The sequence below is a fragment of the Centroberyx gerrardi genome, chromosome 14 (assembly GCF_048128805.1).
Source record: "Centroberyx gerrardi isolate f3 chromosome 14, fCenGer3.hap1.cur.20231027, whole genome shotgun sequence".
NCBI lineage: Eukaryota > Metazoa > Chordata > Actinopteri > Beryciformes > Berycidae > Centroberyx > Centroberyx gerrardi.
The window spans coordinates 8,353,335-8,495,418 of NC_136010.1; the positions used below are offsets into that span (position 1 = coordinate 8,353,335).

The 142,084-nt window shown below is 42.1% G+C and overlaps 10 protein-coding genes across 14 annotated transcripts in view; 5 read left to right on the top strand and 5 right to left on the bottom strand.

Annotated features, from left to right (window-relative positions):
• The first annotated feature begins 1,168 nt into the window (after positions 1-1,168).
• rimkla (ribosomal modification protein rimK-like family member A) lies at positions 1,169-15,204 on the top strand. The gene is made up of 5 exons (XM_071910187.2): positions 1,169-1,331; positions 9,642-9,872; positions 11,699-11,785; positions 13,375-13,578; positions 14,666-15,204. Exons 1-5 carry the CDS (start codon positions 1,169-1,171, stop codon positions 15,202-15,204), a joined length of 1,224 nt encoding a protein of 407 aa, XP_071766288.1.
• A 4,732-nt stretch (positions 15,205-19,936) lies between these two features.
• zmynd12 (zinc finger, MYND-type containing 12) lies at positions 19,937-28,033 on the bottom strand. The gene is made up of 8 exons (XM_071910165.2): positions 27,894-28,033; positions 25,936-26,077; positions 24,766-24,937; positions 24,486-24,655; positions 23,999-24,121; positions 23,802-23,895; positions 21,894-22,039; positions 19,937-20,185 (listed from the first exon to the last, which is right to left on the bottom strand). Exons 1-8 carry the CDS (start codon positions 28,031-28,033, stop codon positions 20,057-20,059), a joined length of 1,116 nt encoding a protein of 371 aa, XP_071766266.2. The 3' UTR covers positions 19,937-20,056.
• Positions 28,034-28,508: 475 nt separating this feature from the next.
• LOC139920224 (epithelial membrane protein 3) lies at positions 28,509-32,130 on the bottom strand. Its single transcript, XM_071910181.2, has 5 exons — positions 31,942-32,130; positions 30,728-30,815; positions 30,510-30,612; positions 29,574-29,714; positions 28,509-29,176 (listed from the first exon to the last, which is right to left on the bottom strand). Exons 2-5 carry the CDS (start codon positions 30,803-30,805, stop codon positions 29,001-29,003), a joined length of 498 nt encoding a protein of 165 aa, XP_071766282.1. The 5' UTR covers positions 30,806-30,815; positions 31,942-32,130; the 3' UTR covers positions 28,509-29,000.
• Positions 32,131-34,364: 2,234 nt separating this feature from the next.
• Positions 34,365-49,615, top strand: ccdc30 (coiled-coil domain containing 30). The gene is made up of 26 exons (XM_071910164.2): positions 34,365-34,379; positions 35,571-35,753; positions 36,183-36,303; positions 36,780-36,970; positions 37,375-37,464; positions 38,236-38,392; positions 39,015-39,086; positions 39,408-39,523; positions 39,658-39,788; positions 39,924-40,116; positions 40,441-40,539; positions 41,038-41,163; positions 41,576-41,713; positions 42,471-42,649; positions 43,006-43,273; positions 43,552-43,674; positions 43,814-43,984; positions 44,412-44,621; positions 45,824-45,981; positions 46,423-46,588; positions 47,503-47,624; positions 47,822-47,963; positions 48,335-48,471; positions 48,703-48,820; positions 49,063-49,127; positions 49,405-49,615. The coding sequence occupies exons 1-26, from the start codon at positions 34,365-34,367 to the stop codon at positions 49,613-49,615; spliced, it is 3,702 nt and encodes a 1,233-aa protein (XP_071766265.2).
• Positions 49,616-51,345: 1,730 nt separating this feature from the next.
• On the bottom strand, positions 51,346-63,195 carry znf362b (zinc finger protein 362b). 3 transcript variants are annotated; one of them, XM_078288535.1, is made up of 9 exons: positions 63,107-63,195; positions 61,086-61,149; positions 60,515-60,749; positions 59,599-59,703; positions 57,089-57,407; positions 56,151-56,375; positions 55,480-55,558; positions 55,145-55,303; positions 51,346-53,620 (listed from the first exon to the last, which is right to left on the bottom strand). In XM_078288535.1, the coding sequence occupies exons 2-9, from the start codon at positions 61,146-61,148 to the stop codon at positions 53,504-53,506; spliced, it is 1,302 nt and encodes a 433-aa protein (XP_078144661.1). In that variant the 5' UTR covers position 61,149; positions 63,107-63,195; the 3' UTR covers positions 51,346-53,503. The 3 variants fall into 3 exon arrangements, with proteins under 3 accessions (XP_078144661.1, XP_071766275.2, XP_071766274.2); XM_071910174.2 differs by having other exon boundaries at positions 59,632-59,703; positions 60,515-60,776; XM_071910173.2 differs by having other exon boundaries at positions 60,515-60,776.
• A 918-nt stretch (positions 63,196-64,113) lies between these two features.
• Positions 64,114-73,403, top strand: LOC139920212 (tumor necrosis factor receptor superfamily member 25). The gene is made up of 10 exons (XM_078288080.1): positions 64,114-64,522; positions 65,328-65,427; positions 65,593-65,736; positions 66,797-66,916; positions 67,444-67,474; positions 68,086-68,261; positions 68,516-68,683; positions 69,181-69,218; positions 69,466-69,574; positions 72,533-73,403. The coding sequence occupies exons 1-10, from the start codon at positions 64,508-64,510 to the stop codon at positions 72,940-72,942; spliced, it is 1,311 nt and encodes a 436-aa protein (XP_078144206.1). The 5' UTR covers positions 64,114-64,507; the 3' UTR covers positions 72,943-73,403.
• A 10,973-nt stretch (positions 73,404-84,376) lies between these two features.
• On the bottom strand, positions 84,377-92,967 carry alas2 (aminolevulinate, delta-, synthase 2). Its single transcript, XM_071910168.2, has 10 exons — positions 92,851-92,967; positions 90,571-90,934; positions 89,861-89,956; positions 89,505-89,727; positions 88,968-89,152; positions 88,635-88,814; positions 87,387-87,551; positions 86,224-86,492; positions 85,505-85,667; positions 84,377-85,111 (listed from the first exon to the last, which is right to left on the bottom strand). The coding sequence occupies exons 2-10, from the start codon at positions 90,911-90,913 to the stop codon at positions 84,948-84,950; spliced, it is 1,788 nt and encodes a 595-aa protein (XP_071766269.2). The 5' UTR covers positions 90,914-90,934; positions 92,851-92,967; the 3' UTR covers positions 84,377-84,947.
• A 1,207-nt stretch (positions 92,968-94,174) lies between these two features.
• Positions 94,175-114,490, top strand: LOC139920226 (N-terminal EF-hand calcium-binding protein 1-like). Its single transcript, XM_071910182.2, has 12 exons — positions 94,175-94,297; positions 98,036-98,060; positions 104,482-104,590; positions 105,677-105,702; positions 106,060-106,157; positions 110,362-110,620; positions 110,842-110,921; positions 112,669-112,722; positions 113,050-113,162; positions 113,309-113,386; positions 113,551-113,642; positions 114,227-114,490. Exons 1-12 carry the CDS (start codon positions 94,175-94,177, stop codon positions 114,253-114,255), a joined length of 1,086 nt encoding a protein of 361 aa, XP_071766283.1. The 3' UTR covers positions 114,256-114,490.
• A 10,406-nt stretch (positions 114,491-124,896) lies between these two features.
• Positions 124,897-134,773, top strand: LOC139920228 (large neutral amino acids transporter small subunit 1-like). Of its 2 annotated transcripts, none has more exons than XM_071910184.2 (11): positions 124,897-125,296; positions 126,278-126,829; positions 127,140-127,265; positions 128,905-129,010; positions 129,186-129,230; positions 129,629-129,752; positions 129,902-130,005; positions 130,751-130,847; positions 131,451-131,600; positions 132,935-133,109; positions 133,395-134,773. In XM_071910184.2, the coding sequence occupies exons 1-11, from the start codon at positions 125,221-125,223 to the stop codon at positions 133,469-133,471; spliced, it is 1,632 nt and encodes a 543-aa protein (XP_071766285.1). In that variant the 5' UTR covers positions 124,897-125,220; the 3' UTR covers positions 133,472-134,773. The 2 variants fall into 2 exon arrangements, with proteins under 2 accessions (XP_071766285.1, XP_071766287.1); XM_071910186.2 differs by having other exon boundaries at positions 126,281-126,829.
• A 3,535-nt stretch (positions 134,774-138,308) lies between these two features.
• The window catches only part of LOC139918121 (TOX high mobility group box family member 2-like), a 73,618-nt gene continuing 69,842 nt past the window's right edge, over positions 138,309-142,084 (bottom strand). For both annotated transcript variants that reach the window (XM_071907401.2, XM_071907400.2), the window contains 3 exons: positions 142,077-142,084; positions 141,010-141,149; positions 138,309-140,020 (listed from right to left, as the gene is read on the bottom strand). The exon at positions 142,077-142,084 is cut by the window's right edge and continues 397 nt beyond it. In XM_071907401.2, coding sequence (XP_071763502.1) covers positions 139,978-140,020; positions 141,010-141,149; positions 142,077-142,084 — 191 coding nt within the window. In that variant the 3' untranslated portion in view covers positions 138,309-139,977. The remainder of the gene's footprint in view (positions 140,021-141,009; positions 141,150-142,076) is intronic.

Here is a 142,084-nt window from a genome sequence, read left to right on the forward strand (position 1 = left end):
GTAATGCAAATTAGGCGACTACAGATAAAATTTCAACTTAGACGTAGAGTGTGAAAAGAAAAGAAAAGAGGAAAAGAAAAGGCAAGTAAAGGAAAACGGACAGACTGGTTGTGGTGACCTTGTTCTATTTCCTGCCACTTCGGCATGGAAACAGCGCTGTTGGTATTCGCCAAACCTCCTTGTAGTGCCCGGTCTGAACCGGTTCGGAAAATGCGCGGACTCGTGTGCAGACACCTCGCGTCGCGTGCAGCATCTTTTTACTTCGTGCACTGATTCCCTGCCTCTGCGCGCCCTCGCTAGGCTCGGTCCCCACTTCCTCATTGGCTGGCCTGGAAACCGGCCGCCCACACCTCCAGCTCTCTGTGCGGACAGTGGACAGTGAGGATGGTGCATGCATGTGTTGGTCGCTGTACATGATGCGATTGGTCGATGTCACTGTAAATCCACTGTTATTATTGGAAGGCCTGTTGACTGTACGGGAACGCGGAGAAGTGGAGTTGTAAACGAGGCGCGTGCGGGAGGGCTAAAAAACAGCGTGCACTTTTCAGCACCGATAACTCGTGGACAGCAGCCAAACGAGGCAGAGGGGGTAGTCGTGGGGTAGTTTATTTGTGATAAACCTACCTCTGTTTTGTGGTTTACAACGCCAGCCGACCGCTGCGTTCACTGGAAAACTTTATTGGTAGTTTCGAGACGACAAGAGGAGGATATAACGCGGCACCGCGTGAGCTTTGTTTGCCCTGGCGGGCAGATAGTGCCAAGAGCTGCATCTCAGCTGTAAGACAAGTTTGTGCGGGTAAAATACCGTTAGGGTCGCTATTACTGAAAGAACACGGTTCGCCATAATCTGGGTTTACTGAGACCTGCGTGGGATCTTGGACTAAACGCCTGCAAATGAAGGGAAGCAAAGGTGGTAACGAAACTTGATTATTGTAGCCGGCCCGATCCGAACAGCGGTTGATTCGTGGTTTTGCTTCAGCCACATTACAGCCTGTTGTAACCGCTAGCTGCGCTCCATTGTGTGTGAGCATCTCTGCTGTTCCATTGCTGCCCGACCCCCGGAGCCCGCGCTGCCACCATACACCTGCCGCCCCCTCAGCTACAGCTCTGTGTTTTCACCCAGATATAGATTTTTTTTTCACTCAACCCAACACACTTCGCATCCAAAATGTGTTCTCGGGTTTGGTTCATCACCGACCGGCGTATCAGCCAGGAGTATCCCCAAGTCCAGATCCTCCGGGCACTGAAACAGCGCTGCGCCGAGGAGGATGTTGAATTCCGCTCTCTTCTCATGGACCAAATCGTGCTTACCATCAGCGAGGGACAATTAGGCAAGTATCACTCGATTAATCTTACCCAACCGTTATCTGGTTGCAAACGGTGTACTGCTGTGGTGTAACTCAGACTGTTCGAGCGTTAGTAATGGTAGTCTACACGTTGTACAATGTGCCATAGCTACAGCTAACAGCTAACGGGTATTGTTTGGGGCACACTGTGTTGTAAACGAGGAGTGGGCTAGCCCGGTCAGCCTGCTAGCAAGGAAGCGTGTAGCCACGGCTGTGACCGCCTAACCCACTTTCCAGCTAGACTGCCTCCAGTCAGACTGAGACGAGCGATACCAGATGAAATACCAATGAATGCGCTGCAATCCCAGGGAAACGTGTATGATATGATTTATATCTGCACCAAACCACTTGCAAATAATGTATTTTTACTTTAAGACTGGTAACGACGAGGACACAGGCACCTATTACTAGCCCTACCAAATTATGCTGACGTAATTTTACTGCACAGAGCATCTCTCTCAGACTGAAGTTGTAGGTTTTATGATATTGTTTCACACTTAACAGGTTAAGGTGGTCTTCATAACCACACACAGGCCTCATGAAAGTTGCCAAGGGAAGACATGTGACTGCATGGAACCATGTTTCACATACTGGACAGATAACATGTCTGTGTTTCTGTGTGTGTTACCTTGTCCAGTATTAATACTGTTTTGTTTTTTGTTTTTAACTGTGATTGTAAGGGTAATGGTGTTACTCATGTTGGCACAGAAGTCGGCTTCAGTCTTTCATTTTAATTTTCTGGTACTGCTTTATACAGAGCTCTTTGTTTAAGTTTAGGTTATGAAAGAGCAATATTTCATGGTCTTAGTTAGGAAGCCTTGATAGGTTGATGGGAACACTAGGGACTCTCGACAAGCAGACACACATGGAATTTGTCAGGGAGGTGAGAAGTGGGGCCATGTCACCAGATGAGAGGTGTGTAAGTCTCAATTAACACATAGTGTAGACTGCCGTTGGCAGAGGGTGAAGAGTTGGGCGGAATGGGAGTGAGATTGGGCAGAACTTCCGAAATAAAACTGTGTCACATTTGTCGCTCACAGGCCACGTGTCAGAACTACAGCCTAGTGGCAACACTTTACAGTCTCAGCATAGAGTTTCAAAAGCCAACAACAGAGTAGTAAAGGGGAAGGCCTTGCAATAATGCCATAGGACAGCCCTAGTACTATTTGTGAACATAAACAAGTCTCAAAGCTGGCTTTTTGTGGCATTTCCCTTGAAGACAGACCACCTCCCTCATAAAAACCTATGGCCTCATAAACAAAACCAGCTAAATCTATTGAGGCGTTGGCTAACAGGGCTTAGACAATCCATCCTAAGGAACCAACTAATATGTAAGTCGTGTACAATGCTAAATTAATCTAGGAGAAGCCAGGAAGAGGAGAGGACACTGGCCTACATAGCTAGGTAGGTAGACAGCTGTCTAGACCTGTAGGTTAGTAAGAGACACAACTGGAGCAGGGCAGTTAGCTTGACCTCTAATCCGTGCTGGCCCCGAATCTACATATATGGCGCCACTTCCTAGGCTTGACATCACAGATTAACGGCCAGTGGACAGTGTGACCATGCTGGAGGCTTACCACACAGGAGCTGACAGGAGCAGACTGCATATTCTGTGGTTGGGGTCCTGAGATTTAACAGTGAGATGCATATTGGCCCCTTTTACACCTTGCATTAACATGTGCCTGGTATCCAGATGTGAATTATCCACATTTAATTTACAACTGGCATTAAAACTATATCTCAACTACAGAGCTGGAATGCTCTTTTCCATGCATGCAAAATCCAAACAGACCTTTGCAGCCTGACAATATTGTCTTGATCCAGGCTAAATGTAAAATGATTAGGCCTAATCTCATGTAATAAGCATCATCATCACAGGCTCTAGGAATGTTTTAATTCTGCATGCACTTTATTTTTACTTCAAATTCACATTCAATGTGTCTTCGCCAATTAGCATCGGCCTACCGGAGGCAATAAATTGTCCTCCATATTTTAATGCTGTTCAGGAAATTGAACAAACATGCAGCAACGGAAACTACTTCAGTGAGTGTTTATTTCTTCTTTGTGAATTGGAAACACTATTACATTTTCACCTTTTTATCAGTGTGGCCAAATATGCCCTTATGTGTCTCTGAGTCTGACCGCCTTGTTAAGTGGTTAGGGTAATTGGATCACTGTCTATCTTCACTGCGTCTTGAGTGCATTTATGTCTGAACATTAACGTGGTCAAGCTGTTTCTGGAAAGTATCCAAATTCCCAAGACACATATTCTAACAAGATGAATGCTGGCATTAACATAGAACACATCACTTGAATATTAATTAAGCAATAAGCTATCTTCATACCTAATATTTAAGAGGATGTAGCCTAATTATCTATGCATCTATGCAGTAAATAGCAGGAAACGGTTTTGCTCCAAAATGGATAGATGGCAATTCGGATTGAAATTCATATTAATGCTATGTGTAAATAGAGTGCTCTAATACATGTGCTAGTTTAAGTTAAGCTTTCCACTAATAGTGAATGGCTGCTAAGAAGCAAAACCAAAAAAGGTCATGCACATACAGTATATAATTGTTTTAGGGTAAGTTAGAATACAGTCATAATTCCAAAATTGATATCAGTTTTACACCTCACTATGTCAACACTTTCTCATTCTCTGGTGTCATGTGTGTGCTCAAGTCAGGTTGAGGTCCACATTCTACATCGAAGTTAACGGGTTCACCATGTCCCCAGGAGAAGGCGTGAATACACACACACACACACACACACACACACACACACACACACTATTGTGTTTGGATTACCAAAGATGGTCCCTCACATAAGAAAGGGCCAAACCCAGCACTCAGCTGGCAAAGGCATTTCACATCCCATGATGTGTGCTGAGAGACAGTCAAGCAGAAGACCGGATATGAATTGATGTCACATTCCTCTGTGTTTCTTGTGCATGTCGGTGGGCACGCTTTTAAGCCAAAGATGATAAATGCAACACCTCCATGTCATTGAACAGAACGCAGGAACATTAAGGCATGCCTCACTACCTTAATTTACCACCGGCCATGTGAGCGTGTCATTGTATTAGCAACGAGAGACATGGGGTGGAGTTAGCTAGCTTCCTTTAATCCTAATCTTAGCATCTGGTTATTTACTAAGGAACAACCCCATTTGATGTGCCATGAGACTATGTGATCAGCAAACTGATATCTTTCTGCAGAGGTGTAAAACTTTTCTTCCATCAAGTTGATGTATGATGTCTTGGAGATAGTAAAAAGCAAAGTTGGACTGCTTTTTATTTAGGCTGTAAGTGAATTTCAAAAGAAAGAGTCCCTTGTCTGTTTTTATTGACTTAGGTCTCCAGTCAGCAGCACTGGCACATGTTCTATGTAGTCCACTGTATTCCCATTAAAAAACGTAGAAGACAAAGTACACAGAACAGGCAATGTAAAGAAAATATTTTAAATGGGCCATTTTAAAAATACATACATTTATTATTGCAGAGTACAGTATTTTGCTCTGATGATAGCCTAAGGCCGAAAGCTCAGCAATAAAGTGCTTTGTATTGCAAGGCAGTGTGCATGGAGTCTCTCCTTCCTAATTATTGCAGGGTATCCAAATCAATTTATGGTGAACACGGCCACCCAGGGAGATTTGATCAGTCCTGATTATTATAGCAACTTAGGTTCATCCCACTGTTGCACTCACTGTAAGTTGTTCTGGGTCAGAACACCAGCTAAATGCCATAAATGCTAAGAAAAATATAATATAAATGTAAATATAATATAAAAAGGGTGTTTTTTTGGGACTGTGACTTGATAGAGCATGTCAGTAGTTTCATAACAGCCTGTTCCTCTGTTAACATGCAGTATCTCATTTGTCTGCTCTCAGGTGATGGAACAGGTGCATTTGCATTTTATGGGGTTTGGCTAAAGCAGCTTACAGTACATAACCCTGGATATGAAAAAAAGCCTGCACAAAAAACATGTAGCCTATTACTACATGGTAATAACATTGACACATCCCATTATATTCTGTACCACACAGAAGAGGATATACATATGTCACACAAGGAAACACACCTCAGTGTGCAACACTGAGGTGTAAGTATTAAATTGTGACTGGTTGTGTCAACAGGGCAGAAAACTAATATTTTTGTCTGCCAGCCACAGTGGCCGGCACATCCCCAAAATTAATTTTATACCTTCACTCTTGTACCCGCAAACACGATTCTAAGAATAGATGAAATGGTGGGAACTATAGTGGGAACTATAAGTTCATCAATACTGGTTTTGCATTCCGTTCATGTACAAGCACGAACTCCTTCATTACAAGGTTTATTAAAGCCTGAGGGTCTGACACATCTTTCCATATCAAACCTGACTGTGTCTGTTGTCAGTAATGCTCAACATTTCTTTTTACATATCCTCATTTGGTTAATTAAATGGCTCAAGTGACAAAACAGACTGCTTTGTATGTGTTGCACATAAGTTACTTTGTAACTTTCATAGTTGCATTATCCAAAGACTACAGTGTCTGCTGTATGATTACTGGATTCTAAGCCCTCTTTCAAGATTCATATTTGCTGATGCTGAACGCTGTTGCACCGACTGTGGCAGAAGGAGACTGCAAGCAACCACAAATCCATTACTGTGGAAAGAAACTTTGTTGTTTTTTTCCTGTCTAATTCTCCTGTCGTGCCACATAAATGGCCCATCCCACAAGATTATGTGACACTTTATCAGGGTAGAAAGTGGCCACCAGCCAAACGCTTGTTAGTTTGCCTATCATCATTTGGAGATCTCTTGCTATATTATAACAATAAAAATAAGCACTGGGTAAGGCTTGGCGGGAGAGAGAGTACAGAATCACTCTGCCCAACTAGTTACTCCACTCCCAATGCATAACTTAAAAGTCTTAATACTCATTTAAACAAATAAGTGAAACATTATTTATGTATACCATTTATTACTATGTAAAATCTAGACTGGATTCGAAATTACCATGTTCCCACAGTAAAGTGATGGCATTTTGAGTTACTACTACATCATCAATCAGATAAAACCCTATCAGATTACATTCAAAATCCCAGTTATTGTGGTATGAGTGTGTCCTATTTGTCTGAGGATTCCTCAATGGCAGTTGTATGTGTGTGGCGAACAGTGTTCATATCTCTTTGGTAATGGAAATCTATACTAATTTTGTCGTGGTATGTTTCGTCTGTCTGAGCCAGTGCTTGTAAATGCCAAGACGGAAAGCAGGCAGGGTGGGAAATGAACACCAGCCAACAGCCAAATGTTGGTAGATATTGGTTGTAGCTGGTAAATCTGTATTCTATACCTAAGGCAACTACCCGGCATTTCATGTGATTGTCTGTTCTAAAAATCTAGTTGGCAGGTAAAATAGTGAAAGTGGCGGGTCATTTTTGTGTATCAGCCGCTGCACCCAGTGAACAACAGTCTGTTTCCTGGCCTGACAGTAGGCCTACAGTATGTGTTTTTGTCCCATGCGTGTCACTGATGACAGACATGCAAAGAGACCATTGATGGCATTGTTAGCCCAACCCAGCCCAGAGGAAATAGGGGGTAACCTGCTGCTCTGCCAGGCTAGCCAAGACCAAAGCTGAGATTGCATCCAGGGCTGGCATGACCCGCCAACCGAGCGTTGGCACAGCATGTGTCGGCATCGCCCGCTTTGTGACGTTGCAGCGGTATGCGCAGAATGCTGAAGAGGAACAGGAGTCCCCTCTACTCAGCAGTTATGGAGCTTGTTAGCTCTGTCAGGCGGAATGAAAATAACACACACACACACACACACACACACAGGCACACACCCAGTCCATTGAACCATGACAACGTAAGGCCTTTGGTGTAGAAATAAGAAAAAACCCCACTAGGAGTAACCATAAACAGGCCTACACATACGCTAAATCTAGACATTGCCACACGAAAGCCTATGTTGCCTTTGTTCTCCGCAGATTGAAACGGTCACATGACGGACAGTACAGTGCAAACGAACACCTGCACAAATGAATGGGACTAATTCATCCGGCTGCTTCATTGGTCTCTGTTTGGTTCCCTTGGAGACGGAGACAAGCACTGTGAACAGTGAATAATGTCTGTCAAAAACCATGAGACCACATCCCCCGACACTTCCCACTGTAACACCACTCACAGTGCACTCAATGGCTGCACAATCAGAGCAGTGTGTGTAAGTGTTGAATGGGGCTGCGGAGACAGTGAATCCTCCTGATTCTATACTGAGATTGAGAGAAGGAAAAGGGAGGGTGGCAGGCAGGGCCGTCTCTTCATGCCTTCACACACACTCCTGTTTTCATGCTCCCCCTCCCCTACCTCACTTCCCCTGCACTAAGGCTACAAGACATCCCTGACCTTTTCTGTCTTCTGCCCTTCTGTCTTTCCCGCTTCTACATGTACGCGCAACAGCCGAGCCTAAAAGCAAGCTGTGTCCACCCGCAGTCATAGTGTGCGTCGGCCTGCACATCGGCAGCTGCTTGCCCATCTATCTCTTCTTATTACGTATGCACCGAACATCGAGCTTCCCGTGACCTCTGCTGATCTCCGCCATTGGTACTGTCGCTTTTGTGAACCGGGAGATCGTAAGATGGCTGAAAATCAGGTCACAGTAGAAGTGAAGTGCTGTGTCAGTGACAACCGTGTCTCCTCCCCTCCTTCCCTCCTTCCCCTACGCACCCCCCTCCCTTCTCTTCTCCTTAGATTCCATCATCACCCAATCTGTCTCTCCTGATGAGCTGTTGGGCCGCAGCTCCTGCTCTGAAATCTCACTGTCCATTTCTCCCTCTAATCGTCTCTCTGTCTCTGTTTCCTATTCTCATCCAGTGTGAGAAATTAACACCAGCCACCAGCCACATTCTGGCACATCTGTGGCTGGTAATCTTGCCATCTCTACCAGCTGCTTTTGGCATATAAATATCTTTGGGAAGTCTTATTCTATTGTGCAAATCTAGTTAGCTGGTAAAAGAGGATGGAAGTGGCTAATCACTTTTGGGATTTAACAGACCCTGTGGCCTGTAGAACAAAAAGTTACTTTCTACTGTGTCATGCCTGCCTCATTCCTTCACCGCATGCTACATGATTCTCTTTTCCAAGTCTCTCCTGTTTGCCATTATTTGGCTGACACATGCTGTGCTTGGAGCCTTGGTGTCTCCTGAATTAAAATGGGTGATCAATGACCTATTCAGATGTATTCAGTTAGCCTATTGTATTTAGTTAGCCCACATTTGCACAATAAATGTTGAAAGGGTGAGAGGCTGAGGCATGGAAGACACCATTCATTTCAGCCAACAGTCGCTAGACTAACATGATTTAGCATTTTCCACAACAAAAATGTAACAAGATCAAAATTTATGACCAAGCAAATGGGCACTCAATGTAAGGAAGTGTGGACTGAATTGGAGATAACACAAAGTAGGCTGGAGTAGACTTAAACTAAACTAAACTTTTGTAACATATATGGTCAGTTATTAGTGACACTTTTCTCCCTGTTGTGTGTCCATGTTTGATTAAAACCAAGTCATGCTCCCTGGGGTGTCAGACATCTCCCTACCCCACTGCCCTACATTTAGACAAAGTACTGTTTGGTGTGCTGTAAGTACATTAGCGGGGATATCTCTTTCTCAGTCAGAGGCAGCCAGTGTTGGCGCAGCGACCAGAGGAGCTGGCGGCGCCACAGGGGAGTATATGGATACGGGCAGCGTGTAAATGAGCATAGCAGCAGGCAGGGCTGGTTCCAAATTCAGGGCTTTACACCACCAGTGCTGCCTAGGCTCGGAGCTGGCTGGAGCGAGGCCTCTGCCTGGCACGGTAACCCGGCCAACTCCCAGTCAAGAGCTGCTTGGTGACGACTGCAGCAGTGTACACAAACACCGTATCCACAAGCAGCAAACTTTTCCACCAGCTACAGCACTTGATAGATTCCAAAATTCACCAGGCACTTTTTTTTTTTAGGACCTGGAAACAATTGCTAGTCGCTAATAGGGAAAGCAAGCCAGCATTTGGCTGATGGCTAGGCTCCTATGAGTGCCAGAAACGGATTGGACGAGTAAGTCGTCTGTCTAATGGCTCAGAATAGGATTGAGTGCTCTGGTGAACTCTTGCTTTTGGGGGTCCAAACAAGTTAATTCTTCATAATTTATAGAAATACAGGCCTAACACCCACAATTAAAGGATTTTAGTCTAATGATAATCTGTTCTTTCCCTCCTTTTGTTCTCCAATCATCCACCCATCCATCCATCCATCCCTACTCCCACCCCTCAGGTCTGCGGGTAGAGCAGGAAGTGGTGACATCTTACCCGCAGGTGGCGGTGGTGCGGGTGCCCACGCCCTGGGTACAGTCGGACAGTGACATCACCGTGCTGCGCCACCTGGAGAAGATGGGCTGTCGGCTAATCAACCGGCCCCAGGCCATCCTCAACTGCGTCAACAAGTTCTGGACCTTTCAGGAGCTGGCCGGCCACGGGGTGCCTCTCCCCGACACCTTCTCCTACGGTAAATCAATATATCACTTTTACCTTTTTTTCCCCAGACAGAGGTACATGAAACAGTGCTGGTCAGGAGCCACTTTTATATTACAGTTATAATCAGTTTTATCAGCAGTCCCACAGACCCTCTCAGCCTCAAAGTGGAAAATCATTCTAATATCAATAACCTGGTGGATTGTTTCCATCATGCTTAATGCTTACTCAAAATGGTGAGCCGTGAGACACAATGAACGTTTTAACCCACTTTAAATTTGTCATAGTTGCTGTTTTAAATCGATGATGTCATTTTACAAAATGAAAGTGAAAGCTGAGCAGTCATAAGCTGTCAGAATGAAAACAACTCTTGACAAGAGCCTAACTACTTTATTCTGTAGATTGTGGGATAAAACATTATTTTACACAAAATATATATATGCCCTATATAAATAAGTATGTATAAATAATAATGTAATGGAATATAAATCAGTTTTTGTGCACTGTGTATTGGTGCACCGTCTACGAACAAGTTATTGTCTCAACCTTGACATACACACCACCAGTGCTGTGTCACAGATGTTGTATTTATTTATTTATTTATTTTTTTCAATCACATCAGTTACGTCACAGCAGCTAGCCCACATGTGGCTCTGTAACACAGATTAATAAGCCAGCAGTCAAATAATCACTTATCCACTGCAGTTACTCAAAACACAGAGAGGGCAAATCCCATTTCATCCCCATTCAAAGCCTCGCAGATGTCCGCCAGAACACCAATCTGTATCATTTGTACAACATATTCTCTAAAACCGCAGGTTTCAGCCTACTGTTGATAAAGACAGGATGTGTGAGCCTTCAAACCCAAACCACACATTGCTTTTTTTTCACCAAAAATTCACCAACAACGGCAGACAATCAACACCACATATTTTTTGTTTTCCAAAAATCCAGCGCCGTGGTGTTTGTGAGAGCAGAAAGAGAAGGATACAGACAGAGAGAAAGAGAGAGAGGAGGGGGGGATTTGCCCTAAATTCCGTTCGTCTCTCTGCACAGTAGGCCAGGCGGTGCATGCAGAGCGGCTGGAGCGCTTATGTAACAGGCCCCTCCCCCTCCCCCTCCCCCTCCCCCTCGCCCCCTCATGATTTTGAGAATAAAAGATGCCCTTGCCTCCCTCTCTCCCTCAGCAGCTCGTGACGTGGTTGGGCGCAGTCTAACATGTAGTGTACGCTCTCTCTCCTTTCCCTCTCGCACCGAAAGCACATGTGGATCGGTGTGGATGTGTGCTTTTGGGAAAAGCCATGTGATAGGGCGGCTCACATCTAGTCTCCTGACTGAACGCCAGATAAGACCAGACAGGCACACAAAGAGAGAGAGAGAGACACAGACAGAAACAGAGAGACAGAGGGAGCAAGTTGTTAACCCCACCCCTCCATTTTTCAGTATGTTTGCTCACTTCTCTCAGGCCAAAACAGAGAAAGCAGATCTGTTGTTATAATCTGCTGTTATGAATTGATGCCATTTATGGTCATCCGGTTCAAATGAATGTGTCCGTCATTGACTGCTCCCTTCCAAACACATGAATCAAGCAGGAAAATAAGTATAAGCACAGGATATCACTCCCACAGCCTTGCTGTTTTGAGTTACTACCGTTTCCATAGCAACAAACTACACTCCCCCTCCCCCACCGGCCACCCGCCACCCCCCACCCTGCTCAGTCATCTGCAATGTGTGAACCGTGGTAATAAAATTAGGACAATTTTCAGTATATCTTACACCTCTGTGTGGGTGCGTGTTTGTGCGTGTTGTTGTCTGTGTGCGTGTCTGTTTGTGTGTTTGTGTGTGCGGGTATTTTCCCAGGGGGGCATGACAACTTCCGTAAGATGATTGATGAGGCGGAGCCGCTGGGCTACCCGGTGGTGGTGAAGAATGCACGTGGTCACAGAGGTAAGACAGTGAATCTGTCTCCTTGATTCAGCCACTCTATTCACTACACCACACCTAAAAGAAATATCTCAATGCTCCACTACCGATCTGCACACTGCACGTCCCTAACGACAGCCCAGTCCACCCTTATAAGAAATTCATCGACGGAGTGTTAAATGATTAGGACTGCGGTGTTGCAACAAGCAAACACAGAACATCAGCATGGTAATAATCGTAATTGCTGTATAGTCTTTTCCTTGAGTTATGGCTGCTAGGTTAATCATAGTGGTTCCCAGTTTACTAATTGACCTAGTTTTCTCATTTTGCCTGAATCCGCACAGGGGTTTGCCTGGGAAGTTTGAGCCTTGCCATTAATGTCATGTTTCCTTGAGATGGACTGGGGTCTGCTGACCCATTAGCCCTTTCCTATTCACAGTTATCGACACTTGACTGGCTCTGCCATTGTGTAAAGGAATTACAAAGGACTTTGGTAGCCCAGCCCGCCATCACAAGGCTTTGTTAAGGAAAGCAGCCGTTGGTCAAACATAACTTGACCCCTTTTTATGGAGATCAGCATCAGGGGTTGTTTTCGTCTCCTCTGTGGCTGACCATTGACACTGGCTTAAGTCCAGCTAGTCTTCATTCTGTTGAACAAATATAAAGGTCTCTTCAGAGTCAGTGGTCTTAATAGGTCTACACTAGATCTTGAATTTAATTTTCATGTTATTTTAATGGCCAATTGTTGGCAGGTGAAGCTCTTTGGGATCCCCTACTTCAGTGGACAGCTGTCTCGGGCCATTTTTAAATTCTTAACAGTATTAGTACCATCAGAGCATACATTTTTAGCATGGGTGGCCCCAGTGGGACCAACCCCCCAAACCCCCAACCCTGACAGTATTAGTGCCACGCTCAACTCAATGAGCCGCAGGAACATGACTTGTTGCTTGTCTTGTTTTTGAGTCGTGAGGTGTTGCGTCATGCCTGCCACTGTCCATCTTCACATCTTCATGATGTGACCAATTGGGATAGCCTTGTCATCTCATTGTTTGGACAGTCATTCACTCGTGTACACAAAGACATGCACGCACGCGCACACACACACACACACACACACACAGCACTCACATGTTTTCCTTCGTGCTGGAACAAGGGTCAGAGGGCGCGACAACCAGCAGACAGAGCCAAACAGTGCTAATTAAAACAGGCATCTTCTAGCCTCTGTGAGAGGCAATTCTGTGCCGCCCCAGAGAAGTGTCCCAGCCATTACGTGAGGGACGGGAACTGATGTGAATTAAGGTGGTTGTCTTGGAGAGAGACTTGGTCAGCAGAAGCAGCTAGGTGTCAGCTAAACTATGAAGAAGTTATCTAACCTCAGTTAAGGTTACGCAAATGTCAGACCCAGCGTGGGGCTTGTTTTTATATGGAATCTGTAAAACGTTTAAGACGACGGGCTACAATTATAGGATATAAAGGTATTATAACTTATTGTCAATGGACTGGCAGATGTGAAGTGCAAAATTTTGTCTTTTTTATCTCATGTCAATTCAGGAAACTTTATGATCATGACGCCTGAACAAATAATTCTCACACGCTCCCTCCCTCTATTCCAGGTAAAGCCGTGTTCCTGGCCAGGGACAAGCACCACCTGTCAGACCTGTGCCACCTGATCCGCCATGACGCCCCCTACCTGTTCCAGGAGTACGTCAAGGAGTCGCACGGCCGTGACGTGCGGGTGGTCCTGGTGGGCGGCCGCGTCATTGGCTCCATGCTACGCTGCTCCACTGATGGACGCATGCAGAGCAACTGCTCCCTGGGTAGGTAGACGCCAGAGAGTCGAAGAAGCCGCGCACTAGGCTGCCTCGGTGAATTGATTCTTCACTCAAGTTGGTCCTATTCTTTTCAGCCTAGTTATGATTGATAAACTGGACTACCGCACTACTGAACACTCCCTTCCTCCCTCACTACCAACTATGCCAGCACTGCTACTGTACATAGGAACAGTTCTTTGGTTTTGAATGTCTTGTTTGCACCATATGAAAGGTCACATTGCATTTTGCCCTGGATTGCATTGTCTTGTGTTGTGTTGTAATATTTTATTACCAATCATCTGATCAAATTGCTTGTGCCCCCGTTGTTATTGGTGAATAAAAGCGGTTAGGATTTGGAGGCGAGGCAGTGATCAGGGACAAAACCATCACACTCCCTTCACAATTTTGTAGATCTAAAAGAAATGGTGTATGTAATGAAAAGATCATTAGGAAAGTCAATGTTGCATTTTGATTAGTTACTGCTTAAGTGTCCAGACAGAAGGAGTTATTTGGCTTATCAGTCACTTATCACTTATCACTACATCTTTGCCATGAAACAGTATTTGGAAACAATGCCAAAAAATACCTAGACAGTGTTGCAAAAAAAAACGGGCTTGTCCTGAATCTACCCAGAGACATTACATGACACAGCATTCCAGCTGATGACAAACCGATTTAACATTGTCAGGGTGTGTGCAGTTGTGGCCTAGTCTAGGCTATAATGCGCTGTGGCGTATTTGGGACATCAGTCATCAGCTTACTCTGCATTTATGTAACAGATGTCACATGTTGTTGACACTTGCACTGTTTCTACGTGGATCTGACAAGGTGATGGTTGTTGATTGTTGTTGATTCTGTGACATGAAATATTGCTGAAAATAGCATCATTCCCTTGAGTCATGGACATTTATAATTACTTTTATACTATACAATTGCTCGTGGTTCCTAACAAATTTAAATATTGTTGGATCTGGACGAAAATTAACTCTTTATTATATTCTGTAACCTCAGATAATGTGGACATTGAATGAACCACAGATTGCGGTGAGTATTACCTGGCCTGATGTCTCTTCCTGTCCCCTTGGTTTGCTAGGTGGTGTAGGTATGATGTGCCCACTGAGCGAGCAGGGCAAGCAGCTGGCCACAGAGGTCTCCAACATCCTTGGCATGGATGTGTGCGGCATTGACCTGCTGCAGCTCAACGACGGCTCGTTTGTGGTATGCGAGGCCAACGCCAACGTGGGCTTCATCGCCTTCGACCAGGCCTGCGGGATGGACGTGGCGGGCATCGTGGCCGACTACGCCCTGTCGCTACTGCCCAGCCGCCTCACCCGCAAGATGTCCCTTCTGTCCGTCGTGTCCAGCACCAGCGAGACCAGCAGCGAGCCCGAGGTGTGCCCTGTGCCCACCGGCGGCGGCTCGCTGCCGGAGGCCGTCTGCAACATGAGCGTGGGCTCCACCTCCAGCGAGAGCGACCCGGAGCTGGCCGAGCCATCGCAGTCCTCCCCCCGCCAGGCCTCGGCCCCCGCCTTGCCCGATCTCTCCGGGCTCCCGGGCCTCCCCGACCTCCCCGACCCCGCCTACAACTTCAACACCCTCCTCGCCAACGAGATCAAGTTATTGACTGAGTGAGCTGGAAGCAGCTTCATGCACACACAAACACTATAGATGCATATCAAAACACACACACACACACACACGCACACATACACGCACCTGTACGCATGGCAACAGACATTCCTTTCACAAACACTCATCAACCCAAAAACACACAAAAAAGGCAGGATGTTAAATGCAAAACAAGAGCTGAACAAACAGAAGACACACACAACGATATCACAACCACAGAGAACTGACGTACAGACACGTGAGCCTTCTCATACTAACTCCCTCCATAAATACAAAGATCTGAGGCTGCTCCCCTGACTCTCCTCTGTTTCCACCTCTACTCCTAAAATGCAAACCAACCCCACCATCCAACCTTAGCTTACACTGCAGCGTGGTGGCAAGAGTGGGATATAGAACACGAGCTACTTGCCAAATCGGCCGATCCTAGTTTTCGTTTTTGAAAAACAGTGAGGGTGAGTTGAACAAGGTTTTTTTTGGGGTGGGTGTGGGACTCCCATAAAAGCATACACCAGCCAGGTTTTCATGCTCAATATACTATAATGTTGAATGAAGGAGAATGTATGTTGTCGTTAAAAAGGGTTTCCTACTGAGACTGTAGCCAGGTTTGGTGGATTGGAGACGAAGTGAAGTGTTTTTTCAAGTGGTTAGCTCCATGGGAGAGTGATACAAACCCAGAGCTAGGAACAGTGTACTGTCAGTTCCAATGTAGCAAAGTAGTCCTCCTTTCAAGGATATAGTACAGGATGGGGGCCATCCTGTGGTAATTCTAGACACAATATGGAAGAATACGATGTCAAATTCACTGTTATTCATAATTCATGAATTGAAATTGGAGTGTAATTTACTCCTCACTATAGAACGTCCCCTAACGATGGTTTAACGTACACTATGTGATCTGTTGTTAATCCAGCCTAAAACAGAATGTATGCACAACATATCTTATTCCTTGGACAGTTTAACATGAACAGCTCTCTCCCATAGTTTCTAATCGGTGATATAATTAAGAGACCCTTTCTGGAGCTGCTACATTAACAGTGAATTAGAGTATTTGAGTTTACATTCCTAAATAACAATATTTTCAACCCAGATAATATACCCAGAGCAGCAGAAAATCTGCCTGAGCAGAATTCTCCTGTTCACTGTCAATGGAGCAGCTCCAAAACAGTGTTGCTGGATTACATCACAGGTTAGAGACTTGGTTCTCTTGCTTTCAGCTTTGGGATGGACTTTTTCATGCACACAAAACTAGACTAAATTGTCCAATATAATGGGAATAACAAATAGCAGTTCTGTTTTATGGTGGATTTTCTCTCAAAGCATAGATTCGGAGCTTCTAGAAATGTCACACCCTGGGAGATAAAAAATGAATTGAGCACCACTGCTTGATTTTTAATTTCATGTTTTTATATAGCTTTGGTTAGCTTCACCGGCTTGTTTTTTTTATAAGAACAGCACTTCAACAGCAGCTCAGTTGGTCTGCTGCTTTTTTAAAAATTCATTTAATATATAGCACTTTATGACGAACAGATGCTTTTTTTTTCGCTCAGACGGCATCTTGGGGAAACGTGAGATAGAGTGTGAAAGCTGCGTCTACACCTGCAAGCATAATATACCTCAAAACAGATGACTTCTCACTGCCATAGGATGAAGTAGACATTCAAACATACATATCAGCCAGGATCCTTGTGGTTTTAAAATGGCCCCTGATATACCAGGCTTTCCCTCCCTTTATATCTACAGTAGGAGCTAGATAGTTGTGTATTTTTTTTATTTTATTTTTTTTTGTAAATATTAAAGTAGTGGGCTAGCTTAAACGCTTACTAGTCTCCAGCTGATGAAACTGGAAGGGCTGAAATAACTGCCAACGTTAACATTTTGATAAGCTACTGTGTACAAATTGGTTTGTACAGAACTGCAATGTTGAAAATAAAAAGGTTTCAACTGAAATTTGGTGCTAACGCTTCTGGATTTGGTTAGATGTGATTTCTCAGTCATACTATTTGCAGATGGCAATTTTACTATTCTTTTTTTGTTGTTTCTTTTTTCACCGAAAATGAAGTAACCCACAAACTGTTGGCATGATGTACAAAATAAAAAAAATGGAAAAGAATATATTTTTGCAGTCTGTTTGAATAGAATGTTACTTTTTCTTTCCTTAATAGGAAAAAAAAACTTCCAGGGATTTCTGTAGCCAAGAGCTTATTTTCTTGAGCTTTTGGTTTCTCTTAATTCACCTCCTGCACGCCTTCTGAAATACCTATCAACATATAGGTGCAAACTCTGGGGTAACTGCCATTCACCAAAAATCATTTACAGCTCTGATCAAAAGCACAAACGTAAACCCTAAGTTGTGCCACTTAGCATAGATGACGTCCGTGTTTTTAGGCTTGTAACCCATTCTGTCGACGATAAAATCTTTGTTGAAGAGTCGACTTGAACACAACTCAGGGAAGCAGCCTGGATCTCACCCCCCACCCCCAAAGGCATGACATATCCATCCGAGCTAGAGATCTGTCGAAAACATGACACGTACCAACAGACAGACAACAGACACACAAACAACAATGAAAAAAAGGTTGTAAACTATAAAAAGATGCGGTGTATACCATGAAGGTTAACATGCACTTTTTTTCCTTGCTTGTTTTATATTGTTCCTTGTTTTCCTCCTAATTTATGGTATTTTTTAAAGGAAAAAAGTGGTTTGTGTGCACTAATCTCGTCTCAATAAAGTGAGACCGCTGTGAAGCTTGATTTTTTTTTCCTTTTTTGTGGGGCGATTTTACTAACCGTCTGGAATCTAACATGGGCCTGCTTGAGGGCAGTAATCTCGAGGGTGCCAAATCTAAACACGCCAGACAACAGGAAAGCAGACTTTTTTTCTGAAAAGTCTGCTGTCAAGTAATCGCAGTGGCTCTGACTGAGAGATTAACACCATTTACAGTACTGTGATGTTGTCCAATATATATAACGAAAATATCTCTGACAAACAAACTGTGAAATCCCCCCCAATTTCTGACTTGACATGCTAGGGCTGAGGGGATGATTATCAAAGAGTCAAACCCCAATATTAAGAGACCCATCTCCATTTGTTGTCCCTTTTTTTCCAAGTCTTGTCATGTCATTCCCAAGTCTTGTCACGTCATTCCACATTCATTGTTTTGTACATAAATGTAAATCAAAGATCACATATCCTCTCTAGACCTTGAAAAGCCAGCCATAGGAGAGAGTGAAATGATAACCATTTCTCTCTTACATCTCCCACTGTTTAAATAGTTTATCTACAATATCCATAAGCAGACAAAGCACATCTAGCCAGGTTGATTTGCTAATTAAGGTTCAGTACAACTGTGCCCTAATGACTTTCACAATGCCTTTTCATTGTCTGGTTTCCTTTGGGAGCACTGATTTGAAAAGATGAGGATCATAGTTGAGCCAACAAGGTCCCAGTTCAGCACTGGTTTTGTCCGCCCGGCCTTTACAGATGGGTGGTCATGACAAAAGGGTGACAAGGCATGGAAGCTATCGATAGAAACAGGGATACCGCCTATTAGTGACACAGCAAAGGAAGAAAAAAAACATCTGTAAGTCTTGAAATGGTCCTCGTTGGATGATGTACAATGTCGGCCTGTGCTGTGCCTGGCCAGCCTGGAGCAAAGGTCTGGGAACCTCCGGACTGGTCATTGTGTACAACAACACAACACATGGTTACTATTTATTTCTGAATTGCTGCTAATGTATATTTGGCTCAAATATTTAAAAGGGAATATGAGGAAATCCAAGTGTTTCCATGTTTTGCTGCCTCTCAACACCTAGAAAATGAATCTGAATGCCAAAAAACAAGCATTTTGTTGTATAATTCAATACTAATAATACTAGTAGTGAGATGATTTTAACATTGATTCTTTGTTTTGATATAAAGAATAAAAAACATGTTTCAGAATTGTATATAATATGTAGGATTTCACAGCAATCACTGGGTTCCTTTCATCCGTCGATGTGTTCTGAAATGAACCTGAGGTTTGCTTTAAGGTTTACAATATACCTTGATTTGAAGGATGAAAATGCAATGTTTATGCTTCAATGAATTGATGCAGCTCTCTGTTGGTTAGAATATAGACAAGTTCACTTTGCTCTTATTCATCACAGCAGAAAAAAATGTTATCTTTAATTCTATCTGCATATGATGAATTGATGAAGTATCTGAAATGATAAGAGGCTCTGGATTGCTACACAGGTACGAGTCAGGCAACAACATTGTGTGAAGAACTTGTTTCAGCAAATGCCCTCATCATTACTCTGTGAATCATTTTGACAGTGTTAAAAAAATGGATCCCAAAATCATTTGTAATTCACAAATGTGCGAAATGATGTAAATATATACCCCTCTTTTTTAGATTAAAATAAAAATGAGTCATTATTCAAAACCAATGAAGAGTAACTCCGTCTCTTCTTTCACTGCATTTATGAAGCATTACAATGTCTGTATCTGTATTTGTTAAAGAGAATTGAGTACAAACTTCATGATAGTATTTGCCTCTGAATTAGGTTTTGATTCTTAAAAGACAAAACAAACTTAAAACATTTGTCCCAGACACGAGAACCGCAAGTTAAAACATGGTATAAAATCAATATCCTCACTTCCTAAACCCATTCACATCACCAGGACAAAATATAAAAAACACCATAAGCTCTCCACTCATCATCATTTTATTTGTTAATTCAACTATGCCCCATATTTACCTTGGGGAATCAGTGTGGGGCTGAGGACTAGGTGGCATGGGGGCAGCGACTGAGTAACTGGTGGATGAGACGGGGCTCGGGGCGAAGCGATGGGCAGGGCGGGTGAGGCAGCAAGTCAGCTTGCATCAGTACCAGGATGTTGGCCTGTCTGCACCAGCTGCAGCAGGCCCTGGATGGGCTCTGTCAGGTCATGGTTTGGTATCAGCTGGCTGGCCTGCAGGGCCCTGCTGCCAAATTCCAGCGCCTGGCACACAAACACAAACACAAACGGAAACAAACACACCGGCTGCAGCTGTTAGACTCTCCGGGGAGAGTAAAGCTGACTTATATAATATCACTGTGAATTGGACTGCATCCCGGTCGGCTTAGCTTATCCTACTTTCCCTCCTGACCACTTGATCTGCTTGACTGTTGTCCTGTCCTTTACAGTTTATGAATGAGAGAAAGCATTGTTTGATACTGTTGACAAACCATGCATGCTTGACGCCAAGCATGAGGTTTCTAGAGGCATTCATCCATGAAATACTTACTCTTTCTTACAGTGTTAAACACTATTCTAGGATTTTGTAGGCAATATGCATTATATGCATGATATACTCTATTAATACTGTAGTGTGGGCTTGAATTAATCCGTTTAGTGTTACATTTACCCACAGCACTCCATGTGGTAAATACAAGGCTGCTACACCTAGCCATTGGCAAAGGAAAAATAGAAGCCAATTCCTGCCTGTTTCTTCTCCATTTAGTGATTTATGCAGCAGTGGTCTGCCACCACAACACCTCCAATCACAAAAGTGAAAGAATTTAGGCAGATTTCCGTCTAAAGCACAATGCATCCAAATGTTTAGAATTGGTATGTTTACTATGCATGATATACTATCCAAAGAACAGTTCTTGCACTGCAACCCACACTAGAGCCAGAACTTGGAACCAGAACAGGGACAGAAGTCCAACCAAAACCAAAATTACCCTCACGCAATGGTACATAAAAAGAGGAAAAACTGTTATTATAATTCCACGCCTTGTTTTTTTCTTTCTTGCTCAGTACATCTAAGGAACAGGAGACAGTAGGACAGAACTATAAACAGTTGACATGTGGCAGGCACAGTGAGTAAGGAGTCCATCCTTCAACTAGAATACCCTGGTTCTAGCACCCATGTTAGCAAGCATCCCCCCTTCTGAAGTGTCCTTGAGCAAGGCACTGAATCCCATCCGGCTTCATACAGCTGACTCTACCCTCTAAAGACATTGAAGACATTCAATGGAATTGGTTTGGATGGCCACCGTGGGAAAGCTAGCCTGAACGTCATCCTCATTGTACTACATTGTACTCACATGTTAACAGGAAACTAGTCGTAACTTAACACTCCCTCTGGTGTTGTAAATACAAATGATAAGATGGAAACTTGATTGTAAAACACTCAACCCCATAAATTGATATTTGCGTTTGTGCAACAGTCTGGTGTTGTGCCTATTTATGTGTGTAGTGTTTACCAGTTACTTAGAGTTTTATTCTAGTCACCTTAAAGGCCTTAACCATTAGATCTTATCCGGTTCCTATTGCCCCTGCCTGACCTACTAAAGTTAAAGACCCCGGTTTTAAGTCTGTGGCAATCACCTGTCTGATGCAGATCCGCTCACATTCATCATTGCTGCCTCATTCTCTCAGTTAGCATGAGTGTCCTAGATGTACTCATTGATCCCAGACCTGGTTGCTGAAGTGTAGTTTACACACACACAAATTGTCTCCAGTGAGTAGCATCCTCATCACAGAGAGTCAGAGTGTCAGGGCAATCACATCAACTCCCACTAAGTCCCACCTCATCTTTAAGGCTTTACCAATTAGAGCTAATCCTGTCTGGAGACAGCACTTCAAGGAAAGCGCACATGGGGGAAATGTGGAAATGTGTCACGGTGTCAAACTGAAGCTGTAGCCCTGCCAGGTGACTCACCTTTTGGGGGTCTCCTCCCAGGAACCAGAGCATGGCCAGGCAGTGGGTCACTAGGGCAGTCTGAGCTGTGTCTTGACTGGAGTCATTCTCCCCAACCTCCAGCATGGTTCTCAGCATTTGATCCACCTCAGCTCGCTGGGCCTCATCTGAGGGAAAGTCCAGTGGATACACACAAAGAGGCCTTATGTACCTTAGCATATACTGTGTACATAAATACATGTACATGTACACCTGCACACACACAAACTACTCAGATTGGATGCATGAGGTTTGGAGATGTCAAAATAAAGTTTTGTCTGTACTCCCCACACATATAAACAGTAAACACAGGGCAAAGGGACATCCCATCAGGATCCAGGTGTAAGCTAACTCACTATGTAACAACAGCAGAGTTGGTAGCCGGCCAGAAAGCCTGGGAAATTGCATTGCAGCTAACAGGCTTAGCATCATATCTAGGGCAGCAGCCGCGAGAGAAGGTAGTGTTGCGGATGCAGCACAGCCAGAGATGTGTCAGTAGTGGTCTTTAGTCAGCCCCAAGCATGCTGGTGTAAATCTGGGGTTTAGCTTTCGGATTGCACGGCAAGCTAGCATGGCTAAATATAGTGCTGCTGACCTTATTTTCAGTGATACACTAATGGAGCCCTATGCTGTTTAGCGGCTGGAGAAATGATGGAGTGGTGATGTCATCATCTGATGCTGCACAGAGCGTCAGCAGTTGAATGGTACAGTAAAGGTGTGGCAATATTGGTAAAATTGGCTATATTGACAAACATTAACAGCATGGTTCCTTTCTACTTAAGTATGTAATAACTAAGATGTAATTAACCATGTGTTGAGACATTAGTTCCTTACTAACTATATTTCACCCATGGAAGATGAGGCGCCACACTCTCAGACATATATACACACAATGATACAATACAGCAGAGGGCCTAGACACAAGGCGTGGCAAGGGGAGCAGACCGACATGTAACTGGCCAAGGTGACGCTACTGAGATCGGTGACTATGATAGGAGAAGTTATACAAGGTCAAGGAACAAAAACACAAAAGATAAATCCTTTGTGCAGTGGTGCGTCTTTTGTGTTTCAGTGGTACATCTTGATACATCTTTTGTGTTTTTGTTCCCTGACCTTACATAACTTCCCCTATCATAGTCACCGATCTCACTAGCATCACCTTGGCCAGTTACATCTCAGCCGGCTCCCTTGCCACGCCCCTACCCTACCTTGTGTCTAGGCTTTCTGCTGTATTGTATTGGTTGTGTATATACTGTATATGTCAGTCATTTGCTGTGTATCATGTCTGATGCAGGTCCTAACAAATGAAATGTCACAATTTTAATAATAAAGATTACTTTTTAATGGAGAGAGTGTGGCGCCTTATCTTCAATGGATCCTATGCTCATTTAAGGCAGCACCTCTTCTCCAGTTGTTTGAGCATAATCTGCCTGCCACAAACTATATATCACCAAATTACTTGTACTTAGAAACGAATCAGCCACTACAACAAGGCTACCAACTCTCATAAATTGACCGGGAGACAGATGACCTATCCCATCTTCTTACTCCATACACTTATTTTGGACAGTAACTTTAGTTTTTTGTCACTTGTTTTCACTTGAATGTGTATGTATATATTTTTTAAGCAGGAAAAGTTACAATCTACTGATATAAAAGGTGTTTTAAAAGTTTTTACATGAGTGTGGCTAATTTCTCATAGGTATTTTGCATTATTATGTTGACTTTCTTAGTGATGTCTTACAGGGTGAGTATGCTTCTCTGTATTTCCTGTCTCTAATACCAGTACCCTTACAAGAATTACCAACATTCTAATGTTCAAATCTAATATTCAGTCTAATTCAAAACACACACATTCATATTCAACATATTTGATGTGAGCAGACGCACCAAAAGAGGACTCCAATGACACGGTGGAATTTTGGACATTTTGGGTGTGGATCTCGAAGAGTTTGGTCAGATAGGAGTGCCAAGTACGTGCCACCTACAATGTGAAGAGCAATAAAGATGAATGATGTAATACAAACTAATATTGGAGATTTATCCACAGTAACAGTAACATAACATTTATTTTTTTGTTTTTTTACCTCAGAGTACAAGGAATGAGCAATGAGCACCTTCCCCTGCTTGACAAACACATTGGCCATGAGAAAGTAGCCACCACAGGTGACTGTGCTATCCAGACCATACTCCTCACTGGCATAGTAGACCTGAAAGCAAGAGTGGAGATTGCCGTTAGAATCAGCTTTTAAACACCAGGTACATTTCTATATGCTGGGAATTTGCCTTGTTGAGTTGGTGCACATAACATAAATACAGCAAAATGAATAGACAATCAATATGTAATGTACATTGTGAGAGATAAGAGAATATACACCTCACACAATATAATATACATCATTACAAATATTCATAATCAGTGAGAATGCTCCATTTACTGTTGGTGAGCAAACTCCATGGCAGAAAAAGTGTCATGGCATCCCTTTTGCTCCCGACCCAGCACAAACAGTGCTGATAAAGTTGTGAATGAGCCATTTTGTGATGAATCTAGACACTGCTAATAATAACACAGACATCATTGGCGAAGTTGAGCAGGGCTGCCTCCAGGTTGCCAGTCGTGGTGTAGAGGCGACCCAGGTTCCTGTGCAGCTGCTGGCGGACTGCCTGGCTACAGTCTGGGCTCTTCAACACCGCCCACTCTGCCTGGGACAAGCACTCCCCCGCCTGGACTAGACTACCCAGACCTGGAAACACGGGTACAAATACACATACACGTACCCGCGCATTAAACATCCTATATAGCGGGGGAAAGGGATCAATTTGAGAAGAGAGACTGTTTGTGCTTGTTCCTCACCCACATTGGCCTCGGCCAGCAGCAGGTAGGCAGGGACCAGCTGGACAGCACTGGAGCCGTAGACGTCCATGGCACAGCGCAGGGAGAACTGGGCAGCGGGAAGCGCCTCCTGGTGCTTTCCCTCAGCCAGCTTGCTCTGTGCCACCGTCCTGGAGATCTCAACCAGCTGCTCCTGGACAGAGAACCACAACCAAGACACACTTCAGGTGATCTTTACCCTGCATCAAGTCAGCAGATATGGCCTCTCCTGCTAGGAAGATTAAACAAACAAAACCAAAAAATACACCCACTCCTATTGACTAAGCACAGGGCTAATATTAGAAATGAAGCTGTATATCATTGTATTAATATCCAAACATTAACCACTTTGGAGCTGGAACTGGCTCTGGAAATGATGTTTGACCAGACCAAGAATCAAAATTCTCCATCCCATCCCTCCACTGCTACAAAAAAATTGTGATTTCAGTACTGGTAAAAAGGGCAGTGATCTGTATAGACTCCATTTAAAAAGTAAACATGGTAACATTCTGCTGTAAATGGCTCTTTCGCCCCTTTTTGTTTGGTGGAAAAAACTGTGACCTTTCTTGTTGTTTGCTACCAAATAAGTGTTTCTGTGCATGTTTCTTGTTACATTTATGTGTGCGAGTGACCTTCCCAAAAACAGAAATCACAAACTAATTCACAAAAAATTAAAACAGATCTCATTCATGTAAAAGGTGAGGAAGAGTCAATGGGTGGAACTGGGACTGGGCTGTGAAAGTGTAGTGTGCTGGAATGAAATCATCTCCATCTCTTCCTCCTCAGCAACAAAATCATTAGTCCTTCTACTTCCAATTATTCCGAACATTTTTTACAACATCACTAAACTAATAAAGCGAAAGGACTAGGAAATGTATTTGGTTTATTTGGGTTAAGCAGCAACACTTGACTTAAACACTGGACCAGTTAAAAATAAATTCTGAACAAATTTCTTAAACGTTTTGTATGTATAATTTCCAATAACACAATTTTCAAAGGCCATGCCTCTTCCAGGTTTGTTAAGACCGTGGGAACACAAGTGGGTTGTGAACTAGAATGAAACTCAAACTATAATGACTTGGCTACACGGTATGTTCCTTGGCACACAAAACCAAACGTGGCTTCGGGGCTCCACATACTGTACGTCTTCACCTGTTGGAGCCGTATTTGGGAGCGTTGGATCTCGCGGTCAGCCTGCAGGGAGTGAAATGGCGTCGGGCTGCGAATGGGAACAAGCAGCTGACAGATCCTCTCATGGATCCCCACCCAGTCAGCCTGCTTGTGCTCCGTGTCACTGAGGAATAGAAAAAAAAAACCAACAGGCATGCACTTTCGGCCATGTTTAGATTCTCAAACTGACTTGCTCCCTCCCCCTATTCCTTCTCTCCTCCTCCTTCCCACCTTGGATCCACAGTGTCCTCAAGGCTTTGTGTGAAAATTGCTTTCATATATTAAATCATTCAGCTGGGACGGAGTGCCCAGTTTTGGTTTGCGAGTTGCAGCCTAGCCTTGGTCAATATTTTTACATGTTTGGATGAGGCCGACTTGAGATCAGATGAGATCATGTGTACCATCAATAAAACTGTGAAATGCTATTACGGCTATATCAGCTGGTCTGAAATTTGCTAACATCTCTATAGCAGAACTTCTATTCCATTAAGAAGTATCTCCGAGTGCACAGAGGGCATGCTAAATTGTATGCCATTACATAACAGGCCTGTAATTTTGCTCATCTGGTTCTGTCTCTACATCTCCTCTGCTGCTCAGCGCTGTGGAAATTGTCTTGAGTTGCCTGGTGTGTGTGTTTTTTTCTTTTCTTTTTCTGCTGAGTATGTGTGTTCATGCCAGTGTTTTTTGTTTTTTTCTTACTGGGCTGGAGACAGACACACTGGCCACTTCACATCAGCAGTAGCACTGACGGAGCATGTGTGTGTGTGCCTGCATTGCCTACACTCACACACACACACACTCACACACACACACACACACATCAACAGCTCCTCAACGCAGGGCCACTGCACTCTGGTTCACACTGCACTTGCCTTGCAGAAATCTGACTCAGAGTCCGCCTAATGGCAAACACTGACCATGAACATTAGCCTGGATACTTGCCAGTCTACAGCCTCATAATATGTTATGGCTCATTAGGTCTGCTATAAACCGTTTCACCCCATGATAGCCCAACAATGTGGTAGCTATACTGCTGTTTATTATGGGCCTGACTAACCCATTACAGAGACATAAGTAAATTATGTGGCCCTGGCTGAGAACCAAAGCTAGCTCAACTTAGGCATTTCCTCCGTCTCTCTTTGGTTACAGCTTAGCATGGTAGTTAGCTGATATGTAGTCTCTTGGCTCACTGACAAGTCTACTAATCAAACCAGACAGCTGCTACCAGATGTTTTCTCCCCCCACCTCTTTTACCCTGTTTTGCAGTATACTTGAGGGATATGTGCAATGTTCAGCTGATTGAAGAAATATGCGTCACATGAAATGCATTTTAAAGGCTCAGGGAGAAACAAGCACAAGGGGTGGAGAGCTGGGGATAGAAGTGGCTGTAAGCTTTCTTAAAGAGACTGGCTTTAGTGGCTCATCCCATTAAATCCTGACGGGAAAGGCTGTCACCAAATGCTACACAATGCTCCTCTTCTCCGCTTCTCTACATTGTACGAATAAGGAATTTTAGTACCATCTTATGCTCTGTATTAAAGTTTACTATGTTTATCTTTGCAGGGCAGGCTTTGATATGATTATGCTAGCCTGCATAAAAACGTTACTGTTGACCAACTCATATTATAATTCCCTGACAGTCACATGTACGAAAATATCCTTTGTGGTAACTTCATTTCCAGCTGTTCCTCTCTCATAATGACATTTTCACATGCCAACGTCTTCTGTGATTTTGCTGTAAAATATTGCGAGCACTGCCACCTAGCGTTCAAACTAACGGTTACTCCGGTCCGTTGGGAGGAAGACGTTTGCCAAAATCCACACAAAATAAACCCACGAATATTACCTTAAGTCATTTGGAGGTTATGGTTAGATAAGGGTTAGCAAAAGCAAATCAGGCATAAACAGTCATAAACAATAAACAGCCAACTCCAACTCACCAGTAGAAAGTGACCCGACACTTGCTGCATTGCAGGTGCGCTGGTTTTCGACAAAGTTCACACAACTTTTTCGCACCTTTGGGTATTGCAAGAGGAATTATTTTGGCAGTCACCCTCGAAACTTGAGGTTTACTGGCCATTATCTCAAGCTGCTCAGTCTGAGACGAATGAAGACACGACGGTTTTTTACTTTACAACAACAAATGAGCTGATAGTTCTTGAGAAACTCATTTTGTTTCCTTTAAGTTTACGGTCGCTATGGTGACAACCTTTGAACTTTGTGTTTAGTCTTCCTCTCTGGTGGCAGAGACCCTGTTTTTAATAATATACCACATAAATATACACATAATTACAGTTATATATTGTGTGGATACTTAAGGATACATACATATGCATCCTTTTTTATTATGGAATACACTAGTCTGATGGGAAACAGCTTCTACCAGGTCATTCATTTTTTTACACTGGGAAATTTATTACAATTAATTCATTTGGTAGCCTATCTAATGTGCAATTTACTCTCATTACTATAAAAAGCAGAGAAATATAGGAGACCATGATAAAAAAAAAAAGATTTAGGGTGTCCTTACCAGACACTTAAAAACAACAAGGACATTTAAAAATTCTGGTTCTTTGTGTGATGTTTATTAAGAAAATCAGGCGCAGCTATACTAAATAGATACTACACATGAGCTTTAGGTACAAAAATATATTTCCAGTTTGCTCTAGAGATAATTCAAAGCAACTCAAGTGCCACATTAAACAACACGAGAAAAAAATACATAACACTTCTTTGGCAGGCTTCTTTGGTCAACACCGGACAACATTGGACAGCAAATACGTAATATCAAAAATAGGATGAGCAAATATTGGATTTTATGTTCCAAGGCTGCTAAATGGGATAGCCTATTATTTGCTGGTATTTTTCCTATATATTTACAATGCATAAACAGAATCACATCGATCAAGGCTGAACAATAATCACAGGCATGTGTCAGCTCAGATGTGGCTCCTACTATGGCACCAATATTAGTAAACAACCAGTCCTATGAAAAAGACATCAGCCATAGTTGTAGTTTTTCAATACTGTCGTCTTCCTTCTTCTAGTCACTCCTTCTTGCGCAGGTGGATGTACATGACGCCGCTACACAGCAGCAGAGGGACGCACACCCAGGCCAGGATGAAGCAGTAGCCAAAGTGTCCTGAACTCAGCTCTCTGGAGTCCTGAAGGATCTCCTTGTGGTGTAATGTGTAGATGAGAGCTGCAGCCAACGCTGTTAGACCTAAAAAAATAAATAAAAATAAAGTTGAGACTGTGATGTTTGTTTCAGGATAATATTCAACCATTTGGAAACTGCAGTGAAGTGTAATTCACCACAACAGGGAGTGGGTTACATTTAACAGATGCAAATGTTTATAACCACTGTCTGAATAAAGCTCATATTATACCTTTCATAAATGGCATACAGAATGATAGCAGAAACGGCATGCATGTATGAAATGTTCAGTTTCAAGATGGTTTATATATCCATTTTGAAAAAATGAAGTTCATCATTCAATCATCTAAAATATAGAGGGTTCAGTCTGTAAAATTATCTTCTTTGTCCACCATGGACTTAGGTCATGTACTGTTGTTTTCACTTCGAAAGAGTAGGCGTCACCTTTTAGTGATGCTGTTACCTGCAAAGACTTGGCACAGCCCAGTGAAGTAGAAGAGTCCGCCCTTAGACATGGTGAAGAGCTGACCCAGGAAGACCAGGAAGGAGACAGAGGAGAAGACCACTGACAGGACCATCAGGACCTGGACCGCCTGAAGCCACTCTGAGAAAGGAACAAGGGCATCACCGATCACAGATATTCCCAGCCTGAGCAAGAGCACTCAGTTTAAGAGTTGATGTATGTTATTCCCAAGGGTGGAGGTAACTAAGTGCATTTACTCACTGTAATTGAGTAGCTTTTTTGTGTACTTGTCAATTTTACTTTTACTTAAGTATATTTTTACTGAAGTATTTTTCTTAGCTACAATTTAAATCACATCCATTACAGGGTACAAATTTTGTAGATTCTCCATCAGCAACAGAAACTGGACCATCGTAAATTGACAAATTGTGGAGCCAGCAAAGAAGAGAAGAGTGATCTGGCTTTACTTTGTTTGTGCACTTTATTTTGTAATTTCCAAATTTTCTAATTAAAAGAATCGAGTTTGAAGTCTGTCCTCTTGTTCTTTTATAATTGCATGGTAAAGATCATCTAACAATGTTCTCATTTCTAAAAAGTAACTCAGTAACTTTGAGTCTACTTTTAGTCAACTTGTAGAGTACATTTGAAATTAGCTACTTTTTTACTCTTACTTGAGTAGATTTTTACACCAACATGTTTACTTGTACTTAAGTAAAATATCAGCAAAGTAACAGTACTTATGCTTGAGTAGGACATTATAGTACTCTTTCCATCACTGGTTATTCCTATTGTCAAGAACAAGCCAATCAATATTTGTGGGCATAAGGAACTCTTTCCCAATTCCAGAAATCACTGCCTTAGTTCTCAGGTTGGGAGAGAGTTGCTCATGTAAACCCCCTTTAAAGTGAGTATGAGATGTCCAAAATCGTTGCTTACCAGTCTCTTTGGAGGACGCACACAACCAAGTTCCTGTGAAGTTGTCGAACCTGCAGTTGTACCACAGGTCCGAGTTCTCCATCCCATCCCACACCCACCAGGACTTTAAAGAGAGATCAGAAACAACATAAAAGACACAGATGGATATGTTGTATTGAAGGAATAATATGTTAAAAGTGAACGAAAATATGTGTCGACATCCTAAATATGACTACTACCTTCTCCATGGTTGCAATGAACAGCATAGCCAGTGTGATGAGATGCAATAGGGTCACAAACATAAGCAAGTATGCCATTTTCAACTCCCTGCCAAAAAAGAAACACGTAGTTAAAATGTAGGCTTCCTGAATAAAATGTGTCCAGCATAAGCATGGAAATGATCCAAGAAGGTGATCAGTCATAATTTAGCACTTTTTGTTGGTGCCACACTGAAATTCTGTGTTAGGAAAGCTTCCTGTTTTGCCTTAAAAACATAAAATGGAAAATCTGAATAGCTGAACAAAGAATCCTCTGTGTTACGTAAGACCACACTTCAATGAGTGCAATGAGTTCTTTCTAAACCTGCTCTTTGACTGGCCTGCCATAGTACAGCGAACCTGTAGTGGAACAAGTGGGCGAGGCCGTTGAAATCAAAATGGTGTCAAAATATTTACCCAATTAACCTCTCTAAACTTGTGAATGGCAGTTTTTTTCCACTGCGCAGAGTAAACAGCTTGTGACTCAACATACATTTGGTTTTCATTAAAGCTGCTGCACTTGTAAACTTGGGGGAAATTTGAGTCTGGAGAAAAGAAATGTGATTTTACAAAGTTGTTTGAAATTGTACACAGTGGCAGCAAGCAAACACAGAAGAGGCTGTTTATAGCAGAAGAAACAATCATTTCAGTCCACAACAGGAGGCATGAATCGGGACAGAAATGAAATAGAGAGAAAAAACAAAAAAGAGACAGGATGAAATTGTCTATAGAGATGTTTATCTGTAGGAGAGGTCCAACTGGGTGGGTGCTGGAGTCATGATGATTGTCAAATTATGTCATTACACTAGATTACAGCCATCACACTGAAAAGTGAATGAAAGGTAATAATTCAGTGAAATGGGCTTAAAAACAAAATGAATGGTTAGGAAATAATGATGTTGACGTTGAGAATTCAATAGCAGCACATACATGGCATCCACACTTAGACATTTTCTGTTACGAGGTTTTTGAAAGTAGGATATCTTACAAAAAAAAAGGTGCGGTAGTAAAAACATGTATCTTTTGATGGCACTATTTTGGTGCCAACCATTTTTAGAGCTTGTATGGTTATGAGGTGTGATGCAACAGAGTCACTACAATGGCATTTCTGTTTTGAAATTATTAACCCTCACTGGAAAGAGTGGACTCCTAATTCAACAACATAAATTCTTTAGGTAAAGTAAATCTCCACTCACCTCGGGTATTTCTCGTTCCTCTGAATCAGACGGTCACCAGCAGCCTCACTACTCTGCAGTATCGTGCCCCTCTTGGTGGTCCTCTCATTTCTACTCTTGCCACACCCCCTTTATTTTTTCAGTCACTCCATCCAAAGTTTCCAGGGGGAGGAATGCAGAGTTCCCAAAAAGAAACTCTAAACGCCCATTTCCTTTTAGCAGAACAGAGCTGCCTTTTGCTCTGCCTCATGCTCCCTCAGTGCAAAATCACCATGCAAACAGGACTCAAGTGAGACCCACCCATGGCCAGTGGAACCACATGAAACCACATGAAAAGACCTTTTCTGTAAACAGTCCATCTGGAGTGCTACTCGGTACCTATAATGAACACACTACCGCTCCCCATACACTCGTGTTGTGATTCTAGACAGGGTCGATATGAAAAATAAACACACACAGCTGTAACACTGCTTACACTCTGCTGCTGGAGATAATGAGCATTCAGAGTAATTCTTGGTCACACAGAGAGCATCTGAGCAGGACACATGATGCAGAGATATCGGAGTTAATTAGCAAGGTCAGCGGGGGATACATCTTACCAGCAAAACAACAAATTAAAGAAAAATAAGTTACAAAACAGCAGTTAAACAATTTTAGTATCTGAAAGCTAAGTGGTGAGAAAAAAGGATGCCCGTCCTTCGAGTAGGGCTTTATTAAGGTTCTAGGCCTACATTACAGATAGTAAACATATAAAAACTTTTAATTGTGTCTTCAATGCTAAAATCATAACTAAATTCCTACACAAATTCAGAATTATTATGTCAATATTTCCCCTCCCAGGGCCATCAGAGGGAAAGCTAAATGTCACCTTGACGCCCCCTGGTGGTTATTTTCATAGCTTAGTGACAAAAGCTGGACTTCGACATAAGGAATGTAATATACTGAGTACATTGAATAAACATGAAAGGGATTGCGTATACGTATAAAACGATGCTCATGTATTGATTTTAATTACTTGCTGGCTGGCTGCCGAAGAAGAAAGTTGTTGTGTTTATGTTTTACTTCCATAAACTTGAATGTTTATGTTTTACTTCTATAAAATTTATTGTATAGATGGCAGAGTTATCTCTTCAATGACGGCTGTTTTGGTAAAGTCCATGAAGTTAATTATTCGTGACATATTTTAGACTTTGTCATTTGTCAAGCAAATAACGAAACAAACAATTAATGGGTATTTTCTCTGTAAATGACGAAACCAGCAGCAGTTGTTAGTTACTTTCCCTCCCTTCCCGTAGATAGATTTTCCCGTTATCCCCTACATCACCTGAATGGTACGGTCCGTTGCCTAGGTGCCTGCAGAAGCCAATTCACGCCGCCACGCCTGTCCTCTGCACCTGGCCCTAGTGTCTCTACTAGCTTTTGGAAGGTGGGTAAAACTTGCATATGCTCAATTTCGTTACTGCAAAGAAGTAAGTTTAGCCTCAGCCACAAGAAATACAACGGCGTTCAAAGTTCCTCGCTAGCTCTGTGCACCAGTTGCTGTCAAGTGACCACTGGTGAAAGCTAGCTAACGTTAGCGAGCTAGCGTTAGCTGAACGTCCAGTAAACTAACTTTGGGGCTAACTTTGCTAACTAGCTAGCGGTTAGTTGTAGCTGTCCGTCTTGGTTATTTGCTAGCTGGTTAACATTACACGGTAAGCCAATTTATGGATATTTTAGCCACATTTTTCTGACTAGTGAGCTAGCGTGGCAAAAAGGAATGTTGTGCTAGAAAAAAAAAACTCACTTGCTCCTCCTCGTCAGACATTTTGGGAAGAGGAGTTAGCAGAAAATTAGGAATTTTAACTCCCTACAAGCTGAATCTCGTCAGTTGTTGGCAAGCAAACTAACGGTACTGTCCACAATGCAATGAACTAAAATATACTTGAATATTAATATCAGTGCTCCCTAATATTGGACAAGATAATGCATGCTTGCTAGAGACGTTGCCCTTCTTGGTTATGCTAAATGCCTCATGATAACATAGCAGCAGATCAAACATAGCTAATCGGCTTGAAGCTTTGCATAGCCGCAGGTGATGTAATGTAACTCACCTGAGGCTATCTAGTGTGCCACTGCCTATGTAAGCCAAGGTAGCTGTTCTAATCTTGAAGCTTATAAGGTAGTTTGTGAATGCAGGTCTCAACTTGCTTGCACAGCATTGGTGTAAAGTCTGTCATCTTTTACAGGGGAACTCAGGCAAGAGAAGCAGACATGGACGGATTACAACAACAATGGGAGCGCTGAATTTTGAGGATCTACTCATCTTTGACATGTTTTCGAATTTAATATGTTGTCTATGGGATACCATGTAGGCTAGACTGCTGTTTGGAATCCTTAGTTTCACCATTGAGGAAAAAGTTCATCACTTACAGATGCAACTTCCTCAAACCTAATGCGTGACCATGGATCATGAAGAGGTAACATCCATAACTGTTCATTTTCTTATTTAGATAACTCATATTGCCAGTCAGTTTGAGATGCTCAGTTCCAGTGTTCAACACCAGAACTATTGAACTTACTTTTTGAATCTAAACAGTTTTTGACCTTGTTTGTTATTCTCAGAGGCGTATCGACATAGGATGGTTGTCAAGTAAGGGCAGGTAATTAACTTTTCCATCCACTGGCCACAGTGGCTGATGGCAAAAGCAATTTCACTATTTCACCAGCCAAACAAGAAATTATTGTAAAAATTGATGATTGGTTACATGCCAAAGTAGCTGGTAGAGTGGACGAATCCTGTGATTGCCCCATCCTGTATATAATCCACATGCATAGAAAATTTGGTGTGATGTGAAGTGCAACAGGCACATGAGACCTGATGCCCTTGCCTAGCCTGTGGAGACAATACCCAGCATGTTGGAGCAGTGCGGTGACCTCTCCCGCAGTAGTCTAATCGTTGAATTAGGGGCCCACTCAGGTTACAGGGCCTGCAAATTACAGTATTGAATTCAACAGGTGCTTAGCGTTGGCATGCCCCTCTTATGTTGTGTCCTTCTCCCATGTGTCACGCAAGGGATCAGTTTGCAGCTAGACTGACAAACGTGATGTTTAGCACTTTTAATCACACTGTAATTTGCAGCTTGGATGTATTTAGCTCATTGTTCGGCATTAGGACAAAAATAATCTGCTAATTCTATTGCAGACATCACGGTGTGGCACATCCTTGAAAAAGCAGTCTATAACAGCATAATGCATGCAATATGTCTACTGCATTAGACCAAAAGATGTCTCCAAAAGACGATTGAGCATATCTTCTTCTCTGGAATTGTTGTGTCATCTTTTGGCTGAATGACACTTCAATTGAATATTCATATGCCATGATAAGCAACGTTTTATGATGGTAGGCAGTATGTTCTAGGCTACTTATAAGTTTTGTGTTTGTGTTTTGTTCTATCCTTCTGGGAGTGAGAGTTATGAGCTTCAAGCTGCATTTTTGAGTCTGACCCAAAATCAGTATCCTATGACAACAGGCTTTTCACAGACAAGCTTCATTTGTAGATCCCTATTGACTTGCAATAACACAAGATATTCCACTGCATAACATTCAACACTATACTGATGTATGATATTTAGACCCAAAACATTCAACACCTCTTCTGGGTCCTCAGGTGCGGACGGAGCTGGACCAGATTGCTGTGCGGCTGCAGGAGGATGGCCTGGCTCCGGGGGCCAGTGCTGAGGAGCAGCAGCGCCACCTGTGGCGGCAGCTGCTCTGCAGGGAGGCAAAGCTTCATTCAGCCACCCAGGAGCTGCAGAGTCTACGCACCCAGCAGGCCAGTGAGATGAAGGAGGTGAGACAGCTTTCGTATTCCAGTTAACCAACTGTTGCAACACTATCATAGACCTTTTGAACTGTTTGTTTATGATGGGAGATTCCCAAACTTCCAGTCTAACAGTATGACATAGTATGTTCCGTTCTCTCATTGAAACAACAGAAAAATAAAAGTGCTGTAGCCCATAACTATAGCAGGTTGAGGGATACTCACACCCGTCCCTGAACTAGGCCTGTGTATTTGACGATGGAATAATTTCCATCATGCACAAAATGTGTGTCCTTGTTTTGTTACAATGCCTTGCAATATGAATAGAATAGAACTTTTCTTTTTAATTACTTGCCCTTCTTCACATCTGAGTCTCTCAAGGACAGCACCAACTGTTCATAGGGGTATCTCAGTCACAGCTGAATCATTCTTTAATTTCTTTCTTTTTGTCTGTCTCAGGTGGAGAGCTATGTGGAGCATATCCGTGGGCTGCTGGAGGAGCGAGAGTGTCTGACTGCAGAGTATGAGAGGGACAATGAGCAGCTGCGCCTGGAGCTCCAACAGATCAGACTCCAGCAAGGTGAATACACTGCAACACTAGTATAATGTTAGCATTCTTTCCTTTGGGTTGCAGCCTAGTCTGGTCCCCTAGAAGTCCTAAGCAGGATGATTTGAACACACGCCTCAACATTTTTAGTTGCCATAGATGTTTGATACTTTTCACATCTGTCTGTGAATCTGTTAACACTGCTGCCAACTCTGCCAATGCTGCTACACTGCATCAGTTCTTGAGATTTGGATGTATACTTGTGTGTTTATGTTAAGTCTGTTGTCATACAGTACATCTGTTCTTCACTATACTTGAGGTCCTGTTACATTTTATCCTCCACCTAGTGTGTCAATCCTGTGCTGTGTGTTTGTCTTATCATGTGTGAGCACCAATTATCCAGGCCAAATTCCTTGTGCAACTTGGCAAATGAAATTGATTCTGAAGTTGTTGCTACACTGTTATTACCATTATGTCATTTCAACACTAGAGTGCTCTCTCTCTTCCAGAGAACCAGAGCAAGGAGCTGGCGGAGATGTTGGCCCAGGAGGACCTAGGGGAGATGGGACTGAGCAGCCCCAGTGAGCAGGTGGCTTACCTGCTGGTGGAGAGGGCCACACTGCTGGAGAGGCTGGAGGCCGCTGAGAGGAGGCTGGACACCCAGAACCTCACTGGCAACTTGAGGGAGGTCCACCTCCAGGTACAGGACTGGCCTGTGTCAAAGGACAGGAGTATTCCTGAGGATATTAATTCTTCAGAGAGAGCATTCATATGAAGAACCATACAAGTCCAGTTTGAAATGTTTTCAATAGCCAACATGCGTACAGTTGTGTAGTTAATTCCAATCATTTGGAGTGTGAATGTCATGTGTCGGCTGACAGTACAAAGCCTCTACTGTCATAAACAGTGAATTAGTGAGTGTCTTTAGATAATATGATTTTAAGCATCAGTCTCCTAAAAAATTAAAATGAACCAGTCCAAAGGCTTCATGATGTAGGAATTTTAATGGAGGGTGATGACTCACCATCCAAGGCAAATACAAAGATCATATAAACTCAGGGAACTGATGTTCTCTCTCTCTGTCCCTATCTGATCTTTGGACAGGAGGAGGTGGAGCACATCCGCCACACCATGGGGGAGGAACTACGGCAGCAGAGGGAGGATATGCAGAAGACCAAAGATAACATTACCAAGGTGAGGCGGCTCTACTTTAGTTGTAGTACTGTATAACTTCTCAGACTTTTCATTTAGGGTGAATTAATGTTGTGAAGGAAAGAGCAACCAAGTTGTTTCCAGTTAAAGCACATGGATGCAACCATTTATTGACATTTATTGATGTGATTCTACGCACACTGGTCTCTCCTCTCAGCAGTGTTCATCTCAGAGTCCATGGAAGAAGCTGTTTGGGCTGCGCAGGTCTGGTCAGAGCAAACACAATGGTGCCCCCGTAGGTTCCCACTGTACAGCTAATACTAACTAACTAACCCCGAACTTGGATTGACTTGAGACACCATTGATTGGCTTGTTTCAGAGCAATGCTACTTTTTTTTTTATTCATTTCACTCGGACGATGTGCCTTGACGTCAGCATGACCAATATGATACAGGTTGCATTGCTAGTCCCACTAACACATCTGTCAATTGAATATTCTAATATTGATTAGTGCTTGAAAAGGGTGGAAGGGAGGAACAGTAATGGCATGTCACAGGCAACAGCATGTAGCCTACATTTACTACCCCACTTGTCTCTCTTCACAGGTGTATCCTAATGCTGAGATATAGGAATGCAACTCATTGCCCCCCCCACCCCCCCTTTCCAGGCCTGCAGTGATGACGCACCTCACCCTCAAAACGCATGTCCCCGACAACAGCATGTTGGGCCACTTGCATCACCAATCTAACTAACGAGCTGCTCTCTTGCTGTACTCCTCCCACTCTAGCCACTTCTCTCATTCTTTTCCATCAGGTCCACAGTGAGGAGGTTTCCCAGGAGCGAGGTGAGCGCCAGCGGCTGGAGCGGGACCTGGAGGAGGCGTCCAGGAGGCTGGCCATGGCTCACCAGGACATCCGCAGGCTCACCAACGAGCTGGATGCTGCCAGAAACAATAACCTGGGACTCAGCGGTAAGTTGCAAAGATTTGAAGAAACAGAATTCCTCCAGTAAAGAACACGAGTCCATTTTAGATTTTTCAATCTCGTTTTTAAATCTTATTACCTAAAGAGTGGTTCAATCACAGGTGAAGGCATTATTGTGTACTGATTGTTCACATTGTTGGTTGATTAATTTGTATACTTTTGGATAAAACACACTCCAGATGACATTGAATGCCTATGTCAAAAAGTTTTCAAAATGGACTTGTGTCTCCGTGTGAAGGCTTCAATTGTATGATATTTGAATTTACAAAAAATCAATTTTCAACTGGCCTTGAGCCCATTCAGACAGGTCATAGCCCACCATTGCAGACACAGCCCATGTCCCTTGGCTCCATACCTGGCTTGCTGTCTTGGTCTCAGGCCCAGAAAATGTATTAATGTCCACAGAGCTCCAACGCCTTCCAGTACTGAAATGTTGCCAGGATGCAGTTGTGATTAATTTAGGAGGCTGATATTTACTTAAGCGGATTTTCCTATGGAACAGGTGTGAGTTATCACAGCCAATCGCAGGAAGTGATTGTCAACATTAGAAAAAAATGCTATCAAAGGCATAAACAGTTTACATAACTGAAAATATATTTCTAATCTCAGGACCTGAGTTGGAGCGAACAGGTCAAGAAGTGGAGAACCTGAGGAAGGAGGTGGACAAACTGAAACACTGTGGTGAGAGAGTTGAACTTAAAATGCATTAATTTGCAATTCAGGGTATGAAGCTAACACCAGGCACTTTGGTAGGTAACCAACCATCATTTGGAGGTTTCTATTCTAAAATTCTAGTTAGCTGGAAAAAATGGTAGAAGTGGCAGGTGAATTTTGGGACTTACCAGCCACTGTGGATAGATATGATCTTCATAATGCCTATAAGAATATGCAAAAATGTGTTAAAGGAGGAAAAACAAAAATACAGTAAGTCTTCTGTCTGATATTAGATGTTCTAATATATTCATTCGTGGTTTATGTGTTTATGTTTATGTCCCTCCCCAGATATGGTGGAGCTGCACAGAGCCAAGGAGCGCAACGAGAGGCTAGATGTTGAGATCAGAGCTCTGAGGGAGAGAGTGCGCACCTTAGACTCTGAGAAGAAAAATCTCCTGGAGGTGGTTAGTATTTACTGAATATAAGTACTAAATAAATACAAACTCCCAAAGTTATTGTGGCAACATGGCATTGTTTGGTACTGCACTGGTAAATACCTTTGGCCTAATTTTCAGTGCATTACATTATATTTGTCTAGTTGGCAAAGAATGACGCTGACCGAGACGCTGTAGTGAAAGAAGGGAATCAAAAGGACAAGGGCATTGGCAGTGAGCCTCAAAACAACCTGGCTGGCTTGTCAGCTGAGGACAAGGATCACATTCATAAACGGTAAAGCTTCCTCCTCATCACCTGCACTCTGGTTCAAAGTCTGATAAGTGAATGCTTGACTTTATTCTGACTTGAATCATCATCTTTCTCCCCATACCTCCCTGATCCTCCCTTTCTCTTCTGTCCCTCGGCCAGGTGTCGTGAGACGGTGGAGGACGGGCTGGTGCAGCTGCGGGAGCTGCAACGGCGCCTTCAGAGGCAACGCAAGGACCAGGAGGAGCTTGTGGAGAGGAATGAGGAGCTGGAGGCCCTGTTGGGGGAGGCCCAGAATGCCAGCAAGGAGGAGAGGCAGCGCCATGAGGGAGAGCTGGAGGGAATGCACAGGAGGGTGAGGAGCAGCTTAAAGTCCTTGCTGAGAAAATCTGTATGAAAGTTCCTGAATGAATGATTGATGGATTATTTATTGATGAATATTTTGGTTTTGAGAATTGAGCAGTACATAGCAGTGAGTAGTGTTACAAAAGATAGTATCCCTCGCAAATCACGTTCATACTTGAGAAATCGAAGAAAGCAGGTTTCCCAGACATTAATTAATCCCAGTCCTTGACTAGAATCCATCTGACAATATAATTTAGTCTAGGACTAGGCTTACTGTGTCTGGGAAACAGCCAGCTCACTAATGTCTCTCTAATGATCTGCGCTGGTTGTGCAGATCAAAAGCCTGGAGGCGGAGCTGAGGAAGCCGGGCATCCAGGACAAGCTACTGAAGAATGGAGAAGAGGGCAAAGAGACGGAGTCCTACTTACAGCAGGTTAGCCAACATTCACTTTTGAACATCATCACTGTTTCCTTTGTGTTCATTTCGCAGTGATGCATCACCACAACAAGAACACTACAACTTCACCTAGACAAAATGGCAAATGAAAATCACTGTATCATTTAGTCAAACCTCCATCTAAAACTCAAAAGAGGTGTAGTCCTAGGGCTTAAATTTATTTTGTATTAGGATAAAGTATCCAAAAAATAGTTTTCCCACTGTAAGCTGCACTAGAACTATAAATGTAACCAAGACAGGGAAGGACATGCACCACTGCTGCAAATTAGAGGAAACACCAGTCCAAATATCCCCAGCTTGACCCACATGAAGTTATCTGGCTTCAAATGGAATCTTAAATTAAACATTGACCATCAGCTACGGTTATTAAATGTTGGTACATCAAAATTGGTTATATAATTCAAATCGTTTGGCTCCATACAGCCCATAAATGTTAGACTGTTTTGTGGTCTCCTTTGGCCCTGTGGTGAGCAGCTGAGGGGCAGCAGCCAGGAGAGAGTGGCGCTGCTAGAGGCTCGTCTGACCGAGGAGAAGGACTGGAGGAAACAGCTGGAGGTCGACCTCGGCGCCGCCCAGGCCGCCCTCAAAAAGGACAAGGAGGTAAGACCATGCTTATCCAGTATTTCCTCTTGATTTATTAGTGCCTCGCCACAGCAAGAACAATACCACCGCTGCTAGAAAAAAAAATGTTATTTAGCCAAATTTCTGTCTAAAACAGAAGTGTAGACATAATGAAGTGTAGTCATAATGTGAAGCATTACTGTTTTGCTTGGAAGTGTCCAAATAAAAAAAAAAAAACATTTTTGGCACTGCAACCTGCGCTAGAATGGTGACTGCAACCAAAACAGGGACAGAAAACAGGAAACAGTGCCTCATGACATCATGCATGTCTGCTATGATGTAATGTTGTATGTATATTAAATAGGTATAATTATCACGTCAATGGTAACCTGTTACAAACCACAACATTTCTGTTACTGTACATCATTATGTCATTCTCTGTACACCAAAGGCTTTGCAGATAGGTGAGAGAGAGCTGAAGAAGCTGAGACTGGAGGTCAACAGTGTTCAGACCGAGTGCCAACAAGGGAAAACTCTCATCAAGAGCCTCACCCAGGTCAAGGGCGAAAAGGCAGTTCTGGAGGAAAAGGTTTGTTGAATTTACTTGTGTGAACTTGCTATTACTAATACCTTACATAGGAGTCCTTTTTAAAATAAGATGAAACTGTGGGGAAATTGGGTTGTTGCAGCGGTAAATAGTAATAGGATACAGGAAAGATTTAAGTAGAAATAGAGTTAGAAGAATTTGAGAACGATAGGACTGGAGAGCTAACAGCTGTGCCGAGCAAAAAGGTGCTCTTTGGCAGAGGGTACAAATATTCCATTTAAGAGGATGAGAGGAGCCAAGGCACTCAACTTGAAGTGAAAAAAAAATAAACGCCTTTATTTCATTGGCAAGTGCTCTACACAGAACATGATTTTGGCATCTTTCTTTCTTCAAGGATCTTAAAAGCCCTAACTCTGATGCCGAAATGCGTCTGAGTTAGTTTTTTAGTCATGATCTGTATATAGAACTTGCCAGTGAAATAAATCTCTCATCCTCTGAAGTAGAAATAAACAAAAAAAATAAATAAATAAATAAAACAGCCGTAGAACATACTGAGACAAAGGAAATATAGATTATAAAAGTTTATGGAAAAATATGAAATATATGTAGTATGAAAATAAATGAACATTATAACAACATCAAGATAAATGCAATATAAACAAAGGAGACAGTAAAAAAAAAAGAAAATATTTTAATGTGTTTATGTATATGTGAATTTACAGCATATATACAGGATGTGAAAAATGTGTCAGTTTCCCCTCTACATCTCTCTGTCTTTGTCCCTCTGTCCCCCTCTCAGGTGGCCCAGTTGGAGCGCGCCCAGACCCGGCTGCAGAGCGAGCTCGAGCGCCACAAGGACAGCGGCTGGACCCAGGAGGACCTGAGGGAGAGCAGGCTGCAGGTGGACCAGCTCCGACAGCAGACCGACAGGCTGACCGCTGAACTCACCAGCCTCAAGACGGCACACAATACACTGAGGTGGTAATCAGTCCAGCATTCTCATTGTGAAGAGTATTGGCTCATGCAGGAACATTTTTTTTAACTTGTGGGTTTACATGGAGATGGACCAGTGTTGGGAGAGAAGTGACAGCACTGCTGCAACTGGTTGCCACTGCTATCTTGCTCTTCAATAACAAGATGGGATTAATTGATAATGTGGTACTGTGTACTTACTGTGTGATCATGTGAGTTTGATATCATGTGATTTACTCCAACGACAAACACATTTTTAATAATCTCTACTAGATTCATACATACCATATTCACAGTATATATTTGTGCCTTTTTCATTCTTATTTGCTTACTTTTTTTGCATACATGTGCATACTTTCCAGGGACGAGATGGTTACTGAGCGGCGGCAGAAGGCCGAGCTCCAGGCCCAGCTGAGCTCCAGCGTCCAGGAGAAGCTGGCGGCTGAGGGGGAGAGAGAGAGGCTGGGGCTGGAGGTGCAGCGCCTCAAGAAGCAGCTCCAGTGGCAGCAGCAGCAGCTCTCGTCTAGACAGGAGGCATCCAGCAGCAGCCAGGGGCCTGAACCACACGCAGCTCAGAAAGAGTCGAGTCCCAGTCCAGCGGGGAGGACCAAGGATGAAGGCTTTGATCAGGTAACTGGATAGCATGTACAGTTGTAGGATGGTTCATTTTTAAAAAGGTACAAATCTGAAATCGCCCTGCATGACTGCAAACCTATATGGACGTATAGAAGTAAAGGTGGCAGGGTGGTGTAGTGAGCAGGGAGAAGACAAGCGAAAAGAGAATTTCTACTTGTGTCACAAACCAAAAAGCTAAAAACTTTCTGATGATATTACTGGCTTTTCATAGTTTATATATGACATTACGTAACATCTAGAGTGATGATGTGTGTGTTGTATTGTGTTCCTAGCTGTCATGTCTGAAGCGGGAGCTGAGTCATCTGCAGGCCACTCTGGAGGAGGAGCAGCAGCTGGCCTCTCAGCACCAACTGGCCCTGCAGGCACAGGTCAATGAAGCCCAGGCACGCACCAAGGTCCTTAAGATTATCTCAACGCAACCTTAACATGTCCTAACATGGTCTCACTGTTGCCACAGTTCACCTCAAAATTTCTTCTAATCAAATCAAGCTTGCGTTATCTCCTGTTGAGCCAATATTTTTTAATTTCTCTCAGTCCCAGGACTCAGTGCTGAGCCAGAAGGCAGAGGAGGCTAAGCAGCTGAAGCAGGACCTGCAGAGGGCCCAGAGCCTGTTCACATCCGCAGAGAGAGAGCTGCGCTATGAGAGGGAGAAGAACCTGGACCTGAAGAGACACAACACCCTGCTGGACCAGGAAAAGCTCAAGGTTGGCATTTAACTACGGCAGACTTGGCTGGAATTTCCTGAATGCCACTGAATGTCATTGCTTAATCATCCCCTTAGTCACTGAGTCAGCCGCTTCACTCTGAATGCAACAGAAAACGTATATAAAAAAATGCGAGGACTTATAAACGTGCATTAACTTATACCTTGTTATTGCTTTTATGCTATAAGATTATTGGGGTTTTTTTGTCCAATTTTCTGAAGTTTGCCGAGCTATAGGTATTTATGGACCCAGCACAAGTCACCCATGTGTTATAGCTGAGTTTAGTTCCTTCTATTTTACAGCACTTTGTAACTTTGTTAAGGAAAGTGCTATTCAAATATAGTCATAACTATTTATGCAGTTATTATATTGTTAGATAGTATCTGTTTTTGTGTTCATGCCCCCTCATATCATGTGCTTCCTTCAGCTTTGTGCAGAGCTGAAGCAGGCCCAGACCAAGCTGGTCCAGGTGGAGCAGAGTGTCCAGGGCCAGGCGGCCGAGTGTGAACGGCAGCAGCACAGGCTGAGGGAGCTGGAGCTGGAGCTGGCACGCAACGCCACAAGCCGCAACACCACCACCAGTCTGCAGGAGGAGCTGCAAGCCGAGAGGGCACGTCTCATTGCTGCCGACAAGAAGGTCAGTGTGGGGAAAAGCGTAGACCAGGGATAGGCGACCATGTGCCGTGGAGGGCCCAGAGTATTCAGGTTTGCAATCCAACCAAAACCTACACGAAGTGTTTTCACTGATTAGTTCCACCACTGTGGTTTAAGGTGTGCTAATCAGTGAAATCACCTGTTGTAGTCACCAGTTGATTGGAATGAAAACCAACATACTCACAGCACTCCATGACACATGGTGCCCATGCCTGCTGTAGATGATTTGTAGTCATGGGTCTAGGCTGTTTTTGTGTTAAGCAATTTTTTCTTTGAGTAAATGTCGCAAATGATACCCAGCTCAAGTTCTGATTGCACACCCTGCATAAATGTTCTCTAACTGGACAGTAAATCTGTAAATCTTCAACCTGCAAATATCAAAATCTGTTAAGTCAGTATAGCGAGACGTCTTTCTAGCCAATTGGAACTCTATATTAGCATGATGAAGATCTATAATCTTCCAAAAAAAATTATTCATTGTATTATCTCTGTTCTTTACTGCTGCAGTGACCTAATTTCCCCTGGAGGATAAATAAAGTTCTTCTCTTAATTCTAATCTTAATATTCAGCACATGGAAGAAGCAGTTGCCCCTCAGGTAGCAAAGAAAGCTGGTGACTTGAAGGTTGCTTGTTCTAATCCTGGCTGAGAAAATCTGGGGGTGGAAAGTGGAGGAGATGTGTTCTCCCCTCCGTTGGTGACTTCTATGAGGCTGCCCTTTAGAAAAACACTCAGCCACTAACTACTAAGTGAAGCTGCTCAATGACCAACAGTACAAGTCTGTGGTTGCACTGGGTAGCTCCCTGGTGTGTGTGTGTGTGTGTGGTGTGTGTGTGTGTGTGTGTGTGTGTGTGTGTGTGTGTGTGTGTGTGTGTGTGTGTTTCAAGTAGTTCCTCAGGCCGGTGCTGTAAATACGTATATGTTCAACTCATCTGGCTTTATAAGTGTTTGATTAGTAATGTTAATGGCCCTATAAAACAGTTTGCTTCTGTAGAAAGATGGTACAATTTGTCTTGCTTGACTCAATGTAGCTCTTGGTTCAGTGTCATCCACTCAGGAATAGGCTTTTTCTTTCCTGTTTTCATTATTTATTATTTAGGAAATGCTTGAGATACTGAGGGGGAAAAAGCTGATGTTGTCTGTGTGTGTCTGACTGAGTGAAGCCCATGGCTCTAATCCCATGCCAGGTGTTGGAGCTGCAGCAGCAGCTGAAGAATGCCCAGCACCAGCTGCGTGTGGAGGAGGCACGGGCCGGGGAGAGCAGCCGCCTGGAGAGGGACAGCAGGGACCTGTCTGACACCTTGTCAGCCCTGAGAGCCCAGCAGCAGGAGGAGCACATCACCAGGTCACAACGAACTGCAATGCCGACACTGCGCTTAAGTGATTTACTGACTGCAGCGGACCCTTGTTAGCGTTTCTCCTGAGCTCTGTTTGGAAGTTGTGCTAGTTCAGCTTTGTCACGGGTTGAGTTTCCAATCAGATAACCGATTGGAGAATATAACATACTCTCTTAGGGTGTCAAATCATGCCAAGCAGCAGTGTTGAGGCTCTCACCTGTCTAGAATGTAAAGAATTTGATTTGGTCCCATAAGTAGCCATGGCGCCATAACCGAGAAGGTCCAAATGGCCTGTTTGAAGGCGTGATCCTGATCCAAAGTCATCACATCCTCCACCTCCACACTACAGTCGAGTGATCATATCTAGACAGGGGATTGTCTGACTCTTACTCTATCGCTCCCTTTCTTTTACCTTCATCCATCCATCTGTTCCTCCATTCTTCTCCCAGGAAGCTGCTGGAGCAGCGCGAGGACGAGCTGCAGCAGCAGGTGCGCTCCCTGAGGCTGAAGGAGGCTTCACTGACCAGGGCAAACTCTGAGCTCAGCCACCGCACCCAGCAGCTGGACACCCGCCTGGCTATACTGGAGGCTGAACACAGCAAGACCAGAGAGGAGGTGAGGAACAGCCTGCACAGGTTGATCAGACGTTATCGGTATTGTAACGGTATATTTGGATAGTTGAGGCACTGTTTTAACTCCTAAGCTTGTCTATTTCACTTCATATTTGATGGTAGCTGCGATTCACAGTTCATAGTACTTGATAAATGCTTAGCCTTCACTTGGCTTTCCAATTAGATTTCAGTCACCTTGGGCTAGGGGAAGTTACATTCTGCTTTGCAACCAGTTGACATCCTCCAGAAGAGGTTTTGTCTCCCTGGTTTAAAAGGTTTAAGAGCCTGCTCCAAGGAGAGGCCTAAATGTAAAGGTCCAATTCTGTATATTTTTTTGAAATGCTAAGGAAAGTACCTTGCCGTAAAAGCCAAAGAGCTGAAATATGGGCCACAAGAATTATGTTTCAATGAAATTTAACAGCAAATGTAAACATTGTAAACATCCTGTGAAGTTCTGATCTCCAAAGTGCAAGTTCTCATCTTGCACTCGGGAGTGTAATATTTGCCCGAGGTGTTGTGCTGGGGTCCCGTTTCCAAGACAGTGTTTATACAGTGTGTAAGCTGTGTCAGTTTCTTTACTACAGAAGAGCAGCCCAGAGATTTCAGTCAATAGCTGTTGCAGCCAGTAAGTTGCAACAAGCAGGGTGATAATTACCGCAATCATATTTTATTATTATAACTTTGTTATTGCTTCTTCATAATCAGTTACTGCCACTTGGTATTTAGCTAGCACTTTCACAGACTCAATGCACGACATCCCCACAAATCATTTCATAGGGTCTTTACAGCATAAAGAACCAAAGTAATTTTAATGACCAATGGGTTTTATCTGTTTATTGTGTATTGTTTAATGTTTATCTGTATCTCAACTAAATATTGAATTTAGATTGAATTCTGTGTATTGTACATTCCCTCCAGGAGAGGGACATTCACAAGGCCTACCACAGGCTGCAGGAGGAGCTGGTGGCCAGTCAGCAGGAGTGTGACAGAGTGCAGGGGGAGCTGCAGCAGGTGCTCCTCCAACTGGACACACACATCAGGTCAGACTCACACACACTGATATCAACCCATTCATACAGTCAGTTCCAAAGGTCAAAGTTCAGTTGTCTATTTTCTTTCCTCCTGGATCTCAGTTCTTTTAATCATACAACCCTATGCTTTCCGATAGAGGCTCCTGTTTTCTTGCTTTTTCCTGTTGTTATTTTAAGTTTTTGGTGCCTTTCCTCTGGCTTTTCAGGAAGTACAACGAAAAGCAGTGTCAGCACAAGACCAAGCTGCGTCAGGCCAAGCAGATCTTCCTGAAGGCCACGGCGCAGAGAGACCGCATCATCCAGAAACTGGAGAACGACCTGGCACTGGCCTCCAACCTCTCACACAAGGTCAGACACCTGGCTGGCTCTGGCACTATGCAATCATTGTGTCACTGTATCAGGATGCCATGGGAATCCCTTGGCTTCTGAATGCCCTGCAAGAGGAGCTTATACTGGCAAAACTGGTCATCTTTTAATTTTTATTATATATCCTACTGACTTTTATTATTATGTTGTCTGACTATGTAAAGCACTTTGTATATCTGTTTTGAAATAAAAGTAAATAAAAATGTATGCACTCCTGGTACTGTAAGGTGCCTTCGGTTAAAAACATCCACCAAACGGCAAACAATATTACATTTAGAGAGAGAGGCCTATCATTATAACTCTCTCTGTCTTTATCTCCCTCTTCCTCTCTATTCCTCCCTGCTGGCGTCCAGGAGAAGGAGTGGATCCATACAGTGATGGAGGAAAACGAGAAGCTGTTGGCGGAGAAGAGGGAGCTGCTGAGGAAGATGAGCGAGGCAGAGGAGATGGGCAGCAACGGCCTGAGGACCGCCTCCACTGTCCAACACAGGTATTGTAGCCTGGAATTCAGTTTGAATCATTCATTTTTTTTTACACTCATACCCACTGGGTAATAATGTGACCATTTGGAATTTGCTGTTTAAAGGATTTAAGGTAGTTTAAAGGCAGTTCTTTCCTTTAAGGAGGCAGTTTGAGCATACAAAGTATTCTGTTAAGACGTATAAAGCACGTTGGATGAATTGCTTTCGTCAGTGAGTGTGACCATGAACGGGTGTTTTAGGGTCAACGTCTTAGAGGTGGAGAACAGACAGCTGCAGGACCGAACCTTGAAGCTCTCCAATCAAGTCAGTTCCCTAGAGCGCGCCCTGAGGAACGTCCAGTCGTTCTACAGCCTAGAGGTAACACCATGCAGCCCTTAAAGCCTGAAGTGTTAGAGGGACATGCCACCTATGCATAGTTTCACAATGGTTCTCTTACCTTTTTAAAAGAGCTAGTATAGCAATGATATGTGTAGCAGTGATGTGTGTTGGGAAGGTAAGAGACTCAGTGTGAAATAATGTAATATGGGTGATGTATACCTTCTTAAAAGGAGATTTTGCTGTCTGTTGATCTTTAAAGGGTTTAATTGTCTTCTCAACAGAATGTCAAGAAATCGTTCCCCTCTGAAAGTCTTGGTGACGGGATCCTGCATACATCTTCTCTAAGGTAGGACAGTGTGGAGTTTTGAGAAGGCTCCGATTTCTGTTTGAAACAATTTCTTGGTTGATATTTATGCTATATGCGGTTTACCTATCCCTCTGTTTGGAAAAATACTGGTACACCGATTTTGATAATCAAGCTCTAGAGAATTTCTTCTACCTAAAGTATTTCTGTTATAGTACACATTGATAGTATTTGACTGCATGGAGATGAGTGCTACTGCATGTGATTTTTCTGCCATTTCACACCATGCGTGTGTGTGTGTGTATGTGTTTGTCACCAGTCTGACGTCAGGTACGTGTGACCCACTGGGCATCCTGGACGCCATCTGCCGTGTGAAGGTGGGCGAGCGTGTGGCGGACGGCACCCGAGCCTCTTTCTCCATCCCCCAGTCCCAGCCATCAGAGCTGGGCTACCTGAACCTCACCTCCCCTCTGGTTCCTCCAGACAACAAAGACACAGGGGAGAGTCCCAGTAGGAGTGACAAGGTATGAGAGGGGGGGGGGGGGGGGTAGGTGTTGGTGGGGGTGTTGCATGCGTTTTGCAACAGCAAGCCATCATCAGACATATAATCAGGTACTAGCACTCACTTCTACTATGGGAATTGGTTTAACGGACGACCATTGCTCTCTTTACGAAGTGTGAGACAAATAAAGAATAAAGGAGTTTAAATTTTGACATCTAATTAATCCTTGTGAAAGGAGAACAGAACAGTATTAATAAAAGGGGGCTTCCACCGCAGTTCTGCTCAGGTTGATATCTCTTTTGCATTACATACATTACCAGTCCCTTGTTTGGTTTGTGAATACTATCTCTTGCTCCAAGTTCAAACTGGGGGAGGTTATTCGAGTAAACATTTGGGGGATTTTCTGAAAGCCTGTATGACATATGTTAATCTGAAATTTTAGGTTGAAATGGGAGCTTATTAAGTTTTGACTTGGAAGCTAAACTTGAGGCACAAATGTGTGTTGTCTGGGATTTGGTCAAATGTAAAAATTGTTTGCATTAAGACACCAAAGCAAATCAGAATGCTTGAAAGCCTAGTGGTGGCTTGATGGGCAAGATAATAAGCAATTTGTATTTAAAGGGTCACTAACTTCACACTAGCAGCTAATGTTAAAGAGAACTTTCAAGAGGGACAATCGAATGAGAATAATTCAAAATGAGCACTTTATAAAAAAGTTTTGTTTGTGACTTGGTTTACATCCAGAAAAATGTAGCAGTGGAGAATGGATATCATTGGTACTTTTTTACCCCAGTTAAATTTAATGTTGGCAGTGTTTTCTATGAAAAGATGCCTATGGGATTGTATGTGTACAGTTTTATTGGCTAAAAACGTCTTAAAGTGTGTCAGCATTTGTTACCACAAGTTTACATATTCATACTGATATCAGGTGGTATGAGGTTGATAATGTTGTGGACCCACTTTGTGTCTTGTATTAGATTGAGTGTACGGTAACCTAGGCCTAACTGTAAATATTGGGTTACCTCCTGAACCTTTTCACTCTTGACTTACAGCCGCTCAGCTATAGCCACTCAAGTATTTGCAATATGCCGAACTCTAATTAAAGCTTTGCTTTTAGTTAAAAAAAGAGATCCAAGATGTCGGGCAAAACAACGGAATTGTAAGAAAGAAGCTTTTTTGTCTATTTTTGGGGTTGCCAAGCCTGTTTTGTAGACTGGTCGACCAAGATGGCTTCCTCCAGCAAGGCTAAAGGGAGATCAGAAAGCCCTTGAACTTTAATCATGGCGAGGAACTATCAGTTCAACAGTAATGGATATACTGTATTTTTTGGAAATGGGATCCAATATGCATTTACTAGTTTTTACCACTATGAATTGATTCATGATGGTCTAGTTTTTTTGTAGTATCCAGTTGTACACTGTGCAAACCATTGTCCATTTTGTCTTCAATGTGCCTGAAATGATGAAGTGTTGAACTTTGTCTTGCTGCTAAGCTGAAAGTGAATACCACCTAACAATAAAAGCCTATTTGTGATAGACACCTAAATTAAAATGTTATCATGGACAAGAACCTTTGACTTTTGATGTACCCATGTAAATACACTTTTTAAACATAAAACTATTTTCATAAATAAAGGTCCTGAATCACAATCCTGCAATATGTTTGATTGTTTTTTCCTCTTATTGTCTGAAAACGGAGATCTGTCTGAAGGTTTGTGTCCTGTACAAGAGCCGTCCCTACAAAACAATCAAGTAATGGTAAGTTTATAACAGTCTGTTTATTAAACAAGGTAAAGATACAAAGCTTTTTTTCCTTTTTTAAACATTGATATCCTTAGTTTTACTTCTCAGTCTTGGCTGTGCATATTTAGTTGTCTAGAAACTGTATATGAAACCACAATGCAAGACAGGAAAAAGTGTAATAAATCTACGCAATATCTTTTCATAGAGAACATGGGTTAAACAGTTATCATACAGATTACACCTCGGGTACTCCATGCGGAAGGAAAAATAAAAATGTTTACACGACTGAATACTGCAGAACACAATACAGAGTAATGGAAATGGGATGATAAAACAGTTAAGGCTTATACGTAAATAACTGATATAAAACATGAATATTAATAACATACGGGTAGACTAAAATAATTACAGTAAGTACATAAACATACCTTTTACAAAACCCGAATAGAAAGAACGGTTTATGAAAACTTAAAATAGGTACTATAAATGAGTAACATGTTTTACAGTACAGCAACATGTACATTTCCCCATTATCTCAAAAGAGAGAGTAAGTTGAAGAGGCAGGGTCTGTTGTTGGCGTAAATGTCTGTTTTCAGGCCAGTGGCTTGAGTAATAAGTTTTTTTTTCTTTTGAAAACATACTATATACTGTATATGTATTTTACATTATTCTCAGTTCCATCTCAACATACGTCTAGCCGTAGCACCTTTTTCTTAAGTGCCCTGAAGAATACAGGGTACCCTATTAGTACCATCCAGAGTAACCAGAGGTTAAAGTTACAGTAAAAATACAACAAACAATACTGTGTACAATGAAAAGAATACTAAGTAAAAAAAAAAAAAAAAAAAAAAAAAAAAACATCAAAAGGAGAAGCATCACCTCCACATTAACTTGTAATATAGGCCTATGGAATATGACTTATACTGCAGTTCATTTCAAATGGGTAAAGCTTGTTAATATGATTATATGGAGTAAAAAAAATACTTTGTTGGGTCAGAGTAGCTGTACAATAACTTCACATTTTGGTCCAATGGTTAACTTTTAAATATGTGTTTTTCACTCGACTAAAGTTTTATTTCAAATTGAGTTTATTTAAAAATGAGAGAGTAGAGCTGGCGTTGATACATTTGCAATGTATTCAACCCCCGATTAGCAACAGCATAATGCCTTACACTTCTAATACTTAGAAACATAATGTTCATAGCTTAACTGAATAAAATAGAGAAAGCTAACACATATTACAAGATTTCTTTCTCAGAAAAACCTTCAGGTTCATATGGCACTAGTTAACTGGACATGAGGAAAAAAGTAGAATGTAAAAAGCAGTGTTTCTTTGATCATGTGTCATGATCATAAAGGTGCCGCAAAGATGAACGTTAAATATGGAGTGAAACATTGGGGAAATAGTAAAACATTCATCTTTTACCTTTTGTGTTGCTCTATTTTTTTGCCGCCTCAATTCAATAATACACCTTCAGAATACAATCATTATATTTTTGAATTGTCATCTACCGATTGCCTTTCTCCAAATTTAGATGACCCTGTAAATGTGTACTTGCACAAAAATGTACATAAAACAAAAAAGGTAACAGAAAAGACTTTCATTTAGACACAGTCAATACTCTTAGCTGCCTCAAGTAATGCCTTTGGGCATTTCCATCCAACAAGATTGAAACAATTTGAGCCAAAACCACAAGGCCTAAAAGTGCTTTAAGATTATCTTTGGATGTCTCCAGAATACACCCAGCAAACATTTTTTTTTCTTTCTCAATTCTTTATAAGGGCAAATATCATCTGGCACATTTTGGAAACCCATTTCATGGAAGAAAATAAAAAACATAACATTTCAATTTGATGGCCAATGCATCCGGCAGTTTACATGACGCTTACGAAAGTGCTTATTAAATCTGACGTAAGACATTCTTAGCCACTTGATCCTCTGGACAATATCTAGCTGTATTGTTACATTCACGAAAATACGCTGTGCTCATTTTGACAGACGGCCTGTGTCAAGACGGATCGAGGGAGTCCGTTTACTGAATCTAGCACTGAATGCTTATGTCAGCTGTCATATGCTAATGTAAGCCTTATGTAGATGGCCGTGTGTGCAGGGCCCCTAAGCTCCAGCCTTACGTGGACTATGAATCCCACCTACTGCTGTGCGGCTGGGGAGCTCAGATGAGGGAGATGCGTATGGGGATGCTGGGGGATTCGGTCCTCTGAGGTGACTGGTGGCTCACTAGGTGCTCCACCACTGTGTGTTTGGACATGTGCTTCATAAGGTAGGTCTCCTGCAAAGAGGCAAAAAAGATTACATTAAAAAGCATTCCATTAGTAACGCACATGAACTAGAGAACAGCCTAAAACCAATCTAGTTTTTGTTAATATCAACAGGGATCCCAGTTCAAGTTCTTGGTTATTTTCAAATTGTCAATTTGACACATTTCAGCAGAACGTCACATCAGACTGCTTGCCAACATCTGGACATCTGACCTTTTCCTTACTCCCATACAAACTCAAACAAATATACCTATCTTGTAAAATATAAGATAAGATAGCACTTTATGGATCCCCTTGGGGAAATTCAGGTGCCACAGCAGCAATTGACGGATAATACCAAAGAAGTAAAGTATGTCAAGTACAGGTAATAAAGAAATAAAGGAAATGGCTATTAACATAGAATAAAGGTAGTGAACACAACAATAGAGACAATAGAAATAGTGCAAATAATGCAAATAATAAATGCAATTCGGATAGTTTCGGAGATATTCCTGAGGTACATAGTATCCCTGTGCAATAGTCAAGAGTCAAAGGTCAAGAGTTCAAGTTATTAGTGCCGGTTAGGTATCCTGGGTCCAAGTGATTGATTGACAAGACAAAATAAGACTTTTTCCAAATTGATGTTACCCTATGCTCGGACAGAACCCAAAAAGTTATTTTGAGGAGACAGGAATGTATGCAAAGTCAATGGAAGTGGGCGAATGGAGCGAAATGAACGCAGCATTGCTGTAGGCGGCACAAAGTGAGGCAAAGAGGCATTTGTGAGTTTTGCCTGGTGCAGCAAATACTCTCACCGCTGATTTCAATGATTAGCACCGCTTCAACCAGAGAGAGTGAAATCAGCGGGTGTAGTGTTTGGTTGGAAAGAAAAGCTGCATTGTCTTCGGCCTCAATGCCACATGGCGGAGAACCACTGATCTAATCCATCAAGGAGCACTTACTCCAATAAAGATTCAACTATTAACCTAGGTGGCCAGTTTCTGCCGCACTAGAAGATACTGTCTCCCATGATTGGCAATAAAGTCCTTGACATAACAAATGTAGACTGATGTTGTGAAGCCTTGGCAAGAAAAAAAAAAAGGATACGGAAAGAAGAATCCACTGAGTTTTCTCAAAGAGATATTGGCAACCGGGAGGTAGTAGTGACCATTGTGGTGTGTTGGAAATTGAAAAAGTAGATGTCAAAAGCACATCTGGTGAACCTGTTTTAAAAGTTAAAAAAAAAATGTAAATAACTGGTGCTTGATGGACCCTTTCGTGTCAAAATGAGGAATGGACCCTAATGATTTGGAAAGTTTTCAGTTCTGTTCTATGAGATATGCATGTTTGTATGGGAGCAAGGAAAGGTCACATGTCTGTATGGGAGCAAGGAAAGGTCACATGTTTGCATGTTGCCGGATGTGACAGACAGTGGTGTTGTCAAAGGACACCATCTTATCAACCATATAAACAGTCTGTCCCAAAGCACACAGGAAGTCTCATCAAGACACATTTCACAATACTTAAACTATACAGACAATCTGTGGTTTACTCACTGAGGTGTATGCCCGGCCACACATACTACAGCAGTAGGCCTTAGCGTTTTTGATGGCGTGCGCTGACAAGTGGATCTGCAATGATGCTGAGTCTGAGTAGGCACGGTAGCAGTTAGGACATTTATACGGCTTGTCTTTATTGTGCTGCCTCTGGTGAGACTGTTGAGGAAGAAACACGTCAAACAAAAGATGTAAGACTCATTTATTTCAGAGATTTGCCTTGTTATTACAACCAAAAAATAACTTGTATTGTGTTTTCACTAAACTTGTTACTGTGTAGCTGCATACCTCAGCGCAAGGTAATATCTTAAGTTGTTGTGTGACCATGTACTGACCTGGAGGTTAGAGAGCTGGGTAAAGGCCTTTTCACATCCGGGGTGGGCGCATTTATAAGGCCTATCACCAGTATGGATTCTGTGGCAGAGGGAGACGATGAAACAAGTCAGAAATAACATCAAAACACTCTCATCAAACACACAAGATGTTGAAAGATTTGTGCTTGAAACTGCTTTCACAAAGGATGCGATAACTCCATCCCTGCACTCCAAAACTCATTATTTCCAAAGGCATGGGCCATGCATGAATAAATTTTCACTGTGTCCAGCTCCGCACCCTTGCACCCAGAGTTCAACCTAGTTTAACTTTTGTGTTGTGATTAAACCCTTGTGCCTCCTAAAAGAAACGAGTAGCCGGCCAGGAAGGAAAAAACTGAGAAAAGTTTGATTATAACATTATCAAAATTCCACAAACTATACAACACAGATCTGAAGTTGTATAGGGACCTCGATAAAAAAGCTCTCTTCTCAAAGCATATTTCTAACCAAGTGGGCATAACAGGTGTGTTTAAAAACACAGTGGAGAATAGATTATCAATCTCCCTGCTTCTTGAAAATGACGCCTATTTTTCTTCGCACTACCTCGACTTTCCCAAACATCAAGCAGTGAACGCCAAGCAAACCATGTCTTATCTGAAAGACCCATGACTTGTGCACATGGTCGAACTGACCTGGTGTGCTGCTGCAGGTGTGAGAGCTGGCGGAAAGAGTTCTCGCAGTAGGAGCAGTGGTAGGGCTTGATCCCCAGGTGGATGCGCAGGTGCTGGGCCAGGTAGGAAGCGTTGGCGAACGACTTGGAGCAGTGGGGACACTTGTGGGGCTTGGCCTCCGTGTGGGACTTGGAGTGGATCTGCATCTCTGACTTGGTGAAGAAGGTGAGCGGGCACACTTTGCATCTGGCCGACCAAGGAACACAAAAATGGGCAAACAAGACCGGGTCAGGCTGTTTCATTTGGCTGCATTAATGTGCCATTAAAGCAACAAGACATGCAAAGTTTGTAAAGACCTGGAGCCTCAAAGTGACAATACCATAATTTGTACAATACCAGTTCTGTCTTGAACATGTAATATACCATCACTGTCCCTATATCAGTCAAGTTCAAGACAAACTAGACATGAGTCTAGCATCTTTTGTTTCAGCCATTGGTCTGCTGAACTCCAAGTAACCACTGAACTATATGGACTATAATTATATAGAGATTCCTTTTACACTGGCTTAATCTATTGTCTTGATCTTTATTGTACAATGGTACATGCGAGGAGCCCTTCTGACACGATCTTGTGTTGTGTTGTTTTGTTTTGTTTGATGTGGTTGTGGACCGCTCCGTTTACCATGGCTGCAAACCCAATTTCCCTTCGTGGGACAATAAAGTCGAGTTGAGTCATCATGACAGAGTCAGAGTCACAACCTGAGTCGCAGTCAAATTAGTAAAGAGTAGAGTCTAATAAAAGACTAATTCTAAAGTAGTGACAGATCCTCAGTCTCCAGTTTATAATGACTACATGCCTGCACTAAGAAATGTGTTTCCCCTTTGGGACAGTAATATGACTAACATTTGGTAATAAGTTAGGACAAAATATCTGCTTGAAAAAAATGATAACATCCAACCTGTAGGTTTTGCCCTCTTTGGGTGCAATAGTGACACAGCCTTGGTCAGCTAGGATGGGGTAGGGCACCACCAGCAGAGGACCGGTGGGGTTTTCTGCCTTTATCTTCTTCCGTCCCCTGGGCGCCTTGGGTGGGGGGCCCAAGAGTCCCGCCAGGCCCCCCGCTTTCATGTGCTCCATGCCGGGACCGCTAGCCAGCCCAGAGATGATGTTCACCGACGGGGCTCCACCCAGGCGGTTCTGGTTGCTGGAGGTTAGAGTTGTGGGGGTCAGGGCCTCTGAGGTGCTGTGGCTGTCGGGTCGGGATGAAGGGGCCAGACCTGTGGCAGTGGGCGCCAGAACTATATTAGTACAAACTTATGGGCCCTTGAGATGCGTGACTTGAGAGTCTTTGATTCTGTATGAGCTCAACAAGCCATCCTGAGACTCAACTCCTGCACTCACTGTCCTCCCACTATGGTTAGACCGATATATTGGGCCAATATATTGACTTTTAATTAAATATCGGACAGTCATGTTGTCCATTACCAATATGATGGAGGTTCCTCTGTAAAACCTGCAGTGACATTATGATTTCTTTGCACGTTTTATTTATTCACTTAATAGTTCAGTTCATTTGAAGGTGTAAGATGTCAGAGTTTCCTCTACCATACAGTAGGTGCAGTGGCTCACCCTGCCTTAAAGAGTTGCCAACCAACCTAAAAGAATTTCATTAGTCTCCGTTTTAATGCAGTTTTAGTGTCACTTGGTCTAAATGCTTTTTCAGAGGCTTTTCCATGTGGCCAAAAATAAAATTCTCAGGGGAAACACTGAATACTTGTAATTTTTTGGCATGAAAATGGTAAAATTTAAAATTACATTTTGAATATCGAATTATCGGCATACATCAACATTTCGGCGGGTTAAGTCTAAAAATATTGGCATTGACCTTCAAAAACCCGTATCGGTTGAACCGTAGTCACGACTCTCCTGCCTGCAAACCCACTACTGTTTCTCTCTGTTATTATTACTCAAGTGTTGTTTACACATTCTTGGACTGCTCACACAATGCCTGCATGACACACATACATCAGGGTGCAAACTACAGCTTGGCTCCCCTTAATAAGACATGAGCTCCCCTGAAAACATGATTTGTGAAATTTTGGGGGGTCTCTAAAATATTGACAATATGCTATTTTTGCCATGCATTTCTATTTTTCTGTATCTTCATCATCATGGATCATGTGTAAAATTAGGCTATTATTGATGTATGATTCATGCATGAGGGTGATTCATCACTTATTCACTTTAATAAAGATACCGGCATGCATGCTATTCTTGCCATCACCATCGAAGCGTGGCGGCGCAATATCAAACTTCACTCACTTTAACTCAAAGATCAGAAAAAAAAAAAAAACTTCCTCAGTCCCACTCAGTCTGCGTGCCAAATCGCCATTATTCATTTCTCTGTTTTGTAGTCAGCATACTACAGACATGTCAAAAAGAAGACAAGGAATGCACACATGCTCCTGCATGTGTGTGTTGTTATAGGCTGGTTTGTTGATACGCGACCCTCGCATTTGTCTTAATTGTACCGAGAAATTATTGTGCTCATCTGTATGTGATGGGTAACTTTAACCGTTGTTGAGGGCTCGATCTCTTGTAGGCAGCCTGGCGTGCTCTGTTTTTGATTTAATGCTCATACATTTGTGTTTATAGGCTGTTTTGCTATTTGACCTATCCGTGTCTTATTTGTGCCGATAAACTATAGAATATAGTACATCACTCTGCAGAGTATACTGTGCCCTGCTTTAGTTGGCTGTATTGTATCATACTGTGATGTTTGGTTTTGATACCCATGTGGAGGTTTGATGTGGTCATTAACTGATTATTATATATCAGATGTGCTGACATAAAGCAAGTAGGCCTACACCCCCCGCCCCGGTAAAAAAAAGTGAGCTCCCCTGAAAGCCATGGTATAGTTCGCACACTGTTGCCCATTACACCACTTTCAGCCTCAGGAATTATGTCCATTGTTGTATAATGCTCACATTTTATTTCATGTTTTTCATCTTTTTCAGTGTAACTAACTAATGGTACACAGCCCAACAGACTACTGGACACACCATACTGCCTTTGCACCACACTGTATGCCATGCTGCCATGCACACTGAATGCTAAATTTGTAGCATAGTATAAATATAGTATGTCCTGCACTGTGTGTGAGGTCCTGTCATTCCTCTACTGTGTGTGTGTCAGTGTATATTTAGTGTTACTAGGTGAGCGGCACACATGACAAGTTCTTGTACATTTATTTTATGGCGTGTGCCATGTAAACGGGACGTCCTGGGTTTGAATCCGGCCCGGGACCTTTGTCGCATGTCATCCCCCTCTCTCTATCCCTGTATTTACTGTCTCTATCTACTTAAAAACTATCTAATAAAAGGCAAAAAATGCAAAAAAAAATCTGCCAAAAAAAAATACTGATGTCTCCCATTTCCACAGTACGCAGAGAGGAACAGACTGCGATACCTGAGCGATGGTTGACTCTGCCGGGTTGCTCACCAAGCTGTCTCATGTGCCAGTCTTCCCACAGTCCTTTGGCCTTCACCGCCGACTTGTCGTCCATATTTACATCTGTGAAGTTGTGAGGTGATGTCAGTTTAAATCGGTGCATATTAAATAATGCCTTGATGCAGAGAAACATTTTATCACACCAATCTGCAAATCTCATACTGTGTCATGCTCATGTCTCAGGATAAAGCACAGAGTGAAGTCAACAATTATGGCATCTCAATGGTCTAAATAGTCTCTTTTGCTACGTCAAAATTGTTTGCAAAGTCTTAAAGTGATGTTGGACTATGGTAGTACATTGGGTTGTGTAGCTTCTTGGCCATGATATAACCCCAAAATCGTTGATTCTATGTTATCGGTTGTTATCGACGATTGGAGAATTGTGTTTTTTGCCCATTTACAATTATTGGCAAATGTACTATTTTCTTTGTTCCATCTGCGTAAGTTTCCTCTGACAGGATTTCGGCGTTACACTTGTTCAAACTGAAAGGTTTAATAAACATGAAAGTGATTCACTTAACCACAATTCAGTGACAGGACTAGTTTTTTTAATAGATTGTCAGAATCTGCTTTGTTCGCGTTCCTTTATGTGCTAGAAGTGTGATTTTGAGATCTGTTTCGTCACACAATTGCAGTGAATGGAACAGATAACAGAGAATCGCCGATTTTGGGGTTTTATCATGGCCAGGAAGTTACACAACCCAATGTACTACCAAAGTTCAACATCACTTTAAGTCCTCACTTGAGTTTATTGCTGATGAATGAGAAGAGGGGAAACCACCTCAGACTTTAAAAATGCACCCTATGAGCTGCAGAGCTCATCACACCTCTGCTCATGAGGAATAGTGTAGGAACAGCAGAGGTCAGACTGTACCTGGTCCAGAGCTGGAGGCAGGGCGGGCGTGTAGAGCGATGTCAGGCTGGCCGGAGCCCTGCTGCTGCGGGTGGTGGCCGGGCAGCTGCTGCGGCTGGGGCTTGGGCACCGACATGCCGTGCAGCGCGCCACCGTCCGAGGGCGAGGAGGGCACCAGCAAGGACTGCTGGGAGGGGGCGGAGGTAGGCGGCAGGTGCAGGGGTCGGATCTTCTCGGCCATCAGCTGCTCCTTGATCTTGTTAATGAGCACCAGGTTATCCAGCTGAAAGGGTTAACGGGTCATGCTCAACAGAAAACAGCCACCGTGTGTGAATGTCATTCATGCCCCAAAAACACATCCCGGGTCAGCAGCACTGACCGGTAAACATTTACAGGCTTCAGTTTTTCATCCATGAGAAGGAACTGTGAAGGATCCTCAATTTGAGATGAAAAAGATTGGAAAATATAATTTCACCGTTCAGGTCAAGGACTGGTACCAAAACGGCTCAAAAGACATTCACACATGGACACAAATGGCAACGGAAGATGGAAATGTCACAGGAGTTAAATGTTAGGAATGAAATGGACTTACCTGGCCTGGCATGGAGGGAGGTGGAGGCCAGAAATATGGGTTGTTGAATCGAGGCTCCGCCATCCTGAAATTAAAAACACTACTTGGTTTAGTGATATTCAAACATTCAACATTAGGTAAACTTGCATTACATTTTATTTATTTTTATTTTTTTTAACCTTTATTTATTCAGGGGAGTTTCACTGAGAGCAATGCTCTCTTTTTCAGGAACGCCCTGATCACATTCACACCTGGAAGCTGATCAGTACAACCACAGTCTAATCTGCTGGCCACTGAGCAGCTCCACTGGAGCGGTTGGGGTTAAGGGCCTTGCTCAAGGGCACCTCAGTGGTAGTAATGAGGGAGGGGCAAGCGCTGCTTTTCACTTTCCCCACCCAGATTTATCCTGCCGGTCCGGGGGATTGAACCGACGACCTTCTGGTCACAAGCTCGCTTCTCTAACCTTTAGGCCACCACTGCCTATTGGCTGTAATCTTAGTACAAATTTGTCCAAGTAAAGGGTAATCAGAGAGGAGATCTGATACCAGTCTTTGTTATGCTCAGTTGTGCAGGCTTACTAAACTTTCAAAACAACCAAATATAAAATCCATGGAGAGCAAGAGTTAATATAACAGATAGGCCTTTGCACTGGAAGATTTTTTACTGAAAAGGTGAAAATGATGATGGCCAAACCAGATACAAGTCTAATGTCATGTATAAAAAAAAGTGCCCCTTTGTATTATATGTTAGCCACCAGTTTATACAATTTATTCCATAATTTTCTGCTGTAAAACTACACATTCACTTTCATCTCTCGTTGCAGGATTTAATTGGCTAAATCACATTATCATTTTAAAGTATTAAGAACTATTTAATTCTGTTCAAATTACCCTTCTATAGGCCAGAAAGGCATTTCCAGTGTAGACAGAGGTTTTTTTGTGACGAAACTGGCTTATTGTCAGGTATCTTATATTGTAAATAAATTAAAACTATTACTAACGTTACTGCTAATAATAAATCGAGTCTGGAAAATCGCACTCGAAGCTGTTATTGGATAAAAATGTCGAGGTTAATTTGAACATAGTGTAGTTTACCAAGGTGTCACACTACTAGATAATTGTGTATAAATCACGGTGTAGATTGCCGTAAAGCCGCGAGCCAAAGTGTCACCTGTAACAGGTCAATCATCTAAATGTCACCTGGAAATGTGATTTAGACACGCTGACTCGTATCTTCATCTGACATAGCCTTAGCTGTTTAGCATGTGCATTTTGTTTCTGAGCCAGCACTGTAGCCCATCTATTCCGTCTGTCTGAACAGGATTTCTTGGAAATAAGTGGACGCCGCTGCTTCACAGAAAAAAAAACGCAATGAAAAACTTTCCATTCTTTGACTTTCGGACATGTCGGCTACCTCGGAGCATCTGTAATATTGAGTGATTGGGCATTTTGCGGCGCGGCCCTCCCTATGCGACTCAGACATTCTCAGACAGTTTTGTTAAAACATTTCCAGACAAAAGAGAAACAAAAATGGCAGCCTTATTTTTATAAGGCGGGACGCCATATTCTGCAGACCCCAAAATTAGGAACATGTACATCTTGTGTGGGGGGAAAGAGGGGCCGACGCGGACACAAAGGTGTGTTTATCATGTCAAAGGCATGAATGATTGTTTACGGCGAATTGCAGGTTTGAATAGCCCGGCCTCCCCACCTCTTAAAAAAACTGACACTTCCTACAACAACCATGCCCTGCAAAATAGCACGGAAACGGGCAAGATGCAGCCTCGACCCAAACACACCGATAAAACAACAGCATCGACGCGTAAAGGTCGAAACGAAGCAAGCGCGCACTGCCTTGTCCCCCGAAAGACGTGCCATCTTAACCAAAATTCACTTTGGGTATTTTTTTTTTTTACATTCTGCAACTTTCTGACGAATCAAGGGGCAGCAATTGCATTTTGTGCACAATGCACGCGTTTCGGAGACTACCGCTCATCACAGAATTGCACCGCTATGAAGACACGAAAAGACATGCACAAATACCTTATGTCCTGATTGCAGATATTGTCTTGCGAGTGAAGCTATAATATAAAAGGTTGATGTTCTTTCTGCCTGCCTCCAGTCGGACCACCGCTTCCGGGTCGCTTTGTTCACTTCTGGGTGCTGCAGGCTCAGTCCTCAGTCACACACACAGAGAGACGGGGAAATCTCCTAATATTGCTTTGGATTTTTACATGACCTACTTTATTCGTCTTTAATATGCAGCACGTTTATGTAGCGCACGTGCTTGAATCGCGGACCTGGGTTGGCTTTAGCCCTGGATCCGAAAGAAAAAAGCTTTTTTTTTTTTTTCTCAATGAGTGAAACAAAAAGAAACATCCATGTGGTCCAGTCCTATGCAGCTGTGTAAATTATACTTTAAGCCCTTTTACAACCCTGTAAAAGCCTCATAGCGTCTTATTGAAAATATGTTTCAGCAATAATAAGCCCAATAAGCCCATAAAATGCATAAACTTTGTAATTGACAAATCTTTAAAGTGTTTTGTCAACAGTATCCTACATCTGGGATAGGTATAACGTTACATTTTGAAGGGAGCAGTGGTCCAAATTTGAATTTATGCAGAACATACTTACAAAAAGTACCATGGGCCTACTATAGAAAAAAAATATATATGATAACCATGTTTTTTTGGTCACCACCTTGATAGTACAATGCCATGGTAAAGCAATACTATACCATGGTACTGTACCATCATGGTAGTGACCAAAAAAACATGCCACTGCACTACCATAGTACTTTTTTTGTATAAGGGCATAGAGGCTACAAAATGGGACTTTTCCAGTAGAATAACCTCCACCCGCACCACATCCCAACATCCCCTTCGGCCGATGTATAGAGAGCACCCAGTCACCCCATCTAACCCCCTTATCTGGCTCGTGAAATATTCCAATTCATGTCACCGTTTTTTCTGTATGAACCGCATTATTATCAAAGGTGCAGGGGAATTATAGGAAACAATCCCACAGAGGAACTTGCCTGCTGACGTATTCTTCATAACCACTAACAGCGGTGTGTCAGTGTGTGTGGGGAAGCCTGAGTGATCTGACTGAGTTTCCTGACACTCTTCTCTCCGCCTTTCTGAAGAACCGGCAGCCCTGACACTCACACACACACACACACACGCACACACACACTCATTCACAGGCTTCCTTTAACTCATCAGGGCAGTTTCTGTTCGGCTACAAAGGAAATTTACAAATGGCCTAACATTACATTACAATGCCTCAAACTGTAGGCTTGTTTTGTATTTGCCTGGTGATACTCTATTTTCTATTTATTCCATTTTTTGTTTTGATGGTTTGACTTGTTTGTTTCAAATGAGAGAAACAAACACTCATCTCAAGTTCATTGTTTAGTTACTCTAAGGCCTATATTATTCCAAAATGGGCTTTGTCTTGGTAAGTAATCCATTTATTTGAATCATATGTGTGTTTTATTTGATCAGGATATGTTGCTAATTTGGTTTTATGTGAGTAGAATTGAAATATGATGCATTGGTGCAGTCATTGTTATCATAATCATGGTGCTAGCATGAAAATGAACAAATGTATGTCTCGATATTTGGTAGATATGAATGGTTAAAGGGATTTGGTTTTCAGTGTTTGTTAATGGTTATGATTTTAAGGACATTTTCACTTGCTATATAATGTGTCATCTATTCTGTCACTTCCTCTATTGTTGAAAATGACTCAGATTCGCCTCCAACCAGTCGAGAATAGTACTGGAAGAGAGACATACTGTATATCTCAGTGTTGTGGCTTCAGTTTTTAAGAGGTAATGTTAAGGCTAAATGTGTAGTTTCTTATCAATGGCTGGGGGGAGTGGTAGTGTTGATAATCGGAGGCACTAAGCTATGTGTGAGTGGTGGGGTCTTGATTAAAATGTCTCTCTTTCACGGTCTTCCTGTGGCCTCTGTAGCCTCTGTAGCAAGGAGGCCACAGGAGGAGTGTCTGCACAAGGAGTGTCTGCACATTTAATAACTTGATGATGATATGACTGGCATAAAGTGAAATAGATCAAGACGTCTGCGCACTGAATTGAAGTCCGTTCGCATTTCATTCGGCTGCGTTTCCACCACAGCTGTCCTGGCCTGGCACCCAGGAACAGCTGTGGTGTGGAGTTGTCAGGGCGCAGATTCACCAGCAGGTTTCCCTCTGCATCCAGCACCTCAGATCAGCAAACCCAGTCTTTCGTTTCTGTTAGGTTTGCCCACTGATACTAGCCTTCCTTCCCATGGGACAGAGTTGTACTGAGGAGGTGTTGGAAAATAACAATAAAACATGTTGTCTGCAGTGCCCGCCTGGTAAGTTGAAACAAGGAACCAGGAGGAGCTGGCCTTGTGTTGACAAAGCTGTTTGAAGCCTTGCTATGCAGTTATATTGGAATCAACATGTTGAAATATTTCTGAATTTATCTAAATGCTGTAATTGTTTTCTGCACCCATTCGCGTTTTTCCACTGTTTTCCAGGCTATTATAATGTGGGAACCTGTGATGAGAAGACAACACAGAATGAGGAAACGTACAGATGTGAAAAATGTGTTGGGTCCACATTCACCAATATAGTAAACTTTGCAGAAAAATGCGAAAAATGTACCATTTGCGATGGAAATAGTAAGTATCCTGCTCAAATGTTATTCATTTGATAGGACGATAGAAACGCATTGCTATCGGCTTGTGGAATATTGTCCAACCTTTTGAAGGAAAATTCAAAAAATAAATAGGATTTAATTTGTATCTGTCAAAATAAGAAAACATTGATAGAAAAGAAATTGATCAGGTTTCCAGTACATTCTGTCTGTTTTGATGCCAAAAAAAAGCCCATCTTGGTGAAAATTAGCCTACTGCAGAATCAAAGAATAGCCTATTATTTTTGCACACAAATAATAGGCTATTCTTTGATTCTGCAAAGAAAAAGACCAGAAATATAACATTTAGGTTATTTGCAGTTGCATTTTCACTTCAAAGGGAAATACTATTGGATTTTAATTTGAAACGTGTCATTTCAGTGCCGTAGGACAGTTTGGTTTGTTTCAGTGAACATTCACTTCTGTTTCCCATAGCCTGAACAAGACAGAAGAGTTTTTCCCACCTCTCAGTCTGTCATGTCTGTATAATGTACAGCTCCATAGAGAATGAAATTGCAAAACAAATGGTAAATGTGACTGTGACAGTATCCAGGATGTTTTTGTATTTTCTGGTTGGGAAGTGACAGCAATACCATTAAATAAATCTTACTTGGATGTAAAATCTTTGATAAACATCATATATAGCTGCAAAAATGATATCCCATTCATTGTCAAAGTAGCAGTTTGAGGCTGTACATCTGTTATATCACAGAGTAGAGACTTTGTTCCATAATAGTAACATACGTGAATTCATAAATTGACTGGTATTCTCCTTTTAACTCCAGGTTGACTGGGCTCTTGGCTTAAAGCCCAGAGTTAATTAGCTCTTCTCTGGAGCAAGGTTAACATTCATTTTGCAGTAGAATTAAAGATTTTAGCTCTGTGCTAACTGAAGCAATGTGAAAACGGATTAAAATAATCCTTGAATCAGCTCATACTCTAGGACTAAGGATAACGCTGGACGTTAATGGACAGCATGAAAAGCTGCAGTCACCCTGTCAGGACTGTGGATTGAGAAAGAAACACTGTGTTTGGTTCGTCTGCAGGGGGACAGGTGGCAGAAAAGATCTGCTCCTACAAGAGTAACGCAGTGTGTACCTGCAAGGAGGGATACTTCAAAAAAACGCATAAAGGCACTGAACTGGAGTGCAGACAATGCTCTACACGTAAGCACAGTCTTAGTAGATCAGGATTCACAGCTGCCACATTTGTAACTGATTCATGTTCTGGCATTGGACATTGGAAGCTAAACAGTCTGAAAGTTTGGACACACATTTTTCTCTCTTTTTACTATTTTTCACATTTTAGATTAATAGTAAAGTCACCGAAACTATGAAATATCCCAAATGAAATTATGCAGTGACCAGAAAAGTGTTAAACAAATCAAAACTATCTTTTTATCCTTTAAAGTAGCCACCGTTTGCCTTGATGGAAAGGCAAAGGCTTTGGAAAGAAATGTATACATAGGCATCAACTTCACTATTTATATTTGTCTAAAACACACTTCAAGCATTTAAGCATAAGCCTTTAGATCAGAATGGCTTTAAGGTAATGGAAAACATAGTACATTCAATCAGGTGTGCATCCAAACTTTTGACTGGTAGTGTAATTGTGGATTTTCAGCATCACATTCATGTTTTGATTTGTTTTTTTGATGTAGAGAGGTGTTCGCATGGACAATGCTCTTACCCAGACTACAAGAAGAAATGCCTGTCCTGCCAAAGGTGTGACATCTTACCGTATGAGAGCCAAAACTCAACCGTGTTTAGATATTTAGTAGATATTTAGTAAGCCAACAGACCAGGCTCAGCTCTGTGCTCAGCTCTGCCTCATTCTGACAATATTTACTAAACATATAGTCATACAGATTTGACTACTTCACAAATCTGTATTCCTGTTAAAGTGATTCAGATAGAGCTAGAGAGTTAGTTGCACAGTAACGGTTTAACAGTTAAATGAAAAAAAAAACCACACAGCTCCTTTGATCCTATTTTTAAATGCCATTTAGTTTTGATCCAAAATGCGTTTTCTTTTTCTGATTTTGACATATTCAAAGCGAGCACGGCATGTATTCAGGTCAGGGGCTTGATGTCTTCCTGTCAGAGTGGAGGAAAGTTCTGCGATTCTGTTGTAAATTTCCAAACTTCCTTTCATACGTCTCTTAGATTCGCAGTTTTTGTTTTCTCATCAAGGCCCACCACCATTTAAAGTAGCATTTTTTTTAAAGTCCATATGACAGATCACACATATTAACAGATTAAGCGATCATATATAAATTGATAAATCTGTTGGCAAATTCGACTGTTTTCTATATTGGTCTCTACTTGTTTTTCAGGAAACTCTGTTTGCGACACTCAGAATGTCGGATGAACTGTGCAACTATTACACCTCCATCTCCATCTACATCTCAATCTACAGCTACAACTACAGCTACAACTACAGCTACAACTACAGCTACAGCTACAACGAGTAAATCACCAAATCCCGTTATGGATCCTTATCCAAGTAATTGTTAGTTCCCAATATGTATATAAAACAAGTAACAATTTGTCCTTTACCTAATGAGTGATTATGACTTTCCAATGATCCCCAAATTCACCTTGGGGATCATTAATGTTTCATCTTACCTTATCATATGTTTTAATTGTCAAAAGGGTTGCCATTGTTTTGTTTTGCTAATTCATTTTATGGCGCTCAGACAGCAGTATGTTAATGTTGATGCATGGTGAGGGTAACCCTGTTGCTTCCTCATCTCATGTCCACAGCAGACTACCATGTGGCCATGCTGATCCTCTTGGTGGTTCTGGTGTCCGTTCTGCTACTGGTCAGCCTGTGGTTCTTCACCAGGAACCAGGTCCTCCATCCAGACGGCTGCCACTGCTGGAGCACAGACAAAGACCTGGGGTTGCCTGCCAAGGACCCCAAATTCAATGGTAACATGATGACGACCGGCTGCATACCTGCATATCTCTACATACATTTTGGTGGGACTTGCCATCCGCTGGAGAGTTTAATAAGCATTTCTTTTAGCACGCATCACATTCAAGGCTTAAAGGCATTTTTTGCTACCCACTGGAGATAGGATGCTTTTTGTGGCAATAAATGTCTCGTTTTGTTTGTTTTTGCAATTTATTTTGCAATTTGCAACTACACTACACTTTCACAGTGTACAGTAATCATACCTCTTATCAGGCTAGTTATGTGGTTTGGATGCTGAATCTTTTTTCCTCTTAAATCACATCTGCTATTAATGCACAAACAGCTATACACAAGAATTAACAGAAGTATTTTTTTATGAAGTTAGACTTTGACAGTTCCGCAGAATCTGAGCAGAGATCCAAAGTGATGGTTTTTAATGTGCTTTCACACAGTTTAACCAGCTGAAGCAGGAAGCCGAGTGATAACATCTCTTTGTGTTTCCTCCTAACAGAACAACGGTGTCATCAAGCCAGCAGCCCAAACTCACTGGTTTGTGTGTTTTTCATGTGTTTTGTTGAGATAAAGATCCAGATTGGTGTTGTAATGTAGGTGGACAGTAAGACAAAAGGACATTAGAAAAACATAGTTGCAAAGATCATACCTAAATCACTTTGTAGCAGAATGTAACTATAACTGCAATAAATTATCAAAATGATTTCACACATCACTCTCCAAGACTTAGGAGAGTTGGCTGCCAGGAAGATTTTAACTTCTCTGTCTTGTTTTCCCTTTCAAGACATTCACCTTGCATGAAGAAACTCCCATGATGACTCTCTGTCAGAGTCCAGCCTCAGCAGAGCATTCAACCCACTTCTCTCCTCTGCTGCTGGACACCGGATACAAAGGTAAAACTCAGTAACTGCCGTCTGACTACTGCTGCACAGTATAGAGTTCGTGGCTTTCACTTTGGTCCATATATCAATTTGACGCCATAATTCCTCGACTCCAGCACCGGTGTTGGTGGATAGGTAACATACAGGAACTTCAGAGGCATTTCATTGATGATGTTTACGATCAAATGATGGACAAAAGCAAAACTATTTAAACTGGTTGTATATAACAAACCCCATATTCTTAGAGCGTAAGGGTGTCAAATACAGCATGTGTGCGTAGGTTTAAGAGATACCTATGACATATATGCATATGACATTTTGAATCGTTATCTGTTACTTTTCTTCGTCAGGAAATTGCATTGTGGTTTAATATAAAGATCTACTGCTCCCCCGGCAAAAGCTTTGCGCTGGAGTTAAAAAAAATCGAAAAGGAACTGAAATCGACTGAAATCGAAAAGGAACATTTGCACACTTAAAATCAATGCAGGTTTCACATTTATTGGCTAAGCTTTCAGTCTATAAGATGCTCTGATGAGGGTCTTGTAGGCCGGAAGCTTAGCCAGTAAATGTGAAACCTGCCCTGATTTAAGTGTGCAGATGTTCTTTTTCGATTTCATCGTATTGTGATTTAAAAAAAAATCAGCAATGGCACTTAAATGAACTGAGAAATGGCATGTTAAAATGGGTTTGAAGGCTTGTGGCTACTAGTAGCTACAACACCATGAACTACAGCGCTGAGCAACAAGATGAATGTGAAAATAGTCTAACGTTACACTCCCTCCATGCCGCTCCTTGTTGATCCTAATAAAGCTGCAGCACTACTTGCATGATGAGTTGATTTAGTCTTATTCCTTCTTTCTAACCAATTCCAAGTTCCATTTTTAATTAAAGGTAGAATTACAGGATCTAGGCTACTCATAAACTTGCGAATGTGGCCGGGCAATGTCGGTATCGCTCAACACTGTTTACCTAACTCTACCCACTAACTTCATTGAAAACTCGAAAGTGATGAGATTCTGATTCATGACAGGTCTAAATTTACGTCACAAATAGCCTGTATATTTGTTAACATGTTAGTTTGACAATATATTTATTTTTGGATTGGACTTAGCATTTAAATATCATAAATACTATAGCATTAAAAAAATCATTCCTGCAAGATTTCAATAAAACACATTTTATTTGGGCGCGGGCAAAATTTCCAGGCTCGGTGTTGTGGGTGGGCCGGACCCGCCTGCCTACAGCGCCGTGCCTGGAAGGTGGTGTCCCTACCCATCATGCCTCCCTGCTGACCCAGTCTTCTCATATAACACGCCAAGTCCCTTGTGGAGAAAAATGAAAAATGTCAAAGTGTGCCACTTTATCATACTATCTGTGTAGTGGTGTGATATCTTATGCTGCTGTGTTTTCAGAATCAGAGCAGCAGCCTTTTCATCTCCGCTCAGTCAGCACGTTACTTATCACCAATCAGCCATGTGGTGCACAGTGTGGAGGTGGAAACTGGGAAACTGGACGCCCTCACTTTTTCGCATCAGTCAGCATTTCAACCTTAGGGGAAATGGCAAATCAGATAGTGAAGAGCACTTGCTCTGCCTGTACCTTTTACCTCAGATGTATCTGCACCCTGCTTGTACATTATATTTGAATTCCTTTGAAATTACCCACATCTACGCGTGTTGAGGTGTTATTTGTAGACTCTAGGGTGTTTGAAATATTGACGTTGAAGCCACATAGATTTTCCAGTTTTTTTTTTTTTTGTCACCTTGTCACTCACTGGCTTTATCAGACTCTAATTTGACTTGCGGTTTGTTTGTTTAGTAATGTCTTCCTCGCCTGCTTACTTAGCAACTTGCATTTTTAGCTTTGAAGTGAACTGATATCACAGTTTGAGCTTGTTCTTGCGGGCAAATTTCTGAAATAGAATTTAAAAAAAACAACATTATTTATTATTTATTTTAACTTATTATTATTATAAGTTTTTAGGAACCTCTTGAGTACAAATTCAACTTCATTTCCAGGTATGTGTGGTGTCCTTTAAAAATGCATTACTCACTGTGGCTGAGCTAAAAAACCCCTTGTGGTAGTAGGACATTAAAGGTGCTACTGGCATTGTGGTGAAGTTTCTATGCTGTTTCTGTTACACAAGTTGGTGCTTTGTGATTTTCAACCTTTTACTGTATATGTGAGGGGGATTTCAGTAGACAGACAAAATAACAACTCAGTCCAGTCCAGTCAATCCAGACAAAAAACAACAGAGGGTTGTTTTACTCTTTTGGCACTACTATGTTCTGTCACTGATTCTTTGAACATTACAATCTAACAGAACTGAAAACAGCAATGTGTCCAACAGTATGTTCCATTTAAAGACAAATCCTGGAAAATACAGTGTATAATGTACATATTTTATACTCACTAAAGTGAATAGAATCATTAAGGATCTGATCCATTTTATTTGGAATGAAATCAGTGTAGAGCTGAGCTGCTGACACTTTGTCCACCCCACTAACTCTGCACAGTGTCTCAATCAACAATTTAACTTGGCTCTTGGAGTACAGGTTCCAAAGAAACGAGCCGAGAGACATAACTTGTCAAATTATAAAAACATGACAAAGTTTTTAACAAGCAAAAGAGGGAATGAAGCTCATTGTTTGTAGTTAAGAAGGCTGATTTCCCCAAAAGAACAGTTCAGGCACACTGCTGAAAAGGTCAAAAAGCCTTTGATATATGGGCTACGCCTACGCGTTTCAACTATACAGTTTTCACCAGGGCATGATGGAGACTGTATAGTTGGAATGCGTAGGTGTAGCCCATAATAAAGGCTTTTTAACCTTTTCAGCACATTGGACTATGAGTTTGAGATATCAGTCTGCATGCTCCTACAGCTTACCCTTTCAGAGAGCAGAGAGCAGGCATACATTTTCACATTGAACCTTTCTATCTGTTGAATCGCCTGTGCTTCTCTCCTCCCAGCCCCCAGACAAGAGAAGCAGTCAGAGCAGCTGCCTGCCACCGTCCTCTACGCCATCATTAAAGAGGTGCCCTTGCGTAGGTGGAAGGAGTTCCTGCGGCTGCTCTCGGTGACCGACCAGCAGCTGGAGCGGGCGGAGCTGGAGGCCGGCTCGTTCCTGGGCTCTCAGGAGAAGCAGTACCAGATGCTGAAGCTGTGGAGCCAGCGCCCCTCCGCAGCCCTGCACGACGTCTACTCGGCCCTGTGCTACATGGACTTGGCCGGCTGTGCCCAGCTGCTGCAGGAAAGCCTGGAGGAGCTGCAGTGGAAGACTAGAAGTGAGGATTCGCAGCCTGCAGAGATTGCGCACACTGTGGTTTCACTGGGGCAGCATGGGACAGTTGAGGTAGTGGCTGCGCTTAACGAGGTGTGAAACGTGTCTTGAAGGTATTGTACAATGAGAGAAACAATGCATAGGACTAGAAGCTTCAAGCTCCCAGGAATGACATTACTGTACTCTACTGTATGGTACAACCACAAAAAACATCACTGGATTCTGGATAAAGGGAGATCTACTGCTCACCAGGACAAAGCTTTGTTAAAGTGCTGGAGTTAAAAAGCACTGAAATCCGCACACTTAAACCAATGCAGGTTTCACATTTATTGGCTAAGCTTGCAGTCTATGAGATGCTCTGATGAAGGTCTTATAGACTGGAAACTTAGCCAGTAAATGTGAAACCTGCATTGATTTAAGGGTGGTTGTTTCTTTTCGATTTCATTGCATCGTGGTTTAAAAAACATCAGCAATGGCACTTAAATTAACTGAGAAATAGCATGTTAAAATGGGTTTGAAGGGCTACATTTCTGGCTGTGACAATGCTACAAATGACCTATGGCTGAATAATAGAGATATCATAAATTTCAACCATCTACCTAAGACTTGATCGCATTATGGAGCACTATGGAGATCTTCATATGTCCAGCTGTCATTGGACTATTTTGCAGAATGTACATACAGCACATGATGGATTGGTTGCAGTGTCAGAACTGGAGCTGGCAGGATTAAGTGCCTTCCTCAAGGGCACATGATAGTAGTGTAGTGTCTTTAAGAAGGACATCAGGCTCAGCTGACAGTTGGGCAGCACTCTAGTAACCTGGGTGGTGAAAGTGAATATCACTCCCCGTCTCTCAACAGCTACTGTCAAAATGCCTTTGCACAGGCTACTTAACCCTCAACTTCCCTGGAGGGCTGTGGTTTTGCTAGTGCCCAGATGTGTAAGAATGATAAGCAAAGAGGTGCCGAAAAGGAGCTTGTGCTCTCAGCACAGTTCCCCTGTATGAATAATACATAAATAAATAAATAAATAAATAAATAAATAAGATTAGTTTATCACCAGAAACCCAGAGCAGTATGGATTACATGGTATATCCCATTTTCTGGTTCTGCTGGTGGAAGCTAGAGCTTTCTGCTCTTTCAACATCCAACCAGTGAAAGTGAAGACTTGAGTTTCAGTTTGAGTATTTAAACTATGAGAACATTTCGGTGCACTTCTTTGATTTTTGAGCAGCTTGTCGTCACTACAGATTATCTTCACTATGTCTGGCACCTCCTGCATGTCTTCTGATACTTTGGCCAACTGCAACATGAAAGTCTAGCATAACATCTCGGCCAGTCAGCCAGTCACTCATTCATTCACGTATGCACCGCCACAAGGGAAGACGAGTGAAATCCCCACAGGTTGTCAGACTTTCAGTTTCCTCCAGATAGATGATGTAGGAGGTTTAACGGACTGGCTCACAGTCCCTGGGCCTTGTTTCCTCACCACTCATATATTCCATCCAAACTGATGGCCTCTCTGTTGTGGTGTTAGAGTATCTCACTTTGAGAGTTTTAATTACTGTCAATATAATACTTGGACACTTCAAGTAATATTGTTTTTGATTAATTAATTTGTACATGAAATGTTGGCCTGTGTTTTCTGTTATTGATTCCAGAGAGATATGCCATTGTGTATTTAATGAAATGTTTGGTAACACTTTATTTGGATGGTCCAATGTTGATACTCAGGTTACAAAAAGTGTTACTTGCTTATTTGCTGCATCTCCACAGACTATGTAACTTTAACCCCATTTTTAAGCCCAAACCCAACCCTAAGATTAACCCTAGCCTAGACATTCAATATCTATAAAAAACGTTTTGACCTTTTTCTGAATCCACTTATGGACACTTGCATACTTTTGATGACCACAACTAGCTCAATGGGTAGACCAAGGTACTAACACTGGCAGTTTTAGGGATTTGAATCCCGCTGGGGCCACCTGTGTTAAAATTGTATGGACTCTTGGTACTGTAAGACGCCTTGGGTAAAAGCGTCCACCAAATGTCATACGTCATGTGTGAATAAAAAGTTGTTGGCCACAAGATGGGAGTGTTGTCCGAGTGTGTGAAGTGCAGCTGCTGGTGTCTAGTCGTCAACACACAACTTGTTCCCCATACAAAGAAAATGTAGGCTCGGCTACGTGCTTGACTAGCTTTTATCCTTGAGGTGGATTAGACCAATCTCATGAATTGCAAATTCTCCTTGAACACAAAGAACGGTGCCCACAGCTGCCCCGCATTGTCCATCCTGCTGCAGTGCTACTGACTCATAGATCCCATAGGCTACCTACATTTCTAAGAGACAACCTACATTTCTAAGAATGTGTTTTTATATGTAGATGACATTCACATTCATGACATTCATATTTTGCGTGGCCAAAATAAAATGTGGATATAGTGTTGTCTACAGCGCACAGAAAGAACTGTTTCCAGTGTCCAAAATTTCAAACGAATGTCATGTACATGTACAAATACTTTTTGGCCAATTTTGTTACAGTTATCATCAAAAATCTTTTTTTTTTTTTTTAAATCATCAAAAATTTTAATTAATAACGTAGCCTTTTAATTAATAACGTAGGCTAAGGGATTTCCCAGGCTCAATATTCTCACTTCCTTTCTACTACTTTAAGATTTCTTTGCCATATTTGAGGTACAAAGGTACAGATACAGATAAGAAATATAGTGAAAGTTCAGGAAATGTATTTCAGGTTTGCATACAAACACTCTGTACCACGTTTGATAAAGACGTAGAACATCTGTTTACTATTTAAATGTCCCTCTGAGTTTCTCGCTTTCAATTTAAAAGTATTCCCGAAAGTAATTAATCCTCTAATTCTTCACAAGGATTTGTAATCAGAATACATTCATTCTTAGATAACGGAATACAGTTACATTTTTGGAGGCTACTTCGAATGTGAATCACCGTTTTTTTACTATGTTTTAATGCGAGTAGTGAAAAGTTGTGAAACAATGAGTAATGTAACATTCTGCAAGTCTTTGGTTTATTGTTTAACTTCATTTGTTGAAGTGAGGCAGCGTTCTTATCTGCTTCCGATGGGCTCGAGCGCTAGTGGTTTCCACTGGCAACCAGACCCATGCTCAAGAGAACAACAGGTCCACGCAGCGCTCGCGCACCAAAACACATCCCGGACAACTTCAGGAAAGGATAACGAACGAAGTTAACGTTATGTGAAGGTTATGGTTTGTTTTTATCACGTTGCTATGTTATTACACCTGTTAAACTTTTACTTGGCTGCAGCTTTGTTGTATGAGCGGACAGTGTTGTCTTGGTAGCTCTCAGCCGAGCCGAGGGCTATTGAATTACCAAAATGGGGCACAGGTTTTCTGTTCTCGGTCTCAGGAAGTTCAATAGCAGAAAATGAACTGACACCATCTCCTGATAAGCTGTTTCCTAGTTGGAATTCAGAATTAAAAAGTCGTATTTTGTTTTTGCTCGATCCAGTAGTCAAGCTGGCAACAAAAGCCACAACAGAAACAGGAGCAGGTAAGTGAAACATGGGGCAGAGAAAGAAAGTAATCCTCTGACACAGGGGGGATATTAGGTCTTCAGTATGTTGTATGTTGATCCGGGGGAAAGAGTTTCCTCATAAATCTGACCATGCTAAAATAATATTCCTAATCAGGTCAATTACTTAAATGTATGCTATAATAACGGCACACAATATTCCTAATTACTGCAGGCTAATTCCTAAAATGTCAATATTTCAATATTTAATCAATATTTGATAAGGCTTTACTACTATGCCTTGCAAAAATATGTTTAAATTTTGGATTATGATCATATTGCACACTCATGCAGTGCTTTCCAGTTCTCATATTGAGACTTGCACTGATATGTACAGTGTTGATAATTTCCCTTTATCCTCATATCTTGCTCTTTCTTTAACAGTGAGCCGGCATCTATGTTGACCTCACTGTGAGCAGCTGGAGAGAGAGCGAGGAGGCCCGCTGCCTGACCATGACCGCTCTCGTTCGACCCGGAGCCGCCGTTTCTGAGCTGTGCAAGGACGGAGACAAGCTCCTCCAGGCTGGAGAGCTGGGGAGGGCTACGTCCCTCTACACCTCCGCCTTCAGGACTCATGCCGCCTCCACTGTGTCCCACATGCGAGGCCTGGAGAAGTGCAGCCTGGGTAGGGTGATCTCCACGCTAGAGGGTTGGCTTGACCTCGATGGGGAGAACCAGGCTGCTGAGGGCCTTAACAAAGGCCTGGCAGCTGTGTTTCTATCCACGCTCAGCCCCAACAACATGTCAGCCACCATTTTCAAAATGGAGTCTCTCCTTCAGAGTGGCAGGCACGGCTGCGAGGAGATTTTCACCCGCTGCACGGCTCTGCTCGACGGGAAGCGAAGCCCTCATCCGGAAGGTTCGACGCGTGCGGTGCTGGAACTGACTCGCGCCCTGGCCTGCTTGTTCTCAGAGCCTCAAACTAACAAGGGGCTCAAGCTTTACCTCAAAGCTTACCAGAACAACAAAGCTGAAACTGTCACACTGGTGAAGAGCAGACAAGCTCAGCACCTGCCCAAAATAGTGAAGGCTTTTTCAGACCAAATATTGCAACTACACCACTCTGCAATGTCTGACAATGAGTTGAGAACAAACGAGGATGATAAGATAGGCCTAGAGTCTTCGTCTAAATTGATTGAGTTTCTGTTGGCTGTCTCACCAGGAGACAGAGAAGTGCAAGAACTTCAAGCAGCACATTTGTTTTTGACGGGCAGGTTTGGGGAGAGTGCGGAGGCATACGCTGTTGTCTTGCAACATAGTCATTCTCAGCTAAAGACAGATAGTAGTATAGACAAGCCAGTCCAAGAGACACCAGAGAGGAGAGCCAGGCTCTTAACCAGTAGAGCAGCTGCTTGCTTCTCAGCAGGCGGGCGAGCTGCGGAGGCATGCAGAGACCTGGGGGAGGCGTTCGAGACCCACCCTGCCACTGCCCGGATGCATTTCCAGAAGCTCTTCACAGACCACGGCACAGGAGGGGCTGCTCGCAACCATCTTCGCCAGCAGGCAGAGAGAGGCCTGTCCGGCTACAGGGAGAGGGTCCTCGTCCGTCCAGACCTTCGGTCCACCGAAGGAGTCGAGCTCCTGGATCCTGCGATCACTCAGTTACGGACTCTGTGCCACTTGGAGCCGGATGGGGGAGGCAGAGAGCTGCGAGTTCGGCTGGCCGACTGCCTCCTCCTCCGAGGGGAACACAGAGAGGCCCTCTCCATCTGCAGCCAGCTAGCCGCCGCCCCAGGACAGCAGAGTTACCAGAACACAGTGCAGGTGCTTCGCGGCTACGCTCGACTTCTCTCTGACGACCACAAGGGGGCGTTGGAAGACTTCCAGGCCGTGATAGAGCACAGCGCCCCCCATCCATCCAGCTGTGTGCGGGCGCTCTGTGGCAGGGGCCTCCTCCGCATGATGAGCGGCTCACACTACCTCACGGCTCTGGACTACGTGACGGCCAGCAGGCTGCAGCCTCAGGACACGGCGCTGACGGTGCGCTGCCTGGTGCCGTGGAACTGCCGAGGGCTGCTGTTTACTGTTTTACTGGAGCAGGGAAGAGTCATGCTGGAGGGGAGCAGAGAGCACAGATCCAGCTCCAGTGCCAGCGAAAACTCCCAGGAGCACAAGCAGGGGGATCAACTACCGGCCCCACCAAAGAGAGACAGCAACAGAGCGGGGTACAACACATTTTAGTCTCACACATACCAACTGGCATGTTACCTAGCCAAACTCTAACATTTTCAAAGTTGTTTTCTTTTTAGACTCTCGGTTATAGTTCATCTTACTAAAATTACAAATTACATTTTACAGTATGATCTTTGTTCTAGTGACAATCCTCAATGAATGAATACATGAAGTGGTGTTTTTTCCTGTCTGTGCATTAGGACTCCTGGTGGTGTCCACTCCCTGGCTGTGCTGCTGATGGAGCTCCAGCCCAGTGCCGACGGGCCTCAGATCCTGGCGGCGGATGCCTTGTACCAGCTCGGCCGGGTGGAGGAGGCCTACCGGCTACTGCTGGCCATCGGACCCGCCACCCCCCGCGCGCCCATCCTGGCACGCCTCGCCCTGCTGCAGCTGCATCGGGGCTTCCTTTACGATGCCAATCAGGTAGGTATGTGTAGGGCTACAAAGCCAAAGGGCAGTAACTGCATAAGAGCAAGACGGAGTGAACCTGAGAAAAATACTTCATTATCTTCATGTGAGTGAGTGAGTGAGTCAAGATAGACCCCATGAAATGGCATCTTTACTTCCTTGATTTGATGTATTTTCTGTTGAACCAGGATGTTGGGGTGGACATAACACAGTGAGGGATCATTCAAAAGTCTAAACTAATGAATGACTGATATTCCATTGGTTTAGAGAAAGAGAGAAAAGGCTTTATTTGATGGGAGACTGTTAAAAAATCTGTGATGGTTTTATTGGTTGGAATTTTTATTTACGCCTACTAGTGCAGCATGAGGTCTCATTAAATATACTCTGTTTTCCAGCAAGTTAAAGTAATGGGAGTTCATTTCATGGGGACTTTAATATCTCTATCCCCTAACTTTTACAGCATTTAGAGTTCATTCCTGTCCGTTTTCCCCCCAGCTGCTGAAAAAGCTGATCCAGTGTGGCGACACCAGCTGCTTGCGCCCCCTGTTGGCCGTGGCACATCAGAAGGACCGGGCCCTGCTGCAGGGACACTGCCACTCCGCCTCCAAACGCATCCTGGAGGGCGCGAAGGAGGAGAGCGCGCTCAGGGAGGCTGTGGCTTATCTCTCCATCGCTATCATGGCCTCTGGTGATTAGACTCTGGTTAATGAGATATTGATGTTTCTTAATGGTTCGATTCTCATTCAGGCTTCGCTATTCAGGCTTCATCCTTCTTCTTTTTAATGAATGTGGGTAATATTGTCATCAGTATATGTTTTAATGTGATCTAGATAGGAGGAATGGGTTAGAGAGATAAAGAGTAGGGGGGGCACAGAACAGAATCTTTTGATACTGAACACAAGGCAGGTAGATTCACTATATAGTATTTAACTACTAATCAAGCAAACTAAGCAGTAAAATGTCAATGTCTGTGTGCAACAATGGCACGTGCAAGGTGAATGTTTTGCAGTAACCATGTAATCACCTTGTAATAGCCATTTTATACACAACAAAATGACTCTGTGGAAACAAATATATACAGCTAAACTGGGTAATTAGATTGGAGATTACTGCTTGTTTCTGTAGAAAGATGGAAATAGCCAATAATACAGGATACAGGATAGGATCACTCAAATTTGATATTTCTGTAGGTGGCGAGGCAGCAGACTCCTTGCTGGAGAGAGCGAGGTGTTATGCTTTGCTGGGTCAACGAAAGACAGCCATCTTTGATTTCAGTGCCATTCTCAAGGAGCGCCCGAACCACATACAGGCCCTCTGTGGAAGAGGCTTCACCTATCTCATGCTGAACCAGCAAAAGGTATTCTCCCTTTAAAATGTTGTAAAAATGTATCATAGCTCAGAGCTTGTACCTGCTGTTTTTAGACAAAAATTTGAACTTCAATATTCAGAAATCATGTTACGTGACATCACTAAACTGCACACAGCATCATCAAACACACATCAAACACCTCATGTTTACCAACCTGTGATCGCTTTACACCAAAGGATACCAAAGGGACGAGAGAGGCAAAAGGTCTAACTTTGGTGACTCCAGTTTTCTCTGGACATAGCGTTCGCTCACTGCTGTGTAGAAGAGAGTTTGTATTTCGCGCTTAAGTTTCAATTCATCACTCCCTGTGGACAGAGAAGTGTCCATACCCGACACCAGAATTTAATTTGGGCAAATAGGGCGAATCTGCAGAATCTCAATCGGGGGGATGGGATGCTCCTCTCTCTATTGCAACCAAACTTTGTGATTTAGGCTGATAAGACACATGTATTTTTAAAATATTGCCTAGTGCAGCTTTAAAGGTGATGTGCATTATCCATTTAAATGTGATTGTCAAACTGCCTTTTTCCCCCACAGGAATGCACTCAGGATGTCCTGGCAGCGCTTCAGATAAGCACTGATATAGTCACCAAAGACATCCTGTCACTCAAGGACAAGGCACGGAAACTGGTGTGCGATTGGCTGCAGCAGTACTGCCGCACCAATCTGTCGGAGATCCTGGTCGCGAACGCCGTCCCCTGCCACGAAGAGCAGCTCAGAGAGGCTTTCATAATTGGTGGAGCTCTTATGAGGACCGACTGCAGAGACCCCAGATGGCATCTCCTCTATGTAGACATACTCTTAGCCAAAGGTGAGATGGGAACCCCTGCCAAAAATTGCTGCTTGAATTCTCAGTATGATCCTTGATGTTACTGGACCTGGTCTGCCTAGGAGCAGAGTTGGGCAAGTTACTCGGAATTACTTATTACTCATTTAACAAGTAATCACATTACTTTACTACTTTAAATTTTATGTTAATCTTTTTTAATTATTTAACAGGAGCAGTAATTAGTTACATTACTCGTTACATTACTTTCTGTTTTGTTGGCAGTAGGCACTTGGGCAGGTCTTTGTAGGCACCGGCGGGTTATTTTTCCCTGAGTTTCACATTGCTGTGTTGCCGTATTAGATGCTTTGATAAATTGGATGTTGTGTTTTTCACTGTGAAAAGTGTTGTGCTGCCCACACAACATTTAGGCCAACAACGGACGATAGGCCTAATGTTCTTTGCATCCTTGACTGAGATAAATTCAAAGTAATGGGATTACTTCCAGTTGCTGAAAGTCGCTCTGCGTCTCACCCTCACCCTCCATCGTTGGTTTTGCTTTATCAGCTAATAGCCAACGTAAACCTGCCCGCGCATGTCCTTAAGATACCTACAATGAAAAAAAAAAAAGGAAAGAAAAGAACATTTTGAAGGGGGAATTAAAGTATAACAGTGTGTTACTAGGATTAGTAACTGCAACGTAATTACAGAATTTGAAATTGTAATCCCTTACACTACTCGTTACTGAAAAAAGTAAACACATTACCGCCCAACACTTCTTTGGAGAGTATGGATTGTACTGTATGATGGTTCCACTTCGGTAACAAGAACCACTGTGTCCGGTGCTCTAAATGCACAGTGACCCTTCTTCCTGCTGCTATGATCCGTCTGCTCCAGGTGGGGTTAAGGCAGCAGGCGCTCACCTGAGCCAGGTGTTTGGCCAGGAGCCCCGGGAGGCGGTGGCACAGGCCCGGGTCGGGGTGGTGGAGGCCTGGCAGCAGAACTACCGCGGGGCGGCTCGCAGACTCAGCAAACTGGCTGAGAAAGATCCTTCCACTCTGGACTTCCTGCTGGCCCTGATCCCTCTCAGTCACCGGAAACGCACGGCACAGGTAAGACTAGGTGCTGGCGTCCCAGTTTCACTATTTACAGTGTCATCTAGTTTCTGTAATCCAATCCAGTTGTGTCTTGGCTTGGTATCTTGATTTTTTGTTGTTGTTTGTATGTCTCTTTTATTTGTTTTGAGGTGAGGTGTTTTTATAAGCCCCTGAAGGTGAAATAGGTGAGAAATAGGTCAAATTTTTCAGATTCACATAAAAGCACTAAAATTGGTATACGTGCACAGTTCAATGCCCTGCACCATGATTCCTATTGGCCCCTGCAGCGTTTTTTATTCTGCCATTACCAGCAAATGGGTTTTCCCCTATATCTGCTGAGCTGACCATGATGGGATTGAAAAAATGTGCATAGACCTTAGTTTGTTCTGAGGGACAGGGAAAAGAATGATGCAAACGAAAACATCATAAACTGTTCATATCAAAATATAATGGCAAATTCAATACTACCATTTTTGCCGTTTTGCCATCTTGGACAGTCAAATACAGAAATCCAAGAAATACATTTCCCCTCGACAGTGCAAGGACTTTTATGATTAAACTGGGAACAGATTATTGAAAATGAATCCCTGGCTTTGTTAGAAAGCTATATATTTTTTTGGTGTTCGTCCTTCATTCTCCTCCACATTGACAGAGAGCTGTGCTCTTGAGTGATGCTCTTAAGCCCCAGGCATTCTGTCTCAGGGCCACATTCTTATTTCACCTGCACAATATATTCATTTCATCTCTTCTCTCTGTTTCTTATCATCAGATTTTATCACGGTGTCTTCTTATATCAATTCTTTTGCCACTCTGCAAACTAAATGAAAAACATAATTTAAAAAGTAAAGTAAAAAAAAACTGCATTGACACCTTCATCAATTTCTATTCCCGTGGTTACTGTGATCTTTTTACGTCAGTGTGACCTGTGTAACCTTTTTACGGCTGCTAAATGAACACAATGCAGCACAGTGCTGCTGTCTTTATGAGTTATTTGATTCTCAAGGTAGGAGACCCTCTCCCATCTGATGAACATGTGTCATATTCTTATAATCAACATAACAGGAAAGTCAGAAAAGATGTAAAAAATGCATGCTGTATCATGATTTCAGAAAGAGACTACAGAGAGAAAATCGATCAACAATTTTGAGACAATACAAGACAGGGCAACAGTATCTTACTATCATCTCACTAATGTACTGTAGGTGTGGAGCATTTATACAAATAAATATATGAATTGCTTATGAATCTAATTGCATGTGTGTACTGTACTAGGCAGCAGCTCAGGAGGCCAGCACTGTGTCGTCAAGTGGCCACTGGGATCAGGCCCTCACACTCCTGACTGTGGCAGTGCAAGCAATGGGAAACCATAAACTCCAGTACCTCCGTCAGCGGGCCGCCTGCCTCGCCCAGCTGGGCTTACATGAGCGGGCCATAGCCGACCTGGACCGAGTCATCCAGAACCACGGGGGGTCCGACTCCAGCTGCTCTGACGACCCCCAGGTCTGGGCTGAGGACTTGTGTCGGCGAGGCCGCAGCCTGGTGCTGAGCTCCAGAGAGGGGCCGGCTCTGGAGGACTTCAGCCGGGCCCTGGAGCTCCACAGGGGCCAAACCATCCAGTGTGTGGAGGCTAGTCTGGGGAGGCTGCGCCTGGCTGAGTGCTTCCTGCGCGGGGCCCTGCAGCACTACGGGGAGCAGCAGCTCAGTAAGGCCTGGAGGCTGATCGAGTGCGGCCTGGTGGTGGACAGCGAGAACGCAGAGCTCCGCAGGCTCAGGGCAAAGGTCAAACGTGAAGCAGCCAGCCCCTGCAATGTCAACTAGGGTTCATATTCAGCGTATCACAAGAGATCTCCAACCTAGCTTGCATAATGTAGCCATATCAGTGCCTATTCCTGAAGATTATGTTGAAGAGGAACTATCCAAATGATGGAGAAATCACCTAACGTTTTAAAAGACATGTTTGTATGCATTCTTTGAATAGGAGGTGATGCTCGGTATGCAGGGTTTATATTGTGTCTTGCAGGGTTTATATTGTGTCTTCCAAGTTCAAATGAGGTTTGTAGTATTGACAGTATTGTTTTCGTTATGGTATTCCACATTTTATTAATCACAGCACTTCAAAATATTGTATATTAGAAGAGTATTCTGAATGGTAGAGATTTTCAACATCATTTAATGTAAATTTTTATTATTCCTCATGTTCTAAACCAAATAGCTACTGCAATGATTTTGTATACATTCAAAGATTGAAGTTGGGCAGTGGATGTCTTTTCAGTTTTAATGAAACATCAGTAATGATATTATCCTGGAAATGGAAACAAATCATGATGGTTGTGTTATATGATATGAAGGAAGTCATGCCACATGAAAATAAATATCCAAACATCAATTAATCCAAACATCACACCTAGATTAGAGATTTTAGAAAGTGCCCAATGTGCAGGATTTATACTCTTAAAAGGGAGGGGGCACACTTTTCTGTAATCATATCCATTACACCCAACACAAGTCACTTCAGTAAGCTTAAACACAGGAAAATATAAATAAATAAATACTGGAATTGGGTCTGTATCATTGACATGAAAGGAATGTCTTATTTTAAATCCAAGAGTAATACATTTGTACTTGTCTGAATGCACCTGAACTAGGATTTTCCAATTGATAAGATAAAATTTATATTCATATATGTGTAATTTGTGTCGAGAATCTACTTGCACTTTGGTATTATGCAGACACGGTGATGTATTGTGGCTCCATGTTGCCGAAGTAGGATTTCTCCCACTCACTCATGAGGTCAAAGTGCAGCGGGCGGTCGCAGAAGGTGCAGGAAGCCGTGGCCGGGCTGTTGAGCAGAAGCCCCGCCTCCTGCCACACCTCCACCAGTTTGTCTGTCAATGAAACACAGACATTTCTAAGAATGAACAATTTAATGCCAATATTCATTTATCTATTTCTTTCTTTCTTTTGTGTTTTTAGCCAGCATACTCCAAGGTTCCACAGTAGGTCACACTAGCATTAGCAATTTATGGCATTAGTTTTTCCATTGAGGGACCACACTCTCAGTAAGATACTGTCATATTTTACTGCACTGCAGTATATGGTGACAAGTGGATGCCAAGAGGCCAATATATACTTACAAAGCCAAGAGAGACACTAAGGACAAACATAAATCATGCACACCCACCATTGTCCCCACTTAACTTGATTGGACATCTACCAGAACAACACAGACTTCATTTCTATGGAGAAGCCGCAGACGGGGGTTTGCTGGCCACACTCACCCACAAAGTACTCCATCATGGCTGGGTTGTGATGCGGAGAGGGAGCCAGGCGCAGCAGCTCCTCACCGCGAGGCACCGTGGGGTAGTTGATGGCCTGGACGTAGATGTTGTGCCTCTCCAGCAGGGTGTCGCACACCTTGGTGTTGAGCTCAGCGTTGCCCACCTGGGAAATGAACACGGAAAGTAACATAAGCCTTTTTGTGGATGTTTTTACTTTTTATTCAGTACGATAAGTGTGTGCATCTTTGGTATTGGTGGCCCGAGTAGGAATCAAACTCATTACTGTGGTAGTGTTAGTGCCATGCTGTACCTATTGATCTATAGAGGACCTTTTTACATGGCAGGTACAAAATGGTGTGCTGACAGAGATTTAGAATACATTATGTTTTGTATTTTTAATGCCTTTAATCTTATGGGTAAAAGTGTTGTGTGGACATTTAAAATATATGCAGAATATTAGAAGGGTTAACTGCCAGAGTTATTCCCTAATATATAACAGGCCAAAATGGCAATGTGATTATGTAATTCTAATAATGACATAATTCTCTGTGGCACTAATGAGATTAGTAGTAGACGGACGCTTGGGCCTTATAATCATTGCCTGGCTTACTGTAGTTGATATTGCTCTGACCCACAAAAGACAGGCAACATTAAGATAAGGAGGTGGTAGAGCGAGATAATGTGGTGGCAGAGGCAGTAGCAGCACTACTATTTAATACCTGAATAGGGATGATGTGGCTGGGGCAGTTGACCACAGGCAGGCCCTTGTCCATGAGCAGCTGTCTCATGTGTTTGACGTTCCTCTGGTGGGCCCTGCGGAGGACCTGACCCTCGGGGCTCCTCAGCACCCTGACGGACTCCAGGGCTCCGGCCAGCACCATGGGGGGCAGCGAGGTGGTGAAGATGAAGCCGGCTGCGAAGGAGCGCACCGTGTCCACCAGGGCGGCGCTGCTGGCGACGTAGCCTCCCACACAGCCAAAGGCTTTGCCTGGAGCAGTAATGACAGAAGGAGATTAAAGTCAGAATTCTGAGTTATGACTTTAATCTTAGAATTCTGACTTTAATCTCAGAATTCTGACTTTATTCTCAGAATTCTGAGATTAAACTCAAAACTCAAATACATTTTTCACATGTGGCCCTAATCCTCTTCAGTAGGTATGTGAGGTGAGGAAACAGGCAATTAAATGCATGCCCAAAATATTCTTATTCTGACATCTGCGTGTCTGGAAGATATTATGAAAAGGATGAGATTTCATAATTTGCAAGTTTAGTTTCAGCTTGTTTCTTATTCTCAGTGCTTGTCAAATTAAGACTTGCACTGTGCATTATAAAAGTAAGGGTTGTTAGCTTATATTTGATGTGTACTTGACAGGGACTTCTACCTAAAACCGTACAGCCACTGACAGTATGTGTTCCCTGAAGGCTTTAACACTGGGGCCAGACTGGGAGTAGAGCAGGCACCCAGCTGATAATACCTCTGCTTCCTCTGATGAGAGCTATAGCTCCTCTCGTGCCCTCAGTCAACCTGCATCAGGACAGCGTCATGCCTGGTGAGAGTTTTTGCTGCTATGTTGGCAATATGACAGTCTCAGTTAGTGTAATTGGCAATAAGTGGGGCCTTGGCCAAGAGGAGAGCCACTTGGCTTGGCCTAATCTATGACTGTTTGAAGCCGTTTGCCTTGCCCTGTCTGTATTCACTGCTGTGGCAACAAAGGGAGATGTCAGTGTGTGTGACTGATGTAAGAGACGACATGTCACAGTTGGAGTGGCCTTTCATTTCTTTCATCAAACCTTTCATAACAAAATGGAGGTGGAACATTAATGTATGCAGAAATTTTAAATAAAAAGGCTACAGAGGTGGCTTTCCTCACAAATTGCTCACCTAAGGTCCCAGAAACAATGTCAATCTTGTGCATAACATTGTCCCTCTCGCCCACTCCAGCTCCATGCGCTCCATACAAGCCCACAGCATGAACTTCATCAACAAATGTCAGCACTCCATATCGGTGAGCTACATCGCACAGCTCTTCCAAAGGACATATGGCACCTGAAAGCCCCAGGGAATAAAATGGTATAATTAGAAATGTGCAGTAGCAAGTGACCTGTGGAAGTAAATGAGCGCTGTGAATAGCACTGTTGTGTAAGGAGGAGAGGACGTGTCGTTAAACACGCATGGAGAGCGCCACTGAATTCATGAGTTAGCATGTGTTATTCTCTTATGACTTGGAATATTTAAGAATATGAAGTCTCAACATTTTCATCAAAATGAGCTTTGTATATTAGTATTGATATCAGTTTCAAATGATAAATTGTACCCTTATCAACAGAAAATCCTCCCAGATATGGACCCAGTCACCTATTCAATCTATTTCAATTCCTACTCTATGGAGCTGTCATCAGTGTAATAAGGCTGAGGAGGAAATCTGTTTTCTCCCATGGGAGACAGTAATAAATGATCACTAATGGAGACTGAATTATTCTAGGTTATAGAAATATAACCAACTCCGAAGCTCGCTTCCCCTTTATCAGCAATTAATTAAGAGAAGATTACTTTGTGAACATTTGACTTTGTCATTAAGTAGAAATAATGCACATAATATCCATTTTCAACAGAAACTGAAATAACATCACATTTCATTTTAATAGCACCACAGTTTGGAAAAGCTTTTTTCCCATTTACTGCTGGTTCCTGATGTCAGTTGGTTTGTTACCCAATTCACTTGTGTGTTTGTTTATCACCTTAATTTTTTCTGTTTTCTTTTAGACTGGGTTTTTACAAGATCATTGGGGTTTCTTTGGCTCACCTTCCCAGTTTCTATTTCTTTTGCCTTCTCTTTTTTTTTAAAGTATTTTATTGATTGTATGAACTTATGTAATGGTAAATACAAAGGTGGGTAAGCTATGGCCTCCAGCTGGTGATCATAAAAGCCACCAATATAAACAGAAGTCAGTTACACCTTCAGAAAAAAATGAACTTCTGCTTTCTTCTTTAAAAGAAAGTCTTCATATTCATCTTATAAAACTCTAAACTGAGTTTACCCTCCAACACATCCCTGATTGTGCAAACAAACTAAACCGAAACCTAAGCAATCTCCACCATCAATACAAATCAACGTTTCATAGTACTCACCGTCCATCGAGTGCACAGTCTCAAATGCCACAATTTTGGGTGTCTTGGGGTCCGAGCGCCGCAGCAGTTCCTCCAGATGTCGGCTGTCATTATGACGGAAGATGAAACGCTTGGCTCCGCTGTTCCTGATGCCCTGAATCATCGAGGCGTGGTTCCCCGCGTCAGAATAAATCTCGCACCCTGCATGCCACAGTGAACACAGCATGAAACCAACGGAGATGACTTCCACCTCATAGTAACTTTGTCTGGAATATGAGCAGCATGCTTGACGACCAAAAACATTTGAAAACAGATTTTTGTAGCTTTTTTTTTAAAAGACAAGACATTGATTACCTGGCAGCATCTTGGCCAGGGTGAAGAGGGTGGAGTCATTGGCCACGAAGCAGGAGGAGAAGACCAGAGCTGCGTCCTTCTGGTGGAGCTGAGCCAGTTCCTGCTCCAGCGCCACATGGAAGTTGCTGGTGCCGGAGATATTTCTGGTTCCACCTGCGCCTGCACCGTGTCTGTCCAGGGCATCTCTGAGGGCGGACAGAATAAAAACATAAAACATCTGTATATCATCTGTATATCTGACCCAAAGGTCCACATAGTCCATCTATGGAATGAAAAGAGTCCTGTCTCAATCTTTCTAATTCACTAGTCCTTCCTTTCAACTGGCCCTGTGCTTGAGTCTAGACCAGTCAAATAATGTTTCTAGCTGCTAGGAAACTAAGTCACCAATCAGCCATGAATGAAAGCGTCTCATATTCGTAACGTTCTTGCCAGATAATGACAACCTAGAAACTGAAAGCAAATTGAGCACTCAATGGACTTCTAACATCCAAATATAAAGGGTACAATGGCCAAAATCATCTTTTTTTCTCATTTTACCTGATCCCCTTGAGGACCTGCGGGTGCCGGCTCATCCCCAGATAGTCATTGCTGCACCAGACCGACACCTGGGAGCCCTCCCTCCCAGAAATAGAGTAATCCTCAGCGAAAGGGAAGACCTCGACGTTCCGGTTCACCGTCTTGAAGACGCGGTACGTGTGGTCCTTCTTCTTCTCAGCTATCTTCACGCTGAAGAAGGTGTCATAGTCGTAGCTGGGGCCTACTGCAGAGATGGAAATAGATAGTTTTGACTTGAAATCAGTGAAGACATTGTAAATGCATTCTTACAGACTGCACTCTTTAATTAAATGAGTAATATTTGAGGGTTGTAGCCCAAGTTGGCGCTGTAAACTCACCCATGTTGTCTTTGAGGAGGTGGGTGACAGTGTCGGTTTGAGCTGATGTTGGGAAGATCGAACTCTTGAGACCCTTCAACAGAGAAGTGATCACACCTGTGAAAGAGGAGAGACGACCCATGGATGTGAAACTGCTGCAAACTTTTTTTTTCATTTTGTCTATCCTGGGTCTTTGCCTTCAGTTAGATATTAGTTAGTAACAGATTTTGAGGGTATGATGCCTTTGTCTCTGTTGAAGTTAAAATCCGAGGTAACACTTTATTTGGATAGCCCAACGCTGATACTCAACTATCAGGTGATAAAAAAGTAGATGTTCAGCAAAGTGTCACTTGTCTATTGGATGCATCTCCACACACTATGTAAGCCTAACCTTGACTTTAGCCTAAACCTAACCCCAAAAACTAACCCTGTCCCCATTTTTAGACCTAAACCCAACGCTAAATTGACCCTATTTCTAACATTAACCCCAACCCTAACATTAACCCTAGCTAAGACATTGAGTATCTATCTATACACTACTTTTCGCACAATTATGACTTGAATTTATCACTTGAAACTAGACATTTTAGTGACACATTATAGTCACTTGATATGAAGTTGAGTATCAACACTGGACTATTACTGTACTAGCTGTGTGAATCTGTAATTACTGAAGTGTTTGTATATTCATCATTATATCTAGATAATGTTGTTTTGTGTTATCTGCCCACCTGGGTTGGGCTGTTCTTGGACGTCCTCCTGTACCTCAGGACTGGCCCGGACCATCCCAATCTGGGAGGTGACGAAGGGACAGTCCTTCGACACGGACACAGCCACCTGAGCCGCCGATTGAGCAAACTGCCTCTTCTGGTTCACTGTGGGAGGCCGGTGGCTCGGTGGTCGGGTGGGTGAGACGTCCATCTTGGTCTCCAGAGAGGGGGGGCCGCTAACACTGATCTGGCGAGCAATGATGGGGCATCGGTCGGCCAGAGACAGCAAGGCGGCCCCCGTTCTCCTCAAAGCGGGCTTAGGGGCCGACTTCAAGAAGGGGCAGTGGTGCAGGAAGGCAGCCATGGTACTGAAGCTGTTCCTGTTCTGAGTCGACAAGATGAGAAAGTCACTTTGTTTTATAAAACTTCAAAGCCTGACTCACTCTGTGCAATATATTTGTAAAAGCTATTTTACAAAAAGAAAGAGCTGTGTAATCTCATTGACATTCGGGATGTGTGCCAATTCACAGTTGGTGGTTACATCATAACCACTTTTGCCTCAAGAAACTTTTGCCTTTTCCAGAAACTTCCATAGAAAAGCTAATAGATCATTCCTAACACAGTCAGGCTACCAACATTTAAAATGAAGTAGACAGGGGTATGATTGCACTTAAAATTGAATTTCATAAAACCAAAATCCCATTATAGCTTACGAGGTTGGGAATGTTTGGAGGTGCTAGAAGTGTATGAGCAGTGCAGCTGAGTTGTTGAGTTTTGCTACAGAGAGCAGTAGGTGCCTCCTCAGGGTGCGGCAGGTTGCTGCTGCTTATCTTCACTCTGCAGGCGCTCAAGTGTGACTGACAGAGACGTCATTGGCTCAGGCTGATTACTGCAGTAGGCTATCAAATAATCCTCTATAAAACACAATGTGGGTGCATTTAATTCTTTTGATTAGCAACCCGCAGACTATTATTTCCCCCTTCCTTCGCTATTAAAAGTTTCACAAATTTTTCTAATTCTAGGCAGAAAAATGGTTGACTGTTGGCTGTAATCATAGCCCAGCAGTAAAGCATTAAGGATTAGTCCACCAAATGCAGACAAAACAATAACTGATCCAAATGTGCATGTGTTGACCTGATGAGCACCTCCATGTGCAGTTTAGTTTACAAACACGGACCGGCTGTATCATCCCTCTCACAATCTGCTGCGGCCGGCAGATAAGGCAATTCTCAGGATCTGTGGTTTATTCCTGTGGTTGCAGGTTATCTTGAAGTTGGACTATCAATATGCTCTTGCCAGTGGCTTTTAACACCAAAAGTAGGTCAAAATGTTGTTTTATTTTATTTCATTGTTTTTGTTGAATAAATTTAACTGTAGGTTGTCTATTCATGACACAAAAAAGACCACATATCCAGTTATCCCTATCTTAGTTAATTGGGCTACAATGTAAAAAATATTAAGTATCCACACCATATGCCTCTCATCAATGATGTCATTTACACTGTGTGCATGGTGTAGACTACTAGTAGGCTACTACTAGTACTAGTTGTAGTCGTAACTAGTAGTAATAGTACTACTACTACTCTTTCTTTTTTGTGTCCTAACCCCATATGTGCCACGGCATAACCTGAGATCCTGAGAGGCAGCCTCACTGGTGGTGCCGAGGTCCAGGTCGGACACAAAGGGTGATCGAGCTTTTACTATCAGAGCACCGAGGCTTTGGAATAGCCTGCCTGAGGGTCTTAGGTTTGCCAATACAGTTTCTTCTTTTAACTCTCTTTTAAAAACATATTTTTCTATCTTAATGTATTCAATTTTTTCTGTTCGCTTAGTACATTCTTTTAATCTTCTTACAGCATATTTAAACAAAATGTCCTTTAAATATCATGTTGTGTATGGCTTCTCTGGTTTCTGTATATGTATGGTTTAGTTCCTTCCCCTGATTACAATTGTACTGCTTGCTCTTACCTTTGTTTTATTCCTTTTCTGTATCCAATGTTTTACTGTTTTTATTTTATTTTTTCTAATTATTTTATTGTAAAGCACCTTGTAACCTTGTTAAGAAAGGTGCTATATAAATAAAGTTTATTATTATTATTATTATTATTATTATTACTACTACTAATAATAATAGCACTATTACTACTACCACTATTGCTGCTGCTACTACTACATACCCACTACAAAAACAACAAGAACTACTACTACTATAACTACTACTACTACTAATAATAATATTAATAAAATAAGGTTATTATTCCTAAAAATGAATACATTAAAGAGAGGATTTAGGGGTCTCACCTGTTGACCTGCACTGAGGACGAACTTCAAAACAGCAAGTCGACAGAAGGTCAGCAACTGTCACAAGTTATTGGAGAGATGTTGAAGAGCATTATGCAATCTTCTCCACTCCCACCCTTCACAGGCGTCATAGGCTTCAGGCTGGGTTAGGGGGGCCTGCCTGGGTGGGTGGAGGGGGTGATGTGTGTGTGTGTGTGTGTGTGTGTGTGTGTGTGTGTGTGTGTGTGTGTGTGTGGGGGGGGGGTTATGGGAGTATCCAAGATGCTGATTAGGGTTCCTTCACTATTATGAAGTGGTAACCATCAACAAGAAGACACACACGAAACTGAGTATCACCCTCTGTCATGCAGTGACTTTATGGCAACTCATCATTTCACCTTGAATTTTAGAATTGAATTATCTCCACTTTCTAAAAAGCCCCCCCATAACTTTTCCTACACTTTCTGGACCTACAAAATCAGTAATGTTAGATTTTCTAAAACATGCATGAAAATAGTTAGAGAATAGTTACATTTACTCCCTTCAGCTGATGGCTTGTTGGCCTTCTCTTACACCACGAGAAAGAACTATAGTAATCCTGTAATATAAGGATAGAATATATCGAATAGAAATATCACAGCAAAGCTATAAGTCACAATATAGTTATACAGTATTATAGTAATATTCTAGTTATACCATAGGAGATTTAAAAAGTACCATAAAGGAGGACAAGGTCACTATAAACTAGTTTTTAAGTCCTTATAGGAATAATATATAATATAATAATATTATTATTATATATTATAGAATAACCCCCCGTGCCACACACACACACGCACACACACCTACACACACACACTCACTCTCTCTCACACACACACACACACACACACACACACACACCTTTCCAATATCATCTTAATAAAACCATCCTCTTTATGTTTCGTTTTTTCTCAAAAAGTGACCCCTGTTTTCTGTGAACTTACTCAACGTCACAGCCTTACTAATTGTTTGGATAGCAGCTCTGTGCTCATCAGTATGCTCACCAGCAGATGGTGCATTCCTCTGGATTTTATGAATAGCTCCTGGCTGCTGACGGTGTCCGTGTAGAGGCGGAGTTTCTCATGTTGTCAAATCAAATCGCCTCTCCGGTAACGCGCAGCGGGCAGCAGGCAGCAGGCAGCGGGCTGGTCCATCCTACACGGACAGGAGAGCAACTGGAACACAGGACCACGACCATCCTCACTGAAGGACAATCTCTACCAAAACAAACAAAAAAACAAAAAAACAAAGGGGACAATCTTTCTATAAAGGCAGAAATTGCATCGAAAGTAAGAGTGTGAAAATGTTGGCCTGCACAGAGATGATTACCATGTGTCTTCAGTCTGCCAAGCACGAGCACTTGAGAAAGCAGCAGGCGCTTGAGCAGAACCAAAATCAAAACCAAGGCATCTCTATTTTTCAGGATGTAAGTACACCTTCGTTTTGTGTGTTTAAGTGGCATCATGGCTCCTAGAATTACCCAGCAACATTGCTTATGAATTACCTTTTTTAAAAAAAAATTATTCCTTACTATTGCTTTTGTGCATGATTGTTCTAAGCCATAATTAGACATGTTTAGTCCACCTCCTGGGAGGGGGGGGGGGGGTCGTCAAATGTAGCCTAAAAAAAGACTGTACAGCCATACGGGCAATGCATTGTCCTTCAGTCTTTATGAATGGTTCATACGGAGTTAATGCACGTCAGCTTCCCATCTATATGTGCTGAATTTACTGCTAGCCTATTACGTAAGAAAGGTGAGAGGGCTTGTCCATTAGTGCGTGACTAACACAGAGGATGCCTTAACGCAATATTCCTTACATAGGGAATACACTGGATCCTAATGTTTTGATGTAAATTTCCATTCAACCTACAAAACATTAAGATTTTGTGGTTATATTTTGGCTGTATATCGGTTTTCATATGGTAATGAGGGTCATGACATTGGTTGTCCCTAGATGAGATGCATAGAGTGTTTCTTTAACAGGTCTTTTATCATGATATTGTATGATTTTTTTTCATATTAGTCATAGCCCCTGTCTTCGTCCAGTTAGAAAATAGAAACACCTATTAAAAAAAAAATAGAAACATCTTAAATGTTTAATCATTTAATCAGGATTTTGCTTGCACAGCTCACTGTGGGTTGGATTTACATGCACAGCAAGAAATGCTCCCCAACTCCAGGTACTTAGATTCAGTACAGTTAGTTTTCTTTTCAGTATGAATAATTTACTCTGATTCGTAAATCCCCTCCATATAAAACCAGTTCCAGCCATTCTTTAGGCTTTCAAAGGGACAATACTGTGTGTACATGCAATATTGTATTTTTTTTTTAGGAATTATTGCTCTCTTTTGCAATTTTTTGGAGCCTATGTGGCTGCATCGCCTCTGATTCACTGAGGATATTCCAGAAAACACCAGACAATGTATCAGCAGCGTCATTTATTTTCCTTAGACTTCCTAACAACTGACTGTAAATAAAATTCCCCCGATTTCCTCGAGGCAGATTATTGGCCAGCAAAGGGAACATTAGACTGCAGCAAGTGCACATTTGGCTTAAATGCAGTTAGCGTCCATTCTCTGACTCCAGCCCAATATGCTGCATAATCTCCAAACTGGCATCCCTTCATGGAACCTATTACAGCGGCTAATGGATGACATAAAAGCTGCATAAATGAAGTTTGTATGCGCAATACAGTATATTATCCATCTTTGCTGCCATAATATATATAGATTTTTTCCCCCTTTTCCAGCTAGAAAGAGCATTTTGAATCAAAATCTCCCACAGCTTGGCAGAACAAAATGACACATGTTGTCATTTCTTAATCCACATATATGAACCTGGGCCCTCCTCATTCCTTCCCCTTCTCCATTCGTTGTCATTCCTCCGCCTTCCCACCAATTAAATCATGCTGGTGCACACTCTCACATTTGCACAGTATTTTACAGAGAATTGAGCCTCATTTATGCTTGTCTTCCTCTCCATGGGCTCATTACAGCTTAGTTAGACTTGCTGTAAGCTTTTTTGTTTCATCAGTATGTTTCTCTCTCTCTCTTTCTCTCACTCTCTCTATCTTTGGGAAAAGGCTTAGTCTCTCTGTTTATGTAATTAAACAGGTTGGAGAACTTATTGTTTGGTTTAATAGGTTCACAATTCTACCAAAGCTGTTGGCGCTGTGTGTACAAATCGACTTTACCGTCTCTGAGATGTTTCTCGGTGCTCTTACTGAGATAATAATTTGCCTTGAGGCGATGATGGGAAAGAGCGATGAATGTTTTGAACATAGCTGATATACTCTACTGTAGGAAGTAGCCCCAGATGTTTCCACAGCTCGTTTACTCTTCCAGCTGTAGTTTTTATCGGGTTCGATAGGACTCAGCGTGACATGTTAGCAGGCCCCAGGGATTGACTGAGGCGGAAATTACAACTGCACAGTGCATCCATGTAGCTAATCCTGCTTTCAGGACGTCTTCATCAGCGCCGCCTGATGACAACACCTCCATCATCTCCACCACCCTCCCACTTAACGGCACAATGGATGAATAAAGGCCAGTAAATCTCCTCTTTCAGGCTCCCTCAGAGCCGGTGTTTATTACCCTCAATTTGTTTCCCTCATTTTATGGAGCGCTTCCCTGCAGGCTTCCTCTGAGGCGTCTCAGGCAGGATGCTGACACCAGCACTTCTGCGGTTTTAGGGAGAATTGACGATGATAGCACCTTGAAGGTACTTGAGCATGGCGGCCTCCAGGTTTCATGGGATCACCTGTACCGCAGTGTGAAGCGTCCGAAAGTCATAATTCCCACTGGTCAGTTAAAAGATGTTAAGTGTATTCTGGCATGGGTCAGGAGGACTGAATGTTTCCCACTTCCTAGAGCAGTGATTCTCAACCTTTTTCATATCAAGGACCCTAATTTAGTACACATTTGGGCTGCGGACCCATATTTGATGAGATTTTGTCTGCCGGACCCAAATCTGAGAATATTTTTATTATTAGATATGATTTTATCCAGAATTCTGTGTTGTAGGTAGAGAGATAACAGTGAAACTATGATCAAAACAGTCACTCTTCTACATTCTCTAATTGTGTTAACTGCATCAGTTTGCTGAGGACCCCCTGGAACCCCCTCAAGGCCCCCTGGTGGTCCCAGACCCCACTGTCCTAGAGGACTTCAATGCAATCATCTTTGTTATTCTGTCCCAATTGTTCTTTGAAATGCTGTTATTCAGGCTCACCATGGGCTGCTGTCTCCAGTCTAGATCTGACTTGAATGAAGGTGTGATGTTTTAAAACGGGATGCTAGCGGAGCTTTCACACCCCAGCGTGCTCGAAAGGTGACAGCTATGGATCTGAGTGCAGCGCTCTCCGCTCTGATAACACAGTGACTCAGCCAGCCGTTGGACTCTCTCTGGGACTGATTGGGTGCACACACTGTGTTTTTAACTGAAATGGTGGTGAGGTGAATGAGGCGTCCAGCTCTTCTCCCACACAATACCTCACACTCTGCAAACCGACCTGACTGCTTTGGTCACACAACGATGATAATGATGATTGTATTGCTATGTTTATACCATAACTTAACACAAAACACCATTGATTCATGCTTTCGCAAATTTCACACAAACCATGGGCAACAATCGTAAAGCAGAATGATCTTTTCAATGTCCTCTGAAAGGGAAAAAAGAAAGAAAGATAGAAGCTATCATTCCAATCAGCAACTTTCCCTCCCTGAGCTCCTTGGCTGGCAAACATAAATGTCAGCGTTTCATTTCCTGAGGAGATGTCGTATCTCGTGGTTATTGAAATGCGGAAATTACAGCTCCTCTTAAATGTTCTCCTGTGTACAAAAAGGCAGCAAAATGCCAAAAACATTCATTCGTTCAGATGGATTGCCCCACATTTGTGGTTTTATAAAGGTTAGGGAGGCTTCTGGGTTGGCATGCGTCACTGCTTCTCCCTTATCCTCCCCTTTTTTGTCTGAGAGTCTCATTTTTATCTCTGACGACTATCTGGCTTCACTTCTATCCTCCATGTCACAACACAGATTCCCTCACATCAAGATATTTTTTCGTAATTGCTCAAAACTTGATTTAATCTTCTGCAAGTGTTTTTTGTCATTTATGCAAGTTAACTAATCCTAAACGCGATCTTCTTTTGTCTCGTTTCAGATATTCCGCCGGGCAGACAAAAACGGTGAGTAAACAAAATATGCAGCTAATTGGATTATACAGCTAATTAGAATTCAATCAAAATCTCTTTGAAGGAGTTGTTTGCGCCGCAGAAATGAGATGCACCAGTTAAAAGCAGGCACAACTCATTCAGATAGACATTTCATTATCTGAGGGGATTCATGCAGACTGTATGAAAAAGTTATTATTCAAAATTATCTCTCAGTTTTGTTGAGATCCTTGTTGAGATAGAGGACAGAGGATCTTCACATAAATAACCAAGGTCCATTACAACCGCATGTCTCTGGCTCTCTGATATAACTACATATGACAAAATGAACTCAGTCACTCTCCATGCCTTGCTCAGCTCAATTATATCCAATATTTAGGTCAAAAAAGAGAGGTCGGCCTTTATGGATACTATTGATCCCCGCAAGGTTTACATTTACAACACAATTTACAAGATTTGAAACATTTTTATTTACAACACTGCATGTGATTATGTGATTTCCTTGTCAGAAATGTTCAGTTGTAGCTTGTCGTTTGCTGGTTTACTCACTAGAAAGGGGAAAAAAACATGTTACCGACCCACTGGAGACATCCACTTAATGTAAGTGGATGCAATGTATTCCCACTGCAAACGTGTCAGTGGCACGTTTGGTTTTCCATTAACTTGATGAATTTGTACTTCAAAGGGGAGTTATTGGTAATCCTCCCCAAATCTCTTGGGGAAACACGGAGCATTCGGCTCTGGGAAGTAGTGCTGACAAACAGGCATTTGTATTTGCTCTTAATTTTTTATTCATGCATTGCATCCACAGTGTAATGGAATGTAAAACGCGATAAGGACGGTGATTAATACATGAGGTGTGTCTATGAAGGGGGGATGGTTTCCTCAGGAGTACAGTGAATATGGGTTACATAAGAGCAATATTAATGATGCCTACGTGAGCAGAGGTTGTTTAAGGTGGTTCGGGGTTTTCACTGAGTTATTTGGATGTGAAAACCCTTTGGTTCAACCATTAAAAGATGCTTTTTCTTTGGAGCTGCTGTAAAGAAAATGTAGAAGATAGAGGGGATTCATGGATTCTTCTCACCTCAAGTTGCGTCTCCTTTCAGGCGATTATTTTCTGAATCAGTAGAAAAACATAATGGCTGAAAGGCTGCATCTTCAAGAAAGCGCCACAAGGACGGGCATCATACCAGTTGTGACTAATGCTATTTTATTAGATATAGAAGATGACTGCATTTCAACGAGCGGGGCATTCATATCACGAATGCTATCATGCTGTTCTTTATTGCAAGCTTTTGACTAAAGCCTCAAGTAACTGATCCAGATTTTTTTTCTTTTTTTTCTCTCCACCCTCCAATCCCCCCCCCACACACACACACATACAAAAACATCAAAGCTTTTATTTTTCACTCTTTGTAGCAACAAAAAAAGAAGATAAAAAGAGGGAAGAGAAGTCTAATGCATGTTTGTGGTAGTTATCTTCAGTGTGCAGCAAAGCCCTCCGTGGTTCTCGACTAGCTCACTGAGTCGTGCGCCCTGGAAAAACCAGCCTCCTTCCAAGCAACAGTGAGTGGGCCGCCGTGATCCGCCTCGAGCGCTGCAGATTTACCACATAATGAGAGCTGGCCACTTGCCACGACACTCTATCCCTCTATGCTACTGTAATGAGGAATTTACATTTTCTTAAAAGCACAGTTGTATGAGTACAAGGATATGAAGTAGGAGATACTGTAAGCTTTCACCCGCCGGCCTCCCGGCATCTGTAATACATTTACGTTGCTGCAAACTACATTAAGAGCTGTGGGCTGCACTGGGGTCCTGTGGCTCACATGTAATGAGATGAAACTGATCAAGCGTGGTTAATGATTATAGTATTTTTCACTGCAACTTTGATTCATCGTCTGGAAAACGCATACTCGCACGGAAGCAAGACACAGGGTAAATCAGCAAGCAGATTTTGTCTTTTGAAATAAATGATCTTCAGTCGGAGAGCGATGCATTTGAAGTGTTGAGTGTGACAGAGGGGTCAGGGATTTCCCTTAGAAGGACTTTTCATAAGAGCGTCTTGACTTGAGCTGAATTCTTAATACAAGCAATGGGCTGAAAAATGATTTGCCAAGGCCATTGAGCGCTTTCTCAAGAATGTCACTAACTGCACTGTAACTGCAAGAAAAATCCAATCCAAGCAGTAAATTAACTCTATTACTGTACTTTACTTATTTATGTTATATATTTTCATTATTTTATTATTGTGTATATTTCATAAAAGAAATATACTGGCGTGAAACATTGAAGGTGAAGAAAATGATCGTGTTTAAAAAATATGATTTGAGGTGGCAAGTGATATCTGAGCGGGTGAAGGGGTTGAAGTTTGTTTACTTGCAGTCATTTAATAAATACTGTATTCAGTACTGCAGCAGAGTTATTTGGAGTGGATTGTAGTCTACAGCAGAAATCTCATAAGATGCGCTGAGGTACAAAATGCATGACTATAGCGCTGGATGGAAGTATGTGAAAATAATAAATCAATAGTTTAATGATGTTTTTGAGATGCAGACATTTAGCTGTAATTTCAGGCTAAAACCCATTGGCAACATATTGAAAATGATTCCATAATTTAATTGGTCCAAAGATTTTTGGCACCTGGAAATGAGAGCGCCATGTACAAAAAGTGCTTTAACCTGTACATACAGTAGTGAGAAACACAAATTCAAGTTGAAGCCTCAATTCACTTTGCTCTTTCAAAAGAACAATTCATAAGAAAGAAAGACCCATCCAATGTTTTACCTTCCAAAGAGATTTTAGTGCACATGCAAATAGTCATGTTTTTTTGATTCAACAAACATGATCAGAAATATTTTTTTTCTGGGTTGATGTTTTTTCTTTTAATCTATAGACAGTGCATGTTTATCCGACTGAACTGGATCGACACACACAAGCAGTCCGATCATGCTATTGTTATGTATTACGTATTCTCTTGAAACCATTGCATTGGTGGACCGTATGAATTATTGATAGCGCTGCATTGGTCTGGACTCCATTTTCGACCCTCGAGGAAAAGAGTTCCTTGAAAGATACTGACTTAATGCTGAGACAGGGACGGCTTTTATTTAGGTCACATTTACAACTGCAGTTTTATTCAGACTGAAGAGAGAGAATAGCAAGAAAGCTCCGTTGCATCTGTCCCGAAGAAACGGTTTATTATCAGTCTGAATGGCACTTTAAATTCCCCAACAGGGGTGTTGTATTGACTTGTCAGTCACAAAGCGTCTGGATCGATGGTCGCTAAATCTGCATCCTGTAATTAAAACTCTGTCTGAGAGCTGAATGTTGACCATGGTGACCAGCTCTTTTCCTCACGCAGGAAATCAGAATCACTTCATCCAGCAAGTAGAATAAATGCATATGATTTCATCTTATGGCATATTGACTATTCATGTTCTAACATTACATACTGACACATGGTGAAAGGACAGTGCAACACCTCACAAAGTGCAAAGGTAGTAGACAGTATATGTCACTCTATATGCATAAATTCAACATCCAGTATCTGTGTGCACTGAAGCAGAATGGCATGCACTGTGGTTGCAGCTGTAGAGGAGATGTAGCGAGAGCTGAGTTGTGCATTGGTCCACTGTACCATGAGCTAGTTACACTGAATTGAATAAGATCGAGTGTGAAATGAATTGTGAGCATCATAGAACATAACAATAATTCCTGGAGCTGAAAAGTGTCATGATGCACAAAGTTATACCTGGTAATCTACAACAAACAGGCAGCCTGCGTCACTTCAGAGTGTGAAACCTGAAGCTGATGACTCTCAAAACTGCTGAGATGCTCATCAGACAGATTCCCTTCAAGATAAGTGGCTCAGTTGTGAACCCAGCTGAGTCATTCATGGTTCCTGGGGACCAAATCACTAACACCCTCAAATGGGACGAGAACATTTACTGTCTAATCGAGACGGCCCTATAGAAGATGCTTTTTTTTACGCAGCAGCTGAAGAATCTCGATGAGGCTGCATATTGCTGTTGTTGGTTGAACACCTTGTATCTCTAAAATGTCAACTTTTACGGAACTAAGAAAAGCAGCCTTCTTTTTTGCTTATTTTTCAGTTCATCCAATGTGTTTTTAAACGTTTTCATCAGCCAAAGGGTTATAGAACTTTCTCAACCCACAGAGGATCATGTAATCCTTTAATTTAAGTTAAAAGATGAAAATCACCAAAATTGGAGTTACAAGGTTTTTACCCCACAACGATGATATGCAATTCAGCTTGAACGCACAACAACACGCTACAGAACATGGAATGCATGTATGTAGAGTGATATGTGCTTTGTAATGTCATTTTACACTTCATATGAGGTCTCCAGTCCTGGTACCATGTGTCAGTATCCTGTGACACCATGTGAGTTGTGATATGTCTCTGCACCAAAGCCAGCAGGGCAAATTCCTGTACATTCTGATGAGGGGATTGGAGTTGGAACAAAGCATCTGAGGTGAAGCACATGCCTCACCTTGTTAGGAGAAACTGGCTAGATCCAGAATCCAAAGGGTTCCTCTATTGCTGCCCCTCTCTTTGAGAAACGATGAATGTTTGCATAATGTGCCATCTGAACTACACTGTAAGTTATTATATTCGGGCGTGTAATTGGGTGTGAAACAAAAACAAAGCAACTATGATAGAGAAGACTGGGGAATGAGTCAAAAGCACAACAGATTGTGTTTACTCCCAGCATTATGCGGAACGAGGCACAGTCGGCAGTGCGGGGAAGTTTGAGGAAAGAGTTATGGCTCTCTGTCTACTCCATTAGCTTCTCCTTCCAGCTGGACTACAACATAACCAGACCGCAGTAAACAACAAAGTTTGTCATCTTAAGGCCGTGATCCTTATGTTATGATCAGTGGCTTGTAGACAAAGTAACTTTAAAACAGTGCTGAACACTCTTCAGCTCTGGCAATGCTTGGATGTTAATTTTTGCCCAAAATCTGAAGCAAATCTCCTCATGAAATTTATCATTTTATAAATAAGCCTTTGCTGCAAATGCATCTTATCCAGAGCCGCCCACTTTGTAAGATGGCACCGAGTCAAAATTGTTCTTACAAACTTAACAGATGATATGATTCACCATTGGCTCAGGCCTATCAGTCTGAGCTGTGTTGCCTGGCGGGGATCTCGGAGCTGCGTCTCAAAGGGTTTCAGTGCTCGCAGAGCAAAGCAGGAGAAATCGGAGTGAGATCTCATTATCGTCCAAAGACAGCCTGTTAGTGAGCTCTGAGTACTCAAACCAGCCCTCAATCCCTGCTCCCAATTTCCCTGGGACCCTGCGGGCCGGTAGCTCACAGCCCCAGACGCTGCTTATCAGAGGCGTGCTGTGCTTACCTTCAGCAGACATGCTCACATGGCTTCATGTTTGTCTTCTGAGCTGCTGTAGACTGCAGAATGGCTATGGAATGACTGCAGTTTGGTTTATATGGGAACTGCATTTTTGTGATGATTATGAAATTGTTATTGGAGAAATGAAATGTACACAGAAAAATAAAGGTGCTAACTGGAACTGAAAATGGTTCTTTGGAGTGATGCCATGGAAGAACCATTTCTGGTTCCACAAAGAACCTTCTTTAAAGAACCATTTCTGCACTCCTTTGCTTAGACACCTGCATTGTGTTTTTGTTTATCTGCCCTTGTATAGCCTCATTTGCAATTGTACAATATATACTATGGAGGGGTTTGATTATTTTCCACATTTAGGCCATCACCCACCGTCCAATATCTAAGAATTAAGAACTTTTAATTGAAAGGTTCTTTGTGGAACCAGAAATGGTTCTTCTATGGCATCACTCTGAAGAACCATTTTCGGTTCCAGTCCGCACCTTCATTTTTCTTTGTGTAGGGGAAATTGAAACATTGGGTAAATTATTTTGTAGCATCAGTTCTCAGTAGTAAGGAAATGAGTCCAAGTCATCCTAATAGAAATAGGATTTCATATTAAAAATATATTTTGTGCACAGTTGTAGGTAATTATTTAGTGCAAAAGAGCAAAAATTGGATTTTCAGATGTATCGCATCATTAAACAATCACTTTATTGAATTCATGGAGCTAGGTGAGGGGAAGTGACTGTTACTGTCAATTCAATTTCATGAGAAAGACGTCTAAGTATAGTATATCACCCAGACAAATTTTCATGCTTGACAGAAGTTTTAATGCTGAATAAAAAAGACTTTGGGACTATGTTGATTGAGGTGAAATATTTTTAATTTGCAGCAGCGCCTTTGAGCTTATCACTGGAATTAATTTGGTGTGTGAATTCAACAGCTGAGAGCCAACTTGTTCCATTACCTTTAGTACTGGGCAATCACAGCAGTCCTAAACCCTCTTTAAAACTCAGTGAGGTGTAATTTTCTCTGGTCTGTCTCCCTCCCCCCTCTCAGACGATGGGAAGCTGTCCTTGGAGGAGTTCCAGTCGTACTTCGCTGATGGTATCCTCACCGAAGAGCAGATGCAGGAGCTGTATTACTCCATTGACAGGAAGCAGACGGAGTAAGCTCATCTGCCTTTGGGACGTCCTCCAACTCTGCTGCCATCTGTAGCCCCTCCTGCTCTCCCTGCCTGGCAGGGAGAAGTCTATACTTCACTTCAAAGGAGACGTGTTAATATTTTATAGAGAGCCTTGAATCTGGAGCGAAAACCCTGAGTTCTTACCAGGAGAGTTAGCGGCAGTCTGTTTGCTCAGTGATGAGCCCAAATAAGATTTAGAAATATGTAAACATATGTCACTGCCACCGGCTTACAGTTAAACTTGAAAATGATTTGTTAATGAATAATATAGTAATATAGTAATAATACCCAAGAGGGTGATCTGTAGTGTGACGATGGGCAACTGCTCAACTGTGATGAAATTGATATGAGGCATCACTGTGTGCCGTCGCCATTACTGAAATACCCATAATTACACTAAAGAACATTGTCTCAGTTGATATAGCTATAATACAATCGTTACCTATATACATACCTGTTATAACTGAAAAGTTTTCTTCAAATTAATATAAATGCATGGAAAAATAATAACATTATAACAAATAATAACATAAAAAATGTTATGGCATAGCAACCAATAAAACGCTACCAGCTGTGCATTATGGGAATTATCAGCACAGTTTGAACATGTCTTTGACCAATCAGATTGCTGGGTTGAAACCAACCACTGTATAAGCTGACGTAAATCACAATAATCAAATCAAATCCAAAAATGTTTTCATCTTCCTAGAGTAAATGTAATCTTAAGTGAATGTACAAATGAATGAAACAACACAAATGTCCAACATACAAGTTGCTAAAGCCAATTTTATTTCCTTGATAATTAGACTTCCAGTATGAATTTCTCCACAGTGCCCCAATGCCCAATCAAGTCAAGGCAAATACATTCATAAAGTGCTAAAAATGGTAATGCTTCTTTCTGGACTAGTCTAGATTAGTAGCAGACCACTCTATACACATAACCGCTTCACTCATGGAAATGGCTACCCTTTACAGGTCTTTGATAACAATATTTCAGGCCGCCCTATGCTCTCTGCTGCCATTAACATTTCTCTTTCTCTCCGTCCTCTTCCTCCTCTTCCCTCTCAGCAACCTAGACACAGACAAACTCTCAGGTAATTTCATCTGCTTCTTGCATGTTTTTCTTGACTGTGCTATCAACATCTCTCTCAAAACCTCTCAAGTTGTCCTTTGTGTGTCGCGAAGGCCCCAGGTTTTGTGTTTTTAGCTGCTGTTGTTGGCATCAGCTGTCTCTTAATGGCCACAATTCAAACCTAAGCATGCCCCAGTCTCTGTGACTCAGCGGATAATTATGGCATTGCCCAAAGTACTTCCATTCTAATTATTCCCATCAACTTCAGTATTGGTTTCTGCTGTCAGAGTTAGTTTCTCTGCTCTCTCAGTATGCTATCTTCAGGCACAAAGCATGCTGAAAGTGCTGAACGAACCTTGACACCATCTTCCTCCACCAGAATACTTCACTCCACACCTGGGAGAATACGTCAACGTCTTGTCCGCTCTGGAGAAGCTGAACGTCGCCATCTTGAAGGCCATGGACAAAACTAAAGAGGTGGGTGGCCACGACTCTCACCTTTATACCATCTGATGTCTTTAACCTTTGCACATTCCCGATGCCAAGCTGCTGTTGTTAAATTTTGGATGTCAAGAAAGAATTAAAATGTAGAAAGACAACAGCAAGCGATTATCCACTTTAATGGCATTTCTAAGTGTCCCTTATCCCACCCCTAAGGATTCGGGCCGGCTTTTGTTTGTGCCTCAGCTGTCAGTCTGAAACCCTCTCAGAGGCCTTTAGAGATCTCTCAGCTGTGACAGCGATATGAAAGAAAAGGAAAACGGCCCTGCATGACTGGCTCCTCCTGCTCCTGCTCTGGTTCGACTCACTGACACTACATTTTCACAAGGGCTCACAGGACTTTACAAGAACCGCGCTCTTATAATGGCCCTCTGCAACAAGAAACTGTGTGTCAGGTTTCTGTAATGGTTGGTATATCCAATATGGCAGCTGTTTGAATTTATAACACAGTTGTACAGAGACTAGGGAGGAAGTGTCTTTGCGATCCAAGACATAGAAACGTTTGGTTCTGTAATGGGTTTATATTGTCTAGACCTGCGTAGATTGTCTCATTTTCACAGCTGTGCAGAGGTAAAACAAATGAACATCTACTGGCTGGTGGCTGGATGCCAAGCTGAGTACAAAGCACATGACACTACATTATGCTTCCAAGGTGTTGCTTCTTTGTAGCTGCTAAGGAGCTCATAAGCACTCAAAACATTGATGTTGAAACTCTGTAGAAGCATATTGTAGTGCACAGTGTTTTCACTTTTTTTTTTTTTACAATAGCAAAGCTTATCCAGCATGCATTTGACGGACGGTGACGTGCAGAACGTGGCCAAGTTCAACGTCAGTACAAACAAGCACAAAGTTTTCACAATATCCCATTATGGCATGGTGAAAAATTAATATTAAAACAGCTATGGAAACTGATGATGATTGAACTGATATCATAAGATATTTAGGTCCCGATTTCACAAAATAACACAGGTAGCAGCTGGACGACTACGGACATCATCTCAACTTTCATAGTGTTATATTACAGTATTTCTCTACTCTATACAACGTCAAAATGTTTGCTGGGTTATGTTCACATTAGAATGCAAAGGTTCTATAAAGAGTACAGATAACTCCAAAAAATAACTCCAAACTCCAAACAACACATGAATCCAGAAGTACGCACATTCCTGCACGCAATATCTTGTTTTATCACCTTCTGATTGGAGCCAGTGGGTCATTTTGTTGCCTCTGTATGTCGAGGCCTTGGAGTTAAAATGGAGGTCACTGCTATTGAGGTCAAAGCAATCATAAAACAGTGATAAACCTTTACATTGTCACTGCCAGCATTTCCAAACCAACCTGATACAGTATCTCAAATCAAATCATCAGGCTCAGATTATGAATCACGTTAATCAGAGCATTGGAAATCCTATTTTGCAGCTCCGTCAAGCAGAACCATATACAGTATATTCCATACATGAGATTTAGCCGGGATTAAAATGGTCGCCTCTGACACGCACAGCGCATGAAGAGACTGTCTGAAAACTCGACGAGGCTGTAATCAGATTGTTTTGAGCGCACCGTCGAGATCAACATCAAAGAACTTACGCTAAGACATAATCAATAGCACAACTCACTCCTCATCGATCTCGCCTAACCCTCCATGTTAAGCCAACTGGCAAATAGTTATTTATTTTTGGCAGGAGAAGAGAATCAGGTGTGGACTGTGGACTGATAGAGGCCTGGATGTGGATGCAGACTCATAATGAGATTGTTTTCCGTGATACGCAGTGACTTTTTCCTCTTGTTTTAATTGATGTGCAGGGGGTCGGTATTAGTAATTAGAGCTGAACAATTAGTGGGAAAAAAATAAACTAAAAAATATAAACTTATGCAATTCCCAAAATGCAGAGGCTGCAATTAATTGCTTAAGAGAGAGCGGGGCGTCCAAAATGGATTTACAAACAAGGTGTTTTAGTGCTGCGGGTAATCTTTGGTCCATGAATCAAGTACAATATTGGTGAAAACCTTTCATCATACTCAAACTGACACTGACAAATATATTTTTTTAACAAATTACTTTTCTTTAAACAATTTTAAAGTTCTAAAAAATGTATGAGAAGAAAAAGATGATATGAATCGCAGTTAAAATCGCAATTGCAATATTCTGTCAAATAAAAGCAATTCGATTTTTTGTCAGTATCTTTCAGCCCTATTAGTAATGACAGTGACGCATTTGCCTACGTCTGTTTGAGTTCCCATGGATATTTTAGCTTGTATTTTAGTCTGTACACACACTCAGAGAGAGAGAGGGAGAGAAAGAGAGAGAGAGAGAGAGAGAGAGAGAGAGAGAGAGAGTTCAATGAACGTCGGGTGATATGACAATAACCAGGCTGACAAAAGCCCCCCAGCTGTCCAACTGACTTGACGTCAAATGTCCTCTACACGCAAAACACACCGCCACTTTTCAGCTCCTCTAATCTCATCCTCTTTTCTATTTCTTTCCCTCCCTCCCTCTCTTTTCGTCCATATGTTTTATTCTCTCAGGCCCACTCTTTCTTCTCTTTTTCTCGGCTTTATCACTCTGTACATCCATCTCCTCCGACATTGTCTCCCCACGTCTGTCTCTGTTTCTCTCTCACTCCCTTTCTCTTGATCTTTCTTGCTCTCTGTATCACTCTTGCCTTCCTACATCTCATGCATTTTTCATGTTGCTATTAGTCAGCCAAAAGGCTCTCTTTGCCCTGACGAGCAGTCGCACCTTTAACCATATTGAGATCAGCCTTGCTTATTCATGCCTTCACCTCAGCTATTGCTAAATCAAAGACAAAACTGATCCTAGAGCAGAGGCCATCAGCACTCATCTTTATGGATATAGGCAAAAATATGAGCTACACTTTGACATGAACTCACTTTTACATGAACATGAACTTTTAGGTTTATAACGCTTTAATAATGCTTTGAAACAGAACAGGAACAGGAAAATTGATTTATCCATGAAGGAAATAACAGACTATAATAAATAATTTTCTGCATTGCTGTAGCGCCCCGAGATAAAAAAGAATATATCAACTGTGGTGTTGCAGCTCTTCTGTCTTGAAGAGAAAGGGAGGAGGAATGAGAAACAGACTAAGGTTCATTACTCATGAAGTGCAGCGTGTGCTGCGGAGAGAGGAGAACACGTAGGCCAGGAACTGGAGGAAGAAAGGATTCCTATAAACCGATCCCACTGGTTGTCATTTTTCAAATCACCCATCCAATATTTCCCGCTGTCAATTTCTCTGAACTCTTATTTCATTGCACCACGGGGTGGGGAGATCCATTTTCCACAAAAAAAAGGAGCGGGCAAAGTTGTTTTCATCTGGAAGAAGACAACAAGAAAACAACAGCCGCTGTACTGAAGGTTACTGATCCACATCTCACAAAGACTCATTTAGCAGAGCGGTACCAGACATCCATGTATTATGATGATATCATCTTTCCATGTCATTGAACAACATCACCCTGTGTGCGATGCATTCATGAACGTCTGGTAATCTACACAATGACATTCTTGACGTCTCATATAGATGACTGAGGGTGCATGTTTGGAGCGGTTTATTCAAACTGGAGCGTTTACTGCTTTAGTTTGGTTCATTTGGGCAGGTGAGAACGATGCCATATAAACTCAGGTGGCACCAAATAACAGAATCCAAACCAGCTACAGGAAACAACCCCAAAACACAAGGTATTATGGGTACAAGGAAACAGATTTTGACATAACAAAATGAACTGAGGACAAACCACAATCTCGACTTATGCTCAGATTCTTAGTGGAAGTTCATTGATTCATGTGTTCATAACTGATATGAACACCAGAGAAGGTAAATTATGGGTAAATTAAGAGTGCAGACAAATCCATCATAGTTAGATTGTAATTGGATCTATTTTGACTCCCTCCTCACCTCATCATAAATGAGCTACTTGTCCATGTGACCTTTGTTTACAAATCCAGGTTCACTTGTAATTGGTCAGTGTGAACATAAACGAACCAGTTACAAAAATGCAACAAAGACCAAAGAAAACTAACTAGAGCTGTGATCGCGCCCTAACGTCCATAGATTAGGCCTGATGTCGTATGAGGAATAATATAGAATATTATTTGTTTTTCTCTCAATATTTGCATTACGGCTGATTCCATTCCTTCATTTTTTCCATCCAGGAGTATCAGGGTTCCTCAGTCCTGGGTCAGTTTGTGACGCGCTTCCTGCTGAGGGAGACCTCCACCCAGCTGCACTCCCTCCAGTCGTCACTAGACTGCGCTATGGAGGCTGTGGATGAGCAGAGCTGCACGGGGCAGAGGATACTGCAGAAGCCCGAGGATCTGCCCGTCCAGAGGGTGGCCAAGCGCCCCAGCCGACGCATCCAGAAGAACATGTGTCTCTCCCCGACGGACCCCTACTCCGGCATGCTCACCACAGGTAAACTTTGGGGGTTAAAATATTGTGAGCTCAGCTGAGAGCAGTAACAGCATGACAAAAGACTCTGAGCACCGAATGTGATGGAAAAGGGCTTTTGGCTGCCGTCAGCCTCAGGAGAACACTCACAGAGGTGCATAAAAAACAAAAAAGCAGCACTTTAAAAATACTGCTATCCAGACAGTCTGTGTTGCGCTGTGCTGACGTTGTGTTTCCTGGGTCAGGGGTCAGCGTGGAGCCAGACAACCACTGGAGCTCCCAGATCAACCGGCTGCAGCAGCTCATAGACAAACTGGAGTGTGAGGTTCGTATGAAGTTTGGTTGTTTTGGGCAGTTATATATGCCGTTATGTAGATGCCTTAATCCAAAGTTCCTCACTGTAAGTAAGTAAGCAAATCTTTATTTATATAGCTCCTTTCAAAACTGTAAAGTGCAGTTTACAAGAGAGAAAAATAGAAATAGTCAATATAGTCACCTCAAAAACCAAAGAAAGACAAAGTAAGGTGCAAAAGGCTCGAAGGATGGCACAAAATGGAAGAATTTAACCCACAAAAATATATTCGATTTTATTACATGATGCTCGTATAGTGCTCAAGTGCTGTACAAAACTGTGTCAAACATTTCGATCACATCTTCCTCAGTGTCACAAATAAGAAACTACCAACACTTAAATAGGCTCTGTTCAAACCCAGCTGGTATCTATTGACCCAGATAAGCAGTTCTAATTACAGGAACGGGAAATACATCACAGGACATACAAGCATTAGGCGCGAAACACCAAAATACTACTAATGCAAAGCAAGACAATGGTGTACAATCCACATCTAAGTCAAGAAAACATCAAGAATTACCATCCATGAACAGATAACAATTAAAGAAATCATTGGAAACCTCCTCATTCAACACATAGGGCTGTAAGGTTTTCGAATAGTAAATCCATTTACATTCCTCCCTTGGGTTGAATGAGGAACTACGTTGGTTTCCAATGCGTTCTTTAATTGTTATCTTATCCACATGACTACAGCAGCCTTACACTGATATGATAGTGTACTGGTTTTGTTCCAGCTTGGGCCACCCACATGTGCATCCACGGTACTATGTGTCATTATGAATAGAAACGCCTGCCAAAATGTTTCCCTTAAGAGGCAGAGCTGCTCTTTGCAAATATCAGGTTTTCCCCACAGAGGCTCAGTTGCTATAGACAGAAATGTCAAGCAGACCGTGTGAGTCCTACTTTCTGGTTGCAGACACACTGAGGTTGCCCTATGGGATCCAGCGTGTTGTCAGATGGGATGATTTGTACAAAAGTGCATAAGGATGTTGAGGCCAAATGTACATGCTGTTCTGCACTACGCATACTGAATATCATGCATAAGCTATCAGTCTCTTAATGCATACTGCGCTGCACTTGGACACTGAGTAGAGGTTTTATTGATGATGATGATGATGATGAGGCACAGCGGTAGCAAGGACACTTGATACTTCAGATATTGAAGTATCAATATCTGAGTGCTGCACCGCAACAGAGAAAATATATTCTACTCTCTCGTTGGCTCTCACGGATAAAATGTTTCCCAGTGTGTTGAATGTCTTGAAATATGATGAAGTGTTACTCTTATTTCTGCCTGTATGTGTGACGATGAGTGCCAGTGGCCTCTGGGCGCTGTACTGGGATTGGTTTCGGCTTTAATTCTGCAATTATTATAATTTAAAGCAACATTCATATGAAATTTTGGCTGAGCTATTTTCTCAGATTGGAGATTGGAGCTGAGCAAATAATGAGCTAGCCTGCTAACGTGCTAATTATTACATTTTCTTATCTTCGCCATGCAGAGACAAGAGCATAATAAAACCTCGCTTCTTTTCTCGGGGCTGCGCCGAGGCTGTTGGAGGGTTAATATGAATATAGCAACATCTTCCTTGTGAAAGCCAACGCTTTGTGACAGGCTGTAACTAGAGGCCATACTTTTCCTAGATTTGGTTCAGCCAGCTCTGCAGTTGGCGCTTGTTCTGCTCATGACTGACTGAAATATTTATGCCTCCATTTTCAGAGTCCGCATCTTGAACCTCTCAAAGAGGACACATTAGCGGGCACGTATAAATCGGTGAGTCCGACTTATATAGGCCCTCTCCTATGCCATCATGCTATCATATGTTTCATACGTTGTGGTGTAAGATTGTGTAAAATCTCTATGTAGAACAGTTGATGTAAATATAGTAACGGTGCTATTAACTGATGGATCAGACTCAGTGTGGATGCCCCATGAGTTTGTGTGATTTTTGCATTCATTTGCTTTACATGTGATATTCTAAACCTGGAAATCACTCACACAAATGCACAGAATATCCAACAACAAGCCTGTTCCATCCCCAAATTATTTCAACACAGTGTGATCACAAGTCCGATTGGTTTTCCTCCCCTCCATCTCCAGAACATTCTCCTGGTCCAGAGACAAATGTCTGTGAAGGAGAGGGACGTGGAGGAGTTTCAACAAGCTCTCAAGATCTACACAGACGCCACCAGCAGCCAGCCAAACAACCTGCAGTACGTCCGCCTCTCTGAGAGCCTGAGAGCCTTTGGGTCTCGCTGTAATATGATGCCAGCCACTTCAGATATCTGCAATTCTCCCAAGCATATGAGGCTTCCTGTCTCACTCTCCATCTCTCTCTCTCTCTCTCTCTCTGTGTTAGCATGTCAGTCCAGAACCTGCCAGACAGATCATGCTTCATCATGTACGAGTTCTGGCAGGACCGTCTCTCCTGGATGAGGTATTACATATTTACATATAACAGTTTAAAAACCTTTTATTGCTGAAGCAGAATTTGCTCGGCACACACTGACTGAGCTGTTAACAGACTCTTTCTCCGGCGTTATTGGTCTTGCTGGGAGGGAACTAGCTGTCCTCATTTGTTTCATCCCTTTCTCCCTTCAGCTACCTGCAGTCGTCCATCAGTAAGACCTTCCAGCGCTGCATTATCGACTCGCTGGAAGAGCCGGAGATGGTCTCCACCATGCTGCTCCCAGGTAGGAGCCATGATAGCAGAAAGAGTGTTTTCAGCCTATTGTTGTGCACAAAATCTCACACATAGCCCCAAAACTCGCAGCAGTCGTGCATAAATCAGTTTGTTTTTAGCTTTTGACGGATTTGACGACTTTGAATTTGTTTTCTGTGTGAAACCTTTTTTTCAAGTAGTGATATGTACAGCTCAGTGAAATGGTGGGGATGAAAAATATTAGCATGGCCTAAAGCCTAGTGGAAAAATACTGTTGTTTTGAAGTTGTTTTGTATACTTAGTACAAAGAATAGGGCTTTTTAGTATTTCAAAAAAACCAAGGACTACAATCGAATATGAAATGAACTGAAGACCTTAGTGAAAATCTTTTGGGGGGAATCATTTTCGGACGCATTGCTTTATGGGTGAAATGTCCTTTTAATATTAATGTGTACTGGAGCTATTCACAATGAATTATAACCTTTAGAGGTTTACTGCTTTGGATGAATACTGAATGAAGTTACCTTGCTTCTCTGCCCATAGTCAATACTCATTTGTTTGGCTCGAGCATAGAGCATAAAACATTGATTCTTAATTATTATTTCCCCTTCACAGCTTCTTGGTGGATTATGAACAACAACTGACAGGGGCAACGCTGCTGCTATTCAACACAATAAAAGTAGGAGGAAAAGGAGATTGTATTATTGTTTTTGCTTTTGTTTTTTTGTTTTGTTTCTAATGGTTTCTTTATCTTCACTTTTTCCTCATGGCATGACCGGGATTGTTTCTGCAACACTGCGCTGTGCTGTTATTAAAAAAAAAAGTAAAGAATAACTGACTGCTTAGCTGACTCAGTCAACAGACAAACAAACAAGAATCTTGGAGAGAAACAATTGAGATAATGCAATATTTTTTGTGTTATTGAAATCCGTGCCATTGTTAATTTCACAATATTGGCACATTTCTTACGAATCATTTATTATTTCTGATTTGTAAATAGAAATGCAAGGGGAAAAAAAAAAAGATAGGCCTATTTGCATGATTTTCTTATTTCTCAGTGCTAGTTTATTTCCATCTGAACATCTTAGAATAGATAAATAGCGTCACCGATGCCACACAGATAGAAATACATGAACAGCAACCAATCTGTCCATCCATCCATCCATCACTCGTTCTTCAGTACAGACAAAAGCAGAAATAGCGGTATAGGGTTAACCTGCATCTTCCCTTGTTCTCTCTGTGGTATTGTGCAATGTTGTCTCCTTCAAAGCTTCGCTACCAGGCATCTTTATACGCTGATGGGTTCGGTGGCTGTTAGATAGAATGTAGTGATGAACAGTAATGGTCCGCACCTAAACTTTGATCATCCGTGTGTCACTCCTGCACTTTAGTTAAGTACGAACCATGGACCTAATAGTTTGAATTGAAGAACGGACATTTATTGTATAGATTCTCTATTGAAAATGTAGGATTTACCAGCTGTCACGCCCAGTGAGGAGCTGCACTGAAGTGCAGTGAGACATTAGCGGACGATAACAATTAAGCAAATAATAATAAAGTGCAGATTGCCGATACTGTTATTCTAGAGATAAAATGAAACTTAAAAGCCATTATTTTACATTTACAGTGTCTATTCACACGAGTTGTTTCATGGTACACACAAATAGAAGTTTATATTTTGTGTACGGAAATTAAGCAACAACTGTTATGCATAATGACATTAGAAAGTCTATTAAGAACTTGTACAGTAGGTAGGGCTAAATGAAAGATGTCAGATGTAAGAAATTGTTATAGAAAATTGGTAAATGTATGATAGTATATTAGGCTTTGATTGCTGTGATGTGGGGAGGAATGAATGTGTCCACTCTCTTCTTTGTAAGTGTTTATCATTTCTTTTATGAAGAATATACAGTTGTTATGTGGATGCTATGTTTATTTTCTGGCATGAAATAAAGTTCATGATATGATTGTTTTGGCATCAGTTATCCATCTTCTCCATTTTAAAGACAAGTGCATTGTTGGTAAATTGCGATATAATGAAGAAATCGTAGATGAAATATACTGTACTAAAATGGTAAGAAAGAAAATGTTCCTTGTATTGAGCAGCCACCTCATGTTTACATTTATTACTGTCTCAGTTGGCTGCCTCTATATGTGAAGAAGGTATAGTAGGAACACACTGCCTAAGGGAAATTTATCAGCTGTAATAAATGATAGGTGTTTTCTTACTCTAAAGCTTTTTTAAATTGGATATACCAGAATCCTATTTCACAACAGCCTTCAAAGAAACAGATTAAAAAAAACCAGCAACAACCCCAGGAAATAATTTCCCTTCTCTCCCTTCTGGCTGAATTAGGCTGACACTTTGAAATCCTCTGTAAATATATTATTAATAAGTTTGTAATAGCAGCTGGAGCCTTTAGAAAAAGACTGGACAAATATAAAAACTGGGGAATAATTGCAAGACCCTCCATGTTGAATCTGGGGCAATTAGCTGGTTCTTCCTCTTCAAACCCAGTGGGTTCTTTTAGCTGATTCCTTCTCCTCAAACACAACTCATGTGAAGCAGCTCTGACCTTGGCCAGACAGCGTTGACAGTGTTTACACAGAAAGTTGATGCAAGGCGGCTCAGGTCAAAGTTTCCACCCCGACAGCTGTTGGTGCTGACAGCTCACATCCACCGCCAATATGTGCAATATTATTAGTGTATCCACATTTGGTAACCATTTATTCCAGAGTATTAACCTGTGCATTAACCAATGAAAAAATAGTGTGAGTAGTACACTTTTAATACTCTGTTAGTACTTCTGTAAGTGAAAATTTCCCGAATACATTATCTACTTACCACACAAACCACATTATAAGGGAGATTTAGAAGTACTAACACAGTATTGTTGTGTACTTATACTACTTACTCATAAGTGGATACAGGTTAATACACTGGAATAAGGCCACTGTAAAGTGTTACCCCACATTGTACTAGATGAAAGTGTTACTCAGGTCAATTGTAATTAGTAGATGATAATATACAAATGACATTAACTTACATTATGATGCTATTAATCGTATCAGCTTAGCATGGAAGCAGAATCTACTGCTGTTCCAGAAGGCGTTATTTTGAGATCCAGCCTGACGCTTGCAGGCTGGTTTGACCAGATTCCCCCTCCCAGTGTCTCTCTCCCCCTGCGAAGATAAAGGGATCTGTTCCACTGTGATGGAAACTGTAGGAATTGTAGATAGCGGAGGCAGGAGGCCTGGTACAGCTGCAGTCTTTCACGGCGAGAAATTCCTCTGCCTAATCCTTCCCCACTGCTATTTTCTCCTCACTGACAGTAGGATTTCTGCGGGGATGTTGGGCCCAAAACAATTGGCAGCTCTGTGGGCTATAAAAGCTACTGTGTATGTTCTACTATATAAGCATCAAGCCTCAAGTCAGGGCTGCCTCTCTCTAAGAAATGTATTTTCTCTGCTACTGTATGTATGTTTTCAATGCCCCAAGGAAAGGATAATGACGGATGTGGCCCACCATTATAGGTGATGCTATTTTGTGCAATATTTTGGTTTAAATTGCTCGGCGAATAGTCCATCTCCACAGCAGACCGAGCAGCCACTGACTAAGTGTAAGGCGGACATGCGAGAAGGCCAATCAATATGCTGAGGAATTATTGTGCCATTTGTGATGTTTGGCACCCATCCACAGACAAGGCTTTTCCCTCCACAACGTTAATGCACCCTGAGTGTCATTACGCAGCTGTTTGATTAATTACGGGTCAATTTGTGTGTGCATGTGCATGTGCAGAGTAAGTGGTAGTAGTCAGGGTGTGTGTGTATGTGTGTGTGAGAGAGAGAGAGAGAGAGAAAGACAGAGAAAATGGAGAAGAAGAAGAGAGAGAGAGAAGCGGCGTGTGTGGAGATTGGGAGACATCAGCAGAGAAATCAGGGTCAACTGTCAGGGCGCATCGATGCTGAAGGGAAGTCAACCCAAGCAGAAAGGCTGCGGACTGATTCCCTGAACAAGTGGGGGACTGCGACACACCCACACACACACTCACGCACGCACACTCACACACACCAGTGGCCAGATTTGTCATAAACTAGGAGAACAGAAGGATGGATGGAGGAGGGAGGGGGTGGGAGCGTGGTGAAGAGGTTTCAGAGAATGCAGCGATGGGTACAGTGATGTGTCTTCTAACGTTTACAAGGCCGGCTTAGTGACAGCTGATCAAGGAAGGATTATCGACAGCCCAAGGCACAAAATATATTTGTTGAATTAGAAGGCGTTTGATCTGTCTTATCAGATGGGCTCCGCTGCAGAGTTTTCATCGGTTACGTTTTGCTGCGGCAGCCTTCAGCGGATGACACAAACATAAACGGAGGAGTGCATCTGCTCACAAACAGAATAATTATCGAGCTTCTGAGATTCTGTACATCTCTGAATAAAGCAGAAACGAAGACTTTGAGCATTGGGAACTATTTGATAAGTTCAAGTTCCCGGTGGAACTAGTTTCAGTACAGATGGGGAAATTTCTCTGCCATTTACAACACATAACAAACTTCAGTGCAGCAGCAAATAAATAAATGAAGAAGTTACAGAAAAGGCATAATTGTATTTAGCTGTAAGAAAGGCATTTCCAATACAGTAATCTCATCATCATGGTAACAGGAGTCTTATGGAGTTATTCTATTAGATCAGCGAATGGCTTTGTAACCATGGAGATGCCAAAAAAAAAAACATAATTGTGTCTCTGTTTAGCGAGCCTCAAAGATGGATGCTGATCTGGGATCACCAACAAATGACCCCTGGATAATGTGTTCATTTGTAACCGAAGGGAAGAGCTGATTATAGTTCAGCAATTATATTCGGAGGCACTTGCTGAATTCTGTGCTAGACAAAAACACTTGACTAACAACAGAGTAGTTGAAGAGGTTCAAGAGCAGTTTAACTACCTGCACAACGTTTGGCCTCTTAAACTGAGGAGAGAAATGGAAAAAGATGGAGGGAAAGGTGACGAAATGCAGTAGAAAAGACGTGGAAGCAAAGATGAAAAGAGAAGAGAGTGAGGGAGGTAAAATAAACGCAATTTGCAGCAAGAGTCATCGTGGAGGGATAGAGCGGGGATATCATTAATTTTATCAGAAGGGAAATGGAGGTGGTTTCGGGTGGGGGAAGCGTAATGAAAAGAATGATGAAAAGAAATACGGAACAGCGAGGAGTGCAGGGTTTGGGAAGAGGAGTTGGAGGTTTCTTTGAAGAGTGGAGAGACGGTAAATTGGCACAGTGAAAGAGGCTGCAATAAAAAGAGGAGGAGAGGAAGAGGGGATGATGAGGAGATGAAGATGGAAACCCAGAGAATGACAGAATATAGGATAGTTTTCGAGGCAGAGGGCAGGTGAAGCAAGAAACAACAAAACAAACGTATGCACAAACTGACCTCTCTATTAGAGCTGAGAATGGACGGAAAAAAGAGAAAAGGATGCAGAAAATGTCAACCTTTAGAAAGGGAGATGTAGACAAAACCTATTAACAATGTATCAGTTATCAGTGGAACAACCAGAAGAGACGCACTGTGCTCAAGAAATTGTAAACTTAAAAGTGCCTTTCATGCAAGGGAGCAAAATATTTGAAGACCAGACGGCTCTGATGTTCTGCTTCTCTTCAGGTCTTTAGAGAAAACTGATGCTCAGTGATAAAAGATCCATCATGAAGTTGTTACTGTCTTTCTCCATTTATAAACAGATTGCAGCGGCGGTAAAAACAAAGAGATATCCATCATAGGAAAGCTTTTGAAGGAAGAGTGGGGGCAGATGGATCAGAGGGCAAGAAAGGTGAAAGATGAATGGGTGGGGAGAATGGAAAGATAGACAGAGATTGGCTGGTGAAAAGAGAAAGAGAAGAGGAGGAGATGAAATGAAGGAGAGTGAAGGAGACAACACAAAAGAGAAAGGAACGGGCTGTAAAATGAAATTAGAGATACTAGACAGCTGGAAGTGAGGAGAAAGAGAGAAACACAAAAGAGAACCATAAACAGCACCAAAAATAAAATAAAGGAGAGAGAAAAAACTGGGAAAAGGTTGAAAATAAGAATAGAAAAAAATAAGAATAGACACAGTACCACTGACAGGTAGAAACCAAAGGATATGAGGAATATTATAGGTAAGGGGAATATAATGACAGACAGATGACTGGCAGTGGGAGAGATGAGATGAATTTAGACAGGTGAAGTCAGAAGAAATAAATACATCTTGAGCGAGGGATGGGGAGGGGAGAGACGAAAGACAAGTAATTGGTGAGAAAGAGGCAGAAAAACACTGGGATCCATCTAGAAGAATGGGAGAAAGAAGAGGAAGGAAGAAGAGGATCCTCAGGTAAAAGACAGTCTTATGAAATGGGTGAGAGAGAGAGAGAGAGGGAGAGAGAGAGAGAGAGAGAGAGAGAGAGAGAGAGAGAGAGAGAGTTAGAGAGAGAGAGATTATGATGAAGGAGGTGCAGAAGCCATGGAAGCCTCCAGGCTTTATTTCAAAGGACATCTTTAGGCCAGAGAGGAAGAGGCGGTGGAGGTGAGGTCAAGAGGTTGCCAGGTGGGAGGGAGAGGCAGAGGATGGCAAGAGGGAGGATTAGAGGGAGGCAGAAGAAGAAAATATAGACAAGAGCACAGTGGAAGGGTAGAGAGTGACGAGCGAAATTCGGGAAAATCTGGAGGAACGTCATTTTGAAGGTGAGAAACAAGAGAAAAACAAGAAACAAGAAACAAGAAAAAAAAATGAAAACATGAAAGCTAAATCTACTGTTACATTGTTTTGTGGTCATGCAGATCACAGCCATTTGTGGAATACTGTAATGCCTGAGTCGATTCTGATTCTGACTCTTTGTAATGGAATTGATGGAATCGATTCTAAATCAATTCCGATTCCAAATGAAAATCAACAGAAATATTTAAGTTGTACAACAAAGCGAATTTATTACAAAATGGTACAAAACTTGATACAAATGTTCTATAGTCTGGTTAGCTCAACGAGTTTTGTAGCAACTGTCCAATTGATGAATTAATTAATGTACAATACAAATGTGTTTAAATTGAACAGTTTCTTTGATTCCAGAGTTGGGAGTCGAGATTGCAACAGGAGTCAAATCTAATTCCGTTTATTAGTAGAATCGATTCTCAGAATGTGATGGAATCAACAATCGAGTTTTTTGGAATCGACTCTCCACCCCTAGTATTAGCATAACTTAAAAAGACCTGGAATAAAATCTTATTTGTGTCTAAAATCTTATCAGTACTATTTCCAGTATACACAGTTCAATCCGAGCCTCAGGTGTCCTCCTCCTCTGAGGCGTCTCAAGGTTCTCCCTCTCCTTTCCTTTGTTCACGGGGAAGGTAGAGAGCACAGACAGCATCGCGTGGGAGAAGACCCTGATAAAGCACCTGCCCTCCTGGGGTTCTTGGGACCTGAGCTTCAGGGCTGCTGGGTCCACTTTGTGAGGGTGGACCAGGAGTCACCAGGAAGCCAGCAGTAGACCTGGAGCCTGCTGCAGGGACCATCAGAGCCAGAGGCATTTCCATCAAAGCACATAGTAGTCATTCTTCTTCACATGTTCCGGGGTGAAGGCTGAAGTGAGGCCGTATTTGGAGGATTCCTCTGTGGCAAAGCTAGGTGAACAGGTTCGATTCTCCAGTGAGGCGGCAATAAAAGTGCAGAAATGGACTGAGCAACAGCTTTGTACTTGCCAAAACTTAAAGGATGGTTCCTCGAGTTAGACTGGTACATCTGGATCAGCCCTCACTGCCTGCATGGCCCAGCTTAATGGGAAACACAATTGGTCATAAATGACTTCCATTTAACTGATTACATGCCTTTCTTAAAACATGAAATCATAATAATAGGAAATTTCATCATTCATTTGAGAAAAATAAAAGAGGAAAATATCACATCTGAGCTCAAACACAGAGCAAGAATGACTTACTTATCCCAAACATTTGGCAAAGAATTAACCATACAGCCCAACAGATTTCCAACCCACCCACAGCTTGCTGAGATTTTGCCACACTATATCTGCCACAGTCTGTTTGTATATATTTATTTGTTTATTCATTTATATAATTATATAATTATATTAGATTATCCAAACAGCACCGACTTGTCTGAAGACTACGCTTCATTGTATGAAACAATACAGTGTGTCACAAATGACATAATCGTCATTTTTTTAATAGCTGGATTTGCAGCAGCAGCAGCCTCCCTCCACCCACAAGATGCCTCAAACTGTGATTAGTGTAAATAATAGAGTAAATAGTATGGATACGATCTTATATGCTTTTAAACAATAAAATTTTTTTTTTTTTTTAGAAACAGTAAATGTTCCTGACCTATCCTTTTTAAGAGAACACATTTCACAGCATATTACAATAGGCTATACAATATAATGACTGTAATTTACACTGTGTGATTAAGTAAATTATTTACCCAACAGACATCGACCAGTCTATCAAGAGATGCCTAAGACTTTCATTATACATTCTGTAAATTGTATTGTTAAGATATGTTCATGATTTTAAACAATAAACTTATAGGGATGATAGTGGGTTATGTGAAGATGATGCATTTAACAATTTAAGTTTGAATGTAACTGCTTTAGGGCTACATCATATTACAGCTCAACCTGCATTTAAACTCTTCAAGGTTTGGAGTAATGACAATGCAAGTCTGCATATCGAATTGAATAAAACAAGCTCTGAAGCCAAGGGCATCATCATTCAAAATGTAACAGTGTGTACATTTTGAATGTGTGTATTGTATAAATCAATGATTCCCAAAGTGGAGTGGCTCCAGGCAGTCTCCAGGTAAATTAAGGAATAATTACATTTTGGTATTATTTAATTGACTAAAAGGTAGCACAGCGAGAGACTAGAATATAAGAATTCAGAAGCTTCACTCTCCCCACTGATCTCCATCTACAGTATAATGTCTGTAATGAATGACAAACAACAACAAACATCTCCTCAGATTGTGGTCCCTATTACAAACTCTTAACAAACATTGGTCTGTGGTGTAACATATTTAGGAGTTTATTTATTTAGGAGCATCACGTGTTGGCTAAACTACGTTGTACTAGAAGTCGCCATTGTGTAGTGCTACTGTGTCTTTAAAATTTCCCATGATCCTCCTCCAAGGTTTTGCTCAAGAACAACTTAAAAACATCCATGCTAGTTCCTAAAAGTCAATACTGTAGCGACGAAGCAGCAGCATTTCTAATGATTAACGTTATGCTACGAAATCATTTACACTTCTAATTTGCACCGTTATCGTGAATGATATTTATCCATCGGCCTATATAGCTTTGGGTTCCTCCTTGTTACATCCGGGCATTCAGAAGGCTTGCACTCTGGGCTACCAGCAGAGAACGCAGTTTCTCCATCTCGCGCCCAGGGGAAAGTCCCCGGACACGCGGCAGAAAGTGCTCTGGGTGAAACCAGCGTCGGCCTGCGCTCTACCGCAAAGAGCTGAGACGTTCACATGAGCAGAGCTCGGAGATCGCAGGTCGACTTTGTCAGTGTGATAGATATGCAAGTAGGCAGCTACTACCGCATGAACAGAACGGGGCTCATTCTCGGAATGCACATTTTTGCATACGAGGAAGCGGTACAAATGGTAACATATCAGGAGGAACTTTGTTGTCAAAAGAGACACATAAATCCCCCCCCCCCCTTTTTTTTTTAATCACTGATACTACTCCTACTGTTACTGCTGTTGCTACTACTACTGCTAGGCTACTAATACGTTATTCTTCCGCCAAGCAATATAGTTCTTGAGTGGCTGAACATATATAGTGGTTGCTAAGCGACCCGACACGTAAGTACCGATGGAAGTTGGGGTTTTCGGTTGACGCACAGATATTTAAATTAACTGTCATGCGGTCACAGGTGTGCGTTTACCAGCCATTTTACAACGGCTACCAAGGTGAGTCAGCCAATCACAACTGTGACTTGAAATACATTTATATTTACATCTATCCCCCATTCTTATTTCACAGTGTTTAGTTGGTAAAGTGCCAACCTCAAATAAATGAGCTCTCATTTGAAATGTGTAAAGGTCGCCATCTAGTGGGTGTAAGTGTGATGCGCAAACTTGCCATGAGAGTCATGAAATAAATTCAGCGCAAATGAACCTAGAATTTGTATATAATATTTAATTGAATTGCTGTCCAGAAATAAATGACCCAACTTCATTCACTTTTGTCCATTTGAAGGGATTCATTCCAAGCTTTTATATAGGCTATCAACTTTGGGAGAATAAGAAAAGTTAGTCCTAGTTGATGTCTATTGTTTAATATTTCAGTAATACAATGATTATATCCACTTCTAAGTAAAGGTCTTCTGATAGTGAATGCCAGTAAAATTCCATAGTGAGTTTTACTTGTCAGCGCAGGTGTCACATATTTCAAATTGTGGATATTCATTTTGGAATGAAACTCTTCATGTTCCTTAAAAGCTCTTAATCTATCAGTTGACCTTTCAATATGGCTGTTAGAGTGCCAGAAAGCCAAGACAAGGGATTAATAGGGGCATGAGCACCCTAGGGTTTTGCACTGGAATGCCATACCAACATGTCTATTATCATATCCATACCAAACTGAGCTGTGGACAAAGCATGTTGCAAAATATTTTATTTATACAGTGGAAAAAGCATCACATCAGTATGGAAATTTGATATAGAAGGTGATATAGAATTATTATTATCATTATTATTATTATTATTATTATTTACCTCGCCCACTTTATTATTACAGGCATTCTACATTGTCCACACTGAATAGGGCCTTTTGGTACTCCATTTTCTCTTGGGTGTCACCTTTCTGCATGAGAGGGAAAGAACAAAGACGCTTGCTGTTCCACTCTGAAACCACCAGGGGGCGCACCAGCCTCACATCATCCTTGGTAAGACACGCTCACATCAAAGCACACACACACACACACACACACACACACACACCGCTAGATTAGGCAGCGCACAAAAAAGATGACAGCGTCACACGGTGGCCCCTCCGAACGCTGCCAATGACCTAGTTCCACCTCTGAGCTATCCCATCATTCAGTTGGGGTGGGCGTAGGCTCAGGCAGCAGCATCACGACATCAGGCTCCACACAAAGGTCCACCTCCTCCCTGCTCCAGTGTCCTGGAGAGATAGAGAGACACAGACAAAGAGAGAGAGAGAGAGAGAGAGACAGTGAGGGTCAGATCCGATACAGTCTGCAACTGAAGAGGAGAGAGAGAGAGTGTGTGTGTGTGAGAGAGAGAGGGAGAGCTGGTATGAGGGCAGGGGGAGGGAGAGAGAGAACCTGTGTCAGAGAAAGACCGTGTGTGTGAGAGAGGAAGACACACACAGAGAGAGAGAGAGAGAGAGAGAGAGAGAGACTGAGGGATACAGAGAGAGACAGCATCAAGAGAGAGACCGGGTGTAAGAGAGAGAGAGAGAGAGAGAGAGGGAGCGAGCGTGTGTGTTTGTGTGTGAGAGGAAACCGAGGCAGGAGGAGGAAGAGAACATAAAGGAAGGAAGGAAAAGGGGACAGGAGGGAGACAAGACAAGGGGGCACCCACAGAGAGGAGAGAGGATGGCCGAGCCGGAGCTGAAATCACGGAGCAGCCGGGAGAGCGTTACCAAGGCGGTGAGCCAGGAGAAGATGGGGGGTGAGTACACAAACAGGCATACACACACACACACACACACACACTCCGGTAGACACCACATGGTGCAGGGCTGCATTATTCCACCATGCGCTCCAGCGAGGCATGATGCAACACTGCCTGATGCAAAAGTACATGCCAGTTGACGTTGCTATAGAGATGCATCATGGCGAATGTGGTGTGCGTGTGATGCACAGGCTGGCAGTGAAGTTTAGAATGAGGAAATGTTCCATGCGTGGTTATGGGGCACAAAAATAGACCGACCATCCGGTTAACAGAGCTTGTAAACGCACGTATGACGAACACACACACACACACACACACACACACACACACCCATACGATCGCACACGCGTAAATACACACACATCGCTGCTGTTTTTAGACGATAAATAAGCACACATTCCAGCAAAGCAATTCCCAAACAAGCCTTTCAGGTCTGACTTTACCTGATGCTGTGCCTGCCTCAGAAAAGAGAGTGAGATGTAAATGAAGGCGTTAACATTTCAATTCTTGAAAAACAGGTTTAAAGATGCCCCCGGGCCACCAGCCTAACCTTGTGCACTTATTACAGTCCACATCACAAATATTCCTGGCTGTTAACACAGAACACACAATGCATCCGTTCTTTGCTGCTTGAGGCGTGACATGAAAAAATGGTTTTGTGTTTTGTGGTTCCAAATCATTTTCTTGTCCTACAGCATGTGGTTTCACATATAGCTGTGTATGGCGTTATGATTTTGTATTACATGGTTCTGTTGAAATGAACCGGTGACTAAATTGTTTCAACAACAAAGACGAATACTTAAGGGAAAAGCCAGGTGGGAATGTATGCTACCATGTTGAGTATATTCTCCCCTTTTTCTTGCGAGCATCTCTGTCAGTTCGGCGACATTCAAAGACTACACTTCAAATGTGAAATTGTCACGGACGATCCTTGTCTTGATCTTCTTCTCTTGGTCTGCTGTCTTCTCCCTCCTCCAGCAGCTGAGGCAGCCCCAGAACAGGACGGTCTGATCACGGAGAAGCCCCCGTCTCCGTCCACCCCTATGGTCCCAGCCGTCGCCGTCGTCGCCGCAGCCGCAGCCGCCACCCCCACTGACGGCCCGCCCGCCAAGGGGGGCAAGATTGAGCTCAAACGCAGCATCACCCTCTTCAACGGCGTAGGGATGATCATAGGCACCATCATCGGCTCGGGCATCTTCATCACTCCGACCGGCGTGGTGAAAGAGACGGGCTCAGCTGGGCTCTCCCTGATCGTGTGGTCCGTCTGCGGAGTGATATCTACCATGGGCGCCCTGTGCTACGCCGAGCTGGGCACAACCATCACCAAGTCGGGGGGAGACTACACGTACATCCTGGAGGTGTACGGCGAGCTGGCGGCCTTTCTGAAGCTGTGGGTGGAGATGCTCATCATCCGGCCGTCGTCGCAGTACGTGGTGTCGCTGGTGTTTGCTACCTACCTTCTGAAACCGCTCTACCCAAACTGCACCGTGCCCGACAGTGCCGCCAAGCTCATTGCCTGCCTGTGTCTTAGTGAGTAGGGGGGCTTACCCTTCAAACGGTCACACACTGACACGTCCAAAAACCTGTCGAATGCCTGATCGCATGCACTGAAGCTGAAGTGTTTTGCCAATCCTCCATTTGTCCTATAGTCTGCAATCATTCTGACATTAGGTTTATAGTCTTGATAATCAGGTATACTCATCCCAAACAATAACTATGGAGAGATGTATTCCCTTTCTCTCTCTACAGATGACAAATCATTTAAGATGCACTTTATCTCAAGTGATTAATCCCTAAATTCCTGACAATACTCTCCTTCGTGTCTCTCCACCTCCTGTAGCCTCACTGACGTTTGTCAACTGTATCAGTGTGAGAGCGGCCACCAAGGTCCAGGACTTGTTCACGGCCTCCAAGTTGCTAGCCTTGGTCATCATCATCCTCTTCGGCTTCATCCAGATTGGCACAGGTAAGTCCCACTCACTCACAGACGGGGAGACAGACTCTCCAAAGTCTCTCAAAAGTAAAACTCAAGCACATCCAGGGATCTATGTAAAACTCGATGTCAGCCAGCGGTCTCATCGTCACTGTCCACAAAGCACAAAGAGACCAGAAGTAGGTTATCACCAATTTAGTGTGAATGAAAAAGTGATTATTGTGTGAAATATGTGTGGCAAGAGTTTTGTTCTGTCTCTAATGATCAACAAATTATTGACTGAGATTAATGAGTGCAGCCAGGCAAATGGGCCTCTTTTCAGTTTGTTAGCACAGTAGCTGAGTCTGAACACAAGGCCTGTCTGTCTGCAGCCATGTGACTGCGCGCCTGTGCACATGTGCATGTGTGCGTGGATATGCAGGTGTGAGAATGTGTGTGAGAATGGGTGTTTAAACAGGTTCTCTGTCAATTGCTATGCTGATGCAACCTTTCTAGCTGAACACTAAGCTGTACTCAGCGTAGATTCATCGCTTACATGAGCCTCATCTGTACAGTATTTACAGATTTATCTAATAAAATGTGATTAGAAGAGCAGCAATGTCAGGGAGAATAAGGGAAAATGATGATACATGGTCATCACCACAAAAAAAAACAAAATTATTTGCATAGTTCATCCTTACTGTGAATCAAATAATATATACTATCATTGCCCCAAACATGGAGAGAGACAGCCACTGCTGATGTGATTCATATACACAATGTCAGCTCCATATTAAATAACAACAGATTTTTATGCATTTGAATAGAAAATCACCTGGAATAGCAAAGCAACTGAACTGAATCAAAACCAAGTCACTCCATCCAGAATAGAACAGCGCGGGAAGACAGCGTGGCCATCTTTTGCTCCATGCTACATCTGCTGCTCTCCCCTTGTTAGGCCACGCCCACCACCATTGTGCTCCACACTGCGTTGCCATGGAAACTAGGCGGCAAAGCTTGCCGGCTGTTGTCGCGCTGTGTTCTTTCAGAGCTCCCGAGCCTAAGACGGAGTGGGAAAATAGTGCATGTGTAATACGCCCTATGAAAAGGAGAGTCATTACCATCTGAAAGAGACAGGTAGAGAAGGGAGTCAAGCAGAACCGAGGCCTCAAGCACACATACATGTGCACACGCCATACACACACACACACACACACACACACACACAGCCTCCTTAAAGTTTCCCTTGCTGATGTCTCATATATCAGACTCAGCAGCAGTGATACTGGAGTGGATAGATGAGTGGATTGAGGTTTGTCGTTATTAAAAAAATATATTTTTGCTCAATTTCAAATGTCAACCGAACAGGACCTGATTATGTTTCTGGTACATCAGAGGGAGATGCTCTAACCTGGAGGTGAGGTGTTCAGATAGAGTCCCGACTGGCTGGCTGGACTCTATTAGCTTCTTGAAAATGTCATGTCTGTCAGCAGGCAGGCAGCAACACACTGGCCTTGATACAAGAAATAAAAAAAAAAATGCAACAGAAGAGCTGCGTGAGCCTCCTTTAAATGTCTGTGAGACCATATAATACTTCCATCAACTAAAGCCGGGTATATAGGAGAAGTAATGGTTCTTATTCAGTTGATTTTTACTGGATTCCCTTAACTTCCCCTTCGTTCTGTGTGTGCAGGTGACGTGCCATACCTGACACCAGAGCTGGCTTTTGAAGGCAGCAAATTGGGAGTTGACAATATTGTCTTGGCTCTATACAGTGGCCTCTTTGCTTTTGGAGGCTGGTAAGGCATTTGTAACCTATTTTTATATAATCAGACATCAGAAACAGAAATGATGTATTCTAAATCCAGCTTTAAAGCTTTTCCTGCTTCAGTTTTGCAATACAGTGTAATTCCAACCTTCATCCAATCCCTGAAATAATGTTGAGCCCTTTTAAATTTTTTTTTTCTTTTTCAGGAATTACCTGAATTACGTGACCGAGGAGATGATCAATCCAGAGAGGTGACTTATATGTGATGAAGGTTGTGTTGAGGATTGTACAGACTCTCCTGTAAATATCCAGCATGACTTCCCTCATCCATGATTGAGCTTGTTTCTGATCAGTTGAATGCATGGAGATACATGATGGCTATAATATTACATAATATAGAGAAGCATGTAATGCATATGCCTTCAAATATTGTATTACTTATTACTCATCTAGCATGACTGATTGCTACACGCAAGTAATCAGATATGAAATTGTTTGGTCACGCGTTTAAGAATTGGATTGCATGAAATTGAACAAAAATGTATCCAAATTGACTGTCATATATTCAGTGGACCTAATAAAATATTATTGGAAATTATGTGAGTGTTGTTTCCTCAAATGACCTTTAACCCCCCGCCCCCCTCTCCAGGAACCTGCCCCTGTCCATCATCATATCCATGCCTATAGTGACGGTGGTGTACGTTCTGACCAACTTGGCCTACTTCACCACCATCTCTCCTCAGGCCATGGTCGACTCAGAGGCCGTTGCCGTGGTGAGTGTAATCCTCCTGTCATAATAAAGTTAATCCAGGTGAACTCATAGCCATATGTTGTATTTTTTAATTTGATGTGTGTAGTGTGGTTGATGTTTCCACAACATGTGCGCTGTCTTAATAAACCGGGTTGTTGTGCTGTTTGGCAGAGTTTTGGGGAGTACCATCTGGGTGTGATGTCCTGGCTGATTCCTGTGTTTGTGGGACTGTCCTGCTTCGGTGCCGTCAATGGATCCCTGTTCACCTCAGCACGGTGAGTTTGCATGCGTGTGTGTTCGGGGCTTTTATTTTGTTTCATGATTTCAGTCAGGTGCTTACATGATCTGATTTGGCCACCTTAAAATCACAAGAAAATAGTATTTCATTGGTGTCTTTTTTCTGTAATTCAACGTATTTCCAGATGAAACAGGATGTTGGGTTGAAAAATAAAGGTGGAGAGGGACTGTTCAAAAGTGATCAAAAGTAAAAAAAAGAAATGCTTTGCACATAATTTTGACCTGTCACACATTTTGTCATCTCCAAAATGAATAAATTCCAGCCACCGGGACGCAACCATGGTGTCCTGGGAAAAGGAAACAGGATTTTTGGGGGTGAACATGCAAAAAAGCACCGCTGTACCATTTTGCCACTCGTGCCACTTTGAAAGTTGCAGGTTTTGATGAGAGGGGCGGATGGGGCAATTGTTCAAAAATCTGTGATGGTATTATTGATTTTTCTGTACGCCTAGTGGTACACCATGAAGTAATCGCTAAAGATACTTTTTCCAAGAAGTAATAATAATGGGATGTTGATATAAAAATGAAATAAAATATATTTGTTGGCATTTATTGTTAAATAGATGTATCTTATGATATGGAGAATTAGATAGCAAGACGAAAAAGTCATTTTTCATTTCATTGTGAGTTTAATTAAGTTTGGAGATAGCATCTACTCTCTTCCTGTCTGCTACAGAGACACATTTATAACCAGCTGGCTGTTGCCTTCTTTTTTCCTTCTAGGTTGTTCTATGCCGGCGCTCGAGAGGGTCAACTCCCTGCTGCTCTGGGCCTGGTGCACACAGACCTCTTCACCCCGGTGCCATCCCTCATCTTCACTGTAAGTCTCCTGCAGCTTAACAGTAAAACAATACACAAAACAAAATATAAAACAAATATTTTTGACAATGATTTGATAAATAGTTTTCATTTTGGAACTTTTTTTTTCATTTTGGTGTTAAATTAGGCCAAAAAAGTGAGTTTTTAAAGCCAGAAATCTCAGCACCTGGTAAAATAATCATTGGAGTCATACTGATTAAAAACCCTATCAAATATTGACAGCTATGTCCAACAACAAAAAAATATAAATACAAATTTTGTTGGACATTTTACTACCTGGATGACTGAAATGAATCTAAACAGACATCCACAGCTACATTGTTGTCATTTTGTGCTATGGGACAGGAAAAACCATAGTTATTGCATGTGTAATGTTGCACAGATTGATTGATCATTATTTGGAAGTGGAGTCCTTGAAACATCTAGCCTAATAACACAAACAGTCCTTAAATGTTTACGGTACCATTTGGAACAACACACATTCCACAAAATAAATCCTCAAAATATCCTTCCAAACACTGAGTTTGAGGAATTAAACAAAGCTACACTGTTTGTACGATAAGTAAGCCTAATATTAACTCACATTCTTCTTCCCTCCTGTCAGTGTTTGCTGTCCATGATGTACGCCATCTCTCAGGACATCTTCTCTGTCATCAATCTCTTCAGCTTCTTCACCTGGCTGTGTGTTGGTATGGCCATTGCTGGCATGCTGTGGCTGCGCTGGACCAAGCCCGAACTCAGAAGGCCCATCAAGGTGGAGTATACCCATGCCAGAAAGCTTAGATGTTGTGTTTTTAAGACAAGTGGTAAGAGCGTGTTTCATTGGAGATCTACCTGTTCAACTGAGTTTATGAAAAGACCTCCGAAAAGGTTTTGAGACAACGCTACTGAATATAAAGCTAATTTAAAGGGGTAAAAGTCAGCTCTTTATAGGTTATTAGATATGAGACTTTGGCTATACCCAGCCAGACTCAGCCAGCCTCAATGCATCATTCCACATTTCACATTAGACAACTTCCGCTTATTCGTGTTTGACTTCTGCTCTTTTCATAAACATCTACATAAGCCTTTTTATGAAAGCACCATTGTATCTCTGCTGTTGTTATTGGTTCCAAGTGGAAACATATTTCCTGGATAGGAAGAAATTATGTTTGTGTTAATAGATGGCTTTGGTTTATTTTTGTTTCATCCCAGCAGTATTACTTTGATTGACCAGACTCTTTCATCTTTCTCTTGAGTCCCCATGCTCTCAGCCCATTTATTTTAATAGATGAATCTCTATCAAGCTCCCCTACAGTACATGTCTATGTGTGACCATGAAACAAAACAGTTGTGTATTTCTTAGATAGTCTTAATCCAGAGCTTCTGACAGTGCACCAACACATATTGCTTTGGTAGCATTAAAATTTCTATCCATAGGCTTATTATCATGCTGCACCAACTGATGAGTTTATTTCCAAAACACTGTATATGATTATAACAACTGATAATGTAATAACTGCCAGATAATGTCAAACTTGTCAAAATGTCATAAATTGTCTCCCTAAATGGGTTGAAAATGTAATAAAACCTGTTAGTGTAATTTAAGCAAGTGCAAGTTACATTAACTGGTGATTATTGCTTCATAAGGGATGTAACATAATTTTAACTGATGATGTAATAATAATATCGACTAATATTGTGACAACTTGTACGAATAAGAAGACTGTAATAACTCAAGTTGTTACATTATTAATCAACATTATCATTACATCACCAGTTAACATGCTACACCCCTTATGTCATAATCACCAGTTAATGTAATAATGTGATGTTATTACATTATCCAGCAACATATTACACTTCCAGGTTTAATTACATTTTTCATCCATTTAGAGGACATTTTTATTACATTATCTGGCAGTTGCTACAATCCTTTTTGGAATAAAATGTATCATTCAGTATCTCTAAAATATAGAAGATCCAGTCTCTGAAAGTGCTATCATTTTGTCAGCCAAGGACTTCATTTTACCCACTATCCTCTTTTCCAACTGGAGGATATCTCATTTTGAAACGAAACTGTTCAACTATTGTATCTCCTTTCCCCAGGTGTTTATATTCATCCCCGTGACTTTCGTTTTGGGCTGTGTCTTCATGATTGTGGTATCCTTTTGGGCAGCTCCCTTTGAGTGCCTGATAGGCAGCGGCATCATTCTCACAGGCATCCCGGCCTACCTGCTGGGCTACAAGTGGAAGAAACCCCACGTGGTCAAGAAGATGCTGGGTGAGTAAGACATCTTGTTTTTATAGTGTCTTTGTCTATTTGTTCGGTACGGCCCAGGCGAGGTTGGAGACACATTCATGACAGTTTGTTATGGAATTCTTGTAAAGCTATCTGCTGAAATACAGCTGTGGGCAATGATACATTTGGTTTGTTTATACTTGGTGCAAAGGAGTCAAACCAAGGTGTTGCTCCAGCGTTTCATAAAATCCGACATTAAGATTTGGCCCGGAGTAACCTAGCCAAAAGAAACAGAAGCAGCTAATGTGATGAGTTGTCTCTCCTCAGAAATCTTCACCATGTTCTGTCAGAAGATCTTCATGTCTGTTCCTGAGGAGAGGGAGCAACACGAGGCGGCCGACTAACGGTGGACCGATCCGAACTAGATGAAGGACTGAGTCAATGTTTTGATTACAGCATTACCGACGTGTTTACATTCATTCACTCTTTCTTTTTGATTCGGCAACCGCAATCTATGGTAAAGTAGAGTTTACGTGAACGTATGCTCTTGTGTACAAAGTGTGTAGGCAAAATTTTAGGAACATTTTCAATATGTAGCTTCTCCTCTAGCCCTCCTTCTGGAAACTCAGTCTAATCCTCATCAGCTTTTGGCATATACATTTACTGTAACACTTTTCAGTGCTTTTTATCCTGTTTGACATTTAAATCTCCTTTAATATTTGAACATGCATATATCTTGCATGTTAGTTATTAATGGAGAATCATGCACTAATGTGAAAATATGAATGATTGTCACAGGCACATAATTAACTATACTGTAAACACAGCCTCAGCAGCTACATACAAAGTACTGTAGTGGCCTGAAACATACAAGCTTGTTGCTAGGCTAAAGCATACAAGTTAATAGTTAAAGAGAGAGGAGAGACAACAAGCTACTTTTTTTGTTTTAACTTTTCTTTACACATACTAAAACCTAACAACCACCTAGCTATAGTTTATCATAATTTACAATTTTACAAATTATGGAAGCAACTGTTTCACACGCTGAGCTTAAAGGAAGAATTATGCCTTTGCTACAGTTAAGGATGTATGGTCAAGTTTGGGCCAAGAAGACATAATATTAAGATGACTGAAACAATATACTGTATATGGTTAGGCGTGGAAGACGAAATGTTTATCAGCATAACAATAATTTATACTATACTTACCTGCTATTAATATTGGGATTTAAAAAATATAGCACATAAGTCATTTCCATATTTTAATTCATTTTTTACATTTCGTCAAATCAATCCAAAAGTCCCTGAACTCAGCACAATAAAGTGACGTATGACGTGGTGTATGATGTGTTGCCTTAAGATTGTTACTGTGAGGCAGGTCAGCTTGTATCAGTTGATTCTCTGTATATTTCATTTCAAAACCAAACTAGTTCAGTGTCAGTTCCTATGTGAGATATTTGATGAAATGACAGTGGATACCAGCAACTGTTTGTGAGGCATTACATATTGTCAGCAACTTGACTCCTGTATAGACATGATTTTAGTAGTCGTAGTTAGCAAAGCCCATTGTAGTGTTAGTATTTTGTATTGCGTGTACCTGTTATCCTGTGCCAGCCGTGTCAGTGCTGATGCTCCCCCGACATTACTACCATTTTGTACCAGTTTTTTCATTCTTTTGATCAGACCAGAATGAATGTTGCAAAGTTAGTGACATCTTTTTTTATTTTTATTTTCAGAAGGAATATACCTTAAAAAAATGTTTTACTTTTAAACCGAATATGTGAGGTTTTCCCGAAGTTATTGTAGAAACCTTTCCCATCCCAGTCAAGACCCCAGACCCAATAAAGCTAAGGAATCTCCTATAGGAAATGAAGGAGGGTGGTGGCTTGGGTTGGGAGAGGCTGCTGGATTTTGCACAGAACAGAGTGACAGTGCCCTTACTACATGCTACATGTAGTATGTAGTATTTCAACATCAATAAATCATTAGCACATTCATTTTAATTAGTAAAATGATCGTAAACAAACAATACCATCCCCGAAACGATTGGCAGCCTCTGCCTCTAAACTGCATTTTACATTGTGTGCCGCATTGTGGGCCAAATTTTGCGGGAAACTGAGGAATCTGCTGGAAAGGGATTTTGCTTCATGGCACAAAACAGGAAGAGGAGCGCTATTCTTCCAGCACAGATGGAGCTAAAGCTTTCTGAATTTCTCACAATGGCAGTTGGTGGAACGAGTGAAAGGCGCATGGAAAAATCACTTCCAACACGTTTATTCTCTTTAGTAAAGTGAAAGAGAAAACCTCCTTGTGACTGGAAGCCACAGAGTTTATGGGAGATGTGGTCTTTCTCTTTTGAGAAACACCAGCACTAACAATAACACCGGCATGAGATAGAAACTGCCAATCGCCTCCAACATGGTCTCATTTGTTTACGGAAATTATACCAAGGCACCACAAAAAATTTGACAGTTTGACAGACATATATTCACATTTAAAAATGCTACACGTAGCACCTTTAAAATTTGGAGAGGGGGCGGGGAAAGTCATCTCTAGTCAACCTCAACCCAGCATCCAGTGTTTACGAAAGCTTTTATAAGAAAAGAACTTAAGTTTTTAAGTCATAATGAAGGCCAATAAAGACACAGTTTGTTACAAATATTGGAATATAAAACACATTTTAACTTTATATTCCTCTTCATGAAATATCCATCCTCGACAGACAAAGCCAATTAGCTGAGAGCACAATACATGACAGCACAATGTCTGAAGAACTGCAAGTTCCCCAACTGAATATCTCCTTTACAAATGGACTGAACAAATCTGATGTCATGAACAGAGAGACAGCACTTCGGTCTCATAAGAGTACAGCATTGCAGCATGATGAAAAAAGATTTCTGGAGGCCCTATCGTGTTTTGTGGCACGAGTACGTAATGCACAACATAAGCTCTGTGTACTAAGTATTACTATATGTATGAAACAGTAATACCTTTAATGGCATTATTTGGAATGTGGAAAAAAACAAAAAAAACTCCAACTTTTTATTATTTTTAACCTGAAGAATTGAACGTACCTCTGTCAACTATTGTAACTATTGTATGTCAGTAACCATGGCAGGTACATGTACCATTAAAAATATTTTTGTTCAAAGTTTCTGTCTGTCTTTTCCTATGCAGTCAGCCAAGACAAGATCTGCTCCTCAGAGGGCTAACATCAGATTCCCCAATCCTGGGTAAATGCACTGGCCTGATATACCTGCTCCAAACAAAAAGGCTAGCCTGAGCCTCTCTGCAGATAACAACCTAATTTCAAGCAGAACAAGCAATCCCCAAAACACAACAAGATAGCGCATATCCAAATAAGAACGTCTTACAAATGTGATTTTCCCAAAACGCCGTCCAACAGTGTTATCACCTCAGCCATCAAGTGCCTGGGTATTGATCAATATGAAACGCTCTGTCCTTCCTTGTTTCTCTCTCAGTTTCTTGGCTGTCAGACAATGATGGTGCTGATGCCTGCGCTGTCAGGAGAGTTCATATCCGTCTGAAGAGGAAATGAGAGGGTCTGATGGGCGCTGATGCAACCAGTATCACAACCGCTGCATGGGGACAATATTAGTGATGGGAGATTGGACAGGCAACAAGCCAATATTGCCCGAGTGACGTATTTTCTATTTTGATGCCTTGTGCAAAAGGGAGCGCATGAAAACAGGGGCTTGACCCGCTTACTCAATAGCTTAAAGAATAGAGCAACACACACATTTTTAAAACCCGGCTTCACTAGTTTCAATTAGAGTTAATGCAGTAGCCTGGAGGCACAAAATGTCTGCCTGGAGAGCTATTGTCATTGTGAATTAGTGAAGCAAACATGGAAACTAAGCAGACAAACCAGATCTGGGCAAAAATAAATCTGCATAGGATTTTCAAATATTTATAAACTGGCTGAAGTGAGGTTGATTGAACTTGCCAGTCACTTTCAACAGCCTTGAAATGGGATATATCACAGTCAGGATGAGACAAATCCTCATTTTCTCGTCATGTATATTATCAGTATTGTGCAGGTATGAAACAAATACAATGCAGATGGTAGGATCTAGTCTTATTTAAAGGACAATTGTGTGCCTCAGTCAAGATACCACATGATTAAATCAGCAGCACTGTATATGACCAGCAGATGGGGATAGAGGAGCATCAATAGGAGATACAGTATATAACAGGAGGTATGGCAGTGGTACGGAGAGATCCAGTTACTCCATTTACTTCACAGCTGTCACTCAAATTTAATCAACAGCAACGTGTTTGTATATAAGACTGAAAGATATGACATCTATCCATCAACCTATATACAGTGTGATATCTCTTCATGTCAGTTTTCTCTCATTTGGCGGTGGAAGGTGGATATTCCGCTCCCCTCTGCTCGTGAATAAACATACATGTTATCCAATGTTACTTTTTTCCTCTAATTCAGTATTTTTTCAGTTCAATATTCCACTTCACCTGCAGTCTAACAGTTGTAGGACTGTAATTAACTGATTCTCTCCCTCTGTGGGAATAAAGGGGATCCGAAAACAATGTTGTGAGTTTTACAAACCAGCTGTAGGGGGCACTGTATCATCGAGACAGAGAGGGAGAGAGAGAGAGAGAGAGAGAGAGGGAGGGAGAGAGAGAGAGGGAGAGAGAGAGAGAGAAAAGAGAGAGGGGGAGGGATGATAGATTCCATTTCTATTCTACCTTTAATCCAACTGTGAAATTCATAAGTAAGAGGCAGTCTTTTTTTTTTTTTCCCTTCTCAGGTAGGCCTCTGCAAGACCATGTACTGCTGCACCAACTCCGAGTTTCATCATCATGCCTTCACCTGAAAAACACGGCCAGCGGGCAGAGAAATATATTTTCACATACTATCTTTGATCATGTCTGACTTAAAACAAAAACCAAAACAATAAAAAACCCCAACAATGGATATGTGAAACTTAATTAAATGAAGATACACTGGAAACCCTTCACCCTCTCACCATATCTACACTAATGAACCACGTGACTGCAGCCACTTTAACCTGTGCAACATGGAAGATAATATTCCTTAATAACCTCGGACGTACAGCATGCAGGGGAGATGCACACAGTTATTTTTTTTACAGGCTGTCACTGCTATCATGCAATGTGTTATGAGTTTTGTTCTGACACATTAATACAAACGAGTCCAAATAAGCTGAGACATGCACGTCCAATTCTCCACTTAAAACATTTTATTACAGACAAAAGAAAACAAAAGAAGCATTTGTGACACAAAATGAATCTAATGCTGGCACACCTGTAATGCACCAACAACAATTGATGTAAAAATATTTATTATTCAAATAATCATGTTGTTTGATCAATAATAATAATAATAATAATAATAATAATAATAATAATAATAATAATAATAATGCACCCTGATGAAAATAAGCCAAAACTTTACTTCATATCATTCATAAATAGATGTAAAACCTGCAACCAAATTAAATAGAATGACCATATTCAAAACATATTCAAAATATGATATTCAACAAAACAAAATGGGTTCTCTCATCACTGGCTTTACAAATAAAAGAAGTACATTTGGCAGGTTTATACACAAAATGAAAATATCTATCCCCCATGACCGTTCCTCTGAAACTCAAATCCTGCTACAGTGAAAAACAAAATATCTTAAGAATTAAATGCCTTACGTTTTTTTTTTCTTCACAAAAAAATGATAAAGATGAGTTCAACACAATTCTAAAACACCTAATAAAACTAGTCAAAAACTTTTAAAACCCACTGTTATGTTTTTTTTTCTTTAGTAACATTTCACATTTAGCAACTTTTTTTTATTCACCTGTACAAGTGGTGTTGGGACTAGGGTGGGGGTGGGGGTGGAGGGGGGGGCGGGGCTATAAGGGGGAAGTGGTCCCTATGACCAAGAGGAGGAGGAGCTAAAGGAGAGGTTTCAACCTTTGACCTCTACAGTTCAGTCACGTCCTGAGGCCATGTGAAGAGAGGGACTCTCTCTATCAGAGCTCCGCCAGTAAAGGAACCACCGGAGGAACTGGAGCTTTTTACAGTCTTTGAATTTCTCTCTCGTTTGGAGAGACGCAAGACCAGTGAACACAGTTTCAACACAAGTTTTAGTGTGTGTATTCCCTCACTGAATCCGCCTGCACAAAAATCACATAATCAAACAAAAAGAATGTAAAAAAAAAAAAAAAAGAAAAGCAAGGGACTGCAGCTAAATACACACATAAGGGGAATCCATTTTGGTGATATTTACAATCACTCTGTGAGAAAAAAAAAAGGAAACGAGGGAGTCCTTTACTTGGGGCGAGGATGATTTACAAATGTCTTATGTGTCTGTGACTATCTTGATTTAAGTTTTGCTTTGCTTTTCATTCAGTCTTTGCTGAAGTATATCCGCCCCTGCTGAGGTGACTATATTCTACTTTCCTGCATTAGCTCCCTAACCAAGACCCCTACACGTCGAGTATGCTTAGAGCATTTCATCTCCCCAATGAGGGCAGTCCATGGCAAAACCGAGTAATGGAGCGAAGAGGGGAGAAAACATCTTTAAAAAATTCAAAACAAAACGAGAAGACATTTTTTTTTGGTCTTCATATCCAGTATGTTGGCATGAGCTTAAAGCTCGCTGCCCCCGCAAAAATGGAAAGTTCACTGATAAGGAAAAAAAAGCAAGAGAAGTGCCTCAGGCGTCTGTCCGATCTAAGTGCTTGGCAAATAGGTGAAGTAACTGTAGCAGTCTTTGGGATTTTATAAATCCTTCAGAAAAAAAAAAAGAAAAAGAAAAACAAAATGGTGGAGAAGCAGATACATCGATGACGTTGTCGTTATGTTGGAAAGCTCCCTGGAGTCTGACATTTGGAGGTCTTTCAACTTCAAGTGAGGTAGAGAGGCTTGTCCCGAGCTCCCATGCCACTGCTGAGGAGAACGAAGAGATTGTATTAATGTATGCCTGATGGAAATTCATAGAGTAGCATGTTTTCCAGTGAGATCTGTTTATTTTATTTCTAATTATCCTTTATTTAACCATATAGTCCCAGTGAGATTAAGACTCTTTTTCAAGGGAAAACATGGCTAAGAAAGCAGCATCAAGACAAACATGAAAGCTGCAGACACAGACTCAACATATGGAAAAATACAATCAAAATCACATAAGAGGTATAGTCAGAAGTGGCAGATCATCAGGCATTTGAAATGTCAAACAGAGAGTCTGTTCTTGATTTATCTTTACTGACACATAGGAACCAGTTCAGTAGCCCCCAAAACTCCAAACCACACGGATCTGACAGAGGCAGAGGGTATAAGCAAAAACTCAATCTATTTCAAAGAATGTCAAACATGATTTGACCCAGGCATGATCCCATTTGACATACAGATGAGTCACTTCTAAAGACAAGATATAGACTGACTTCTGGCTTCTTCGCTGCCTCTCGGAATAGTAACGCCAAGTTTCAGGTGTGAGGCAAAACAACATTCCTCTTGTTCCTGCCTGAATAGCTTGATTCAATAAGGCAATGTGTACTGGATGAAACAAAGGGAAACTTAATTGGATGTCACACTTTCTCCAAGCGCGGTAAAAGTGTTGTTCTACTCCTGCATTACTCATTTCAATTTCAAGGGGACGCTTGCTGGTGCTTTAGTAAGGAAATCACAGTTTATGATTAATATTGTCTGAGACCCTGAGTGTGAAAGTGAAGTGGTTTAGAGCAACTCATTTGGAAAATGAGTAACTATGTCAGACAACTATTTTCTATTCTCCCGAATTAAATGTGCTGGATTGAATTTATAGAGGAACAGAACATTTTAACCCTTTGTGGCATGGATCTCAGCGTTTGGCGTCTGTGTTCGTGTGTAAATCAGACCTAAACTAACACCACGTGATATGGTGAGTGGTGTGATGTGCTCACCTGCAGTGGTTGGGTCCACAGTCCCTGTTGCAGTACTCGCTGTCCCAGTCGGGGTTCTGGCCGTGCACTGGGTTCGGGGCCCCCGGAGACTGAGAGCCCCCCACACTGTTCTGGTAGTCAGCCTGAATATGGGAGAATCCCTGAGGGGAGGAGAAGAAGATAGAGGCTGCTTATAATCTGCTACAGCCTTAAAATGTGATAAATATGATTTGACTAGTAATGGTATTACAGGTAATAATAATTATTGATTCTGGACAAAATACACTGCAGGAAACAGAATTGGAATTGAATTGGAATTTCAGGAAGTTTAATTTAACTAAGTGAAATTCTGTAAAATTCAAATTTTTTTTTTTTTTTCTTACCACACATTTGAGATTACATGTAGTATTATACTGTATATTATCAATACTGAATATCATAAAATGTTAAAGGTTCCTTTCAGGTTGTATTTGATGCATAACATGTAATCGTAATACATACATTATGATTGAATTAATTTGATTTGTTTAACTGTCATTTATTTGACTCATAATGTTTGAATTATAATGTTCAGCAAGACAAGACAACCTCTCTTAGAAGTGGAATTTAATGGAATTTAATGGAATTCAATTCTGTTTCCTGTCATTCCAATTCAATTCTAATTCTGTTTCCTTAGAGCTGGGTTCAATTCCAATTCCAACTCCAGGAATTGATTTGGAATTTACCATGTATTCTCAGTTCAATTCATGAATGGTCCCAACCCTGGAGCAAGAGCATTAGTATATCGCTGTTATCGTGCTTCAGTTTAGGTGATATTCATGTTTTCACCTCAATTGAAGGATTACATGGTTCTTTATGGGTTGAGAAAATTCTCCGACCTCTTGTGCTGATGAAACTCTTTTAAAACCCACTGGATAATGTCACAAATGCATCGTCATGAATCTAAAACAAGGCTTTTATTCTTAAATCTTGAATAGGTGACATTTTGGAGATTCACCCGACCGTGACAATATGAATTAGTTGAATCATTTGTAGAAGCAGCATGTGCCACCGATTTTTTTTAAATTCTCAGCACATGGTAGACCAACCTGTTGGC

Coding starts and splice junctions, on each gene's coding strand:
- LOC139920212 (XM_078288080.1), top strand. Junction 65,428..65,592: donor TTGTCTGCAGTGCCCGCCTG/GTAAGTTGAAAC, acceptor ACTGTTTTCCAG/GCTATTATAATGTGGGAACC. Junction 66,917..67,443: donor GTGCAGACAATGCTCTACAC/GTAAGCACAGTC, acceptor GCTCTTACCCAG/ACTACAAGAAGAAATGCCTG.
- zmynd12 (XM_071910165.2), bottom strand. CDS start 28,033: ATGGCCAGTAAACCTCAAGTTTCGAGGGTGACTGCCAAAATAATTCCT. Junction 26,078..27,893: donor TGTCGGGTCACTTTCTACTG/GTGAGTTGGAGT, acceptor TCTATTCCTCAG/TGACACGGAGCACAAGCAGG. Junction 20,186..21,893: donor TGGGAGGAGACCCCCAAAAG/GTGAGTCACCTG, acceptor TTTGTGTGCCAG/GCGCTGGAATTTGGCAGCAG.
- znf362b (XM_071910173.2), bottom strand. CDS start 61,148: ATGGCGGAGCCTCGATTCAACAACCCATATTTCTGGCCTCCACCTCCC. Junction 59,704..60,514: donor TGCCTCCAGCTCTGGACCAG/GTACAGTCTGAC, acceptor ACAACTTCACAG/ATGTAAATATGGACGACAAG. Junction 55,559..56,150: donor CACCTGCAGCAGCACACCAG/GTCAGTTCGACC, acceptor CCTCTGCCACAG/AATCCATACTGGTGATAGGC.
- LOC139920226 (XM_071910182.2), top strand. CDS start 94,175: ATGTTGGCCTGCACAGAGATGATTACCATGTGTCTTCAGTCTGCCAAG. Junction 98,061..104,481: donor CCGCCGGGCAGACAAAAACG/GTGAGTAAACAA, acceptor CCCCCCTCTCAG/ACGATGGGAAGCTGTCCTTG. Junction 110,922..112,668: donor TAGACAAACTGGAGTGTGAG/GTTCGTATGAAG, acceptor CTCCATTTTCAG/AGTCCGCATCTTGAACCTCT.
- rimkla (XM_071910187.2), top strand. CDS start 1,169: ATGTGTTCTCGGGTTTGGTTCATCACCGACCGGCGTATCAGCCAGGAG. Junction 9,873..11,698: donor CCCCGACACCTTCTCCTACG/GTAAATCAATAT, acceptor GTATTTTCCCAG/GGGGGCATGACAACTTCCGT. Junction 11,786..13,374: donor GAATGCACGTGGTCACAGAG/GTAAGACAGTGA, acceptor CCTCTATTCCAG/GTAAAGCCGTGTTCCTGGCC.
- LOC139920224 (XM_071910181.2), bottom strand. CDS start 30,805: ATGGCATACTTGCTTATGTTTGTGACCCTATTGCATCTCATCACACTG. Junction 30,613..30,727: donor TCATTGCAACCATGGAGAAG/GTAGTAGTCATA, acceptor CTCTCTTTAAAG/TCCTGGTGGGTGTGGGATGG. Junction 29,715..30,509: donor TGCGTCCTCCAAAGAGACTG/GTAAGCAACGAT, acceptor TTCCTTTCTCAG/AGTGGCTTCAGGCGGTCCAG.
- alas2 (XM_071910168.2), bottom strand. CDS start 90,913: ATGGCTGCCTTCCTGCACCACTGCCCCTTCTTGAAGTCGGCCCCTAAG. Junction 89,153..89,504: donor CAGGTCCTCAAGGGGATCAG/GTAAAATGAGAA, acceptor GTCCGCCCTCAG/AGATGCCCTGGACAGACACG. Junction 85,112..85,504: donor CATGATGGAGTACTTTGTGG/GTGAGTGTGGCC, acceptor TTTCATTGACAG/ACAAACTGGTGGAGGTGTGG.
- LOC139920228 (XM_071910184.2), top strand. CDS start 125,221: ATGGCCGAGCCGGAGCTGAAATCACGGAGCAGCCGGGAGAGCGTTACC. Junction 129,011..129,185: donor CTCTTTGCTTTTGGAGGCTG/GTAAGGCATTTG, acceptor TTTCTTTTTCAG/GAATTACCTGAATTACGTGA. Junction 131,601..132,934: donor AACTCAGAAGGCCCATCAAG/GTGGAGTATACC, acceptor TCCTTTCCCCAG/GTGTTTATATTCATCCCCGT.
- ccdc30 (XM_071910164.2), top strand. Junction 36,304..36,779: donor ACAGATCAGACTCCAGCAAG/GTGAATACACTG, acceptor TCTCTCTTCCAG/AGAACCAGAGCAAGGAGCTG. Junction 48,472..48,702: donor GCCTCCACTGTCCAACACAG/GTATTGTAGCCT, acceptor CGGGTGTTTTAG/GGTCAACGTCTTAGAGGTGG.